Genomic DNA, 144,179 nt, shown 5'->3' with positions numbered 1-144,179 from the left:
GTTTCCGGAAGGTCGATAACTGAGAGAATGATTTGTCACACAGCTCGCATGTGAATGGTTTTTCCCCCGTGTGAACGCGTTGGTGGTTACGGAGGGTTGATGACTGCGAAAATGATTTGTCACACACCTCACATGCGAATGGTTTCTCCCCTGTGTGAACACGTCGGTGTCTGTGGAGGTTCGAGAACTGCGAGAATGATTTGTCACACATTTTGCATGTGAAGGGTTTATCCCCTGCATGAAGACGTTTGTGTTTACGGAGGCTTGTCGACAGTGAGAATGATTTGTCACACACCTCGCAAGTGAAGGGTCTCTCCCTTGTGTGAATATGCTGGTGTTTACGGAGGGTTGATGACTCCGAGAATGATTTGTCACACATTTTGCAACTGAAGGGTTTCTCTCCTGTGTGAAGATTTTTGTGTTCAATGAGGCTTGATGACCGTGTGAATGATTTGGCACACACCTCACACGTGAAGGGTTTCTCTCCTGTGTGAACACGTTGGTGTTGAAGGAGGGTTGATGATTGTGAGAAAGACTTGTCACAAACATCACACCTGAATGGTTTCTCCCCCGTGTGAATCATCTGGTGCCTCAGGAGCCTCGTAGAATTCACAAAGCTTTTATCACAAGCATTGCATCTGAATTGTTTCCCTTCCATGTGGCTGCCCTTGTAGTAAAGTTGTTGGAACAAATGCACCTTTGAAGGTCTTATGAACCTGTGGAGTCTCCGACACACACCTCACACTTGAACAGCCTCTCATGTAGGTATGCTTCAGTGGTTCATGAGGTTTGATGAATGATTGAGGCTCTCACCTCACTTGGAGCCCACTCACAATTCTTCGCAGCCTCACCGTGACCGATTGTGATAGCTGAAAGGTTGGTTCTGACGGAAGGTTCCACACAACTGATCAGTTTCAAGAGTTCTAATGATATATCAAAGCTCCTCTGATCTGACCGATTTCCAGATGATGGTTTAACTGCCCGACCTTCTCTGTGTTAAGCAAAGCTATGAAGGGACTGGATGCCTTCTCAGAGTTGTGCAGTTGTTCCTTGGTTGATGGTCAGGATTTATCTGCAATATCTATCCTCTCTGTGTAGTGTGGTGCAATCCTTCTGAAAAAGAGGAAACAAAAACATAATTTCTTCTAAGTTCCTCTTCTCCTTTGCTGAAGGGGCTGTCTCCTCAGTTAGAGACTTTTCCACAGTGGCTGTGTGGGAGATCAGATATACGTCCTTTCTTTTTCCTCACTTGACTGTCGCACCCCCTCTTTTTTCAGCAGGAGCACTGGATAGTGACCAGGAGCAAACAGCATGGCTACTTTCTTTCCTCTGCCCAGAACCCATCTACAGGGCACTGAGGGCAATGGAAAAGGCAGTTGGGCAGAGTGTAAAACAGGCCATCAATTCACTATGAAACCAAACCCATTGTGTTGGCAAAGACCAGTTTTACCTTCCGAGTATTTGTTTGATATACAAACACTCAGCAGAAATATTATTTCAATGGAAATTTTGCAATTTCTACCCTTGATTCCCCACATTATTTGAAGAAAAAAACTGAGCAGGAAATACTGGAAGCTAAAGAAAACATTGCTTCAGTGTAGCTGATTGAAGGGTTCGGGTTTATCCTGGGAAATTAGATACACTGCACTCACTCAGACTGCACATCCCAAATTCAGCTCTTAGACACAGCACTGGGCAAAACTATCAAATCCAAGCCCAGGCTTTTCAGAAAGGCCGAGGCCTTCAGGTAAAATCTTCAACGAAAACATTAATAGGCATTTCGGTAAATGTGTCTCTGCCCCTCCCAGATAATGACACCTCACCTTCTCATATTCAGTAATGACCCATCAACAAAACTCAGCCTGTAAATCAGAAGGGAAATGCTCCCAATAAACACTCAATATCCAACACACAGCTCAGCACAAAGCACCGAGTAAACAGGTCTCTGAGCTGGAGCTTCTCACACAGCATAAGGGGCATTTCCACACCTGGTTGCCCACAGGATAGTCAGACTGCCTGAACATTAGTGTGGATATTGGGCAATGTAATTCTTCTAAATTCTGCTCCTTCACTCACCATCTCCTGACTTGGTTTGGAGTCCCTACAGGAAGTGAAGCAGCTGTGGTAGAGGAAGAGGAGAGAATGGGCAGAGTGGGTGGGCTCTCTGATTGACGTCTCTCACAGACAATCCAAATATTTCTGCAGGAACAGGAGTTTCCTGAAATTTGGGAAACTGACCGGGGAAACGGAGGCGACTTTGAGCAGCAGCTCAGGTGGGGATTTAAACTTGTCCTTGTCCCATCTGAATAAAACCTCACTTATTGCAGCTGCTGTCTCAGTTCCCCCGGTAAAAGTTTGACAGAGATTTCCAGTGTGGGAACAGCATTCTTCATCCTCGGAGGCTTTCAAACTGACAACATCAGTGTGGGATGTGTAGCCTCGGATGTGTTTGACAGCAGATCAGGAGTGGAAACCCACAGCGTCCAAGGCAGCGATGACGTGTAGTGGTGGGATCAGCACATGGACAGGAAAGAGAGGTCCAGAGAGGGGAGATTGACCCAATGTTCGGGAATTGTCTCTATTCGTAGGAGAGTGACTTGGTGACTCAGGGAGTGTCCTGGGCTTCATTATGTGAATAGATGTCCAAGGGTTTGATATCTTGCAGCCCTTGCCTTGTTCAGGAATCGCCTGCTGTGAGGTTCAGCTTCCCTCAGCTCCAATTTCTGAACTCCGTCAGCCCTTCAGGTTAATTTCTGGGATGTCCTCTCTCCCGGGATATCCCAGTTCAGGCGCCTGTCTCAGGATGTCTCGGTTCATTCACATCACATGGGATGTCCCAGTCCATTCAACTTTCCTGGGCTGTTTAGCACAGGGCTAAATCGCTGGCTTTGAAACCAGACCAAGGCAGGCCAGCAGCATGGTTCTATTCCTGTAACAGCCTCCCCGAACAGGTGCCGGAATGTGGCGACTAGGGACTTTTCACAGTAACTTCATTTGAAGCCTACTTGTGACAATAAGCGATTTTCATTTTCATTTCATGTCCTGTTTCAGGCACCTCCCCCTGGATGTCCTGATCCATTCTTTATGTCCCGGTTCAGTGGCCTCTCCTGGCATGTCCCGGTTCAGGGACCTCCCCAGCATGTCCCGGGACAAGCCATAATCAAAAATCAAAAAGGGCGACAGTACAAGGTACAGTGACTGAGGGGAGCTTAGTGAATAGGACCAAGAATACTAAAAGGAATAAAACAGGAAGTGAAAACATTAATGGTAAGTGAAGCGGCAGGTTGTTACATGAAGATATGGGTTCAACGACAAGGAAAATTAGGAGAAAGGTTAAGAGGAAATATAACTTAGGAGAGGTTACTGATCGAGGTGTTAAGATTCAAAACAGAGGTAAAAAAGCCAACATAAGTGTACTTTACCTGAATGCTCGTAGTATTCGGAATAAGGTAAATGAGTTGATGGCGCAAATCATCGTGAATGACTATGATTTAGTGGCCATTACTGAAACATGGTTAAAGGATGGTCATGACTGGGAGTTAAATATCCAAGGGTATCAAACTATTCGGAAGGACATAGTGGATGGTAAGGGAGGCGGTGTAGCTCTGTTATTTAAGGATGACATCCGGGCACAAAAGTCCACAAAAATCCAGGAAAAAGGTCCGAAAGTCCTTTTCAGGCGGGAGCTATCGAATGTGCGACTTACTCCTCCATGGCCACCACCGGAAGTCCCACATATGTCTTCTTAACTACCTAATCAACTTGGCCTGCCACATTCAGGGATCAGTGAATATGCACTCCAAGGTCCCTCTGATCTTCAGTACTTTCCATGGTCCTATCATCCCTCGTGTAATTCTTTGCCTTGTTAGCCCTCCCCAAGTGCATTAGCTGACACTTTTCCAGGTTAAATTCCATTTGCCACTGCATTGCCCACCTGACCAGTCCATCGATATCCTTATGCAGTCTATGGCTATCCTCCTCACTATTTACCAGTGTTAAAACCCCCTTTGTGGGCCAAACACTGTGCTCCATTTGGTTAGCCCCTTTCACAGCTGAGTATGAATTCCCTCGATAATTGAGGGCAGTTTTTCCCCTTAACAAGGGAAAATCTGCGCAGCATAAAAACCCTGACTTGGGTGCAGGTCAGGGAGGGTGGCCCTTCGCAGAGAGGAGTTATGGTTTGTCATAGTTTTGTGTACCCTGTAATAAACCTGTCATTAATTCCTACCCCACTGTACCAGCTCTCCTAATTCCTGTATCAGCCTCCCCGAACAGGTGCCGGAATGTGGCGACTAGGGGCTTTTCACAGTAACTTCATTTGAAGCCTACTTGTGACAATAAGCGATTTTCATTTCATTTCACTGTTCCTATCATCTCTGCCATTCGGTTTCTACATTGGCGACGAGGACAAAGTACCGCTGACGTACTTCATTCAGATCCAGGGAGGCATCCACTCCGGCTGGGGAGATGCCGCACATCAGGAAACTCGACCTGTTCGCGCAGGTACCACTGACTGTACCCAATACACAGTCGTACGATCTTTCGGTCGAGTCGAATGGGATCAGTGGGGATGAAAGGCAAACATTAACCTGCTGGCGGAAGTCGGGAGACCCACCTACATGCTCAATCAAGATCCTCGTTCATCCGGACAGACCAGACTCCCAAGTCTTTTGCCACGTTGGTGACCCTGGTCGAGGTGCACCTTAACCCATAAATCCCAATAATGGTCTGCCAATTCCGGTTCCACACCGCCATGCAGGCTAAAGGAGAATCAAATGGTGAGTTTTGGCGCACTTGAGGATGCTCGCCGCTGCATATGACTTGAAGGCTGCACAGTCCGAATGCTTGCTGGCCCGGTTCACTGTGGGCTCAGAGCCGGTGATACCCAAATATGACTCCTTACGGAGATTGATTTAACCCTCCAGAGGACAGTGGACATCGCCATGGAGCGAGGGATTCAAGAGTTACAGGACCTGGTGGCCCTGAACCTCTGCCCCCGAATGACCGCCGATCAACTGCTCCTGGACCTGGACGACACGAGATGTCGTGAAGTGAGAACCGCAGGACCGAAGGCAATCGCTAAGGCAACCGGGAGGATTCTCCCGAGACTGAATGCCACAATGGCACCATGAACAAGGCCGGGATGCCAGAGAAGCCCGGAGGGCCCCATTCACCGCTGGAATCCCAGGCGTTACTGCTCCCCTAGTGGCCGAGCGTTCAATGTGGAGGACCAGGAATACGAGTACCAGCAATTATGCTGCATTGCTATCCCCAGGTTTATGCCTGTCCGAATTGCGTTAAAAGTCACCGGACACCCATTGACATGGAGCTCGATACTGGGGCAACCGTCTCAGTGATCAGCCGCCGGACGTTCAACGTTATCAAGTCCTGTCTCCAGACCGTGGAACTTCAATACATGGATGCCAGATTGACAAAATCCACTGGAGAGCCGTTGGCCATTGAGGGAACCACCTATGTGTCCATGGCGTATGGGGACAAGCCAGCATGTGTGCTCATGGTGGTAGTTCATGGAAGAGGACCCAGTTTACTGGGCCGCGATTGGCAACGCCACCTGAAATTGGATTGGAAGCTCGTCTGTTGAATGTACCCCCATGGCCCGGAAGAAGTGTTGGCAAAATTTCCAGACATTTTCGCAGAAGGCTTCGGTGTGGATGAGGACGCGCAGCCCCATTATTTCCAAACTCGCCCGGTGCCATATGCACTGCAACCAAAGGTAAATGCCAAGCTGGATCGGCTGGATCCCCAAATGTAAGCCTACTTGTGACACTAATAAAGATTATTTTTATATTTTTTTAAATGGTAAAATAATTTGAGATTTTTCTGCTCCTTTGCCTTCGTAGAGTGATGTGTCAGCTTGAGAGGTGATGGAGCAGCGACATCAGATGGACATTATTTGTATTGCAGGCAGCATTCAGCAGGGTGGTTCATTTCTTTTTATGATGTGGAAATGCTGGCATTGGACTGGGGTGGGTACAGTAAGAGGTCTTACAACAACAGGTTTGTTTCAAATCACTAGTTTTCGGAGCACAGATCCTTCCTCAAGTGAGTCTTCTTTTTAAGTACGGTAGTCCCTGTATCGATGCAGCCTTTCCTCGAGAGGAATAGTCCAACATATCACTGCAATTGTTGGGAAGAATTGATTTGTCCCAGTGGCAACAAATCTGAACAGAGGGATATTGTGACTAAACATTGTGTAAGTGTGAGAGGAGGTCTTGATGTATGGTGACAATGTGTGAGAATTATTGAACGGACCTACCTGGCAGGAGAGAGTCGATGATCAGGCAGGTTGATCTCCCAGGGTGAGACTATCCCATTGCACTCTGCAATGACACCCGCCATGTCCCCAAATGCGGATAATTTGTTGCAGAATTTGTGGCAGTGGGGAGGGTGTTCACAATTTCCCCTGATTTACAAATCAAACGTAGGAGCTCATAATTTTAAGTATTGAGTGGGTAAAAAGATTTTTTGGTAGTTTTGTTCCAGAGACTTGCAGCCATTATGTTATGCAAGAAATTAATTTCTCACCCACCTGTTTACTCAATCTACACGCCTGGTCCACTGCCACTACAGGATTTTCAAAGCTGCTTCCCAAAACACAATTCAGTCACACAGGTGGAAGGAAAAGGAACTGCCCCAAATTCTCTGAAAGTGACATTGAAACAAAAAGTGTTGCAAGTACTCAGCAGGTCTAGCAATATCTGTGTGGAGAGACAAACAGAGCAAATAAGCGTGGGAGGCTCTGTGTCACTGCAACATGTTCTGTCGAGAAACATCCAAGCGTGGAATGACGGAGGTTGAGGGGCGACCTGATAGATGTCTACAAAATTATGAGGGGCATAGACCGAATGGATAGTCAGAGGCTTTTTCCCAGGGTAGAGGTGTCAATTACGACGGGGAATAGGTTTAAGGTGTGAGGGGCAAGGTTTAGAGGAGATGTACAAGGCAAGTTTTTTACACCGACGGTAGTGGGTGCCTGGAACTCGCTGTCGGAGGAGGTGGTGGAAGCAGGGATGATAGTTACCTTTAAGGGGCATCTTGACAAATACATGAATAGAATGGGAATAGAGGGATACGGACCCAGGAAGTGCAGAAGATTTTAGTTTAGACGGGCACCATGGTCGGCACAGGCTTGGAGGGCCGAAGGGCCTGTTCCTGTGCTGTACTTTTCTTTGTTCTTCGTTCTTTATTTTGATAACTGGGAAATAATTGACCTGTTGGAGTAGCAGCAGATTCTGAACGGACGAAGCTATGACTTTTAAAAAGGACGGAGTGTTTTTCCTTTGTTATTTGTCATTGACAACTATTTTAAGTTCAACCAATTAAACTAAAACAAACAAACTGAGGGACAAATGAAAAGGGGCTGCTCCTTAAAAGGATACTGCCCGAAACAAAAGCAAAGAGCAAATTTGACCCTCTTACAGGCTGACCAAATTAATACTACACCCCTGTATGCTTCACCCGATGACGGTGTTTATGTAGTTAGAATAGAATAGAATTTACAGTGCAGAAGGAGGCCATTTGGCCCATCGAGTCTGCACCGGCTCTTGGAAAGAGCACCCTACCCAAGGTCAACACCTCCACCCTATCCCCTTAACCCAGTAGCCCCACCCAACACTAAGGGCAATTTTGGACACAAAGGGCAATTTATCATGGCCAATCCACCTAACCTGCACATCTTTGGACTGTGGGAGGAAACCGGAGCACCCGGAGGAAACCCACGCACACACGGGGAGGATGTGCAGACTCCACACAGGCAGTGACCCAAGACGGAATCGAACCTGGGACCCTGGAGCTGTGAAGCAATTGTGCTATCCACTATGCTACCGTGCTGCCCTAGTTACATTGTGTACCTTGTGTTGCCCTATTATGTATTTTCTTTTCTTTTCTTTTCATGTACTTCATGATCTGTTGAGCTGCTCGCAGAAAAGTACTTTCACTGTACCTCGTACATGTGACAATAAACCAATCCAAATGAAACTTAAATAATCAGATCAAAAGGTGGTTAAAAGAGTCAATAAAGCAGCCCAAACCCTCTGGGACCCACAGGGCATTGAAGGCCTCGATGCTGCCCGTGGACACCGCATGCTCCCGCGAATGAAGCTGCGGAAAAGGAGCAGACAGTCAGGCTGGACAACCCTTCAGTGGCCTGCTGCCCCAACATGTTTTGGCAGGCCCAGGAGCAGGTTGACGATCGGGTCCTCCTCCCTACCCGCCCCTCCCCGCACCAGGTGTGTGTAGACCAGGAGTGTGGGGCTGAAATGAAAACAAAACTGCAATAAAAGATTTACCAAAAAACTGAAAAGGGGGTGCAGTCTAAAACAATTTAAGTACACATGACCCACAGACTCTGCGAGGCTGCGAAAAAGACAGGAGTCCGTGAACCAGTGCAGTTGACGATGGTATGGGACTGCTGCGTGCAACACCCTCTACACCAGGTCCCCAAGAGTAAAGGGAGGAATCCGCTGTAGAGGTACGTCCAGTGGGGACCACCGGATGGCAACAAGGCACGCCCAGGTGTGTCCGGATGAAGGGCATGCAACAGCAGCTCATACAGGAAACCCATCCCGTGCAGTGCTTAAGGGCATGGAGGAAACTCCTGCAAGGTGGCTAGGGATGTGGGGCTCTGGCTCACAGGGTTGGTGGGGGCGGGGTGACCAACGTGAAATTCCTTTCGAGCAGGGGTCCGCTCAGACACGGGTGTCGTCGGGTCCGAGCACAACCGTTTTGAAATCATGGATAGCATTAGCTGTGAGCTGGACATCCACTGCCATGTGACATGCCAATTCATGGAATGTCATCTAGCCCTCTGCCCCCAGTATGCCCCCGATCGTGGTCACCCCAGCAGCCACAGCCCGCCTCTCTGCTAGCCACTTGAGGGCGATCTCTGGGTCGCTGTCAATCACTTGATTAGGGCTCTATCCCCCCTGATCGGTTAAGACCAATCCGGGGTCACCACATCGATTTTGGGGTGGGCACTCAGTGGCCAATCCTGGGCGTGTTCAGAGCAGGGCTTGGTGCCGCTGTGTCTGGTAGACGATATGATGGATAGGATAGTTCTATGGTTCCTGAAGAGGCATTCAATTGCCTTTTTCCTGTGTTCGTTTCTGCATAATCTGAGCTACTGTTTGTATATTTGCAGGCTGCAGCCTTTCTGGTTCCCGCTTTGCCAAATTCCCATCACTCTTTGCGGGTGGCCATTTTAGATGGCCAAAGGGCCTTCCCAACTGCATCACTCCCACGCCATCCATCACCTCCCGCAGCCCAATTAGGGCGTCCAGCCACTGGAACCACCTCTCCTCCACCTTGCGAACTCCGACCCATCCAGGAACTGCGCCATCCTGTCCTTCCCCATCGGGGGCTTTGACTCACAGAGCCTCCTATAAAAGGCCTCAAATGACCCATTCACCACCTCCAAGTCCATCACCACCCTGTCCCCCTTGTCCCTCTCTCTACCAGTGTCCCCTGCAGCTGCCTATTTTCTCAACTGATGGGCCAGCATCCTACTCGCCTTCTCCCCATACTCAATCTGCACCCTGGTGCTCCGCAACTGGCCCACTGCCTTGCCTATAGATACTAACCCAAACTACATCTGGAGCTACTGTCTCTCCTTCAGCAACCCCAGCTCCGGCACCGCCGGGTACCTCCTATCCACCCTCAAGATCCCTCAAGGTCCACCCTCAAGTTCTCATTGAACAGCCTTGCCCTCGCCTCCCACCCCACCCGAATCGAAATAAACTCCCATCTAACAACAGCCTTGAGTGCCTCCCACAACATGGTTGCTGTGACCTCTCCCAGTCACCTCCAAGTAGCCCCCTATGGCAGCTCTCAGATCCACCCACAGCCCCAGTCTAATCACCACTGTGGATGTTGGGCCTCACCCGAACCACCTGCAAATCCACCCACGTCAGAGTCCACAATCACCGAATTCCCGGAGTCTGCCACTCCTACCAACAGCGCTTTGTCCATTACAAAAAAGATGATCCAGGAATACATCCGGCGCACATGGGAGAAGTATGAAAACTCCTTCCCTCTCAGCCTCCCAAACCTCCACAGGTCCGCGCCCCCCATGCATTCCATTAACCCCTCAGCTCCCTCGCCACCGCCGATAACTTTGGGCTCGGAATGACCAGGCTCAGGTCCAGGACCATGTTAAAATCCTCCCCCAAAATCAACCGGTGCATATCTAAATCTGGAACCCTCCCCAACACCCGCGTCATAAAATCCACATCTTCCCAATTTGGGGCATAAACGTTTATCAGGACCACCGACCTCCCCTCCACCTTCCCGCTGACCACCACATATTTACCCCCCGGATCGGCCACAATGCCCCTTCCCACCTCAAATGCCACCATCTTATTGATCAACACCGCCACTCCCCTCATCTTCATATCCAGCCCCAGTGGAACACCTGCCCCACCCATCCACTCATCAGCGTCATCTGATCCCCCAAATTCAGGTGTATCTCCTGAAAAACACCACGTCTGCTTTCCACCTCCTCAGGTGCGTGAAACCACACAACAGTTTAACTGGCCCATTTGGCTCTCACACATTCCACGTGACCAGTCCTAACAGAGGAGCACCACACCACCCTTCCCTGCCGATCAGCCATAACCCTTCTTGGACCAGCCCGCGTCATGCGCCCTTCCAGGCCCACCCCCGGATGTCCACCGCCAGCTCTCCCTTCCTAACTGCACCACACCAACTACACCTTTTCAGCAACCCTCCAGCCCCAAAGAAAGAACCAACCCCATCCTCGCCCTCTATGCCTTCCTCCTGACAACCCCTACTTCACTTCCGTTAACTAACCTGCCCAGCTAGCATGGTGGCCTCCACCCAAGGACTCAGAGAACATGGTTGTGGGTTGAAGTCCACCTTCAGATGGATTATTCCATCAATATGGTTTAAAATTGTTGTGAGGGCAATACGAATAATTCCTCAGACACTGGGCTCCCTGTACAAATCCCATCCACCATTTATTGAAACAGAAAAATGGAAAATGAGTGCTAAAAGTATTCTGCAGCTATTTACACACTGCACTGATCTGGAAGCCAATCATATCACAATCCTGGTGCCACCTGAAAAAGAAATTGGTCACAGACAAGTTTTTAAAAGTTTGCTTCAGTGAAACCCCTTGACAAATATGCAACAACCACAAATGCACAGAGTTTTTCCTTTTTTGATAAATTTAGATTCCCCAATTATTTTTTTCCATTTATGGGGCAATTTAGTGTGGCCAATCCACCTAGCTGCACATCTTTTTGTGTTGTGGGGGTGAGACCCACCCAGACACCGAGAGAATGTGCAAACTCCACACGGACAGGGACCCCAGGGGCTGGTATCGAACCCAGGTCCTCGGCACCGTAAGGCAGCAGTGCCAACCACTGAGCCATTGTGTTGCCCCACAAATACACAGTTTGTGATCGAGAGTTTTGTAGCCATCTGTCATGGCCACTTCCAACTAAGCACAGAGCAACTCGCAAAGACCGATGGGTAAAATGGACAAGCCAAGAGTCAGGCAGGTTCTGAGCCTGAAATGCATATCCGTCAGCAAAGTCCAGACGGTATCGAAACCCCGTCCCATTAGCATGTTAATCAGGCCGATTAGCAGGTGATGGCCCATCTCCCCCAACACAAAGGACTGGTACTCCAGCAACCGGGACAGTCCCAGACATTTCGGCACCACTCCATGCCCAAGGGAAACGCAAACAACAGGGTCAATGACAGCTTGAGACACGCCCTGTCATCCAGATCCCCACCCACTTATTGGCGAAGGAATCGAACGGAGTGATCAGGGATCACCCAATTAGTAAGGCCCAAATTGAAGGTCCGCCCAAAAGAGCGCAAAAGCCCCCAAGTATAAAGGAAGAGTTCGCCATATGCTGGCTCCCTTTTGGCCTTGGTACCCCGGTCACGGTCATTGCCAATCGCAGCAACACCAGAAGCAAGTTCGAGCAAGCCCAGTAACAGAAGGATGAGCCCAGTCGAGCAGCAGTTACCCCTTCGAACCCAAGAGATCCAGGATTGAACAGCGGCCACTGTTTCCTGATCTAAACCGGGTGTCCGAAGTTAAGTACAGGTTGTCTTAGTAATAGGTGCAGTTAACTAGTAGTGTTTATGTTGCATGACTGGTTGTATGTCAATAAAGTACCCTTGACCTTGAACTAACTAACTGGTGTTTGGCACTTTGATCGATAGCCGGTTGAAACTTGTGGTGGTATCATTCGATACCTGGCGACTTTAAGCATTCGGACATTGACAATATAGAAAGAGGGCAAACTCACTGATTGCCCTAATTGGAACAGAGCCAGAGTAAAGAGCATAGTAAAGAGAGATCGGCAACTGTTATTGGCAACATCTGACGGGACTCGACCCAGAAGTGACTGTGTCACTCCGAGAGAACCCACAAAAGCATTTGAATTAGAATCAAAATTGTTAAAGTAAAAGAAACCACAAGCGAAACCAGTATCGATCAAACCTCCAAAATTCGGAAGTGTGTAATTTGCATGCGTACTAACAAAGGGATATAAGGTAAACTCGATAGATTTTGTTGCGTGAAATTTTCGGGAGTTGCGTAAACCGGAAAATAGCGAAAGCCATACCCGTGTTTGCACCACCGCTTTATTCCCCCTTGTTCCAAATTTCCGGTAAGAGACAGAAGAGTATTTGTAGGGATGGCCATGAAGGCAATGGAACGCCTCATGCATCTACAAGAGCCCGAGGTCGCAGCGACCAATAGATAAGAACAGTGTCCCATTTGGGAGGAAGAGATTAGGAAATACCTAAAGGGGAAAGGATGGCCCCTATGGTCGGAATTTTGCTCCAATAAAGAGACAGGTCCTGGCAGCATAGGACAGACTTGGTGGGACAGCCTGACCAAGATCCACAAAAAGAGTTTAGCTAAGGTTCGTAAGCCGATGGCAATCGTGTCCTGTTTGGCACAATTGCGAGGCACAGAGGAGGTCGTGAAGCCGCTCCGCAAGCAGCTAGAGGAGAAGGAGAAAAGTAGAGAGGGAGATTTAAGTGAATGCGAGAAATTAAATGTACAGCTCCGGGAGCAGTTAGCAGCGATGGAAAAGGAAATGGATGATGTCAAGAGGGCACATCAATCTTGTCTCGCCCACCTTAGCAGCTTCCAAATCCAATATGATCACGCCTACCAGGACACACAACGTGCTGTACTGGTAAGAGAAGAGACCGAGAATCAGGTACAGATCCTAAAGAAACAATGCGATGATTTAAAAGCAGCCCTCCGAGCACTCCACAGTTCCACCACGGAACAGAGGCAGAGTTCGGTGGACCATGCCAAATGCAGGCAATAAATTGCAAGGTTGCAATCCCCGCTATCAGTTCAAAATGGGTTTAGAGACACCTTTGGCCCACAGCTAGACCAGGAAGACGGCCCCGATTGGCAGGAACTCAGTGAAACAGCCCAACGGTACGTGAGTGAGACCAAGAATTGAAATAGAACCCCCCAGGCCCCGAAAAGAAAAGCACCCGCACCACCGACTGCACAGGCAGCACCCAACCCAATGAACCCCATCACCACGCAGCGCAAGGTTACTACGGAAGGCCAACCCGATTTTACACCACCCCATTATCGATCACCCAGTTAAGAGACGCACGCGAGAAGATAGATACGTACCACCGCACAACGGATCCACATCACTTTTTCGAGTTAGTAAAACAACAAGCCCTGATGTATGATTTAGATGAGCCGGAGAAGGTTCAGCTCATGGTTATGTGCTTAGACCCGTCCTTTAGTTCAGCCCTTCCCGACCCACAAAATGTAGGAGGAGGTAGCCTCCAAGAAATGAAAACGGCCATTTTAGACGCCATAGGATATAACAGAGGAGATCCGGTCGACGGACTCAACCGGTGCAGGCAGAAAAAGGAGAGCACCCAACAGCGTTTGCTGGACGCCTTTGGATCCATTTCACTGCTGTATTCAGTGAGTTAGCCCGCACCCATTTATCAGCAGACAATACAGCCAAATGGACCCGTACGTTAATGTCCCACACCACAGAGACAGGACAGAAGGCTTGCGCCAATTATGACCCCTGAGACCCAGCACACAATGAAGTGTGGGTTCTGAAACGATTGTCCAAAGCCTGGGAACAGTCGGTACAGAAAAAGATAGAACATGAGAGAGTAGACGCCACCATGAACCCAGTAAAGGCACACCAAGACCCCGCATGGGTAAATGAAGGCAGAGGTACAGCGCCACACCCCAAGGCCAGGAATGCGATAATTGTGGACAGAAAGGACATTACACCCGAGAATGTCAAACCCCCCCGAAGCAGCAAAGGAGTCAGCACCCAAACGCCCCCCCCCAGAAACAGTACCCGAACCATTCACAGCGTTAGCGCCCAACCAGATAATTTGGCCATGAATGGCATTGATTGATGGTGTTCGGGCTCCCCAACGTGCTCTGCGATACCCTTTGGGATAAGTCCGGAAGACTGGTCGTTGCAGGCACAGTCCGGGGCCACCCCGTAGAGTTCCTTTGGGACACAGGAGGGACCCGAACTACGTTAAACTCCTCCATCATGTTCCAGAATTGATATGGCCCACTACGGATACCATTACTCTTAGTGGTTTTGCAGGTCACCTCCAGCAGGGACACATCACAGCCCCTGTGGACGTACAGCTCGGTAATATCAAGACAAAACACTCGGTTGTTTTAGTAGACTTGCCCCAGGCAGCAAAACACATTCTAGGTCTAGATTTCATGATTACACACAACCTCTCATTTGACCCAGTCAACCGATGCATCTGGAAAATGGCTAGAGTAGCACGAGCCCCTACCACGCTCACAGTAGGAATCATAGAATCAGCTCAGTAGGGGATTACTGGTTTGATCCACAAACCATTACCACAGACAAAACAGTTAGAGAAGTCTTGAGAAGACATAAGACAGCATTTGCCCATCACAAGCACAACTGCGGTAAAATCCCAGGTGTTGTAAATATTACAGGTCCCGATCCCAAGCCCCAGAAACAGTACGGCTTCCCCCAGCAAGCCGAGGGAGAGATAGCCAAGGTAATTCAAAGCTTATTGACACAAGGCGTGATTCAACCCATTGTATCGACAAATAATGTCCCGATTTGGCCCGTATGAAAACCCGAAGGATCATGACAACTGACCATCGACTACCGGGAATTGAACAAAGTAACCCCCTTAGCAGCCCCCACCATTGCCACGAGTCCCGAGACCATGTTGAGCCAGGTACTCCAGTCAACATTTTTTTCCGTTTTAGACATCAGTAATGGCTTTTGGTCCATACCACTGGACAAAGCATGCCAGTATAAATTTGTGTTCACCTTCCAGGGACAGCAGTACACGTGGACGTACCTTCCACAAGGCTTCCACAACTCCCCCTCCATTTTTCACAGACAATTGGCAAACGGATTATCTAAATTTTCCCGCCCTAAATGCCTTGTTCAGTATGTGGAAGACTTGCTCCAACAGACTGACACCAAAGAAAAGCACATCTCTCTTCTTTCTGAATTATTAGAACTCTTTACCACGATTGGATGCAAAATTAACCCCGAGAATGCTCAAATTCTTCAGGAGAAGGTCACTTATTTAGGTACAGTCATCACGCATGGGAAGCGTGAAATAGAACTCAAACGGATTGATTCCATCGTAAATTTGCCGTTGGCCCAGAACGTTACAGCCCTCCTGTCATTTTTAGGACTAGTTGGCTCCTGTCGGAACCATATCGCCGGATTCGCCATAAAGGCAGCCCCACTCTCTGATTTACTAAAGAAACAGGCACCATGGAAATGGCTTCCACAGCGCACGGATGCCGTGGATGCATTGAAACGCGCCCTGAGCACAGCCCCGGTTTGCAAGCCCCAAATCCACACTCCCCATATGCGATAGAGGTAGCGACCACAGATCGCACCCTTTTGGCCGTACTCCTGCAGGAAAGGCACGATCGTCTGGGACCTGTGACCTGTGCCTCACGAACATAGAACATAGAGCATTACAGCGCAGTACAGGCCCTTCGGCCCTCGATGTTGTGCCGACCTGTGAAACCACTCTAAAGCCCATCTACACTATTCCCTCATCATCCATATGTTTATCCAATGACCATTTAAATGCCCTTAATGTTGGCGAGTCCATTACTGTTGCAGGCAGGGCATTCCACGCCCTTACTACTCTCTGAGTAAAGAACCTACCTCTGACATCTGTCCTATATCTATCTCCCTCAATTTAAAGCTATATCCCCCTCGTGCTAGACATCACCATCCGAGAAAAAAGGCTCTCACTGTCCACCCTATCTAATCCTCTGATCATCTTGTATGTCTCAATTAAGTCACCTCTTAACCTTCTTCTCTCTAACGAAAACAGTCTCAAGTCCCTCAGCCTTCCATCATAAGATCTTCCCTCCATACCAGGCAACATTCTCGTAAATATCCTCTGCACCCTTTGCAATGCATCCACATCCTTCCTATAATGCTGCGACCAGAATTGCACGCAATACTCCAAATGCGGCCGCACCAGAGTTTTGTACAGCTGCAACATGACCTCATGGCTCCGAAACTCAATCCCTCTACCAATAAAAGCTAACACACCGTACGGCTTCTTAACAACCCTCTCAACCTGGGTGGCAACTTTCAGGGATCTGTGTCCATGGACACCGAGCTCTCTCTGCTCATCCACACTACCAAGAATCTTACCATTAGCCCAGTACTCTGTCTTCCTGTTATTCCTTCCAAAATGAATCACCTCACACTTTTCTGCATTAAACTCCATTTGTGATATGGTACGAATTAAGTAATGGCATGATGGGAGAACTGGTCAAAAGGAAGACTGGTCAAAAGGTTTGATACAATATAAGAAAGGCTGAAACTACTCATTCCAGCTCACCAGGCCCATGTAAAGAATGCTGCCCTAACCATTTCAGACTGAAAGACTGATAAGGCCAACTCTGCATAACTTGAAGTCTGAAAAGATCAGCGAAGGTCGAGCCATTCCAAAACACCGGACCTCGGCAACTCCTGATAAAACTAACTCGCCATAACCCAGGGCCGTAGGAATTAAAACAACATAAGTTCAGGAAGAAACAAGTCTATTCCGACCTTTCAATGTTCCCTCCAAGGACTAAATAATGGTAGGAGTGATATGACCAAACATGGTCTGTTCTATGCTTCCGTTTGTATTTCCGATCAAACTCCTGACTATACTGTTGTCACACAATCTTGATAATGATAATGTGTAAATATTGAGCTAATTCTCCGCGAAAGCACGGAACTTGTGAAAGACTCAGCAGTTTTGTTGACTGCTCTCTGACTTCATGTTTCAGCCATTACTGCATGCAGTTGTTTTCGAAAATATAGCTTTGTATTCTGTCTTAACGAGTGTGTTGAATCTTTCTACTACTGAAGCGGGAAAATATTGACTTTGACATTTTGGCGCAAGCGAGCAGTTACCAATATCCTGAGTGAATTCTGTGGGGGACGTGTTATCCTGCAGGATGTCTCGAAACCTGACCGTGACGAATGGAGCAATGGTCTCGAAGCCATGAAGTGTGCTCTTCACTTGGAAAGAACCGTGAATCAGTCTCTCTTGGACCTCCACAAACTGGCTTCTGACAAGATCGATGCACAAATGTGTGATTTTCTGGACACTCACTACTTGGATGAGCAGGTCCAGACTATTAAGAAGCTTGGCGATTTCATCACCAACCTGGTCCATCTGGGGGCTCCCCAGAATGGCATGGGCGAGTATCTGTTTGACAAGCACAGTCTGGAAGACAGCAGTTAATGTCCACTGCCTGGAGATCAACAGTGTGCCTACATTTCCACCATTTCTCTCTACTATTGATGCTTTTTCACTTATTGGGTGACGATGTTTGTCTACCAGTATCTTGAATGGGGTATTAACTTGGTTGTGAATTAAGCTTGTAAAGGTTAAAATTGTGTCTATAACGTTTCTATCAAACCTTTTGACCAGTCTTCCCATTGACCAGTTTTCCCATCATGCCATTACTTAATTTGTACGATATCACACATTTGCCACCTCTCAGCCCAGCTCTGCAGCTTATCTATGTCCCTCTGTAACTTGTAACATCCTTCCGCACTGTTCACAACTCCACTGACTAGTGTCATCTGCAAACTTACTCACCCATCCTCCTACGCCCTCCTCCAGGACATTTATAAAAATGACAAACAGCACTGGCCCCAAAACAGATCCTTGTGGTACATCATTAGTAACTTGACTCCAGGCTGAACATTTCCCATCAACCACCACCCTCTGTCTTCTTCCAGCTAGCCAATTTCTGATCCAAACTGCTAAATTATCCTGAATCCCATGCCTCCGTATTTTCTGCAATAGCCTATCGTGGGGAACCTTATCAAACGCTTTACTGAAATCCACATACACCACATCAACTGCTTTACCCTCATCCACCTGCTTGGTCACTTTCTCAAAGAACTCAATAAGGTTTGTGAGGCACGACCTACCCTTCACAAAACCGTGTTGACTATCTCTAATCAAATTATTCCTTTCCAGGTGATTAGACATCCTATCTCTGATAAACCTTTCCAAGAGTTTGCCCACAACAGAAGTAAGGCTCACTGGTCTATAGTTACTGGGGTTGGCTCTACTCCCCTTCTTGAACAAGGGGACAACATTTGCTATCCTCCAGTCTTCTGGCACTATTCCCATAGACAAAGATGACTAAAGATCAAAGCCAAAGGCTCAGCAATCTCCTCCCTTGCTTCCCAGAGAATCCGAGGATAAATCCCATCGGGCCCAGGGGACATCTATTTTCACACTTTCCAGAATTGCTAACAGCTCCTCCTGATGAACCTCAAGCCCTTCCAGTCTAGTAACCTGTATCTCAGTATTCTCCTCGAGTCTTAGATCCGGTCGAACAAGGATTTTCAGCCTGCAAGAGGCACCTGTCAGCAGTTTTCTGGGCGGAACAGTACTTCTCGTACATAAGCGGACTCAACCCAGGAACCATTTTGACCGAGCGCACCCCGACACAGCTTTTATTGGATGGTAGACTAAAAGACGGCACTTTAAGCCAAATTAGAGCAGCGCGATGGACCCTACTCCTACAGGGACGCGACATCACGGTAAAACGGACCAAAACACACACGTTTCTGGCCGATAATTTGCACTATGCAGGAACCCCATATGAGTGCGAGATCATAGCCCCCAAGCACAGCACAGACCCCTTTGTTCCAAAGTTGGTACCAAGAAAGACCGGTATCGGACCCCAGCCCACAGACAAAGCCCTGAGAATTTATGTAGACGGATCGTCCACAATCCTTGAGGGAACAAAGATAAGAGGCTGTGGTATTTATGTAGAGGACGCGCAAGGACGTGCTTTAGGAGAGATAGCTTTAAAGTTCCTCGGACACTTAGGTTCACAGGCAGCCGGGTTAGCAGCCATTGCTTACATTGTCCAGCACCCCGATTCATTCCCGACCCCTGCAGACAGATATTTGGACAGTTTATACATCTGCAACAGCCTTACAGAATTCCTACCCCTGTGGGAATTGAGAGGATTTATTTCCACGGACGGAAAACCTCTACCCTCAGCCCCACTACTCAAACATATCCTTCAGACAGCTAAAGGCAGAGAATACGGCATCATCAAAGTGAGAATTCACCATCGTTCCTCCCCACCCGGTAACGTGAAAGCTGACGCCCTGGCAAAGGCAGGCTCACGACATGGCCACTTTTGGCAATCCCCCGAGAGCGCCCCAGTACACGCAATTCAGGTCTCACAGATCAACATCCAAGACTTAGCCCAGGCACAAAAGGAAGACGAGACATTAAGGGAAATTTTGAAAGGAAACTTCCCAGCTCCCTATGAAAGAACAACAAAGAACAAAGAAATGTACAGCACAGGAACAGGCCCTTCGGCCCTCCAAGCCCGTGCCGACCATGCTGCCCGACTAAACTACAATCTTCCACACTTCCTGGGTCCGTATCCCTCTATTCCCATCCTATTCATGTGTTTGTCAAGATGCCCCTTGAATGTCACTATCGTCCCTGCTTCCACAACCTCCTCCGGTAGCGAGTTCCAGGCGCCCACTATCCTCTGTGTAAAAAACTTGCCTCGTACATCTACTCTAAACCTTGCCCCTCTCACCTTAAACCTATGCCCCCTAGTAATTGACCCCTCTAACCTGGGGAAAAGCCTCTGACTATCCACTCTGTCTATGCCCCTCATAATTTTGTAGACCTCTATCAGGTCGCCCCTCAACCTCCGTGATTCCAGTGAGAACAAACCGAGTTTATTCAACCGCTCCTCATAGCTAATGCCCTCCATACCAGGCAACATTCTGGTAAATCTCTTCTGCACCCTCTCTAAAGCCTCCACATCCTTCTGGTAGTGTGGCGATCAGAATTGAACACTAAATTCTAAGTGTGGCCTAACTAAGGTTCTATACAGCTGCAACATGACTTGCCAATTCTTATAATCAATGCCCTGGCCAATGATGGCAAGCATGCCGTATGCCTTCTTGACTACCTTCTCCACCTGTGTTGCCCCTTTCAGTGACCTGTGGACCTGTACACCTAGAACTCTCTGACTTTCAATACTCTTGAGGGTTCTACCATTCACCGTATATTCCCTACCTGCATTAGACCTTCCAAAATGCATTACCTCACATTTGTCCGGATTAAACTCCATCTGCCATCTCTCCGCCCAAGTCTCCAAACAATCTAAATCCTGCTGTATCCTCTGACAGTCCTCATCGCTATCTGCAATTCCACTAACTTTTGTATCGTCTGCAAACTTACTTATCAGACCAGTTACATTTTCCTCCAAATCATTTATATATACTACAAAGAGCAAAGGTCCCAGCACTGATCCCTGCAGAACACCACTGGTCTCAGCCCTCCAATTAGAAAAGCATCCTTCCATTGCTACTCTCTGCCTTCTATGACCTAGCCAGTTCTGTATCCACCTTGCCAGCTCACCCCTGATCCCGTGTGACTTCACCTTTTGTACTAGTCTACCATGAGGGACCTTGTCAAAGGCCTTACTGAAGTCCATATAGACAACATCCACTGCCCTACCTGCATCAATCATCTTTGTGACCTCCTCGAAAGTTAGTGAGACACGACGTCCCCTTCACAAAACCATGCTGCCTCTCACTAATACGTCCATTTGCTTCCAAATGGGAGCACATCCTGTCTCGAAGAATTCTCTCCAGTAATTTCCCTACCACTGAAGTAAGGCTCACCGGCCTATAGTTCCCTGGATTATCCTTGCTACCCTTCTTAAACAGAGGAACAACATTGGCTATTCTCCAGTCCTCCGGGACATCACCTGAAGACAGTGAGGAGCCAAAGATTTCTGTCAAGGCCTCAGCAACCTCCTCTCCAGCCTCCTTCAGTATTCTGGGGTAGATCCAATCAGGCCCTGGGGACTTATCTACCTTAATATTTTTTAAGCCGCCCAACACCTCACCTTTTTGGATCTCAATGTGACCCAGGCGAGATACACACCCTTCTCCAGACTAACATCCACCAACTCCTTCTCTTTGGTGAATACTGATGCAAAGTATTCATTTAGTACCTCGCCCATTTCCTCTGGCTCCACACATAGATTCCCTTGCCTATCCTTCATTGGGCCAACCCTTTCCCTGGCTACCCTCTTGCTTTTTATGTACGTGTAAAAAGCCTTGGGATTTTCCTGAACCCTATTTGCCAATGTCTTTTCGTGACCCCTTCTCGCTCTCCTGACTCCTTGCTTAAGTTCCTTCCTACTTTCCTTATATTCCACACAGGCTTCGTCTGTTCCCAGCCTTTTAGCCGTGACAAATGCCTCCGTTTTCTTTCTGACGAGACCTACAATATCTCTCGTTATCCAAGGTTCCCGAAAATTGCCGTATTTGTCCTTCTTCCTCACAGGAACATGCCGGTCCTGAATTCCTTTCAACTGACACTTGAAAGCCTCCCACATGTCAGATGTTGATTTGCCCTCAAACATCCGCCCCCAATCTAGGTTCTTCAGTTCCCGCCTAAAATTGTTATAATTAGCCTTCCCCCAATTTAGCACATTCACCCTAGGACCACTCTTATCCTTGTCCACCAGCACTTTAAAACTTACTGAATTGTGGTCACTGTTCCCGAAATGCTTCCCTACTGAAACTTCTACCACCTGGCCGGGCTCATTCCCCAATACCAGGTCCAGTACCGCCCCTTCCCTAGTTGGACTGTCTACATATTGTTTTAAGAAGCCTTCATGGATGCTCCTTACAAACTCTGCCCCGTCTAAGCCCCTGGCACTAAGTGAGTCCCAGTCAATATTGGGGAAGTTGAAGTCTCCAATCACCACAACCCTGTTTTTACTCTTTTCCAAAGTCTGTCTATCTATCTGCTCCTCTATCTCCCGCTGGCTATTGGGAGGCCTGTAGTAAACCCCCAACATTGTGACTGCACCCTTCTTATTCCTGATCTCTACCCACATAGCCTCACTGCCCTCTGAGGTGTCTTCCCGTAGTACAGCTGTGATCTTCTCCCTAACCAGTAGCGCAACTCCGCCACCCCTTTTACATCCCTCTATCCCGCCTGAAACATCTAAATCCTGGAACGTTTAGCTGCCAATCCTGCCCTTCCCTCAACCAGGTCTCTGTAATGGCAACAACATCATAGTTCCAAGTACTAATCCAAGCTCTAAGTTCATCTGCCTTACCCGTAATACTTCTTGCATTAAAACATATGCACTTCAGGCCACCAGACCCGCAGTGTTCAGCAACTTCTCCCTGTCTGCTCTGCCTCAGAGCCACACTGTCCCTATTCCCTAGTTCTCCCTCAATGGTCTCACCTTCTGACCTATTGCTCCCGTGCCCACCCCCCTGCCATACTAGTTTAAACCCTCCCGTGTGACACTAGCAAACCTCGCGGCCAGGATATTTATGCCTCTCCAGTTTAGATGCAACCCGTCCTTATATAGGTCACACTTGCCCCGGAAGAGCTCCCAGTGGTCTAGATAACGGAAACCCTCCCTCCTACACCAGCTGTTTAGCCACGTGTTTAGCTACTCTATCTTCCTTTTTCTAGCCTCACTGGCACGTGGCACAGGGAGTAATCCCGAGATTACAACCCTAGAGGTCCTGTCTTTTAACTTTCTGCCTAGCTCCCTGAACTCCTGCTGCAGGACCTCATGCCCCTTCCTGCCTATGTCGTTAGTCCCAATATGTACAACGACCTCTGCCTGTTTGCCCTCCCCCTTCAGGATGCCCTCTACCCGTTCGGAGACATCCTGGACCCTGGCACCAGGGAGGCAACATACCATCCTGGAGTCTCTTTCACGTCCACTGAAGCGCCTATCTGTGCCCCTGACTATTGAGTCCCCTATTACTATTGCTCTTCTGCGCTTTTACCCTCCCTTCTGAACATCAGAGCCAGCCGTGGTGCCACTGCTCTGACTGCTGCTGTTTTCCCCTGATAGGCTATTCCCCCCCGACAGTCTCCAAAGGTTTAGAAATTCTTTGACGGTCCATGAGGGAACCATTTTAAAAAATGGAGTTCATGTAGTGCCCACCCAGGACAGGAACGAAATAATTTGCAAGTTCCATGACGGACATGGAAATCATGGGATTGAATCCACCCTTGCCCACCTCAGACCCCTCTGCTGGTGGCCCGAGTTGAAAACCGACATGTCCCACTACGTCGAGAGTTGTTTAATTTGCACCCAAAACAACCCCGATAGGTATGCGAAAAAAGCCGAGCTCCTATACACCCGTCCTGTAAATGGCCCGTGGACAAACCTCCAATTGGATTATATTGGTCCCCTCCCCCCACCCCTGCAGAAATGGTTACAAGTATGTCTTAGTAGTGATAGACACATTCATGAAATGGGTCGAAGCGTTCCCAGTGAGAACAAACACAGTCAAGGCCACCGCAAAGGCCTCAACAGAACAGATTTTTACAAGATGGGGACATCCCCGTTCTATTGAGTCGGACCAAGGTTCCCACTTTACGGGAAGAGTCATGAAAAATATTACGACAATATTTGGAGTTAAACAAAAGTTCCACATTGCCTATCACTCGCAGTCCATCGGCATAGCGGAGCGCATGAATCGTACGCTAAGAGCCACCCTTAGGAAAATGGTGCAGCAGCACAATACAACATGGGACACAGTGCTCCCATTCGCACAGATGTTTATCAGGAACACAGTGTCGAGCTCCACAGGATTTACCCCCCATACCCTCATGACCGGGCGATCCATGAAGGGTACCGAATACTTATTCGGACTTGATTTGGCCAGCCCCGCAGTCACCTCCCTGACCCATGAGAAAGCAGTCCAGCACATGGTAGACAATATTAAAGCCGCACAGCTCGCTGCAGCTGTTCGACTAGGTGCTAAACGAAAGTAGAGTAAGGCCTGCTTTGACAAAACAGTACACCCGACAGAGTATACAGTCGGATAGCAGGTAATGATCACCTTGTACAACCCTAGTTCGTTCCTCTCCCCGAGATTTGCAGGACCCTATTCAATTTCAGGTAAGGCAAGCCCCTCGGTTTACAAAATCACGTTTCCCAACGGAAAATCAGGATGGTTCCATGTAAATCAGCTTAAGGTTTCTGCCGATGGCAGACAATGAGGACCCGCCCATGACAAATGTTGAATTCTTTACTCGTCAGTCTGGCCTCAATAAAACTCGAGATGGATTTGTAGGCACAGGATTATTTATTTTTAACCAACTTGCAAGTCTGACTCGCTTCTCAGGGACACAGAACACAGAACCAGTCTCCTGGACCCCTTGGAAACGAATGAGGAAGGAGATAAAAGGATCTCTGCAAATACATTCAAATGGCATCAAGTTTCACATACACGATTCACATAGATCATCCTATACCCCACCTGACCTGACCATACATCCTAATTGGCTCACTTCTCATTCCTTAACCCTGGCCTCTTGTTACCCAGCATCCTTTTCTCCTCCTCTACCAGACACCCCTCCCCCTTCCTTGCCATGCTTTCTGAAATCCTTTGTCTGTGAACTCACTAGAATTAGACCGGCCTATATCTACAATACTGTAACTAATATATTTAAACTAACTATTTTATATCACATTCGTCATTCCCTCCTTTTATCATTTCATGGTAAACTATCTATCCAATCCGTAGCTACGGCCCCTCATCTAAAAAGATTCGTCGCTGCATTTCCAATTCCTGTTGTAGCCCCTCTTCATCCACTGCACCCTTGTGGATCCTAACAGCCAAGATTCTAGGAGCGTCTATCTGTTCCAGTGCACCCTGCATTCTACCCATCACGCATTTAAGGATGGCCAAGCCCACAAAGATGCAGCCGAGTGCCACTGCTAAATACATGGCCATATTTATCAACCAGTCCTTCCAACCTCCAAATCCCCAGTTACCCCAAGAGCCAGGGTCCTGCATTCCGTCCAGGTGATCCCGTATGCAATCCATAAATTTTGTGATGTTAATGGTTAGGTCTTGAACTCCCATGATACACTTGCCCTGCACTATGGCGCATACCCCACCCTCACGGGCCAGAAGATAGTCAAGAGCATACCGGTTCTACATTGCAAACAACCACGTGAGACAATTCCTTGGTTATTGCCCCGAGGGCTCCCAAGGTTTCGTTTCCCAGGATGGTAAGGCCACAAATAAAAGAATTCCTATCGCTAACCGCCAAGCAACCCCCACACCTCCCAGTGTCAAGACGCTCAGAATTCCCCACCCGGCTGAGTTGGGTGCGAGAACCTGAGGTTTTTTCCAGTTCTTGCAGAATACAGCTGAGACTGCCCGGCGTGCTAACTGATTATGCAGCATCCACGCTGAGGGGCAGGGGACTGTGGTAGGGACTAGAGTCCCGATAGCAATTTGGCGGGGAAATGGGGGTGACAAAGCATTGGTCGCTGTGCGATTAAAAGTTATATTCGTTTCCACCTCGACCAGCAAACAGCCGTACCCGTCACTGCCGAAACAATTCTCGTCCGACTGGGAGTCCCTATTGGGAGTGAAGTGGCTAGGTATGTACGCTCTCCACCGTTGCAGCCTATCATACTGTGAGTGGGAATTATCCCGAGGAAGGGGAAGACAAATAGCCGGTGGTGCTGAACCCGGATCGTAAGGAGGAGTGACTTGCTTGGACGGTGGCTCGGACTGCTGACAATGAACCACCGTTTGGGGAGTGCCCCAAAGCGGTGAAACAGAAAATAACCTAGACACCGCTGCGGGGTTCGGGTAGCAGACAACCCGTCCGTGGCCATACAATTGGTGGTAAATCTGGTAGAAGAGATTCATACTACCCGGGTTTTCCTCAGTCTGGGCCCTAAATGAATTAAGTGTATCTCCTGATAACCTACGTTCTAGTTGTACTCCCCTCCTTACATGCCCCGTCGTCTCTCTAGACCCCCTCTCTCTCTCACAACCTCTTCCTACCCTCTCCTGACTGTCTGATTTCACCTTTATGGCACCAACCTTAACACATCCGAAATCAAATTTACAAGACATACATGTCTGATGTGCTGGCATGGTCCATAAAGAGGAAACAGAATCATATGCACAACCTAACCGTTTCCACATTTGTTTATCACTCTCAGGAGCGTCCTCCTATAACCTTATGACGTCTTGGATGGTTGGCATTGGCTTGTCAGAAGCAGACCTATTTATAGCAGATCATTTAGTCTGACTTAACATTTTAGGCACCATCACTTGCTGAATTTGCACGGCTGCACAATCTGCTTGTTGATTACCAACGTCAACTGGGGTCTTACCGTTTGTATGGGCAGCGCATTTAATGACGGAAATCTGCGCGGGCATAAGGAGGGCCTGCAGTAGGTCATTAACTAAACCGCTGTGGGATATTTCCGTGCCGGCCTAGGTAAGGAATCCCCTATTCTTCCAGAGCTGTTCGAAGTCATGAACTACCCCAAAGGCGTATCGGGAGTCAGTGTAAATATTTACCCAATGATCTACCCTAAGTATACATGCACGGGTAAGGGCAAAAAGTTTGTCTTGTTGGGCTGAATAAGGGGTCTGAAAAGCGGCCGCTTCTCGGATCAGACCATCCTGTTCTACGATTGCGTAACCGGACAGTCTCCGGCCAGTGGGGCTTATTAATGCACTGCCATCAACATACATAATCATGTCAGGTTGTTCTAACGGAATATCACTCAGATCGTCCTTATTGTGGTAGTTTCCTGAATCAAGGCTAAACAGACGTGGCCAGGTGCGTCTTCATGGACAGGGGGACCGCTAAGAAAACAGGCTGGATTGATAGTGGTACAGTATTTAAATGTCAGACGTGGATTGTTCAAAAGGTATACTTCATACCTTTTCTGACGAGCTGCGGTAAGATGCTGAGTCTGCAGTTGCCCCAGTAGTGCGACGACCGAGTGGGAGCTGTACACCGTAATATCCTGTTGGAGAGTTATATTGGCAGCAGCCTGCAAACTATTGTATATCGCTGCCAAGGTCTGGGTGCAAACAGGGTGGCCCAACGCCACTGGATCAAGTTTGGAAGAGTAATATGCTATGGGCCGGTGCTTGTCCCCACGTTGTTGGGTGAGTACTGCTGTTGAACATCCTTCCAGAACAGTACAGTATATCTGGAACGGTCGGTCGTACAAGGGCCTACCGAGGGCTGGTGCTTGTAACAAGGCCTGCTTCAGGCAACAGAAGGCTTCGAGTGCCTTGGTGGTGAGAGTAAAATTCCCCCCTTCACTAGTGTAAGGCATCAGCAGCTTTGTATAGTCAGCAATGTTTGGTATCCACTGCCTACCCTTCCCATAGGCCCCAGATCCTTGGCATGGTACTGGTCGTGGACCTGACATGTAATATGAGGGCCTACAGAAGCTGACTGTGGCCATAAATGTGGTGGTATTGTAACAAAATCGGCTGTACCTTCTTTTCCCGTGACTGTGGCTGCAACCTTGACCGGTATTTGTCCTCCAACTCCCTGTTTTGACCGGTTCTGTCATAGGCCAGGGTAACGTGATGCGGTGAATGTTCAATGTCTAATGTCCACCACTGGGGAGTGATAGAAATATAGCACTGTTGTCTCATCCTCCATGATTGAATCGTTACCCCTTCGTCTCCGCACTCTAGCTGTAGCTGGAAGATACACAGTAAATCTCGGGCCAACAAGTTACAGTCCAATCCAGTAGTCACCACAAACTGATGTTACAGCATCAGGGTTTGGTATTTTCCTAATCGGCAATTGTCTCAGAGTCTCACTAGGGGGTGCTCTAGCGGATTCCTCTGGCTCTTCAAAGACTTTGACGTCCTTCCCTTCCACGAGGGGGAGGTCCAGCTCCTCATTCCCATCCTCTTTCTTTGTTCTCATACTCTTTTGTCCTACCATATCGGTCTGAAGGGATCTAGGTGTTATGCGTGATTGTTTCTGGATAGGATCAGGCCCCTCTCTCATTGTGCGAGATCGGGTCCTAGAGCTAACTCGGCTTGTTGAACAGAGCTCCCCTTCTCTAACAGACAGTGAGGATGCTGAAATAGGACCCAAGCTATCAACCGAAGAAGCTGGAGAGGCTGGCATGATTTGAATCTAAATTATGATACCCTGGTGGTTCCGGTATTAGTGCAGACAATGCTACTGGTGCAGTCGGGACTCTAGCCGACATGGTCCAATTTTCTAGGTCCTCATCTGCTTCTGTCAATGCAAGGCCAGCCATTGAACTACGTAGCCCATTTTTTTTACTCGAGTCCACCCTCTCTTTACTTGCGCGTTTTTTTGAATGCATGCTCCTTTTTCAAGATCTGCAGAGTTTTCTGGTTCCCCCTTTCACTCATTGGAATCCCCATTTTAAGGGCATTTTCTTGCCAACTTAATAACATGATCTTATCCCTATCATGTTGACAATATTGTCTCCATAATCTAATTAACTCTTTAGCTTTCGTATGTTGGCTGTCTTTTTTAAAACATTTTTTTATTTGCCTATTTATAACCAATGGCAATTTTTGCTACTTGGCAAAATTATTCAAAAGGTTTTAACAGTATTCTTTTAAAACTTAAAATGTTTGAAAATTCAAATTGAATTACTGCAACCTGCAAGCTTAGCTCTGATCTCAACTCAGAACTGAATTTACGATTTGCTTAACGCAAACTTGTATAACTTTTACAACTTAATTAATTCTTTATCTTAACAATTTTTCTTTTAACAAGTTTTTCTAACATTCACAAAAATGTTGGCTGCTATCAATGAGGGAGCAGTTAGCTGCGGTGATTTATACCAGAGCAAAGTCAACTGTCATCTCCAGATGTACACTTTAAAAATTGTGTCAGTGAGTTTCTTTCAGTTTCTATTAATTCACAAATAAAATGAGATAAACATTATTTCAAGTAATTAAAACTTAAGATTCTGGCAATTTCAATCAATTGCTTGCTAAAATAATTAACTTTTATCAAAGAGGTGAAGAAATCCACTGGTTTACTTTAATTAATTCAAAACCTAACTTTGCTGGAGTTTCACTGACTCGAAAGAAAGGTATCCAATTACACCACAAGCTGAAACTTTGCTGGAGTTTCACTGACTCAAAAGAAAGGTATCCAATTACACCACAAGCTGCCTGTTATCTCAAGGCCCGTGTGAGAAGCACTGTTTGTAGTCGTTAACTTTGGCTGCTGCTGTTAACCCTTTGAGAGACTAACATGCAGCATCCAGTTCTATGGATGTTCTTTTGTTTTGAAATTTATCCAAACATTTCCCCATAATCTCTAACTAGTCCTCAAGACTGCGTTTCTTGCCATTCCAGTCCAAGGATACAATTTTAGCTTCATCAACTATAGATTTAAAAACTCTCTTGGAACTGAACCCTCCGCTCTGAGGTCCCATCAGTTCATCAAAACACCCACACACTCTTGGAACTGAACCCTCCTCCGTGAGGTCCCATCAGTTCATCAAAACACTCACACATGGAATTAAACCATCAATTTTGATGTTCCATCAATTCCAAAAGTAACCCAAACCCGAACTATCAATTATGATATCCTATCAGCTAAATTTTCTAATCCCCAGACTGACCTTTGATTTTGGATCTTTCTGTACCAACCGCGAGTGACCAGACCAATCGGACCACAAGAAGAGGGGAAAACCAATGTGTGTCATTTTCCAGTGACACACATTGTGGGCCCGTTTCCACTTTCCTTGTCCAAAATCTGTCTAATTCTGATTTCGCAGTTGGTTGATAACCGTCTGGAGAAATCCCGGGTTTCCGGCACCAAATGACAAATGTTGAATTCTTTACCCGTCAGTCTGGCCTCAATAAAACTCGAGATGGATTTGTAGGCATAGTATTATTTATTTTTAACCAACTTGCAAGTCTGACTCGCTTCTTAGGGACACAGAACACAGAACCAATCTCCTGGACCCCTTGGAAACGAATGAGGAAGGAGACAAAGGGATCTCTGCAAATACATTCAAATGGGATTAAGTTTCACATACACGATTCCCATAGGTCATCCTATACCCCTCCTGGCCTGGCCATACATCCTAATTGGCTCGCTTCTCATTCCTTAACGCTGGCCTCTTGTTACCCAGCATCCTTTTCTCCTCCTCTACCAGACACCCCTCCCCCTTCCTTGCCATGCTTTCTGAAATCCTTTGTCTGTGAACTCACTAGAATTAGACCAGCCTACATCTACATTACTGTGACTAATATATTTAAACTAACTATTTTATATCACATTCGTCACCCACTGATAACCTGAGATCCCCACCTCCAGCAGCAGCAGCAAGTCCACAGACATGACCTTGACCACGCCCCCAGAATCAAATTTCCCCCTGAAGTTTGATTAGGTTGCTAGCAACAGCGACAGCACTACCGAAGCCCTTGAGAGACCCGAACAAAGATCCCTCGAACCAGGCCCCAGTCACTACAGGCCCAGGCACACCGACGATGATACACTCAGCCCCTTTGGAACAATTTATTTGTCCAATCCGGAACTTGACCCGCCACCCGACGATAGCGATAGCCCCCTTGCAACCTCCCTATGGACCATGAAGCACTGGCACCGTGAACGTTCCTTTCGCTTGACGAGAAATGATGAAATGGACCCCACTTCGGCACACGCCGCGTTAGCACGCAAACTCCATGAAAGAATTTGGCACCCGGGAGATGGAAACAGCTACGAGTCTGACTTCCACCACTGTAATCCCTTTGCAAATCTTTTTCAAATGGAATCTTGAGGTCTCCAGATGATGAGAGTCAGGGACCGATGGAGATTTACGGTGTCCAGTACTCTGAAGGAGCTTGCACGTTTTTTTCTCTCTTTAATTTGCTATTTTTAAATGTTGAATGTTTGTTATTTGTGCGACTACTCGTGTCGATCTCATTTAAATTCTTGATACAGTTTCTTCTTTCGTCTCACACCACTGTTCTTGATACAGTCATAACTACTCTTCTGACGCCACCTGGTAGTTAGCAAAACAGGTATGTTGGCAACCCATATAGTTACACATTCGTTCCACTCTTGGAAGGTCACTCAGGCAGTGGAGTAACGGCACTGATCCGCGCCCTGCCTGGGGACCCCCTATACATTTGGTCAGCCAACCTCGGGTAGTAGAGCAACGGCACTGATCACCGCCCTACCCGGGTATCCCACCCATTCTTGCCCTGCTGCGGACCATACGCACCACCTCATTCGACTACTTGGTTTTGAAACTCTTTTTCTGTTCTTTTCTAGTCCTGTGGTTTAAAAAATGCACTTTGCCACAACTTTTGCCTTTTCCGGCAACCCTTCGGTTGCTATTCCCCCACATACTATTTAAATGTAAGAAACACTTGGTTAGAGAAAAACAAGTTTGCAGAGGACAGAAAAATTGTCCGCCCACTCAGCTCATCGACCACAAGCTGCGAGATTGCTCGTGCTGTGACACAGAACTTTTGGGATGTCTTGTCTCGCAAATGGTTGTTTTAAAAAAAAATGAGGGAGTCACATATGGTGACGTTTATAATGGGAGAATTGACGTTAAGGAGACACATTATATACGAGATATTAAAAAACACGATTATAACAGACACGATGCTTGTTCCCTTAGAGAGATACGAAGACACTTGACGGTGAAGGAAAACCACAACAAGATGAAGACGACCCTGATGATCGGCATCATGATCATCGCTGGAACAGTCCAGTTGCGCACGTTACCCACTTCCACCCACCTCACCACACAGGCCCAGATCACGACCACCCAACACAGCGCCCCCAGCCCGGACACGACACCGCATACACACCCAGCCACCGATACCCCCACATGGTGAGAACCTCATCAACTGGTATTCACTGTCCTACACAGTGGAGGCCTTACTCGTAATAACCATATTGTACAGCGTCATTCAGACAATTAGATTGCGGAAATGGAGACAGAGAGCCTCCCGCCCCCCAGTATATACATTCAGTGCCCCTTTCCTCAGACTCCAACAGACTCCACACTCTTTCTGAACCTTTTCTTTAATAAATTCCGCGTTTGTTGTTTTGTGAATAAAGTTTATTTTTCTGTGTATGGAAGTCTCAGTGATAGGAAGAAATGCGATGCTGTTATTGAATATTTTTTGTATTGTAACATAAGTTTTTGGATTGTAAATAGCAGCATGAGTGTAGTCCAGTTAGAGGCAGCTGAGGTTCCACTTTTACGGAATGTTAAATGGCCCCCGAGAGATTCTTTGGTGGTGTTTAGGGAAATTAAGTAAGTGTTTTTGGACCCATAGAACAGAGTAGAGTAGAACCTGTCCTTGGTTAAGGGTACCCGGCATCCCTAGAGAACAAAGAAGACCCAGTATTGTGATCCTTCACGCTTTGCGTTGTGGATCAAGAGGACGGAGTGTAGCCACCTGACATGGCCACTTCCAACTAAGCACAGAGCAACTCACAAAGACTGATGGGTAAAATGGACAAGCCAAGAGTCAGGCATGTTCTGAGCCTGAAATGCATATCCGTCAGCAAAGTCCAGACGGTATCGAAACCCCGTCCTATTAGCATGTTAATCAGGCCAATTCGCAGGTGATGGCCCATCTCCCCCAACACAAAGGACTGGTACTCCAGCAACCGGGACAGTCCCAGACATTTTGGCGCCACTCCATGTCCAAGGGAAACGCAAACAACAGGGCCAATGACCGCTTGAGACATGCCCAGTTATCCAGATCCCCGCCCACTTATTGGCGAAGGAATCGAACGGAGTGATCAGGGATCACCTAATTAGTAAGGCCCAAATTGAAGGACTGCCCAAAAGAGCGCGAAAGCCCCTAAGTATAAAGGAAGAGTTCGCCATATGCTGGCTCCCTTTTGGCCTTGGTCACGGTCATCGCCAATATCAGCAACACCAGAAGCAAGTTCGAGCAAGCCCAGTAACAGAAGGATGAGCCCAGTCGAGTAGCAGTTACCCCTTCAAACCCAAGAGATCCAGGGTTGAACAGCGGCCACTGTTTCCTGATCTAAACCGGGTGCCTGAAGTTAAGTACAGGTTGTCTTAGTAATAGGTGCAGTTAACTAGTAGTGTTTATGTTGCATGACTGGTTGTATGTAAATAAAGTACCCTTGACCTTGAACTTACTAACTGGTGTTTGGATCTTTGATCGTTAGCCGGTTGAAACTTGTGGTGGTATCATTCGCTACCAGGCGACTCTAAGCATTCGGATATAGACAAGATAGAAAGAAGGCAAATTCACTGATTGCCCTAATTGGAACAGAGCCAGAGTAAAGAGCATAGTAAAGAGAGATCGGCAACAGTTTACAACAATTTAGTGTTTATGTTGTCAGCGGATTCTGACTGAAATTTGCCGTATCAGGAATTTTAAATGTAAGTTAGATATAAAAAGTAAACAGAATTTTTGCAATCTTTAATACGGGTTTATTAAACAGCACCCAGGATGCTGATACCAATCACAGAATTGTCCACGGCCCCAGATGGGAATAATGAAAGTAACAAATTGCGCCTGTTTGAGGCGGCTCTTCAAATTGCACTCGGGCACCAACTGCCGATGCTTCAGACATCCCGAGACAGGAGAATACACTGGGACATCCAGGGACATGTACCTGAATCGCGACATCCCAGAGAGGTGCCTGAACCAGGACAACTCAACAGAAGTGCCGAACATGGACATCACAGGAGAGGTATCTGAATCGCAACATTCCAGGAGAGGTCCCGAACCTGGACATCCCAGGAGAGGTGCCTGAACTGAGACAACCAGGAGAGGTGCTTGAATTGTGACGTTCCAGGAGAGGTGCCTGAACCGGGACAACCAGGAGAAGTGCCTAAACCGGAACAACCCAGGAGATGTGAATGGACCGGTACATCTCAGGAGAGGTGAATGGATCAGAACACCCCAGGACAATAACCAGAAGGGCTAAATGAGTCTCAGAAATTGGTACTGAGGGAGGCTGAGCCTCCACAGCAGGTAACCCCCTAAACTGGGTAGCGCTCTAAAATATCTAACCTTGCGGCATCTACTCACACAATGAGTCACTGCTCAATCCCTGAATCACTCTCCGGAGAAAAATGACAATTCCTGAACATTTGGGTCCATCTCCGCTGTCTGTCTTGGATGCTGAGAATCTCCCTCTTCTGATCTGCTGGAAACACATCCGAGGCCACACACCCCACATTGATGTTGTAGGTTTGAAAGCCTCCGAGGATGAAGAATGACACACTAGAAATCTCTGTCAAACATTTACCTGGGGGAACTGTCACAGCAGCTTCAAGAAGTAAGGTTTTTTTCAGATGAGTCAATAATAACTATAATTCCCACCTGGTCTGCTGATCAAAGTACCGCTCAGTTTCCCAAGCTTCAGTGAGTCCCTCTTCTCTCTCGTTTGCCCCCTCTCTCATGTGCCCCCTCTCGTGCCGGCTCTCTTGTGTACCCCACTGTTGTGTGCCCCTCCCTACTGATTCCACTGCTGCACGTCATCACTGCCTTGGATGCTGTGGGTCTTACTCTTCTGATCTACTGTCAAACACATCCGAGGTCACACAGCCGTGATATCATTGAATGGCGGAGCAGGCTCGAGGGGCCAGTTATGTTCTTATCCCACACTGATGTTGTCAGTTTGGAAGCCTCGAGGATGAAGAATGCTATTCCCACACTAGAAATCTCTGTCAAACCAAGGGAACTGAGACAGCAGCTGCAATAAGTGAGGTTTTTTTCAGATGGGACAAGGACAAGTTTAAATCCCCACCTGAGCTGCTGCTCAAAGTCTCCTCTGTTTCCCCGTCAGTTCCCCAAACTTCAGGAAACTCCTGTTCCTGCAGAAATATTTGGATTGTCTGTGAGAGACGTCAATCAGAGAGCCCACCCACTCTGCCCATTCTCTCCTCTTCCTCTACCACAGCTGCTTCACTTCCTGTAGGGACTCCAAACCAAGTCAGGAGATGGTGAGTGAAGGAGCAGAATTTAGAAGAATTACATTGCACAATATCCACACTAATGTTCAGGCAGTCTGACTATCCTGTGGGCAGTCAGGTGTGGAAATGCCCCTTATGCTGTGTGAGAAGCTCCAGCTCAGAGACCTGTTTACTCGGTGCTTTGTGCTGAGCTGTTTGATTGGCTATTGAGGGTGTTTATAGGAATTTCCCTTCTGGATTACAGGCTGAGTTTTGTTGATGGGTAATTGCTGAATATGAGAAGGTGAGGTGTAATTACCTGGGAGGGGTAGACACACACTTATTCAAATGTCTTTTGATGTCTTCTTGAAAGATTTTACCTGAAGGCCTCTGCCTTTCCCAGGAGCCTGGGCTTGGATTTGATAGTTTTGCCCAGTGCTGTGTGTGAGAGCTGAATTTGGGATGTGCAGTCTGAGTGAGTGCAGTGTATCTAATTTCCCAGGATAAACCCGAACCCTTCAATCAGCTACACTGAAACAATATTTCCCCTAGCTGCCAGCACTTCCCACCCAGTGTGTTTTCTTCAAATAATTTGGGAAAACAAGTGGAGAAATTTTAAAATTTCCATTTAATTAACATTTCTGAGTTTTTAAATTAGACACATACTCGAAGGTTAAAACTGGCCTTTGCCACGAGTTCATGGTGAATTGAAAGCCTGTTTTACACTTCCCACCCCTTGACTATTTTTTCCATTGCCCTCACGATCTAGGATAGAACAGTACAGCACAGAACAGGCCCTTCGGCCCTCAATGTTGTGCCGAGCATTGTCCAAAACCAAGATCAAGCTATCCCACTCCCTGTCATTCTGGTGTGCTCCATGTGCCTATCCAACCGCTTGAAAGTTCCTAAAGTGTCCGATTCCACCATCACAGCAGGCAGTCCATTCCACACCCTAACCACTCTCTGAGTAAAGAACCTACCTCGGACATCCCTCCTATATCTCCCGCCCTGAACCTTATAGTTATGCCCCCTTGTAACAGCTACATCCGCCTGAGGAAATAGTCTCTGAACGTCCACTCTATCTATCCCTCATTATCATATAAACCTCTATTAAGTCGCCTCTCATCCTCCTCCGCTCCAAAGAGAAAAGCCCTAGCTCCCTCAACCTTTCCTCATAAGACCTATCCTGCAAACCAGGCAGCATTCTGGTAAATCTCCTTTGCACCCTTTCCAATGCTTCCACATCCTTCCAATAATGAAGTGACCAGAACTGCACACAATACTCCAAATGTGGTCTCACCAGGGTCTTGTATAGTTGCAGCATAACCCCGTGGCTCTTAAACTCAAGCCCCCTGTTCATAAACGCTAACACAATATAAGCCTTCTTCACAGCTCTATCCACTTGAGTGGCAAACTTCAGAGATCTGTGGACATGAACCCCAACATCTCTCTGTTCCTCCACATTCCTCAGAACCCTGCCGTTGACCCTGTAATCCGCATTCAAATTTTTTCTGCCAAAATGAATCACCTCGCACTTATCAGGGTTAAACTCCATCTGCCATTTTTCGGCCCAGCTCTGCATCCTATCAATGTGTCTTTGCAGCCTACAACAGCCATCCACCTCATCCACTACTCCACTAATCTTGATGGCATCAGCAAATTTACTGACCCACCCTTCAGCCCCCTCCTCCAAGTCATTGATAAAAACCACAAATAGCAGAGGACCCAGCACTGATCCCTGTGGTACACCACTGGTAACTGGTCTCCAGTCTGAAAATTTTCCATCCACCACCACCCTCTATCTTCTCTGTGATCTTCTATGTGATAGCCAGTTACTTATCCAATTGGCCAAATGTCCCTCTATCCCACACCTCCTTACTTTCTTCATGAGCCGCCCATGGGGAACCTTATCAAACGCCTTACTAAAATCCATGTATACAACATCAACTGCTCTACCTTCATCTACACACTTAGTTACCTCCTCAAAGAATTCAATCAAATTTGTGAGGCAAGACCTACCCTTCACGAATCCGTGTTGACTATCCCGGATTAAGCTGCATCTTTCCAAATGGTCATGAATCCTATCCTTCAGGACCTTTTCCATTATCTTACCGACCACTGAAGTAAGGCTAACTGGCCTATAATTACCAGAGTCATTCCTAGTCCCTTTCTTGAACAGAGGAACAACATTTGCCATTCTCCAGTCCTCTGGTACTATCCCCGTGGACAGCGAAGACCCAAATATCAAAGCCAAAGGCTCTGCAATCTCATCCCTTGCCTCCCAAAGAATCCTTGGATATATCCCATCTGGCCCAGGGGACTTGTCGACCCTCAGGTTTTTCAAAATTGCTAACACATCCTTCCTCAGAACATTTACCTCCTCCAGCCTACCCGCCGGTTTACACTCGCATCCTCAAAAACATGGCCCCTCTCCTTTGTGAACACTGAAGGAAAGTATTCATTCAATGCCTCTTCTACTTCTTCTGACTCCATGCACAAGTTCCCACTACTGTCCTTGAACGGATCTGGGTGGAGGAAAGCAAGTACCCACATTGTGTGCTCTTGGTCACAATGCAGTTTTCTTGCTGGAAACAGAAGGTGTGTGACAGTCAAGTGAGAAAAATGAAAGGATTTGTATCCGATCCTCACACGGGAATAACAGACTGACACTCATTGTGGAACACTCTCTAACAGGAATCTGTCCCTTCAGCAAAGGAGGAGAGGGAGTTGGAGGAAATCATGTTTCCTTTTACTGTTTTACAGATGGTTTGCACTGCATTGTCCGGAGAATACAGAGAGGATAGACACCGCAGATAGATCCAGACCATCACCCAAGGAACAACTGCACATCCAGTCATTTCAGGGCATTGCTCAGCACAGAAGGTTGGAGAGTAAAACCATCATCTGGGAATCGTTCAGGTCAGGGGAGCTTTGATATATCATCAGATCTGAAACTGGTCAGTGGTGTGGAACCTGTTGCTGATCAGTCAGGGTGAGGCTGTGAAAAAGCATGAGTGGGCCCCAAGTGTGGCGAGAGGTTGAATCATTCTTGAGCCTCATGAACCATTGACTCATGCCTGCAGGTGAGACGCTGTTCAATTGTGAGGTGTGTCGATGACAGGATCATAAGTGGCGTGTGGCAAATCATTCTCTGAGTCATCGACCCTCCATCAACACCAGTGCCTTCACACAGGAGAAACCCTTCACGTGCAAAATGTGTGACAAATCATTCTTGTTATCGACCATCCATAAACACCAACGCCTTCACACAGGGGAGAAACCCTTCTTATGCAAAGTCTGTGACAAGTCATTCTTGCTGTCATCGAACCTCCGTAAACACCAACGCCTTCACACAGGTGAGAAACCCTTCACGTGTGAAGTGTGTGACAAATCATTCACCTGGTCATCAAACCTCAGTCAACACAAACGCCTTCACACAGGGGAGAAACCCTTTAGCTGTGATGTTTGTGGGATGACATTCAGCCGAAATGACATCCTTCGATCACATCAGAGGATTCACACAGGAGAAAAACCCTTCCCGTGCAAAATGTGTAACAAATCATTCACGTGGTCATCGAACCTCCGTGAACACCAACGCCTTCACACAGGGGAGAAACCATACACATGTGAAGTGTGTGACAAATCATTTGCACAGTCATCGTCCCTCGGTAAACACCAACGTCTTCACACAGGGAAGAAACCCTTCCGATGCAAGGTAGGTGACAAAATTATTCGTGGACTCATTGGCTCCTTGCGTACCATCATATTCACATGGATGGCATGTGACAAATCATTCACTGACTCACTTTCCCTCTGCGCACAGTGTCATGTGAGAGTACCTTTCAGAAATGGGTGTTTATAAATGGGTGTGTATATAAATATCTGTAGTGAGAGTACCTTCAAGAAATGGGTGTATTACTGCAGTGATGTCAGAGTGTGGGTGGAGCTGGGCTGTCAGCTTTTTACTTTTGTTTTAGGCTGTTTGCTACAGGGTGTGTTTTAGTTTCGTTTTCAGAGCTGAATAGCTGCAGTCAAAGACAGAAGGTGTATAGAGTCTCTCTCGGTAATCTAAAGACTGTAAATGGACCGTTTGGTGATTTAAAATTAATAACTGCTCTCAATAGTGACTTTAACCTGATGTGCTTCTGTCAAAGGTTTTTTAAAAGTCTTGTGGATGTTAAAAGGACAGCTTAAGCATTACTTATTCTTTGGGGGTTGTATTTGAATTGATGGATGCGAAGATGTTCACTATGTTTTAAAAAGGTTAACTTGAGTTCATAGAATAAATATTGTTTTGCGTTAAAAAATTATTTCCCATTTCTGCTGTACCACACCTGTAGAATGGGCCATGTGCTCCCCATACCACAATCTATTCAGAGTTATGGTCAGGTGAACTCCATGATACACTTTGGGGTTCTCTAAACCCTGGCCCATAACAACAGCAACACATTCACAAAGAAGGGAAACCATTCTCATGTATGGTATGCAACAAATCATTCTCAGTTCCATCAGCCTTCTGCACACTCTGGTGACAAATCATACATATGTGAGGTATGCAACAAATCATTCTCACGGTCATCAGACCGCCACAGACCCCAGCACATTCACACTGCAGCTCACCTGCTTCCCTTACACTGAGAGTTATCTGTGTTGTTTACCCTCCAGTGCTCACACAGGGGAGCCACCGTTCCAAAGCACTGACTGTCTCAGCAGTGTCTGTCTCCAACCTACCCCACCAGCAGTCCAATCATTTCAAGAAGGTCAATTTAACCGTTGACCATGTTGTGGAAAAACAAATGATTAGGATTTATTAACAACAATCTATTCGGGCAATTAGCAAGTATTCTCAGGGATTTTGAATATATATGGTGTAGTACAGTATACTAAATCAATTTTCATGAAGATGTGGGCATCTTATGTGGGCAGTCAGTGCAAGATTATGGGCAGCACGGTAGCATTGTGGATAGCACAAATGCTTCACAGCTCCAGGGTCCCAGGTTCGATTCCGGCTTGGGTCACTGTCTGTGTGGAGTCTGCACATCCTCCCCGTGTGTGCGTGGGTTTCCTCCGGGTGCTCCGGTTTCCTCCCACAGTACAAAGATGTGCGGGTTAGGTGGATTGGCCATGCTAAATTGCCCATAGTGTCCAAAATTGCCCTGAGTGTAGGGTGGGGTTACTGGGTTATGGGGATAGGGTGGAGGTGTGGACCTTGGGTAGGGTGCTCTTTCCAAGAGCCGGTGCAGACTCGATGGGCCGAATGGCCTCCTTCTGCACTGTAAATTCTATGATAAAAAAAAAATGTCAGTCAAAAACCCAAGTGGCACCATCTACAGTCAGCACAAAGATTAACAAACACAGTTTTCTAACTCAACCTAAGGACCAGACACATCTATCGGATCTGGCATCAATTAGGGAGGCTAGGGAAGGATCCATAGAAAAATTAAGGGTAGATGAGGGTCGCGCTATGTGACAAATTATTCTCGTGATCATCGACCCTCCAGCACTAATTTGTTCTCACGGGAGAAACCCTTACCATACAAGGTATGTGACCAGTTATTTTCAGACTCATTAGCTTCCATATACACCGATATATTCATAGGAACATTGGAACAGGGGTAGACCATTCAACCCCTTGAGCATGTCCCGCCATTCAATGAGATCATGGCTGATCTGTGACCCTTTTTTAAATTCATTTACGGGATCTGACTGTCGCTGGTAAGGCCCATCCCTAGTTGACCTTCAAGGTGGTGGTGAGTTGCCTTCTTGAACTGCTGCAGTCCTTGAGGTGTAGGAACAGCCACTATGCTGTTAGGGAGGGAGTTCCTAGATGTTACCCCAGCGATAGTGAAGGAACAGTGAGATATTTCCAAGTCAGGATGATGATTGACTTGGGGGGAATCCTCCAGGTGGTGGGTTTACCAGGTATCTGCTGCTCTTGGCCTTCTAGATGGTAATGGTCATGTGTTTGGGAAGTGCTATTTAAGGAACCTTGGTGAGTTACTGCAGTGCATCTTGTAGATGGTACACACGGCTGCCACCATTCGGTGGTGGTGGAGGATTTGAATGTTTGTGGAAGGGGTAGCAATCAAACGGGCTACTTTGTCCTGGAGGATGTCAAGTTTCTTGAGTGTTGTTGGGGCTGCACTCATCCAGGCAAGTGGAGAATATTCCTTTACTCTCCTGACTTGTGCTTTGTAGATGGTGGACAGGCTTTTTTTTGAGGGGGGCGCTCAGGAGGTGAGTTACTCACCATAAGATTCCTCGCCTTTGACCTACCCTGGTAGCCACAGTCTTAATATGGCTTGTCCAGTTTAGTTTCTGATCAATGGTAATCCTCAGGATGTTGATTATGGTGGATTCAGCAATGGCAATGCCATTCAATGTCAAGGGGCGGTGCTTAGATCCTCTCTTGTCGGAGATGGTTATTGCCTGGAACTTTTGTAGTGCGAATGTAACTTACCACTTGTCAGCCCAAGCCTGGATATTGCCCAGGTCTTGCTGCATTTGGACATGGACTGATTCATTGTCTGATTAGTCACGAATGATGCTGAACATTGTGCAGTCATCTTCTGACCTTATGATGCAAGGGCGGTCATTGTCAAAGCAGCTGAAGTGTACCTCAGGGTAACCTAGAACACTATCCTGAGGAACTCATGCAGTGATATCCTGGAGCTGAGATGATTGACCTCCAACCATCACAGCTATCTTCCTTTGTGTCAGGTATGACTCCAACCAGCGGAGAGTTTCCCCCCAATTCCCATTGACCCCAGTTTAGCTAGGGCTCCTTGATACCATACTGGGTCAAATGTTGCCTTGATGTCAAGGGCAGTCACTCTCACCTCACCTTTGGCATTCAGCTCTTTATTCATGTTTGAACCTGTAATGAGGTCAGGAGCTGAGTGACCTTGGTGGAACCCAAACTGAGCGTCTGTGAGCAGGTTAATGCTCAGTAAGTGCCACTTGATAGTACTGTTGATGACTCCTTCCACCACTTTGCTGTTGATGGAGAGTAGAATGATAGGGCAGTATTTGGCGGGGTTGGATTTGTCCTGTTTCTTGTGTACAGGACACCCTTGGGCAATTTTCCACTGGGTAGATGCCAGTGTTGTAGCTGTACAGGATCAGCTACTAGCTACTATCAGCAGTATCTAGCGCCTTCAGCCGTTTCCTAATATCACGTGGAATGTATCATATTGGCTGAAGACTGACATTTGTGATGCTGGGGATCTCGGGAGACCGAGATGGATCATCAGCTCGGCCCTTTATTGTTTTCTAAAATATTTTATTAAGGCAATTATAACTTTAACATTCTAAACAACAGAGCGGTCCATCCAAAAACCCCATAATAACATACCCAATGTTCCCCCGCGCCCTAACTCCTAGCTACCCATATATTAGATTCCCTGCCTTTATTCTTCACTTCCATGCCTCCCGCCGCCTCGCCCCCCCCCCCCCCCCCCCCCCCCCACCTCCTGCTGACGGTCAGTTTTCCTTAAAGAAGTCGATGAACGGCTGCCACCTCCGAGCGAACCCCTGGAATGAACCCCTTAAGACAAACTTAATCTTCTCTAGCCTAGGAAACCTTTCCATGTCACTGAGCTACACCCTGACCTTGGAGGCTCCGAGTCCCCCCCATCCCAGGAAAATCCATCTCCAGGCCACCAGGGAGGTAACGGCCAAAACGTCGGCCTCTCTTCCCCCCGCCGGGCTCCCGGATCTTCCAACACTAAATATTGCCACCTCTGGACTCGGAGTCACCCTCCTTCGGACACGCCCAAAACATATGTACATGCCGGACTTCCCCCGCAGCGTCCACATCTATCCTCCACCTCCTCAAAAAATCCTACTCATCCGTGCCACATATAAGCCCTGTGGACCACCGTGAATGGATCAGGCTGATGCACTGACTCTCCTCAGGGCCTTCTCCCATAGCCCGACTTCCAACTCTTCCTCCCACTTCCTCTTCACCTCCCCGATTGGGACCCCTTCCCACTCCATCAGTTCCTTATATATTTATATTTCCGAGACCCTCCTCTCCCAAACCCCTGTTTTAGACACAACCTTATCCTGTAGTCCCCTTAGACGGAGGCAAGGGAAGCTTGGAACTTGCCTCCGGACAAAATCCCGTACCTGCAGGAACCGAAATCCGTTCCCACCTCGTAAGTCAAACTCCTCCTCTAGCTCCTCCAGGCTCGGGAAACACTGCTCAATGAAGAGATCCCCAAATCTCTCAATCCCTGCCCGCTGCAACCCCCTAAAACCTCCGTCCAGCCCCCCCCCCTCTCCCGGAGAAAAGCTGTGATTATCACAGATCGCTGACCATAACGACGCCCCCTCTAGTCCCATGTGCTGCCTCCATTGTCCCCACACTCTCAGGGCTGCCACTACCACTGGTCTTGTGGAGTAACGAGCTGGCGAGAACGGCAGATGTGCAGTTAACAGAGCCTTCAGACTCATGCCCTTGCAAGATGCCGCCTTCACTCGCTCCCACACCAACCCCCCCCCCCACTATCCACTTCCTAATCATCTCAATATTAGCTGCCAAGTAATAGTTAATAAAGTTTGGAAGGGCCAAGCCCTCCTCGCTGCACCCCCGCTCAAGAAGGACCTTCTTCACCCTCGGGGCTTTCTCGGCCCATAAAAAACCCAAGATCGCCGCGTTCATCTTCCTAAAAAATGCCTTGGGGCTGAAGATTAGAAGACACTGAAACACAAACAGCAATCTCGGGAGGACTGTCATCTTCACAGTCTGTACTCTCCCTACCAATGACAGTGGGAGTACGTCCCATCTACGGAAGTCCCCTTCCATTTGCTCAATCCCCCTTCCTAGATTTAGTTTATGCAGCTGACTCCAGTCCCTTGCCACCTGAATCGCCAGGTACCTAAAACTCCCACTACTTTGAACGGCATCTCCCCAGTGTCCTCTCCTGCCCCCTTTCCTGGATCGCAAAAACCTCACTCTTGCCCGTATTCAGTTAGTATCCTGAGAACCGGCCAAATTCCTCCAGTATTCCCATAATTCCTGCGATTCCCCCCAACGGGTCTGTTATATAAAGGAGTAAATCATCCGCGTAGAGTGAGACTCTGTATGTTCCACCCCCCTCTCACTATCCCCTGCCAAATGTTTGATGCCCTCAGCGCCATGGCCAAAGGCTCTATGGCCAGGGCAAACAGTAGTGGGGAGAGTGGGCACCCCTGCCTTGTCCCCCTGCACAGACTAAAATACTCTGATTGAACCCGGTTGGTCCTTACATTCGCCACCAGTGCCTGATATAGCAACCGGACCTTCCCAAGACATCCCACAGGTACTTCCACTCCACATGATCAAAGGCCTTTTCTGCGTTCATGGCCACCGCCACCTCGATCTCGCGCACCTCCACAGGCATCATTATTACATTTAGAAGACGCCTTCTATGGATGTTGGACGTCAGGTGGCATCCCTTCACAAATCCCATCTGGTCCTCCCCTATTACCCCCAGAACACAATCCTCTCTGCGCATGGCCAAGGTCTTTGCCAGCAATTTTGCATCCACATTCAACAGGGAGATTGGCCTATTCGACCCACAACTCTCCGGATCCTTATCCCACTTCAAAATAAGGGAAATCAATGCCTGCGATAACATTGGAGGGGGAGCACTCCCAGCTCCTTGGACTCATTCAAAGTCAGGAGTGGCCCCAACAGCCCGGAAAACATTTTTAGTTTTTAGAAACTTTTTATAAAACTTAACCGTGTATTCGTCAGGTCCCGATGCCTTACCCGATTGCATCATCCCCAGTCCTCTTTAACCTCCCCCAACCCAACTAGGGCTCCCAAACCCTCCACCAACTCCTTGGAAACTCCAGCCCCCCCAGAAATCGCTTCATACCCTCTTCCCCGGCTGGAGGTTCCGATTTATACAGTCCACAATAGAATTCCCGAAACACATCATTCACCCCTGCCAGATCCAAAACCACCTTCCCCCCTGTATCTCTTACTTTCCCAATCTCTCTCGCCGCCTCCTGTTTCCTCAGTTGATGCACCAGCGTCCTGCTGGCTTTTTCCCCATATTCATTGCCCCTTTACCCTCCTAAGTTGTCCCTCCGCCTTACCTGTGGTCAGGAGCCCAAATTCCAGCTGCAGTCTCTGACGCTCCTTCAGAAGCCTGTCATCCGGAGACTCCGCATACCCTCTGTCCACCTGTAATGTTTCACCGACCAGCCTGTCTAACTCTACCCGCTCAGCCTTCTCCTTCTGGGCCCGAATTGAGAAGAGTTCCCCCCTAATAACCTCCCACATCACCCCAGCCGAAACCTCACCTGTGTTATTGATCTTTATATATCCCCGAATGGCCTCCCTCACCCGCTTGCACACCTCCTCCCCCGCTAACAGCCCCACATCTGACCTCCACTGCAGGTGCTGGGCCTTTCCTTTGTTAACTTGCTGGTCTACCCAGTGTGGGGCGTGGTCTGATACCACAATTGCTGAATATTCAGCATCTACCACCTCAGCCAGCTGTGTTTGGTCCAACACAAAGAAGTCTATCTGGGAATACACCTTGTGCACATGGGAGTAGAATGAAAACTCCCAAATCTCTACGGATCAACCCCCCCCCATGCGTTCCATAAACCCCCGCAGCACCTTTGCCATAGCTGATACCTTCCCAGACGTGGCACGACGGATCCAGCCTTGCATCCAGGTAGTTGAAATCTCCCCCCACAATCAATCAATGTGAGTCCAGGTCCAGGATCTTCCCCAGCACCCGTCTAACAAAGTCAATGTCATCCCAGTTTGGGGCATATATATTTACCAATACCACGGCTATTCCCTCCAATTTCCCACGAACCATAATATATCTTCCCCCCGGGTCCACCTCCATGTTCCCCACCTCGAATGCCACCCGCTTATTGACCAGGATTGCCACCCCCCTTGTTTTAAAGTCTAATCCTGAATGGAACACCTGCGCAACCCATCCCTTCCTTAACCGAACCTGGTCCCCCACCTTCAAATGTGTCTCCTGTAACATAGCCATGTCTGCCTTCAGTTGCCTCAAGAGCATGAACACACGGGCCCTTTAACTGGCCCATTCAGTCCCCAAACATACCATGTGACCAGCCTGGTCGGGGGGGCACCCCACCCCCCCTCTCCCCTGCTGATCAACCATAACCTCTCCTCGGCCAGTCTTTGGCCCATGTCCCGCACCTCCCCTGGCCCACCCTCGGGCAACTACTGTCATCAACCCTCCTCTTCCCTGTCAGTAGTCTTCTCCCCCTCCCCCCACCTCCCATCCCTCCCTCCCCCCACATCGGTCTTCAGCTCACGCCCACTTTGCTTCCGTGAACGAGCCCGCCCAGCTAGCCTGGCAGCTTCCGCCCATGGCGTTTAGCATCTTACCCCCCACTGGTTCCCCTCCGCCCCGCTCTTAGTGCAAACATTCAAAACAAAGGCAAGAAGTAAAAACAAACAAACAATCCCTCCCAAGGTCCGAACCCAAATACTCACCCCTCCTCCCTTAACAAAGAACTATATATCAGCCTAACCCCAAACAGGACCCCAAAAATATAAAAGAAAACAAGCAAAACCCCCGAAATAAATCCGAGCAATGCAAACCCAAAGTATTTACAGAACACAGTTCAGATCTCCTCAGTCAAAGTTCAAGGTCCTCCTTCTCCTGCCAGTCTATTCTCCTTCATAAAGTCCGCTGCCTCGTCCGCCAAGCCAAAGTACAACTCCCGGCCCCCATAGGCCAACCATAGGCGAGTAGACCAAACTTTATGCCCTTCTTGTATAGGGCCGTCTTGACCTTATTAAAGCTCCACTCCTCTTCACAAGCTCTGCTCCCAGGTCCTGGTACACCAGGATCTCAACATCTTCCCTGGTGCATCGGCCCTTCTGCCTGGCCCACCTGTAACCGATGTAATCGTACCGCCATCGCCCTCGGCGGCTCACCCCACTGGGGTTTGCTCATCAGTGCCCTGTGGGCCTAGTCCACCTCCAAAGGTCGATCAAACGCACCTCTCCAAGCAGCTTCTCCAACATCTTTCCCACATACGCATGTCCTTTAGAACCCGGCCAGCTCAGTCTGTGGTGGTACTACCGAGACATTGCAGTCCTCCTTCCAGAGCAAATTCTGTGCCCTTGCCACACTCCATGCTTCCTCCAAGTGGTGTTCAACATGGAGGAGTACTGATTCATCAGCTGATGGTGGCTGGTATGTGATAATCAGTAGGAGGGTTCCTTGCCCATGTTTAACCTGAAGCCATGAGACTTCATGGGGTCCAGAGTCTAACGCCTTCGGCCCATATCTGTTAATATGCTTGCTCACCAATAGTCTATCGCAATCCTGACCTGCTCTCTACTGGGAAAGCAGTGCACCAGCTCTCCCAGTCACGGGGAGCCTTTTACGAACATGGAGACAAAGCCAACCTGCTGCTGGCTCACCAGCTGAGAAAGCAGTCAACCACAAGGGAAATAGCCCAGCTTAGGGTCGGTAGTGGTAGGCTAGTTGCCACACCAGTAAAGTTCAACAAAGCCTTCACAACCTTCTACGGGAGACTGTCCACCTCCAAGTCCCGTGAGGGGGACTCGGGGATGAAGCAGTTCCCCGACAGATTGGACATGCCAATTGTGGGGAAAGAAAAGAGACGGGGTCTGGAAACACCATGAGAACTGGGAGAAGTCATGGAGCGAATCAACTCCATGCAGGCGGAGAAGGCTAGGGCCAGATGGATTCCCGGCAGACCTCTACAAAACATTTGTGCCAGCATTGACCCCGCACCTGGGGGAGATGTTTGCAGACTCGCTCGTAAGGGGACACCCTTGCACCAGCATTGGCACAAGCCCCAATATCACTGATACCCAAAAAGGACAAAGACCCAACTGAGTGCAGGTCCTACAGGCCCATCTCGCTCCTGAATGTAGATACTGTAGCCATCTGGGATGGCGACTTCCAGAATACAAAATGGACGCACGCAAAGAATGTAGGGAACTGTGGACAATGCTAGAAAACAAGCAGGCACAGAAGCCTGAATGCATATTGGGGAAACAGCTCCCAGACGGAATTGAAACTATAGGTCAATTAACATATTGGTGGCCCATCTCCGGGAACAAAGGAAAGACACTCAAGTAACCAATACTATTTCAAATATCCCGTCGCCAGTTCCCCAACCGAAAGCACAAACAAAGCCAGGCCAACGGCCACCTAAGACATGCCCAGCTGTCAGGACACCCGCCCATTTATTGGTCAAGATCGATAACAGTGATCGAGAAGTGGCCCAATTAATTGGGGCCAAGTTCAAGGCCCGCGAAAAAGCACACGAAGCCCCTTCAGGTATAAGAAGGAAACCCCACGAGAGAATCGCTCTCTTGGATTTGGCTCTCACAGCGGAGAGACCCTTCCACCAGCTGCACCAGAAGCAAGTAAGTTCAAGGTCAACGCTCACTACCAGACGGACGACCCTAGCTGTTCACCTGTACCTCTTCGAACCCAACAAACCTCAAATCCGAACAACGGCCATTGTCCCTCTGACTGAGTGGGCACCCGAAGCTAAGTATCGGTGTTAGAGATAGTTTAGTTTGTAGTACTTTGTGCATGTGTAGATCTTCCTGTGAGTGTAAATAAATAGTATTGACTTTGAACTGGTGTATTGGCTCTTTGATCAGTATTCGGTTTGAACCTGATGGCGGTATCGAGAGATAGCTGGCGACTCTAAAGTAAACATAATTAGGATTAAGGAAGGCGACCATATTGACCGCCATATTTGGAAACAAAGCAATAGTACTGGCGACATCTGACGGGACTCGACCTAGAAGTGGCTTTGCCACTCCGAGAGAACCCAAATTTGAAATAGAATCCAATTGGAAAAGAGAAAAACCACAAGCGTAAGACCAATACTGATCAAACCACCAAGATTCGGAAGTGTGTTACTTGCGTGCGTACTATCAGGGATATAAGGTAAACCTGAGACATTTTGTTGCGTAAAACTGTCGGTAGTTTTGTAGAACGGATATATCGAGTAAGCCGTGTTCACATCACCACTTTATCACCCCCTGTTCCAAATTCAGTAGAGACCCCAGAGATAGCGATCGAAATGTCAATGAAGGCAATGGAACGCCTTATGAACCCCCAGGAATTCGAGGTCGCAGTGACCAGTAGAGTAGGACAGTGTCCTGTATGGGAAGAGGAGATTAGAAAGTACCTCAAAGGGAAAGGATGGCCTCTATGGAGTGAATTTTGTGCGAATGATGAAACAGGTCCTGGAAGTCTGGGGAATACTTGGTGGGAGAACCTGACAGACATCCATAGGAAGAGCTTAGGGAAATTCGCAAGCAGTTGGCAATCGTGTCCTGCTTGGCACAATTGCGAGGCACAGAGGAGGTGGTTAGGACGCTCCGCAGAGAGATTGAAGAGAGAGATAAGAATAGTGAAGGAGACGTGAGTGAGTGTGAGAAGGGTAACCAGAAACTGAGAGAGCAGTTAGCGGCGAAGGACAAGGAGATGGCGGATGTCAAACGGGCACACCAATCTTGTCTCGCCCATTTAAGTAGCTTTCAGTCGCAATATGATAAAGCCTACCAAGACACGCAACGGGCGGTGTTGGTAAGAGAGGAAACAGAACACCAAGTTGAGCAGTTACAGAAACAATGTAACGATTTAAAAGCAGCCCTACGAGCAGTCTACAGTTCCACGACGGAACAAAGGCAGAGCTGGGTAGATCACGCAAAATGCCGGAAGCAAATTGCAGACCTGCAATCTCTGCTTTCTGTCCAAAATGGATTCCAGAACACGTTTGGATCCCAATTAGACCAAGAAAATGGTCCCGATTGGCAGGAGTTAAATGAGACTGCTCATAGATATGTACATGGCACATGTACACAGGAGAAACCACAAAAAAGAAAAGTGCCCCCACCCCCGACTGCACAGGCAGAACACAATCCTATGAACCCTGTCACCATACAGCACAGGGCCACAGCGGAAGGAAACCCAGATTTTCTATACACCACCCCATTAACCATCACTCAATTAAGGGACGCGTGCGATAAGATTACACCGTTCCTACCCACATCGGACCCACACCATTATTTCGCAAGAGTAAAACAACAGGCGACCATGTACGGCCTGGATGAAAAAGAGCAAGTGAAGCTCACTGTTTTAAGCCTCAACCCCTCAGTCGTGGCAGCCCTTCCCAACCCACAAAATGTAGGAGGAGGCACCTTCCAAGAAATGCATACAGTGATCCTAGATGCGATCGGCTACAACAAACGAGACCCCGTAGAAGGCCTAAACAAATGTAGGCAGAAAAATACAGAGCACCCCACAGCGTTTGCTGGACGCTTGTGGATTCATTTCACAGCGGTATTCGGAGAGTTAGCCCGCGCCCATTTGACCCCAGACAATATGGCCAAATGGACTTGAATCCTAGTCTCTCATGCGACAGAAGCAGGACAGAGAGCTTGCGCAAATTACGACCCCTCAGACGAGGCCCACAATGAGAAATGGGTGCTAAAATGATTATCCCGCGCTTGGGAACAATCCATCTAGGGAAAATCAGCTGATGGTAGAGCAGAGGAAGAGCAGGCAAATACGCAACATGCATCCAGTTAGGGCATGCCAGAACCCAGTACTGGTAAAGAGGGAAGAAACAGCCCACAGCAGACTAAATCCCAGGAGTGTTATAATTGCGGACAATTAAGACACTACGCACGAGAGTGCAATGTGCCCCAGAAACAGCAGCGACACCAGCAGACAGGCACCCTGAATAAGAATAGGGCCAAGCCAATCCATAGTATTAGCGCCCGTTCTGAGACTGCAGACATGAACTGCAGCGACTGACGGTGTTCGGACTCCCAAACTTGTGTCTGCGACACCCTTTGAGACAAATCCGGTAGACCGGTAGTGGCAGGCACAGTCCGGGGACACCCCGTAAAATTTCTTTGGGACACAGGAGGGTCCCGCACCATGCTCAATTCCTCCACAATGTTTCAGCGAGACACATAGCCCACCACCGACACCATTACTCTCAGCGGTTCTACAGGGCACTTACAGCAGGGATACATCACAGCCCCTATAGCGATTCAGATAGGGAAAATTAAAACTAAACACCCCGTAGTTTTGGTCGACCTACCCCAGACAGCCGAACATATTTTAGGTATTGATTTTATGAGCTCCCACAATCTATCATTCGACCCAGTAAACAAATGTGTGTGGAGAAATGCGAAGGCAGCATGAGCCCCCACCACGCTCACAGTAGGAGTCTACGAAAACAGAATCAGCGCAGTAGGAGACTTCTGGTTCGACCCTCGAGCCATTAGTCAGAATAAAGAAGTTAGGGAGGTCCTGCAGCGACACAAAGTTGCTTTTGCCCAGCACAAGCACGACTGTGGCAAGATCGCTGGCTTGGTGAACATTACAGGTCCCAACCCCAAACTGCAAAAGCAGTACGGTTTTCCCCAAGAAGCAGAGGGAGAAATCTCAAAGGTGATACAGTCTGCTTGACCAAGGCATACTCCGTCCTGTAGCCTCGACAAATAATGCACCAATTTGGCCCGTCAGGAAACCCGATGGATCATGGCAACTGACCATCGATTACCGGGAACTAAACAAAGTAACCCCAGTAGCAGCCCCCACCGTAGCCACGAGTCCCGAGACAATGCTAAAACAGGGACTCCAGCCAAAAGAAATTTCGGTTTTGGACATTAGCAACGGCTTTTGGTCCATTCCATTGGATAAAGTGTGCCAATAAACATTGCTTTCACCTTCCAGGGACAGCAATGTACCTGGACGTGACTTCCACAAGGCTTCCACAACTCCCCCTCCATTTTCCACCGACAGCTGGCGAATGGATTAGCCGAATTTTCCCGACCCGATTGTCTGGTCCAATATGTAGATGATCTGCTTCTACAGACGGACACTAAGGGAGAGCACATATCGCTTCTCGCCGAACTATTAGGACTCCTTCAACAAATTGGCTGTAAAGTGAACCCCAAAAAGGCCCAGATTCTGCAGGAAAAAGTGATTTACTTAGGAACAGTGTTCACACATGGCAAACACGAGATCGAGCAGAAACGAATCGACTCGATCATCAAATTACCGCTGCCCCATAATGTCACAGTCTTCCGGTTATTTCTAGGACTGGTTGGCTACTGTAGGAATCACATTGACGGTTTTGCCACAAAGACAGCGCCCCTCTCCGAACTTCTCAAAAAGCAAGCACCATGAGAATGGCTTCCAAAGCACACGGATGCCATGGATGCATTAAAACGATCCCTCAGTACAGCCCCCCACATTACAGGTCCCAGATCCACTCTTGCCGTACGCTAATGAAGTTGCAACCACCGACCGAACCCTTTCGGCCGTGCTCCTCCAAGAAAGACATGATCATTTAGGCCCTGTTGCATACTCCTCACGAGTACTTGATCCAGTCGAGCAAGGATTTTCTGCCTGCAAACGGCACCTGCTCGCAGTTTTTTGGGCAGTTCAATACTTCGCCTACATTACAGGACTCAACCCCATCACCATTTTAACTGAGCACACCCCAATACAACTTCTACTTGATGGTAGACTTAAGGATGGCACAGTCAGCCAAATTTGCGCAGCCCGATGGACCCTTCTCTTACAGGGACAGGACATTACAGTCAAGAGGACAAAAACCCACACTTTCCTCGCAGACAATTTACACTATGCCGCCACCCCACATGAGTGTGAAATAGTAACCACTAGACACAACACAGGACCCTTTGTACCAAAGTCAGCTCCCCCTAAACCAGGTACTACACCCCAGAGACCCCAGTCCACAGACATTAGGCGCACCCCTTAGAATTTATGTGGCTGGCTCCTCCACAGTTTTGAACGGAAAAAGGATTACCAGTTGCAGTATATATGTAGAGGCCGCGCGTTAGAAGAAATATCGTTGAAATTGCCCGGCATTTAGGCTCACAGGCAGCAGAACTACCAGCCGTGGCGTATATTGTGGAGCACCCCGACTCGTTCCTGACCCCAGCCGACATATATTCCGACAGTTTATATGTCTGTAATAGTTTGACAGAATTCGTACCCCTGTGGGAATCTAGAGGATTTGTTTCCGCAGACAGAAAACCCCAACCCTCAGCCCCATTACTCCAGCATATCTTAAAGATAGCCAAAGATCGGAAATGTGGCATTATTAAAGTTCGTAGCCACCATCGTTCTTCCCCCCCCCCGGTAACGTTAAGGCAGACGCCCTAGCAAAGGCAGGTTCCAGACACGGTCACTTTTAGAATCCTCCCGAGAGCGCCCCAGTACACGTGGTTCAGGTCTCACAGACCAACATTCAGGATTTAGCAAAGGTCCAAAAAGAAGACGCACAGCTCAGGAAAGTTTTAAAAGGCAACTTCCCAGCCCTCTGAGATAAATACAAAAACGCGATGACAACACATGACGGTGTGATTTTAAAAGACGGAATTTATGTGGTCCCCAGTCATGACAGAAATCAGATTATTTGTCAATTCCATGACAACCATGGACATCAAGGCATAGAAGCTACCCTCGCCCGCCTCAGACTTCTATGCTGGTGGCCTGATTTAAAAGCTAATGTAACACACTACATTGAGAACTGTTTAATCTGTGCCCAGAACAATCCGGACAGATATGCGAAGAAAGATCAGCTTAGTCACACCTGCCCCGTAAATGGCCCCTGGACGAACTTGCAAATCGATTATATAGGACCCCTACCGCCCTGCAGGAATGGTTTCAAGTATGTGTTGGTGGTCATCGACACGTTCACAAAATGGGTGGAAGCCTTTCCATCCAGAACGAACACGGCTAAAGCGACAGCCAAAATCCGCACTGAGCACATCTTCACAAGATGTGGACTTCAACGCAGCATAGAGTCCGACCAAGGCTCCCATTTTACAGGACTAATGATGAAAAACACCCTTACAATTTTCGGGATCAAACAAAAATTCCACATTGCATACCACCCCCAGTCAAGCGGCATTGTTGAGAGAATGGACAGAACTCTCAAAGCTACCCTAAGGAAAATGGTGCAACAACACAATAGCACCTTGGATACAGTTCTCCCCTTTGCACTAATGTTTTTAAGAAACACGGTATCCACGTCAACAGGATACACCCCCCCACACCCTCATGACCGGATGCCCCATGCAAGGGACTGAATATTTGTTAGGACTGGATTTGGCCAGCCCCACAGTCATGAGAAAGCAGTTCAGCAGATTATAGAGAATGTAAAAGCAGCCCAGCTGGCTGCAGCTGTTAGGCTTGGGACACGCAAGAAGCAAAGCAAGGTTTGCTTCGACAAGACAGTACATGCCACAGAATTTGTAGTAGGGCAGCAGGTCATGCTATCCATATACAACCCCAGTTCATTCCTTTCCCCCAAATTTGCAGGACCGTACTCCATCTCTGATGAAGTCAGCCTCTCTGTATAAAAAAATTACCTATCCCAATGGCAAGTCTGCTTGGTTCCACATAAACCTTATGGCTCGTAGAACAACCATTCACACCACATCGTGCTTGCAGCAGCAGATGAACATGCCCCGCCCACGAATGACCTATTCCTACCCTCCCCCACCCAGTCCAGCCCATCCTCAGACACTACTTCGACTCCACCCCCAGAGTCATGACTCGCCTCTCCCTTCCTCCAACCAGCAGTGACAGCGACAGCCCCAGCACACCACGCCACAATTACACCCTGCACCACGCCCCACTCCCAGCGACTCCGAACAAGATTCCAGCGACCCCTTTGAGACCACGTACATTAAAGCCCCTGATCCGGACCCACCGCCCAACGATTATGGATTGCCCCCTAGCACCTCCACGAAACACTGGCACCGAGATAATTCGTTCAGACTCATCCGGAATGATGATATGGACCCCAATTCGCCCCAAGCAGCTTTGGCACAACTACTCCAGTCACGAGTATGGCAACTGGGAGAAGATGATGACTTAGAGTCTGACTCCCACCAAACAAGCCCCTTTGCGACTCTGTTCGCTATAGAGCAATGAGGTTTCCAGATGATGGTAAAAAGGAACCGATGGAGATTTACGTTGTCCTTTCTGATGGAACCTGCACGATTTCTGTTGTTTGTGTGTTATGTTAAATGTTTGTTATTGTGAATGTTAAATGTTGTTTGTGCACTTGAAGTTTATTCATGGCCCCACGCCACATCTTGATGCAGTCACAACTACCCTTTTGATGCCAAATGGCAGTTAGAGGAACTAGTTTGTCCACAGACAACCGATCATAGCTACTCTCCTGTTTTGAAGGTAGCCACAAAAGGCAACTCCCACGACAATCATGAATTCTTACCGTTCTTGTCCGGTCACACATGCAGTGGAGTAACGGCACTGGTCCCCGCCCTGCCTGAGGACCCCCATCTGGTCAGCAACGCTCAGGTAGAGCACATACGGCATTGGTCACCATCCTACCCGGGGATTCCACCCATTCTTACCCGCCACGGCCCACACGCACCCCATTTGGAACTTTTGGTTCAAAACTCTTGTTTATTTTACGGCGACCCTTAGGTTGCTTTCCATATGCTATTTACATCCTCAAACACTGGGATGGTACATTCACCGCTTCGCCCACACAGGCTGCGAGACTGCTCGCGCTGTGTCAGTATTTCCTTCTCGGATGTCTTGTTCCAAATATTTGGTTTAAAAAAAAAATGAGGGAGTCACATATGGTGACCAATTATAATGGTTAATTGGCAATAAAAGGACAGACAGACATACAAGATCTTAAACAAGATAATAACAGGTATTATGCTTGTGTCCACAGAAATCCAGAACCACAGAAGTCTCAGGAAGACTACGGAAGAAAGAAAATAACCTGAAAACGCACATCATGGTCTACATTTGGATCTTTGCGGGATCCCTCCAGTTGCGCGTGGACGCGACTCCCCTAACCCATACCCCACAGGCGTGAATGTTTCCCATCCCTGCCATACATTACGCCCAAAGATAGCAACTGATACGCCAACCTGGTGTGACAAGTTCATTACCTGGTATTCCCTGTCCTACGTTGTAGAAGCACTATTAATAATTACAATACTCTGCAGTGTCGTTCAGACACCGAGACTTAGGAAATGGCGGAGGAAAGCCTCCCGCACTCCGGTATACACATTCAGAACCCCTATTTTCAGACTTCAACAAACCCCCCACTCTTTAAGTGAATTAAAGTGCATAGACCGTTTTTTTTGTTTGTTGCTTGTTCCAATAAAAATGTAAAACTCTGTGCTTGACTGCCAAGCCACAGAAACATGTGTTGCTGCTACTGTATAGTTTAAAATGTTGTACATGCTTTTCATTGATTAAGGATAGCTTAGATAAGGATAGTTAGAGGTTCCCGTGTTTTTATTTTGTAATGCATGACTGAATGTCATAGCGCCCCGTAGAATTTTATAATAATGTGTGTATATAAAGCAATTTTGGTAAAAGTTCCAATTCATAGGACAGAGTAGTGTAGAGCCTGTCCTTGCTTACTGGTGCTCGACTTAGGAGGAGAACAAAGAAAATGCAGTAATATGATCCTTCACGCTTCGCGTTGAGGATCACAAGGAGGGCGTGTAGCCATCTGGGATGGCCACTTCCAGAATACAAAATGGACGCACGCAAAGAATGTAGGGAACTGTGGACAATGCTAGAAAACAAGCAGGCACAGAAGCCTGAATGCATATTGGGGAAACAGCTCCCAGACAGAATTGAAACTATAGGTCAATTAGCATATTGATGGCCCATCTCCGGGAACAAAGGAAAGACACTCAAGTAACCGATACTATTTCAGACATCCCGGCGCCAGTTCCCCAACCGAAAGCACAAACAAAGCCAGGCCAACGGCCACCTAAGACACGCCCAGCCATCAGGGCTCCCACCCCTTTATTGGTCAAGATTGATAACAGTGATCGAGAAGCGGCCCAATTAATTGGGGCCAAGTTTAAGGCCCGCCCAAAAGCACGCGAAGCCCCTCCAGGTATAAGAAGGAACCCCCACAAGAGAATCGCTCTCTTGGAATTGGCTCTCAAAGCTGCACCAGAAGCAAGTAAGTTCAAGGTCAATGCTCGCTACCAGACGGACGACCTTAGCTGTTCTCCTGTACCTCTTCAAACCCAACAACCTCAGATCTGAACAATGGCCATTGTTCCTCTGACTGAGTGGGCACCCGAAGCTAAGTATAGGCGTTGGGAGTTAGAGATAGTTTAGTTTGTCGTACTTGAATGCCACCTTCAAAAAGTGGAGACAGCAGAAGGGGGCACTGACAGTTAGGGACATGTACAAGGACAATTGAGTAGCGACCGTGTGGGGAACTCAAGGAGAGGTTCCAGTTACCAAGAGGAAATGACCTGAGATACATGCATGTCAAAAACTTCCTCCATAAGGAAACAACGACGTACTCCCAGGACACTCATTCGAGGAGAAACTGCTGAATGCGGGCAACTTAGGGAAGGAAAAATATGCAGACCTATATCAGACACTGTTGGAGGAGGTAGGCTCCCCACCTGGACAAGGCAGGGAAAGAATAGGAGGAGGAACAAGGCATAGAAATGGGGGAGGACTCTGGATAGAAATAGTACACAGGGCGAATTTCAGCTCCACATGCACAGGCTGAGCCTAACACAGCTAAAGGTGGTGCACAGAGCGCACCTAACCAGAACCCGAATGAGTAGGTTATTTCTGTTGGTGGAGGACAAATGTGATCGGTGCTAGGGAGGCATGGCCAACCACACCCACATGTTCTGAGCTCACCCCAGACCTGGCGGCTACTGGATTATCTTTGAGGCCATGTCCAGGATGTGGGAGTGAAGGGTGGAGGCATTCCCAAAAGTGGCGGTCTTCAGGGTTTCAGATCAGCCAAAACTCTTTATGGGGAAGGGGGGACTGTCACCTGAACGTTTGCCTCCCTGATTGCCCGCTGGAGAATCCTGCTCGGTTGGCAATTCGCAGCACCACCCAAAGCTGCAGATTGGCTGTCCGACCTGGCGGAATTTCTCAGGCTGGAGAAAATTTAATTTGCCATCCAAGGGTCGGAAGAAGGTTTCCACAGAACGTGGAATCCTTTCAACAACTTGCTCCAAGAACTGTTCGTAGGTAGAAACCAGTAGAGGTTCCAGTTACCAAGAGGAAAAGAGGAAACAACCTGAGATATGTGCAGGTCAAACATCTCCTCCATAAGGAAACAACAACGGGGGTGGGGGCTCGCGCTGAAAACAAGGGACAAAGCTGCAATAGTCTGGTCCGAGGGCAAGCTGAAGTCGAAACTAACCTGTAAATAGACACCTGTAAATATTTGCTCTGGCCATAATGGGGAGTGTAACAGATGTATGACGACTAATGGGGGGACACGGACATGGCCACAATGGGAGGGCTGATAATTGCCTGTAATATATGTGCAGACTTCTGTTTATCTCTTTTAGTTTCCTTTTTTGGCGTGGTTTTGTAATATGTAATTTATGAATTGTGAAATATACAATGTGAAACCCCAATAAAAACACTTCAGAAAATATCTGCATCAGATTTGAAATTACCAGCGGATCTAGCTTCAACTGCTGTTCATGGAAGTAAGTTCGAAGTGCCTTCCAACATCTCCTGAAAGGTCTAGCCCTAATTTTTAGACCCAGGGTCCCCTTGTTTTAGAATCTCCAAATTCACGTGTAAGGTATTTGATAGATCTTTCCCTCCGTCACCTTCCGTCTGTGCAAAGCAACACATTCACACAGAAGACAAACTATTCACATGCCACAGGTGTGACAAATCATTCTCACGGGCATCAGACCTTCACAGCACATTCGCACTGCGTTTCACCTGCTTTCCTTACACTGAGAGTTGTCTGTTGACCTTCCAGTGCTCACACAGGGAGCTGTCCTACGAAAGGAGTCTGTCTCGGCAGTATCTGTCCAACCTCTTCCACCATCAATCCAATCGTTTCAAGAAGGTCAATTTAACCTTTGATCAGATCGCCAAACATGACCAAAAGAAGACATTAGTTTGTATAGAAGCTGCTGCTCATGCACAAGTTTCTCTGTGATGGACAAGAGCGCAATATCTGAATATTAAGTGTATATGTTAATTTTTGAAACTTTAAATCGTAGATTTTGAGTTGAAAGTACTGAAACATCACGTTATGTTTCTTCACTAATTTTGTGAGGTTTTGTAAAATGTAGTTCATTTGGAGATGTCTCTGACTTTGTCATAAGATTGATCCCTAATCAGAAGTCCCCCTGGGTACAGGCTGAAAGCTGTCTCCAGCACTCGGAAAATGTGTCACAAGACAGCACAGCAAAGTCTGGACCATGATTTCTTTTTCATTTCTTCCTTTAGGTAAAGCTGACCCATAACGCCCAGGAGCACTCGTTGACTGGAGGGCGGATTCAGTACATCAAGGAGCTGACGGGACAGGAGGGGTTCACAAGGAAACTGTTTGGTCTCTCCAACTCCACGATAACCAATGGCGGATCAGATATGGGGATGAGTGAAGGTGATGTCAGCAGCTGAGTGTTTCAACCATGAGGAGGATAGTTAATTTATGTGACAAAAGATAATAATTGTGATTTTCCTCCTCTGACAGATACACAGGTGTCTGTGAACGCATCAGATGGTGATGGAGGCGAGTTGACAGCAGCGTCCGAGATTCCTGAAAGGGCTGATGAGGAAAGGACTGTGGTGAATACCTCACAGCAATGTGGCATGGCAGCTGAAGTGGAGGAGGGAGAGGACTGTCAGGAGGATAAGATGTCTGATTTGGAGGGTAATGTTGGTGAGTTAAAGTTAAATATTGTGGCTTGTGTGAAGGAAGAAGCCTGTGATGCTCTGGCTGCTGTGCTGGAGGGAGGGCACTTGGAACCTTCCGGAGGTGAGGAACTTGCGGCTTTGGGAGTAGAAGCTTCGCTGTCTCCACGAGCAGACAGACAGCATCAGGCCCATGGTGCTGGTGAAGAAAATGAAGATGATCTGAAACCTCTTGAGTGCTTACATCTGGAACAGGTTCAAAGTACAGAGAGTTATCAGGCCACTTGCAACTTGCTTCAGCAAACTTTGACTGAATTTAAGACAGATGTTAGCCAGAATCTGCAAAGAGACAATGAGATTCTTCAATATCATTTACAAAGAGACAATGAGATTCTTCAACATCATCTACAAAGAGACAATGAGATTCTTCAATATCATTTACAAAGAGACAATGAGATTCTTCAACATCATCTACAAAGAAACAATGAGATTCTTCAGCAGCAAAATGAGATTCATTGTCAGCTTCTGCAATGAAACTTTGAACAAAATGCCATTCTGTCTCAGATTGTAGCGCCTACACCTTCTGGCCAGCAGCAGCCTAGTGCAGAGACATCTGCTGCTGGACATGCCTCTTGTACAGGAGATCACGTCACAGGGACAGGGGTGACAAAACAGGCATTAGAAGTCCATTCCTCCGACTGCCTCCTAGACCTCGCTATCTCCCCCTTCTGATGGATATTTTTCTGTCTGGATTTTGCCATTACAGAGACCCTCTCCATCATGAGGACAATGGCAGTAGAAACCTGAATCCGTGAGTTCTGTCCCCCTGATTTCAGCAGCTCCCATTCTTGTGGGAGCAGGAATGTACTGGGTTGGGATTTGTATATTCCAGAGGCAACCATCCGCAGAAATCAGCAGCCGCCTCCACTCATGTATGCAGATTTGACCCTAGGAGCAGGTCTGAACTCCGTGGATTTGTTTGGATAAATAGGGTATGTTTTTATAGAGGATTTGGTCCCCAGACATCTTTATGGCAGGTAAGCGGCCATTTGAGATCCCTGAAAGTAGAAATGAATGCGTATGAAAAGTGCATAAACTCATTGGAACGGAGAACTGAAAGCACTGTCAAAAATAATTGTCAGGAGTGTCAAGGTGAACTGTCAACCGGAGCTGTCAAGCTATCCAGGCATTTAAACCGCCTGCCTTTTACTCCGAAGAATTTGGAGTGTTAAAAGTTATTGCCTTTCACGCTGTCTGTTGATATAAGCCTCAGTAATTGATTGGATTAATGTTTCATGACACATTTAACAACCATCCTTTGTCACAGTAGGATGCCTGAACTATGAATTTCAATGCTTTTTTTGAGACAGGATGATGCAATTGAATGAAATGTTTGTAATAAGGAATGTAAATATACTAATTTGTTTTTTCCTTCAAATAAATTAATGGTTGTTGTAACCTGCCTGCTTACCACTGTCTGGGAACTAATGGCAATCCGACAATCTTTAGGGAGTATGAGCTTCCCCAATGAGGGAGGAGGAGAAATTATTAGCAGATTCCCTGCATAAACAGAGCTGGCTAGTTTGGAACCAGTAGAGAGGAGTGAGCAGCAAGGGAGTTGCTGCTGTTGTGTATATATATATATATTAGAGAGGAGTGAGCAGCAAGGGAGTTGCTGCTGCTGTATATGTTATTGTAAATAAATGTTATTTCTTTCTATCCTTCAACTCGTGCTGGATTCTTCGTGGCCCTAACAAAAATGGCTTAAAAGAAAGTCTGCAGCAGACACTTGAAACTTCATTTTATCTAACCTCAGCATAGGTCCTGAGGCCTGCCTATTGTGGACAATCAGCGAGCTTGTATGGGTGATGTGAGGGTTTTTAAAACTTAGTTACAGTGTTGTTTCTCCGAGACAGGCCTGCCACTTAGCCTGCCTTCTCACCAGCATGCTCCTACATCATTCCAGGATCACCCAGCCGAACTCCCTGGGTACTCCACCACTCTGGAACTAATATCCCAACTTCCAGACCCTTTATCCCAGGTTGGGTTTGCTCCAGTCAAACAGCTTAGTACAAAGCACCGAGTGAACAGATCTCTCAGCTGGATCTTCTCACAGCATGAGTGGCATTTCCACACCTGATTCCCCACAGCAGGTCAGGCTGCCTGAAGATTAGTGTGAATATTATGGGATGAAATTAATAGAATTTTTGATCGATCACTCACTTAATATCCATGCCTGCCCAAGTGTGGATTGTACAGGATGTCATCTCTAAAACCTGCTCCTTGGCTGACAAATGACAACATCAGCTCGGGATGTGTATCCTCAGATGTGTTTGACAATAGATCAGGAGAGGAAGACCCACAGCATCCAAGGCAGCGGTGATGATGTGCGGTGTGAGATCAAAACATGCACAGGAGAGAGGGGAAACACAGGAGCGAGGGTGATGGGAGGGAGGAGCAAAGAGATTGGAAAGAATGAACCAGTGCTTGGGAAGCGACTGTCACTCAGGTTGTGACTCTGGAACATGTGGAATTATACTGTATACTGTGACTTGGAAAGTGACTATTACTCAGGAAATGACTCTGGGAATTGTGTTGTAACAGTGAGTTGTCACTGACGCTGTGTCCTGGGGAGTGACGCTGTGTCTCGGGAGTGATGCTGTGACATGAGGAGTGATGCTATGATTCGTGGCGTGGTGCCGTGACTCGGGGAGTAACTGTTACGCAGGAAGTGGCTCAGGGAACTGGGGAGTAACGCTGTAACGAGAGTGATTCTGTGCCCAGGGCATAAATTGTGCTTGGGGAGTTCCTCTTACTTGAGAGGTAACAATGACTCAGAGATTGGGTTAAAAGCAACCAATTCTGAGGAAATAAAATAAGGGCTATTTGATCGTGGGATTTCAGCAGCGGTGGTGTGTGGGGAGGGGGCAACGGATGACTGGGGGGGATAGTGGTAGGGGGCCGTCAATTGATGAGGGAGGAAGCGAGTTATTACCTAACCTGCTGAATTTTTCCGGTACCCTCTGCACGTGTGTCAATTGCATCACCGAACACAATGACAACACCATCTTCCTGATTCTGTGTTGTAAATACTCTGGAATGTTCATTTAGTTCCATTTATTTCTGGCAGTGTTTTTTTATGCTTCTGTTATCACAACACCCTGGGCTAGTGCGCAGTCAATTCCAGCCTCATTTGATTCAGAGTTGCAACACAGATAAAAATAGATTTTATTTATAATACCCAAGCTCTTTGGCTGAGCCCTAATAATCTGCAATCACCAAATTTGTAACTTTGACATAAGTGACCTTTCACGATGTACAGTATTATAATTAAACAGACAGAAAATATAACTACCTAATACCCCTTTCCGAAACCTGACTACCCCCAATCTTGATACACACACATAGACAAACAACACAGAAGAGAAAGGGGCAGTGCAAACGTAAAGAAAATATTGACAAATTAAAGATATTTGATGCACTGAGTTGATTTCCAGTCAATGTCTTTCTGAAGTCCAGATTACATTTGGTGCTTCCTTCTGGGCATCAGATGGTTTTCTCTGGCAAAGTTGTTCACCTTCTCTGCAGACTCTGCACCATTTCAAGTTCACAGTAAAGATGTACCAGGCACTCACTGGTTTTAGAACAGTAGAGCAGTTCTTTCATTTCAGCAGCAAGAGAGAGACAGCGTTCCTTTCACTTCGAAGGTCTAAATACTTCTCACCAGTTCTCTCAGAAAGCATCACATGGGAACAAATCACTGATCGTTGTCAGGCAGAACAGTATCACTGGCCAACCCACCAGTTGCCAGTTAACCAATCAAACCGACTTCGTCCAAAACCTGTTCCTAACCTTCACCCAGTGCCGAGGAGTCTTGCCTCTGCTCTCCAAAAACAAAACCTGGGAAAACAGGTTGTTTCAACTGAGTCTTCTCTTAAAGGCACATCCCAATTATGGGTCCACAGGCCAAAATTAATAAAAAGAAATGGGAACACAGGGAATGAACAGTAAGGACGCTTACACTGTCTTTAATATTATGTGTTAATATATTCATTTTAGTTTGTCATTATCATAGAATCCCTTCAGTGCAGAAGGAGCTCATTCGGCCCATCGAGTCTGCACTGGCCCTTGGAAAGAGCACCCTACTTAAGCCCATGCCTCCACTCTATCCCTGTAACCCTACCTAACCTTTTGGACATCATGGGGCAATTTAGCATGGCCAACCTTCACATCTTTGGACTGTGGGAGGAAACTGAAGCACTCGGAGGAAACCCATGCAGATACGGGGAGAAAGTGCGACAGGAAAGTGAGAGGTAACTCACGTACGTGGTCTCTGGGGCAATGTAAAGTCATTAATGACAGGTCTATCCTCCGAGGTACTGATTGAGGAGGTCTTGTGCTGCAGTGGGTAGTGTCCCTACCTCTGAGACAGAAGCTCTGGGTTTAAGTCCCACAGCAGGACTCGTTGACCAAGGAAGGTGCATTCATAACTCGGCCAAACACGTTGAGTATGAACCTGGAAAATCCTTCTAACATACCAATGGCTGGTGGTAAGAGTGGGAGAGACTCCTGGTCAGACAGGCTTAGTGTGGAATGGTGCCCCTCAAGCTGTATGCCTCTGGTGAGAGGGCAGTGACCTATTCCAGGAAAAAACTTCCTTTGGGAACCGATGAAGTGCCTTCGGCACCACTCAGTGCGGGAAGAGCAACAACTAAACGCCTATAGAGGTAGAAAGTTCTATCTACAGGAGCATCCTCTGCTTCTAGAAACTGTCCTTTTGCTGCTCGCAGTCAAAACAAAATATCAAAAAAGAAAGACTGAATTACAGCATCTGGGGTTGATTTGATTGGAAACAATCTGAAGGAAGAAGTGAACATTTGACAGGCATGAATACTATCTGAGTAATAGATGCTGGAACTACTGGAGGTAGACAAGCTGAGTGAAATGAGAGCTGCTGTACAACACATCAGACTGAAAGAAGCAGCAATGAAAGGTCAATACGTGAATAATTCTGCCATAATTCTTGTCACCAGCTGGGGCTGGTTTAGCACAGGGCTAAATCGCTGGCTTTGAAAGCAGACCAAGGCAGGCCAGCAGCACCGTTCAATTCCCGTACCAGCCTCCCCGATCAGGCGCCGGAATGTGGCGACTAGGGGCTTTTCACAGTAACTTCATTTGAAGCTTACTTGTGACAATAAGCGATTTTCATTTCATTTCATTCACATTGAAGTTGTAGCCAGGGCACAGTTAGAAACTTGGCGGAACATGAATCATTCTCAATCTCTTATGCTGAACAATCTCTCTCTCACATCCACAAAGTCCCATCTCTGATAAACAAATACCTGACTCCCTCTCGGACCAAATTCGCAGCTCGAGACCAGAGTCTGACTGGCTTCGATCTGGAAATCTGGCTCCCTCTCCATCAGTGACAGGCGATCTGGCCAATCTGCTTCAATTCCGGACCAATGTGAGGTAATGCATTTTGGAAGGTCTAATGCAGGTAGGGAATATACAGTGAATGGTAGAACCCTCAACAGTATTGAAAGTCAGAGAGATCTAGGTGTACAGGTCCACAGGTCACTGAAAGGGGCAACACAGGTGGAGAAGGTAGTCAAGAAGGCATACGGCATGCTTGCCTTCATTGGCCGGGGTATTGAGTATAAGAATTGGCAAGTCATGTTGCAGCTGTATAGAACCTTAGTTAGGCCACACTTAAGAGTTTAGTGTTCAATTCTGGTCGCCACACTACCAGAAGGTAGTGGCTTTAGAGAGGGTGCAGAAGAGATTTACCAGGATGTTGCCTGGTATGCAGGGCATTAGCTATGAGGAGCGGTTGAATAAACTCGGTTTGTTCTCGCTGGAACGACGGAGGTTGAGGGGCGACCTGATAGAGGTCTACAAAATTATGAGGGGCATAGACAGAGTGGATAGTCAGAGGGTAGAGGGGTCAATTACTAGGGGGCACAGGTTTAAGCTGTGAGGGGCAAGGTTTAGAGTAGATGTACGAGGCAAGTTTGTTTACACAGAGCGTAGTGGGTCCCTGGAACTCGCTGCCGGAGGAGGTGGTGGAAGCAGGGACGATAGTGACATTTAAGGGGCATCTTGACAAATACATGAATAGGATGGGAATAGAGGGATACGGTCCCAGGAAGTGTAGAAGATTGTAGTTTAGTCGGGCAGCATGGTTGGCACGGGCTTGGAGGGCCGAAGGGCCTGTTCCTGTGCTGTACTTTTCTTTGTTCTTTGTAATTCGGAACTAAAACACAGCTCTGATTATTTGAGCAGTGCCATCTTTGTATTGGCTGCTACCTCGTCCACAAAGGTAAGATAAAAATCACCGTAGTCCCAGATGACCATAGGCTGCTTTCTCCTTTGATGGGAAGAGCTGACTGCTTGTGATTTAACCTGAGGATCATCGCATGTCAGTCGAGTAGCAAATTTGAGAAGGTGGGGCTTTCATGAATAAACTCAGCCAGTATGGGAAATGACTCTGCATCACGAACCAGCTGTCCAGCATACTGAACTAATCCGACTCCCATTTCTAACTTACAAGGTAAACACTAAGACTGTTGGCAAAAAATGCCATCAGTACAGAGACAGATCATTCAGCCCATTTACTGTCTCCAGGTGCTTATGCTCTACATGATCTTTCTCTCCACCCATTTTATGCAGCAGGGGGCATGGGAACCTGGATTGTAGTTTTAGGGTAAGGGAGAATGAGAGTATAGAGGTCAGGAGCACAGACTTGACTTCGCAGGAGGGGGCCAGTGTTCAGGTAGGTGGTTTGAAGTGTGTCTACTTCAATGCCAGGAGTATACGAAATAAGGTAGGGGAATTGGCAGCATGGGTTGGTACCTGGGACTTCGATGTTGTGGCCATTTCGGAGACATGGATAGAGCAGGGACAGGAATGGATGTTGCAGGTTCCGGGGTTTAGGTGTTTTAGTAAGCTCAGAGAAGGAGGCAAAAGAGGGGGAGGTGTGGCGCTGCTAGTCAAGAGCAGTATTACGGTGGCGGAGAGGATGCTAGATGGGGACTCTTCTTCTGAGGTAGTATGAGCTGAGGTTAGAAACAGGAAAGGAGAGGTCACCCTGTTGGGAGTTTTCTATAGGCCTCCAAATAGTTCTAGGGATGTAGAGGAAAGGATGGCGAAGATGATTCTGGATAAGAGCGAAAGTAACAGGGTAGTTATTATGGGAGACTTTAACTTTCCAAATATTGACTGGAAAAGATATAGTTTGAGTACATTAGATGGGTTGTTTTTTGTACAATGTGTGCAGGAGGGTTTCCTGACACAATATGTTAACAGGCCAACAAGAGGCGAGGCTACATTGGATTTGGTTTTGGGTAATGAACCAGGCCAGGTGTTAGATTTGGAGGTAGGTGAGCACTTTGGGGACAGTGACCACAATTCGGTGACGTTTACGTTAATGATGGAAAGGGATAAGTATACCCCGCAGGGCAAGAGTTATAGCTGCGGGAAGCGCAATTATGATGCCATTAGACATGACTTGGGGGGGGGGGTGTAGGTTGGAGAGGTAGGCTGCAAGTGTTGGGCACACTGGATATGTGGAGCTTGTTCAAGGAACAGCTACTGTGTGTTCTTGATAAGTACGTACCAGTCAGGCAGGGAGGAAGGCGTCGAGCGAGGGAACCGTGGTTTACCAAAGAAGTGGAATCCCTTGTTAAGAGGAAGAAGGAGGCCTATGTGAAGATGAGGTGTGAAGTTTCAGTTGGGGCGCTTGATAGTTACAAGGTAGCGAGGAAGGATCTAAAGAGAGAGCTAAGACGAGCAAGGAGGGGACATGAGAAGTATTTGGCAGGTAGGATCAAGGAAAACCCAAAAGCTTTCTATAGGTATGTCAGGAATAAAAGAATGACTAGGGTAAGAGTCGGGCTAGTCAAGGACAGGGATGGGAAGTTGTGTGTGGAGTCTGAAGAGATAGGCGAGATACTAAATGAATATTTTTTGTCAGTATTCTCTCAGGAAAAAGAGAATGTTGTGGAGGAGAATGCTGAGACCCAGGCTATTAGAATAGATGGCATTGAGGTACGTAGGGAAGAGGTGTTGGCAATTCTGGACAGGCTGAAAATAGATAAGTCCCCGGGGCCTGATGGGATTTATCCTAGGATTCTCTGGGAAGCCAGGGAAGAGATTGCTGAGCCTTTGGCTTTGATTTTTATGTCATCATTGGCTACAGGAATAGTGCCAGAGGACTGGAGGATAGCAAATGTGGTTCCTTTGTTCAAGAAGGGGAGTAGAGACAACCCCGGCAACTATAGACCGGTGAGCCTCACGTCTGTTGTGGGTAAAGTCTTGGAGGGGATTATAAGAGACAAGATTTATAATCATCTAGATAGGAATAATATGATTAGGGATAGTCAGCATGGCTTTGTGAAGGGTAGGTCATGCCTCACAAACCTTATTGAGTTCTTTGAGAAGGTGACTGAACAGGTAGACGAGGGTAGAGCAGTTGATATGGTGTATATGGATTTCAGTAAAGCGTTTGATAAGGTTCCCCACGGTAGGCTATTGCAGAAAATATGGAGGCTGGGGATTGAGGGTGATTTAGAGATGTGGATCAGAAATTGACTAGCCGAAAGAAGACAGAGGGTGGTGGTTGATGGGAAATGTTCAGAATGGAGTTCAGTTACAAGTGGCGTACCACAAGGATCTGTTCTGGGGCCGTTGCTGTTTGTCATTTTTATAAATGACCTAGAGGAGGGCGCAGAAGCGTGGGTGAATAAATTTGCAGACGACACTAAAGTCGGTGGTGTTGTCGACAGTGCGGAAGGATGTTGCAAGTTACAGAGGGACATAGATAAGCTGCAGAGCTGGGCTGAGAGGTGGCAAATGGAGTTTAATGTAGAGAAGTGTGAGGTGATTCACTTTGGAAGGAATAACAGGGATGCGGAATATTTGGCTAATGGTAAAATTCTTGGAAGTGTGGCTGAGCAGAGGGATCTGGTGTCCATGTACATAGATCCCTGAAAGTTGCCACCCAGGTTGATAGGGTTGTGAAGAAGGCCTATGGAATGTTGGCCTTTATTGGTAGAGGGATTGAGTTCCGGAGTCATGAGGTCATGTTGCAGCTATACAAAACTCTGGTACGGCCGCATTTGGAGTATTGCGTACAGTTCTGGTCACCTCATTATAGGAAGGACGTGGAAGCTTTGGAACGGGTGCAGAGGAGATTTACCAGGATGTTGCCTGGTATGGAGGGAAAATCTTATGAGGAAAGGCTGATGGACTTGAGGTTGTTTTCGTTAGAGAGAAGAAGGTTAAGAGGAGACTTAATAGAGGCATACAAAATGATCAGGGGGTTAGATAGGGTGGACAGTGAGAGCCTTCTCCCGCGGATGGAAATGGTTAGCACGAGGGGACGTAGCCTTAAACTGAGGGGTAATAGATATAGGACAGAGGTCAGAGGTAGGTTCTTTACGCAAAGAGTGGTGAGGCCGTGGAATGCCCTACCTGCAACAGTAGTGAACTCGCCAACATTGAGGGCATTTAAAAGTTTATTGGATAAACATATGGATGATAATGGCATAGTGTAGGTTAGATGGCTTTTGTTTTTTGACTTCCCATGTCGGTGCAACATCGTGGGCCGAAGGGCCTGTACTGCGCTGTATCGTTCTATGTTCTATCTCACTCTATCAACAGATCCTTCACTTCTTTTCTTGGTCATCTACTTACCTGTTTCCGATCAAATACATAAAAAGCTATTTGCCTCAACCATTCCCTGTGGGAGCAAGCTCTACATTCTGATAATTCTCTTGGGGAAGAATTTCTCTGGAATTCATTGGATTTCTGATCGACCATCTTATATTTATGGACTCGAGTTTTGGACTCCTCTACATAAGTGAGAACATGGGCGAGATTTACCAACAACACCTCTGGTGTTTTTTGGTGGGGGAGGCCACCTGCCAGCGGGATGACAGCACCCTCACCGCCGGGAAACCCGTGTACCAGCGTGGGACTGGAATTTCTCGCCGGCGTGAACAGCCAGTAAATCACACCCATCGTCTCTCCATTTACTCCCGGATTCTTAATTTTATAATTTTAAAGATTTCTATCATTTCCCTCTCAGCCTTCTCTTTTCTGGGGAAAATCAGTCTTTCCTGATTGTTCCAATCTCCCAACATTATCCTTACCAATTGTTTTGCACCTTGTCCAGTTTCTTCGTGTCCTTTTTCATATATGTTGATGTCAAATATGTTGATCTGAACTGTGCACAGCTCTCCAAGTGTGGTATAAACAGGGTTCCAGACAATTTCAACATTCTCTGCTTTTCAATTCTATTCCTCAAAGAAATGGACTTATGTTATTTTTTGATTTTATTCATAAACTGTCCATATTGTTACTTTTAATGATTGATGAATCTGTAGTTCTGCCCTTGCACAACTTGTAAATATGGCCTTTGGTCCTCCCTAACCTCTCCAATTGAAATAATTTGTCCACATGGAGTCATGAAGCCAAATAGTTGTTATCTTCAAATCTGCAACAAATCAGCCCATAGTCACCACTTCCCGAAAGAGCACAGAGCCAGCTCTTCAGACCCAATGGAACAAAATACTGTGAATGCTGGAAATGTGATAGAGATTCAGAAATTGCTGGAAATGCTCAGGTCAGGAAAGATCTGTGGAGAGAGAAGCAACCTCTCTGCAGCCTTTGAAATGCCCGACCACACTAAGCTCCTCCTGCAACTCTTCTATGTTGTCCAATCAGTGGGGCTGCTATGACTTGTTGCGCTTTTTCATCTTCAGTTGTATTCAGAGAATTTGCTGCAATGGTGAACCTTCCCACCGCCATTGCTCTGGTTCTTACCAAGGGTCAGTCTCTGCTTTTCAATTCGATTAGGCCGCCCGGGCTCGCGCTTCCTCACATTCCAACTGGGCGCCAACCGTCGCAGCGCATGGGAAAACTACAACTCCCATCAGGCACCGCAGGCTCCCCCACCCCCATTTCCACACTGCCGTCCTTCACTTCGTAGGGCCCTGGGCTAAATGCAGCATGGATAACGTAGTTTGGACCAGGTGAGCCTCTGCGAATTGCGAAATCCAGTGACTAGAAATGGCAATATGTCAATATTTCTGTCATTTGATTGGCGACTGGAGCCGTCAGTGAGACAGCCGAGCTGTTTAATGGACTGTTGGATATTGAATGTGTTTATTGGAAACATTTCCCTTCTGATTTACAGGCTGAGTTTTGTTGATGGGTGATTACTGAATATGAAGATGAGGTGTAATTATCTGGGAGGAGCAGGAACACATTTATTGAAATGTATTTTAACTCTTTAAAGGTTTTACCTGAACCTTCCTTAGAAGCGTGAGCTTGGATTTGTCAGTTTTGCTCAGTGCTGTGTCTGAGAGCTGAATTTGGGGTGTGCAGTCTGAGTGAGAGCAATGTAATAATTTCCCAGGATAAACCAGAACCCTTCAATCAACTACACTGAAACAATATTTTCCTTAGCTTCCAGCCCAGTGTGTTTTCTTCAGATAATTCTGCAAAACAAGGGAAGAAATTTCAAAATCACCATTCAATTAACGCTTCTCCTGAGTGTTTTTTATATTAAACATATACTCTGAAGGGTCTGAACCAGCTAGTCTCAAACTCATAGCAAATTGAGAGCCCATTTAACACTTCACCTGACTGTCTTTGCCATTGCCCTTATGGTGCCTGAGAAGTTGGGGTCTGGGCAGAGGAAAGAACCTAGCCGTAGCTGCATGTGGTCACTATTCAGTGTCCCTGCTGAAAACTGTAACAATCAAGTGAGAAAAAAGAAAGGATTTGTATCTGATCTTTCACATGGGAAGAGCAGATGGGCAGCACGGTAGCAGAATGGTTAGCACTGCGGCTTCACAGCGCCAGAGTCCCAGGTTCGATTCCCGGCTGGGTCACTTTCTGTGCGGAGTCTGCACTTTCACCGCATGTCTGTGTGGGTTTCCTCCGGGTGCTCTGGTTTCCTCCCACTAATTTGGAAATTCTTAATTCTCCCTCCGTGTACCCGAACAGGCGCCAGAATGTGGCGACTAGGGCCTTTTCCCAGTAACTTCATTGCAACATAAGCCTACTTATGACAATAAAGATTAATATATAATATAATAATATGGAATAGTCTCTTACTGAGAAGGCAGTTGCACAGTGATATTTCTACTGGTCAAATATTCTGGAGACCCAGAGTAATGCTCTGGGGACTTGGGTTGGAATCTCACCATGGCAGATGTTGACATTGGTGTTCAATAAAATTGTGGAATCTAATGATGCATGAAAACCATTGTTGATAAGAATGGCACGCTGGTGCAGTGGTTAGCACTGCTGCTTCACGCCACCGAGGACCCAGGTTTGATCCCCGCCCCGGGTTACTGTCCGTGTGGAATTTGCACATTCTCCCCGTGTCTGCATGAGTCTCACCCCATCCCAGTAACCCCACTCAATCCTTTTGAACACGAAGGGCAATTTAGCATGCCGAATCCACCTAACCTGCTCATCTTTGGACTGTGGGAGGAAACCGGAGCATCCAGAGGAAACCCATGCAGGCATGGGGAGAATAAGCAGACTTCGTACAGACAGTGACCCAAGCCGGGAATCGAACCTGGGACTGTCGAGCTGTGAAGCAACAGTACTAACCTCTGTGCTACTGTGCTGCCCATTGTCGGTCATCGTAGAAAACATCTAGTTCTCTAATGTACGTTAAGGAAGGAAATTTGCCATCCCTACCTGGTCTGGCCAACATGTGATTCTGGACCAACAGTGATGTGATTAACTCTTAACTGCCCTCACAAGAACAATTAGGGATGGGCAATAAGTGTTCCAGCCATCGATGCCGTACATCCTGTGATGAATAAAAAAAACAGAGGAGTCAGCCCCTTCAGCAAAGGTTGAGAAGAAGTTGGAAGAAATCATGTTTTCTGTTTTACAGAAGGATTGCACTATACTACACCATAGAATACAGATAGACACCACAGATAAATCACCCAAGGAACAACTGCACAACTGTGGAAAGACATCCAGTACCTTCAAAACATTGCTCATCACTGAGAAGGTTTGGCAATGAAGCCATTTTCTGGAAATCAGCTGGGACAGGGGAAATTTGATATAGCACCAGATCTGAAACTGATCAGTGATTTGGAACCTTCCATCAGCACCAACCTTTCCAAAGGTTTGGCTCTGGGTGATTGGTCAGGGTGAGGCTGGGTTCCACGTGTGGTGGGAGCTTCAATTATTCATCAAGCCACATGAACCACTGACTTCTTCCTACAGGTGAGAGGCTGTTGTGGGTTGTGGGTGGAGGATCTGCACAACCTCTCCCGGTCTCTGATTTGACGTCTCACTGTGAACAGAAGGACAGGCACATGGCAGTGAAACTATTCAACTGTGAGGTGTGTGACAAATCATTCTCACACTTATCTTATTTGCGCCTCCATGAACCCAGTCATATAGGTGAGAAACCATTTATTTTGATAGGTGCAGGAAATCATTTGGCTCATACCAACCCACGTACAGGAGAGAAACCATTCACATGTGAGGCATGTCAGAAATCATTCTCACAGTTATCAATCCTTCATGCATACCAATTACTTCACACAGGGGGGAATCTGTATACCTGTGAGGTATAGGCCTTCACACTATCATCAACATTCTTGGTCCATCAGACAATTCAGACAGGAAGAAGCTCTTCGAATGTGAGGTTTGTGAGAAAGGTTTCATGACTTCTATGAGGCTCCTGACAGACCAGAGGATTCATGCTGGGGAGAAACCCTTAAAGTGTGAGTTTTGTGAGATGTCTTTTATCCAAACTTCTGATCGCCTGACTCACCAGAGGATTCACACAGGGGAGAAGCTCTTCAAATGTGAATTATTTGACCGATCCTTCACACTCATTAACGCTGGTACAACACCAATATATTCACACTGGGAAAAAACTATTCAAGTGCAATGTGTGTGAGAAATTATTCTCATGGTCGTCTTACTTTCACATTGTGGTATTAGAACATAGAACGATACAGCGCAGTACAGGCCCTTCGGCCCACGATGTTGCACCGAAACAAAAGCCATCTAACCTACACTATGCCATTATCACACATATGCTTATAAATATAAACTTTTAAATGCCCTCAATGTTGGCGAGTTCACTATTGTTGCAGGTAGGGCATTCCACGACCTCACCACTCTTTGCGTAAAGAACCTACCTCTGACCTCTGTCCTATATCTATTACCCCTCAGTTTAAAGCTATGTCCCCTCGTGCCAGCCATTTCCATCCACGGGAGAAGGCTCTCACTGTCCACCCTATCTAACCCCCTGATCATTTTGTATGCCTCTATTAAGTCTCCTCTTAACCTTCTTCTCTCCAACGAAAACAACCTCAAGTCCATCAGCCTTTCCTCAGAAGATTTTCCCTCCATACCAGGCAACATCCTGGTAAATGTCCTCTGCACCCGCTCCAAAGCCTCCAGGTTCTTCCTATAATGAGGTGACCAGAACTGGACGCAATACTCCAAATGCGGCCGTACCAGAGTTTTGTACAGCTGCAACATGACCTCCTGACTCCAGAACTCAAACCCTCTACCAATAAAGGCCAACACTCCATAGACCTTCTTCACAACCCTATCAACCTGGGTGGCAACTTTCAGGAATCTATGTACATGGACACCTAGATCCCTCTGCTCATCCACACTTCCAAGAACTTTACCATTAGCCAAATATTCTGCATTCCTGTTATTCCTTCCAAAGTGAATCACCTCACACTTCTCTACATTAAACTCCATTTGCCACCTCTCAGCCCAACTCTGCAGTTTATCTATGTCCCTCTGTAACCTGCTACATCCTTCCTCACTGTCGACAACACCACCGACCTTAGTGTCGTCTGCAAATTTACTCACCCACCCTTCTGCGCCTTCCTCTAGGTCATTGATAAAAATGACAAACAGCAACGGCCCCAGAACAGATCCTTGTGGTATGCCACTTGTAACTGAACTCCATTCTGAACATTTCCCATCAACCACTACCCTCTGTCTTCTTTCAGCTAGCCAATTTCTGATCCACATCTCTAAATCACCCTCAATCCCCAGCCTCCGTATTTTCTGCAATAGCCTACCGTGGGGAACCTTATCAAACGCTTTACTGAAATCCATATACACCACATCAACTGCTCTACCCTCGTCTACCTGTTCAGTCACCTTCTCAAAGAACTCGATAAGGTTTGTGAGGCATGACCTACCCTTTACAAAGCCATGCTGACTATCCCTGATCATATTATTCCTATCTAGATGATTATAAATCTTGTCTCTTATAATCCCCTCCAAGACTTTACGCACTACAGACGTGAGGCTCACCGGTCTATAGTTGCCGGGGTTGTCTCTGCTCCCCTTTTTAAGACCATAAGACCATAAGACATAGGAGTGGAAGTAAGGCCATTCGGCCCATCGAGTCCACTCCGCCATTCAATCATGGCTGATTTCAACTCCATTTACCCGCTCTCTCTCCATCGCCCTTAATTCCTCAAGAAATCAAGAATTTATCAACTTCTGTCTTAAAGACACTCAACGTCCCGGCCTCCACTGCCCTCTGTGGCAATGAATTCCACAGACCCACCGCTCTCTGGCTGAAGAAATTTCTCCTCATCTCTGTTCTAAAGTGACTCCCTTTTATTCTAAGGCTGTGCCCCCGGGTCCTGGTCTCCCCTGCTAATGGAAACAACTTCCCTACATCCACTCTATCTAAGCCATTCATTATCTTGTAAGTTTCTATTAGATCTCCCCTCAACCTCCTAAACTCCAATGAATATAATCCCAGGATCCTCAGACGTTCATCGTATGTTAGGCCTACCATTCCTGGGATCATCCGTGTGAATCTCCGCTGGACCCGCTCCAGTGCCAGTATGTCCTTCCTGAGATGTGGGGCCCAAAATTGCTCACAGTATTCTAAATGGGGCCTAACTAATGCTTTATAAAGCTTCAGAAGTACATCCCTGCTTTTATATTCCAAGCCTCTTGAGATGAATGACAACATTGCATTTGCTTTCTTAATTACGGACTCAACCTGCAGGTTTACCTTTAGAGAATCCTGGACTAGGACTCCCAAGTCCCTTTGCACTTCAGCATTATGAATTTTGTCACCGTTTAGAAAATAGTCCATGCCTCTATTCTTTTTTCCAAAGTGCAAGACCTCGCACTTGCCCACGTTGAATTTCATCAGCCATTTCTTGGACCACTCTCCTAAACTGTCTAAATCTTTCTGCAGCCTCCCCACCTCCTCCATACTACCTGCCCCTCCACCTATCTTTGTATCATCGGCAAACTTAGCCAGAATGGCCCCAGTCCCGTCATCTAGATCGTTAATATATAAAGAGAACAGCTGTGGCCCCAACACTGAACCCTGCGGGACACCACTCGTCACCGGTTGCCATTCCGAAAAAGAACCTTTTATCCCAACTCTCTGCCTTCTGCCTGACAGCCAATCATCAATCCATGTTAGTACCTTGCCTCGAATACCATGGGCCCTTATTTTACTCAGCAGTCTCCCGTGAGGCACCTTATCAAAGGCCTTTTGGAAGTCAAGATAGATAACATCCATTGGCTCTGCTTGGTCTAACCTATTTGTTATCTCTTCAAAGAACTCTAACAGGTTTGTCAGGCACGACCTCCCCTTACTAAATCCATGCTGACTTGTCCTAATCTGACCCTGCACTTCCAAGAATTTAGAAATCTCATCCATAACAATGGATTCTAGAATCTTGCCAACAACCGAGGTTAGGCTAATTGGCCTATACTTTTCCATCTTTTTCCTTGTTCCCTTCTTGAACAGTTACAACAGCGATTTTCCAATCCTCTGGGACTTTCCCGGACTCCAGTGACTTTTGAAAGATCATAACTAACGCCTCCACTATTTCTTCAGCTATCTCCTTTAGAACTCTAGGATGTAGTCCATCTGGGCCCGGAGATTTATCAATTTTTAGACCTCTTAGTTTCTCTAGCATTTTCTCCTTTGTGATGGCTACCATATTCAACTCTGCCCCCTGACTCTCCGGAATTGGTGGGATATTACTCATGTCTTCCACTGTGAAGACTGACGCAAAGTACTTATTTAGTTCCTCAGCTATTTCCTTGTCTCCCATCACAAAATTACCAGCGTCATTTTGGAGCGGCCCAATGTCAACTTTTGCCTCCCGTTTGTTTTTAATGTATTTAAAGAAACTTTTACTATCATTCCTAATGTTACTAGCTAGCCTACCTTCATATTTGATCCTCTCTTTCCTTATTTCCCTCTTTGTTATCCTCTGTTTGTTTTTGTAGCCTTCCCAATCTTCTGACTTCCCACTACTCTTTGCCACATTATAGGCTTTCTCTTTTGCTTTGATGCATTCCCTAACTTCCTTTGTCAGCCATGGCTGCCTAATCCACCCTCTGATAACCTTTCTTTTCTTTGGGATGAACCTCTGCACTGTGTCCTCAATTACTCCCAGAAACTCCTGCCATTGCTGTTCTACTGTCTTTCCCACTAGGCTCTGCTCCCAGTCGATTTTCGTCAGTTCCTCCCTCATGCCCCTGTAGTTATCTTTATTTAACTGTAACACCTTTACATCTGATTCTACCTTCTTTCTTTCAAATTGGAGATTAAATTCTACCATATTATGATCACTGCCTCCTAAGTGCTCCCTTACTTGAAGATCTTTAATCAAGTCTGGCTCATGACATAACACTAAGTCCAGAATGGCCTGTTCCCTCGTGGGCTCCATCACAAGCTGTTCCAAAAAGCCCTCCTGTAAACATTCAATGAATTCCCTTTCCTTTGGTCCACTGGCAGCATTATTTACCCAGTCCACCTGCATATTGAAGTCCCCCATGATCACTGTGACCTTGCCTTTCTGACATGCACTTTCTATTTCGTAGTGCATTTTGTGCCCCCGGTCCTGACCACTGTTAGAAGGCCTGTACATAACTCCCATTATGGTTTTTTTGCCTTTGTGGTTCCTCAACTCTACCCACACAGACTCCACATCATCTGACCCTATGTCATTTAGTGCTATTGATTTAATTTCATTCCTAATTAACAAGGCAACCCCGCCCCCTCTGCCCACCTCCCTGTCTTTTCGATAGGTTGTGAATCCCTGGATGTTTAAATGCCAGTCCTGAACCCCCTGCAACCATGTCTCTGTGATGCCTACCACATCATACCTGCCAGTCACAATCTGGGCCACAAGCTCGTCTACCTTGTTCCGTACACTGCGCGCATTGAAATATAGCACCTTTAATTCTCTATTGACCGTCCCTTTTTGTTTTCTTAGTGTGGTGGACCTTGGTTTACTGAGCCTTTCCATACACTGTGTCATATTTTGTGGGATGGGGACTATCGTAACCTCTCCTGAGTTTTGTCTTTTCGTGCTTTTTTGTATTCCTAAGCAGCTACGCTTCCCACTGATTACTTCACCTCTTGGTTCCCTGACTTTCCCTTCCCCCCCCAATCTTTAGTTTAAAGTCCTATTGACCACCCTATTTATTCTTTTCGCCACAACACTGGTCCCAGCTCGGTTCAGGTGGAGACCATCCCAACGGTATAGGTCCCCCCTGTCCCAAAACTGATGCCAGTGTCCCATGAAAAGGAACCCCTCTTTCCCACACCACTCTTTCAGCCACGTGTTAACTTCCCTTATTCTTGCTCCCCTATGCCAATTTGCACGTGGCTCGGGCAGTAATCCGGAGATTATGACCCTTGAGGACCTGTTTTTTAATTTGAATCCTAGCTCTTTATAATCTCTAAACAGGTCCTCTTTCCTAGACTTGCCTATGTTGTTGGTACCGACATGGACCACAACAACTGGATCCTCCCCCTCCCTCTCCAGTATCCTTTCAAGCCGGTCAGAGATGTCCCGCACCCTAGCACCGGGCAGGCAACATACCATGCGGGACTCTTTATCCTGCTCACAAAGGATACTATCTATCCCCCTGATAATAGAATCCCCTACAACTACAACTTGCCTATTTACTCCCTCCCCTTGAATGGCCTGCTGAACCATGGTGCCTTGGTCAGCTGACTCATCCTTCCTGCAGCCCTGTTCGCCATCCACACAGGGAGCAAGTGCCTCATACCTGCTGGACAGAGTCAAGGGCTAAGGCTCCTGAGTTCCTGACTGCTGGTTCCCTTTACCTGCCTGACTTGCAGTCACACCCTGCTGTCCCTGGCCACTGGCAGGATTTAAACTACTTACTCTGACAGGTGTGACTGCCTCCTGAAACACAGTGTCCAGGTAAGTCTCCCCCTCCCGGATGTGCCTCAGTGTTTGAAGCTCAGACTCCAGCTCATCAACTCTGAGCCGGAGCTCTTCGAGCAGCCAACAAATGGACCACATTTGCTATCCTCCAGTCCTCTGGCACTATTCCTGTAGCCAATGATGAACATAAAAATCAAAGCCAAAGGTCCAGCAATCTCTTCCCTGGCCTCCCAGAGAATCCTAGGATAAATCCCATCAGGCCCCGGGGACTTATCTATTTTCAGCCTGTCCAGAATTGCCAACACCTCTTCCCTACGTACCTCAATGCCATCTATTCTAATAGCCTGGGTCTCAGCATTCTCCTCCACAACATTATCTTTTTCCTGAGTGAATACTGACGAAAAATATTCATTTAGTATCTCGCCTATCTCTTCAGACTCCACACACAACTTCCCATCCCTGTCCTTGACTGGTCCTACTCTTACCCTAGTCATTCGCTTATTCCTGACATACCTATAGAAAGCTTTTGGGTTTTCCTTGATCCTACCTGCCAAATACTTCTCATGTCCCCTCCTTGCTCGTCTTAGCTCTCTCTTTAGATCCTTCCTCGCTACCTTGTAACTATCCATCGCCCCAACTGAAACTTCACACCTCATCTCCACTTCTTTGGTAAACCACGGTTCCCTCGCTCTAAGCCTTCCTCCCTGCCTGACCGGTACGTACTTATCAAGAACACGCAGTAGCTGATCCTTGAACAAGCTCCACTTATCCAGTGTGCCCAACACTTGCAGTCTACTTCTCCAACCTATCCCCCCCAAGTCACGTCTAATGGCATCATAATTGCCCTTCCCCCAGCTATAACTCTTGCCCTGCGGTGTATACTTATCCCTTTCCATCACTAGCGTAAACGTCACCGAATTGTGGTCACTGTCCCCAAAGTGCTCTCCTACCTCCAAATCCAACACCTGGCCAGGTTCATTACCCAAAACCAAATCCAACGTGGCCTCGCCTCTTGTTGGCCTGTCAACATATTGTGTCAGGAAACCCTCCTGCACACACTGTACAAAAAACGACCCATCTAATGTACTCGAACTATATCTTTTCCAGTCAATATTTGGAAAGTTAAAGTCTCCCATAATAACTACCCTGTTACTTTCGCTCTTATCCAGGATCATCCTTGCCATCTTTTCCTCTACATCCCTAGAACTATTTGGAGGCCTATAGAAAACTCCCAACAGGGTGACCTCTCCTTTCCTGTTTCTAACCTCAGCCCACACTACCTCGGAAGATGAGTCCCCATCTAGCATCCTCTCCGCCACCGTAATACTGCTCTTGACTAGTAGCGCCACACCTCCGCCTCTTTTGCCTCCTTCTCTGAGCTTACTAAAACACCTAAACCCCGGAACCTGAAACATCCATTCCTGTCCCTGCTCTATCCATGTCTCCGAAATGGCCACAACATCGAAGTCCCAGGTACCAACCCATGCCGCCAGTTCCCCTACCTTATTTCGTATACTCCTGGCATTGAAGTAGACACCCCTCCTGCAACGTCAAATCTGTGCTCCTGACCTCTATACTCTCATTCTCCCGTACCCTAAAACTACAATCCAGGTTCCCATGCCCCTGCTGCATTAGTTTAAACCCCCCCAGAGATCACTAACAAATCTCCCCCCAGGATATTTGTGCCCCTCAGGTTCAGATGTAGACCATCCTGTCTGTAGAGGTCCCACCTTCCCCAGAAAGAGCCCCAGTTATCCAGAAATCTGAATCCTCCCGCCTGCACCATCCCTGTAGCCACGTGTTTAATTGCTCTCTCTCCCTATTCCTCATCTCATTATCACGTGGCACGGGCAACAACCCAGAGATAACAACTCTGTTTGTTCTAGTTCTGAGCTTCCATCCTAGCTCCCTGAAAGCCTGCCTGACATCCTTGTCCCCTTCCTACCTATGTCGTTAGTGCCAATGTGGACCACGACTTGGGGCTGCTCCCCCTCCCCCTTAGGGACCCGGAAAACACGATCCGAGACATCACGGGCAGCATGGTAGCACAGTGGTTAGCACAATTGCTTCACAGCTCCAGGGTCCCAGGTTCGATTCCCGGCTTGGGTCACTGTCTGTGCGGAGTCTGCACATCCTCCCCATGTGTGCGTGGGTTTCCTCCGGGTGCTCCGGTTTCCTCCCACAGTTCAAAGATGTGCAGGTTAGGTGGATTGGCCATGATAAATTGCCCTTTGTGTCCAAAATTGCCCTTAGTGTTGGGTGGGGTTACTGGGTTATGGGGATAGGGTGGAGGTGTTGACCTTGGGTAGGGTGCTCTTTCCAAGAGCCGGTGCAGTCTCAATGGGCCGAATGGCCTCCTTCTGCACTGTAAATTCTATGATTCTATGATTCTATGATCACGTACCCTTGCACCAGGGAGGCAACATACCAAACGTGAGTCTCTCACGCTCCCACAAAATCTCCTATCTGTGCCCCTGACTATCGAGTCCCCAATTACTAATGCTCTGCTCCTCTCCCCCCTTCCCTTCTGAGCAACAGGGACAGACTCCGTGCCAGAAGCCCGTACCCCATGGCTTACCCCTGGTAAGTCGTCCCCCCCCCCCCACAAGTATCCAAAGCGGTATACTTGTTTCTCAGGGGAACGACTGCAGGGGATCCCTGCACTGACTGCTTCTTCCCAGTCCCTCTTACAGTTACCCATCTATCTCCAATCTTTGGTGTAACTAATTCCCTGAAGCTGCTATCTATGACCCCCTCTGCCTCCCGAATGATCCAAAGTTCTTCCAACTCCAGCTCCAGTTCCCTAACTCGGTCTTGGAGGAGGTAAAATCAGCAGGGACACTAACGGCATCCCTCACCTCAAACATCCTGCTGGAGGAACATTGCACTCCCTTCCTGCCATCCCTCTAACTTTCAACCAAGATTTGGCTAACAACTAAATGTTTTTTAAAAAATAATAATAATCATACAATATGGTACTTACCTCACACCAATGGGTTTTATTATTAGGTTAGAGGAGGTGGGCGGGTGGGAGACACTACACGTGTAGTGTCTCGGGTTTCCTCTCCACCAGAATTTATTGGTGAGGGACTTCCCAGAAGTCCGCGGGTCGAACTTCCTGTTCCCGCCCAGCAGCAGCCCCCGCACTCCGCTCCCGCTGAAATTCCAAGAGATGCTCCTGTAAGGTAAGTTACTTTAAACTTCAATACTCACCCAGCAGCAGCCTCCGCACTCCGCTCCCGCTGAAACTCCCTGTATTATCGGGCATTGCAGTACCCGAGAGGCTGTAGACCATTGGGTAAACCTAGGAGTTTACCATTAGCCGTTTGGTATGTAGCTCCGCCCTGACAGGCAGAGTATAAGAACCGGTGCCATCCCAGCAGCCCTCATTCTGTACCGAAGCTGCTGGGGAACAGATCTAGTCTATTAAAGCCTTCAGTTATGTTACAACCTCGTCTTTGAGTTTAATTGATCGTGCATCAATTTAATAGACTACTCTTAAGCTGAAAGAATGGATCTCCGAATCAAGCCGGAGTGTCTCCAACTCAGCTCCCACGCGGAGAACTCAGCGGCGATATTTAAGCACTGGCTGGCGTGTTTTAAAGGCTACCTCGAGTCGGCCGGAGGCACACCCTCAGGAGAACAGGAACTGCATCTCCTGCACTCGAGAGTAAGCCCTGGAATCTTCACCCTCATCGAGGAGGCGGAGGACTATGATGCTGCAATCGAACTGTTAAAGGGACATTATATACGCCCTGTAAACCAGGTCTACGCACGTCACCTGCTTGCAACTAGACGGCAAAGCCCCGGGGAATCGCTGGAGGACTTCTACTGTGCGCTACTGGTGCTGGACATAAACTGTGGCTGCCCGCAAGTTTCGGGCAGCGAGCACACGGAACTTCTAATCCGGGATGCCTTCGTAGCAGGTATGAGCTCCTCAGAGAACCGCCAAAGACTCTTAGAAAAGAACACCCTGGGACTGAGAGAGGCACGGGCCCTGGCAGGGTCCATGGATGTTGCCTCCAGAAATGCGCAGTCCTATGCGCCCGACCGCACGGCGGCCCCCTGGGCTGCGTGGCATCCCGCAGCGGCAGCCCCACTGACCTTCCCCGTGTCCCTGCAGGCCTGCGATGTAAGACGGCACGCTAACTCCGTTGGGCCCCGCTGTTTCTTCTGCGGGCAGGCGAAGCATCCCCGCACGCGCTGCCCGGCCCACACATCCACCTGCAAAGGGTGCGGCAAGAAGGGCCATTTTGTGGGGGTCTGCCAAGCACGAGCTGTGGCCGCGGTCTCCAGCAACTCCGGACTGCCACGGCAATCTTCCCCTCGGGCCCCAGGCGGCCAGCACTTACCGCCACCCCCCCTATCCTAGGGCCACGTCTGACCCAAGAGCGCGGCCATCTTGCCCCTCGGACACCACACTGGACGGATGGGTGCCGCCATTTTGTCCATCCCCGCCGCCATTTTGTCCATCCCCGACCATCATGTGCGATCCATGTGAGGCGCCATCTTGGATGGGGCCCCAGGCCCCCAGCACGGCCGACTACACGCTGCCCGATCACAACCTGCAACTGCTCCACCTGGCCTCGGTGACGCTGGACCAATATCGATCTCGGACCCTCGCGACTGCAACGACGACGGTGTTCATCAACGGCCACGAGACGTTTTGCCTGATCGACTCTGGAAGCACGGAGAGCTTTATACACCCCGACACGGTAAGGCGCTGTTCACTTGTTACCCACCCTGTAAACCAAAGAATCTCCCTGGCCTCCGGGTCACACTCAGTGGAGAGAAAGGGGTTCTGCCTAGCAGACCTCAGTGTCCAAGGCAGGAAATTCAACAATTTCCGCCTTTATGTCCTGCCGCACCTCTGCGCGGCTACACTTCTGGGGTTGGACTTCCAATGTAACTTGCAAAGCCTGACCGTCAAATTCGGTGGCCCTATACCCCCCTTACTGTCTGCGGCCTCGCGACCCTTAAGGTCGACCCGCCTTCCCTGTTTGCGAACCTCACCCCGGATTGCAAACCCGTCGCCACCAGGAGCAGACGGTACAGTGCCCAGGATCGGACCTTCATCAGGTCAGAGGTCCAAAGGCTACTGAGGGAAGGGGTCATTGAAGCTAGCAACAGTCCCTGGAGAGCTCAAGTAGTGGTGGTGAAGACCGCGGAGAAACATAGGATGGTCATTGACTACAGTCAGACCATCAACGGGTTTACGCAGCTGGATGCGTACCCTCTCCCCCGCATATCCGACCTAATGAACAGAATCGCGCAATACAAGATCTTCTCCATGGTGGATCTCAAGTCCGCTTACCATCAGCTACCCCTCCGCACTAGTGACCGCAAGTACACTGCCTTCGAAGCAGATGGGCGGCTCTACCAATTTTTAAGGGTTCCCTTTGGTGTCACTAATGGGGTCTCAGTCTTCCAACGTGAGATGGACCAAATGGTTGACCGATACGGCTTACGCGCAACGTTCCCGTATCTTGATAACGTCACCACCGGCGGCCATGGCCAGCAGGACCACGACACCAACCTCCGAAATTTCTCCAGACCGTGAAAATCCTTAACTTAACGTATAATAAGGATAAATGCGTATTTAGCACCGACCGCCTAGCCATTCTCGGCTACGGAGTGCGAAATGGAGTTATAGGCCCCGACCCTGAACGCATGCGCCCCCTGATGGAGTTCCCCCTCTCTCACTGCCCCAAGACCCTGAAGCGCTGCCTCGGGTTTTTCAGTTATTACGCACAGTGGGTCCCCAACTACGCAGACAAAGCCCGACCCCTAATCCAGTCCACAACCTTCCCCCTGTCGACGGAGGCCCGCCAGGCCTTCTGCCGCATCAAAGCAGACATTGCAAAGGCCACGATGCGCGCCATCAACGAGTCCCTCCCCTTCCAGGTCGAGAGCGATGCGTCCGACGTAGCTCTGGCCGCCACCCTCAACCAAGCAGGCAGACCCATGGCGTTCTTCTCCCGTACCCTCCATGCTTCAGAAATTCACCATTCCTCGGTCGAAAAAGAGGCGCAAGCCATAGTAGAAGCTGTGCGACATTGGCGGCATTACCTGGCCGGCAGGAGATTCACTCTCCTCACTGACCAACGGTCGGTGGCGTTCATGTCTGATAATGCACAGCGGGGCAAGATAAAGAACGACAAGATCTTACGGTGGAGGTAGAACTCTCCACCTACAACTCCGAGATCTTGTACCGTCCTGGGAAGCTAAACGAGCCTTCCGATGCCCTGTCCCACGGCACGTGTGCCACCGCACAAGTGGACCGCCTCCGAGCCCTCCACGAGGACCTCTGCCACCCGGGGGTCACTCGTTTTTTTCCACTTCATTAAGACCCGCAACCTGACCTACCCCATCGAGGAGGTCAGGACAGTCACCAGGGACTGCCAAATCTGCGCGGAGTGCAAACCGCACTTCTACCGGCCAGAGAGGGCGCACCTGATAAAGGCTTCCCGTCCCTTTGAACGCCTCAGCATGGACTTCAAGGGGAGCTCCACCGACCGCAACACGTATTTCCTGAACGTGATTGACGAGTGCTCCCGGCTCCCATTCGCTATCCCCTGCCCCGACATGACCGCAACCACCGTCATCAAGGCTCTCCAGGGTATCTTTACACTGTTCGGGTTCCCCGCGTACATACACAGTGATAGGGGGTCCTCCTTTATGAGCGACGAACTGCGTCAATTCATGCTAAGCAAGGGCATCGCCTCAAGCAGGACGACCAGTTACAACCCCCGGGGAAACGGGCAGGTAGAGAGGGAGAACGGAACGGTCTGGAAGACCGTTCTACTAGCCCTACAGTCCAGGACTCTCCCTGTCTCCCGCTGGCAGGAAGTCCTCCCAGAGGCCCTCCACGCCATCCGGTTGCTGCTCTGTACAACTACCAATCAGACACCTCATGAACGTCTCCTTGTCTTCCCCAGGAAGTTCTCCTCCGGGACCTCGCTCCCAACCTGGCTAGCGACACCCGGAGCCATCCTGCTTCGGAAGGATGTGCGGGCGCACAAGTCGGACCCGTTGGTCGAGAGGGTCCGCCTGCTGCACGCTAACCCCCAGTACGCCTATGTGGCGTTCCCGGACGGCCGGCAAGATACAGTCTCCCTCTGGGACCTGGCGCCCGCCGGAACCCCACACGCACCCGAACCATTACCCCCACCCCCTCCCCCCCGCACAGCACCTCACTGGAGGGTCGGTCCTCCCGCCGCTCCTACCTAGGCCATCCCACCCACCGATGCCCCCTATAGGCGCCCCCCTCTAGTGTCAACCGTTTGCCCCACCAGCGCCGTCTAGGGGTGGCGAAGCTGCCATCGAGGACGAAGCCACACTCCCGGAGTCGCAGATGCCCGGACCCCCACCAGAATCACCACCGAGGCTCAGACGATCCAGGAGGACGACCAGGCCACCCGGCCGACTGATTGCTTCACTGTAACTGTAAATGAACACTGACTGTATATATCTTCCACGCTTGTAAATATTCTTGACAACCCTGTAAGGAGGTATCACGGTACCTCCATATCTGATCATAACATGTTAAATGCAATTGTAACTACTGGCCACCACCCCTGCCGGACTCTTTTTTAACAGGGGGTGGATGTGGTATTGTCAGGTATTGCAGTACCCGAGAGGCTGTAGACCATTGGGTAAACCTAGGAGTTTACCATTGGCTGTTTGGTATGTAGCTCCGCCCTGACGGGCGGGGTATAAGAACCGGTGCCGTCCCAGCAGCCCTCATTCTGTACCGAAGCTGCTGGGGAACAGATCTAGTCTATTAAAGCCTTCAGTTATGTTACAACCTCATCTTTGAGTTTAATTGATCGTGCATCACACATACACCAATGTGTTCACACTGGGGAGAAAACATTCACTTGGCGAATTGTGCCACAAATCATTTTTGCAGTCATCACCCCTCCATGAACATCAACAACTTCACACGGGGAGAAATCTTTCACGTGTGAGGTGTGTAAAAAGGACTTTGCAGAATTATCAGATTTGTTAAATCACCGGCACATTCACAGAGTGGAGCAGCCATTCAAATGTGAGGTGTGTGACTGACACATCACAGAGTGAATAACACTCATGAAACACTGCACATCCAAACTGAGGAAAAGATGTTTAAGTGTGAGCTGTGTCAAAGTCTTCACAAGGTCCATGACCTTCCTGATGCACCAGACAATTCATACAGGGGAGAAAGCATTTAATTGTGGGGTGTGTGAATGAGCCCTCGTACTGTCAGTGACATTTATGCACAACTGACTCATTCACACTGGGGAGAAGCAGTTTGAGTGAGGTTTGTAATAAGGACTTTGCACAATCACCAGGTGTTGTACATCAGTGGCACATTCACACTGGTGAAAAACTTCATGTGTGGGGTACATGACAAAGCCTTCACAAACGTATCAAAGGTGCTGGTCCATCAGATGGGAGGAATGTTTGAGATTCATGGTAAAGTTCTCCTGAAGTCTTTAAACCTCCTGGAACACCACCTGATCCACATTGGTGACAAACCATTATGGGATGTAGTGTGGATGAGACTTTCTTACAGACAGTGTATCTCCTGGTCCATCAATACTCACTCACAGGGGAGAAACCCTTTTGGTGTGAGTTCTGTAATAAAGTCTTCTCACAGTTGTCGGTCCCCTTGGAACATCAGTTAACCCACACCAGAGACAATCCCTTCCAGTGTGACTTGTGCTGGGATTATTTCACCTACTCCTCTCACCAAACACCAACATTTCCACACAGACTTGGAGCCGGCTCACCTGCTTCCCTTACACTGAGAGTTGTCTATGTTGTTTACCCTCTAGTGCTAATACAGGGGAGCTGGCCTTCCAAAGCACTGTTGGCTCAGCAGTTTCTGTCCCCAACCTCTCCGACCGTCAGTCCAGTCGTTTCAAGGTCAATTTAACCTTTGATCAGGTCATCAAAAGAAGGTATCAATATGTTTAGAAACTTCTGCTCCTGCTCAGATGTCAATGTGCATCTGGGAAGATCTCAATCACAGGAAGTAGATGATTCAGGAGAATAATGGCATAGTGTAGGTTAGAGGGCTTTTGTTTTTTGACTTCCCATGTCGGTGCAACATCGTGGGCCGAAGGGCCTGTACTGCGCTGTATCGTTCTATGTTCTAATGTGTGTCAGGATTTCCCCTGCTCTGGACAAGGGGAAAATACCTCAATAGTTTCCACAGAATTATTTATCTCCCTCATTGAAGATAGTTACAATTATCGCATTCCTTAAGTCGGAGGGAGTTATTTTTCCCTCCCAAATCCGTAGGATAAGTTAATTCAGACTTGACGTGAGCAGAAGTTCACCAGCTTTGAAGCCTTGAATACCATCGGGGCCAAAGGCTTTACTGTTTTCCATCTGTTTGATTGTTTGTTGCAGCTCTCCCAATGATGGTGATTCTACCACAAGCATAGGTGGGGGGGCTAGACTGGAGGGTATCAGCTGTCACTGTGGACTCGTGGTAGAGGAGTTGTTCAAAATGTTCTTTCCAGCATTAACAGATGGCAATCTCATTGTTAAGAAGAGAAACACCATTCTGTGAACAAAGGGGATTTTGTCCATTTGACCTCAGTCCAGGTGATTTCAAACAAGATTCACGTCATGGTGATCAGAACATTGTTGCATCCCTCTGGATTTTTCTTCCCACCACATGTCCTTTATCTTCCAGATTTAGTTTTGAGAGTCAGTCTTGAGCTGTTGAAATTCTGCCTCCTTAAGTTGTGACCTTGAGTTGTTCAGCCAGGCAATGAAGGCTGATCGTTTTTGAAACTATTTTCACTGTTGCTCCTGGTTCTGTGACACACTGAAATAAACTATAATCTGTGAGCCTTTAGTTTGCTGAAAAAATTGCTGGCCAGAGCCTGTAAACTGAAGTCATGAATGTGACTGACTGTGGGTGCCTGAACACCCAAAAACCCTGAGTGTAATTTGAGAAGCCACCTCAAACAGGCGCAATCGGCAGAAATTCACCACTCTCCTTATTCTCATCTGTGGTTGGTGCCAGCTTCCTGGGTGATGTTTAATAAACCAGTGTTAAAGGTCAGGAGTGGTCAATTTATGTTTCCCATAAATTACATTTTAAATTCCTCAATTTCAGCCAAATTGGCTGATAAAAACCAACACAAACTAGTGTAAGTAAACTCTCGACCACAACCTGTGCACTCGAGGTTGTTGCATATTTGTTGAGAAGTTGCATTAAAGCTAACTTTAAAAAAAAAACTGTGTATGACCAATTGAAGCAGTTTTATTCAAGGATGGTACATTGTGATCTGATTGGCTTCATGATCAATGCAGTGTGTAAACATCTACAGGATAATGTCTTTACCCATTTGACAACATGGATGGAATTTTTCCAAAATTGCAGATTGCTGGATCAGGCAAAAATACCTGTTTGAAACTCACTGGTTCACATATGCCTTTTACTGCCTGATTTAACAGTAGTCTGTGCAATTTCATATTGCTGCCAAGGATCAGCCAGCTGGAGGGGCGGGGCCTAAACACATTGGCAAAGCCGAGATTCTGAGATTGGGCCGCCATTTTTAAAAGGCCCTCTTCCCCCACCGAAGAGATCCGGACCCCATGGTAGACATGAAAAACACACCACCAACCTCCCCCACCATGCAAAGTTCGGGGTGACCCGAGCACCCACCCCCACTGGAATCCGGGCACTGCTCCACCCTCATTAGCACCGGCCACCCCGTCTGGCACTGGCACCACCCCACCCCAATGCATGCACAATCCCCCCACCCCTCCAACAACCATAGCTCCCCCTCCTCCCCCATATATAAATGGCACCATTCCAATGAGGTCCCCAGAGTGCCTGCCTCTGGCAGTGTCAACTTGGCACTGCCAATCTTTCTGGGCGTGAACCTGATCTCGTCACCAGTGAGGGGTGGGGAAGACCTCAAACCGAGATCTCGCTGGCGCAAGTCCTATTATGGCCTCTTGCGAATTTAGCACCCATGACATGATCAGTGTCCACAGTGAATGTGCCCATTAAATCCCACTGCATGTTTGTGTTTCAATTAATGGTGGGTGGAAGTTGCACAGTGAGCCCAGAGTCTTAAGAATTATTTGTGTGGCTCTGACAACAACTTTAATCCATGTTCATGGAATAATCCATCTGGATTGGCTTGAACTCAAAACTTTGCTGTCTGAGTCAGAGGGTTCTTGGTTCAAGTCCCACATCAGGACATGAGCACAAAACTCCTGATTGACACTCCAGTGCACTGTTAGAACTGTGCCTGCTGGGCAGCACGGTGGCATAATGAGTAGCACTGCTGCCTCACGGCGCTGAGGTCCCAGGTTCGACCCCGGCTCTGGGTCACTGTGGAGTTTGCACATTCTCCCCGTGTTTGCATGGGTTTCGCCCCCACAACCCAAAGATGTGCAGGGTAGCTGGATTGACCACGTTAAATTGCCCATTAATTGGAAAAAATTAATTGGATAATCTAAATTTTTTAAAAAAGAACTGTGCCTGAACAATAGAACTTTGATGACTGAATGATAGCAGAATGGTTAATCAGCAACATTAGATCGAGTGGATGTGGAGAGGATGTTTCCACAAGTAGGAAAAACTAGAACCCGAGGGCACAGCCTCAGACTGAAGCAACGATCATTTAAAACTGAGATGAGGAGGAATTTCTTCAGCCAGAGGGTGGTGAATCTGTGGAACACTTTGCCACAGAAGGCTGTGGTGGCCAAACCACTGAGTGTCTTTAAGACAGAAATAGATAGGTTCGTGATGAATAGGGGATCAGGGGTTATGGGGAGAAGGCAGGCAAATGGGAATGAGAAACAGATCAGCTATGATTGAATGGTGAAGCACACTCGATGGGCCGAATGGCCTAATTCTGCTCCTATATGAAAAATGAAATGAAATGAAAATCGCTTATTGTCACAAGTAGGCTTCAATGAAGTTACTGTGAAAAGCCCCTAGTCGCCACATTCCAGCGCCTGTTCGAGGAGGCTGTCACGTTGCTTCAGTCTGAGGCTGTGCCGTCGGGTTCTAGTTTTTCCTACTTGTGGAAACATCCTCTCCACATTCACTCGATCTAGTATTGCTGATTAACCATTCTGCTATCATTCAGTAATGAAAGTTCTATTGTTCAGGCACAGTTCTTTTTTTTAAAATTTAGATTATCCAATTAATTTTTTCCAATTAATGGGCAATTTAGCATGGTCAATCCACCTACCCTGCACATCTTTGGGTTGTGGGGGCGAAACCCATGCAAACACGGGGAGAATGTGCAAACTCCCCATGGACAGTGACCCAGAGCCGGGGTCGAACCTGGGACCTCAGCGCCGTGAGGCAGCAGTGCTACTCATTGTGCCACCGTGCTGCCCAGCAGGCACAGTTCTAACAGTCTGTCATGAATAAAACTCGAGGGATAACCCATTCCTCCAAGGAAAGCTCAGTGTTACTTTTAGTGAGGTTTTCATGCTTGTTTTCAATTCCCTCCATGGCCTCCCATGTCCCTACCTCTGTAATCTCTTCCACCCCTCAATACTGCACTGGAGTATCAATCAGGAATTTTGTGCTCATGTCCTGATGTGGGACTTGAACCAAGAACACTCTGACTCAGAGAGCAACGTTTTGAGTTCAAGCCAATCCAGATGGATTATATCTTATAGTCTTATAGTACTGATTAAAGACAATCTCTTAAGAAGTCCTTTCCTGCTGACACCAGGGACTTTACCGCCTTTCACAGCTTCAGGAACCCAGACACAAAGACAACACTGACACCTGCAGCTCCAACTAGTTACTAATTTAAATCAAATCAGGCTGCTAGTTTTCAGGGGGAAAAGCATTCTGTGCATAGCCTTGGGCCTTGACCTCTCAGAAACCTAATCTAATACAACCAAGAATATTGGGAATAATTTAATGGGCACGTTGTGCTTAAGCGAGAGGCCAAAAATGCGAACTACATCGGGCGCCAATCGGTTTGTGATCTAACCGGCAAAATCAGGAACTCGCCATAGTTTGGCGAGAAAGCAATAATCACCACTTAAGGCCAATCACCATAGAAATAATGGGGGGAGGGGGTTTGATGGCTGGGGGGTGATCCCCATGGCCTGGTGCGGCGGGGGAGGCGGGGTATGGGGGAGGGGGGATATGGGTGTCTCATCATCCATGGGTCAGCCATGCCATTCCTGGATTGTGTGTTCCTGCTCCGAGGGCAACCCCAGCCCCAGACCACCCATAACTCCCATTGACCATGGAGGCCTCTAGCCGCGAAGCTGAATACTATTGCTAATTGGGAATTGGCAGTGGTAGTTAAGTGAGCACTTCACACCTCCCAAGTGGATCCCTGTGGGTAGCCATGCCATGTAGCATGTGGGAATTATTGCCTAGCATCCCAATCAGACCGTGATGTTTGGATACTGCGAGAGGCAACACCACGGAGCAGCCAACATCTGAACACCCAGCAGCTGGGGCCCTTCACTAGGGACATATCGCCAACCAGAGGGTGGATGTGTGCACGGGGATGCGTGTTCAGCGCTTGGTCCAGGTAAAGTTACGTGCGGGTGCCTGGGGTAAAAGGTATAGGGTCTGGTGAACAGGGGCCGTCGCTGCAGCAGTTGATGCATGGGCAAGGTGGGTTGGATGGCAGGGTAGTGGAGGGAACAATGGGGAATGGAGGGTCCTGCGGAAGAAGACACCGCTGGTTGCTCCAGGACCTCCGTCCGGGGAGCTGCGACAAGGGATTGGTGGTCGACCCGCATTGCGGAAGAAAGTGCCAGAGGCATCATATTTCTCGAGTGCAACATTTTTTACTGCTATACATATGTGTCCCTAACTGCCCCAAAACCCTGATGATGCGTCCCCATCCAATCCTCCCAACCCCTTCCCATCAGTACCCATATTGAGCTGCAGTTCGCCTGGGGATGGAGGGGCAGCTGGGTCGAGCACAGTGTCAATCCCCTCGGCGATGCTCCTCAGTGACTGGGACAGCTCCGTAGGGTCTCGGCAATGTGCACCTGAGACTGGGACACAACCCCCAGTGACCAGGACATGCTCTGAAGTGCCTTGGCAATGCCGACCTAAGACTGGGACATGCTCCTCAGCGCCACATCAAGGTCCACCTGGGTCATGTCCCTCAGAGACTGGGCCCTGCTATCGAGGTGCTCATCAATTAGTGTAACTGACTGAGCCATGGACACCTTCACTCATGTTGCTGATATCGTGCACCAGGCTCTCCACTGCAGTCGCCACCCTAGCAGTGTTGGCTTCAGTGCCATGAATTGCCAGAGCCATCTTCTGCACCTGTGGCCTCTGGGACGTCTCCATTTGACTATCGACCTGCAGGAGGGTTGCTCTGAATATCACGGCTGCACTCTAGTGTCTGCATCAACGGTAAACCTGGTCCAGAGGGTCAGCATTTGACTAGGACCTGTCATCCAGCAGACCTCTGATTGCTGTCTTGCCTGGGCATTCCTGCCACCACCTGATGAGCATCAGCAACTGTGTGGTGCTCCCCAGAATATGCCCCAGAAGCCTGTCCACTACTGTTACCTACCGAGGTGTGTGTCTCTGAGCTGGTGGAGGATGGTGATGACAGCTGTGCCATGAATATGATTGTCTTCTCAGAGCTCCCCTCCAACCTTTTCTCGTGGGCAGTGGGGAGGGGACTCCAGATGGGCTGGCATTGTTGGCTGAGGATTCTGCGGGAGATTGGACATGTGGCCAGTGGGAGGGATGTGTCAGTCTGTATGGCATTAACAACTCATGTGTGATAGGTCATCTGGGTGGGGGCCGGTGTAACCTCACCTCTGCACCGTGTACCAACCTCAATGTCAGTGACAGATCTGTCCTCGGGCCACCCCTGCGACCTCCAGGGGTGAGGTGAGCTAAGGGGTGAGGACTCTGATATCCAGCACCCTGCCGTCTGTCTGGGCCCTCTCACATATGTTGTGGGATAACCTCTCCTGCAGGGACATAGAGGGGGCAGAGAGCTGTACACGTCATTCATCGCATAGATCGGGGGCGGGGGTTTGGTGGGGGGCGGGGGGGGGGGGGAATGGGACGTTTGACGGAGTAGGGAGTATGGGGGGTGGGTAGTATGGGGAGCATGGAGTGGAAATGGGGAGTATGGCAGCAGGGGCGTTGGTGGCATTGCTGGATATGGGTTGGCCGGGGGCAGTGTCAAGCGCATGCTCGTGGAGAAAGGTGGGGTCAGTCAGGGGCTAGTGCCAACCCACATGTGTGGCCTGGTGGAGGTCGTTGACCTTCTTATAGCACTGGGAGCCAGTCCTTCTGGTGACACTCCCCCAATTGACGGCCGCTGCCATTTACTCCCAGGAGGCACTGGCTACCCTGTTGCTGATCCTCTGAGACCCTCGGGAGAACAGGGCGTTTCATCTGACCACTACCGTGTCCAACTGTCGGGGCAGGTTTGCATCCCCAAATCATATGACTGGTGTCCTTGGTGGCATGCCTGGTGGGGTTGGCTGTGCAGGAGTGGTTTAAGTGATGTCACGATAGTGACATTTAAGGGGCATCTTGACAAATAAATGAATATGATGGGAATAGAGGGATACGGACCCAAGAAGTGTGGAAGATTGTAGTTTAGTCGGGCAGCATGGTCGGCACGGGCGTGGAGGGCCGAAGGGCCTGTTCCTGTGCTGTACTTTTCTTTGTTCTTTGTTTTTGTTCTCCCTTCTTAGCAGGGGGCTTGCGAGCGCAGTCCCGGCGAATCAATCAGCAGGACAGTCATTTGCGGCTTGAAGCTCGTTTTATAGTGGTGATGGCCATGCCAGGCCGAGTGTCGGGAAGCTTGCAGCAGTTCCCGCTCGCTACCACATAGAAACCTTTCCATTAAATTGTGCCTATTATTTGTTATTGTCAGCTGTGGCTTAGTTAGCACTCTCGTCTTTGAGTCAGAATGTTGTGGGTTCAAGTCTCATTCCAGAGTCTTGACCTCTGAGGCTGATATTCCCGTGCAGCACTGAGAGAGTGCTGTACTGTCAGAGGGACCATCTTTCTGCTTTCTCACGTGATTGTAAAAGATCCCATGACACGACATTGTATAAGAAGCAGGGGAGTTATTGCTGATGTTCTGGTTAATATGTCTCTTACAATCAATATAATAAAAACAGGATCTGGTCATTATCATCTTGGGGCTTGTGGGACCTTGCTGTGCTCAAATGGATTCTCACATTCTGATATTACTACAGTGTCTGCACTTCAAAATGCATGTCAATATTTTTGGATGCCCTCTTTGAAAGTTGATATAAAAATGCAAGTCTTTCTTATGGAAATATTTCCTGTGAACTTGAAATTAGTCAAATGAAAAGCCATTATACAGTGACATTGACACAGAACACTTACTGTAGGCTTGAGTGTTTCAGTGAATAGAAATACTCGACTGACGAATCAGGTAGTTTTGGTTAAGTTTAAAAATATGAATTTAGTGTGCATTCGAAATCTATACAGAAGAATGATAAAACTACAAAAAAAAACCACAATATTCAGCTTTCACCAAACAATGAATGAACCAGAATAGCAAAACATTTTCAAAATGTCTCAAGATCTTTCCCAGAACATGAAATGAATCTTGGAAGGTGAACAAATTTCACCGTTATTACATAGAGGTATGATGGGCTGAGGGAACTCAGGTCTGTAGGGACTCAACCCCATTCACTCACCACATTCAGGATAGCAGTCCTCCCAGACAGTAGAGTACAAACATTACCCATGATATTAGTCAAACACCGTCACCTGAAGAGGATCTGTCTATAATTCACATGACCAACTAAAGCTGGGTCTGATTCTAGCTCTGAGAGCAGGCTCACTTTACTGACACACACTCACATCAAGGGAAAATCGCACAGAATACTTAGTGCGGAGGGGGGTCAAAGGATATGGGGGGAAAGTGGGATTAGGCTATTAAGTTGGATTATCAGCCATGATCATAATGAATGGGGAGCAGGCTCAAAGGGCCGAATGGCCTCCTCCTATTTTTATGTTTCTCGACCTACCTGCAGCCTTCAACACGCAGGACACACTATCCTCCTTCACTCTGTCCTCCATCATCCAGCTGTGTTGTATTTCCATTTTTATCTATCGAATCTTAGCCAGAAAACCATCATCAGTAGCACTCCTTTTACTCATGGAATGTTAGTCTTTGGAGGTCCCTAAAGATCTATCCTTGCCCCCTTCTATTTCTCTTATATAAGCTAACTTTCATCAATATCATACTAAAACATATTAGGTTGCACATGTCTGTCACAATACTCAACTCTATCTCACCACCACCTCTATGGGACTCCGTCAACGTCTTTCATTGTCACACTACAAACCTGACATCCAATATTAGATGAGTAAATATTTCTTCCAACTAAGTACAGGAAAGACTGAGGTCCTTGTATTTGGCCCTGACAACAAACTTCATTCCATGAGTTTCCATCCCTGGCAAATGTCTTCGGCTGAGTAAGACCGTTTGCAACCATAATGCGGTGTTTGGGCCACATAAACACACAATCACTAACTCAGCCTTCTTCTACCTGGGTAACTACTCAACTTTGACTCTGCCTCACCGTATCTATTTTGAAACCCTCATCCATGTCTTTGTTACTGATATTGCTTTGGAATGGTCAAGTCTCCGAGTCAGCTTCCCATCCTCCACCTTTCATACATGTCCTCATTTCAAATTCTGCTGCATGTATCTTAACTCCCTCCAAAGTTCATTTACCCATCACCCCTCTGCTTACTTACCTTTCTAGCACCTGGCCTAACAACTCGCCCCTCCCCTACCTCTGACATCTCCTCCAACTCTATGTACCTTTGAGATCTCTGCTCTCTTCCTATTCTGGCCACAATTCACAATTTTATCCACAATTTCACCTTTGAAGCTGTGCTTTAAGTTCGCTTGGTCCTAAACTCGAGGTTTTCGTCCTGAACCTCTCCATTTTGCTACCCCTTTTTAATGCCATGAGATGTTTATGGTCACTGTCTGTGCGGAGTCTGCACATCCTCCCCGTGTGTGCGTGGGTTTGCTCCGGGTGCTCCGGTTTCCTCCCACAGTCCAAAGATGTGCAGGTTAGGTGGATTGGCCATGCTAAATTGCGCTTAGTGTCCAAAATTGCCCTTAGTGTTGGGTGAAGGTGTTGACCTTGGGTAGGGTGCTCTTTCCAAGAGCCAGTGGAGACTCGGTGGGCCGAATGGCCTCCTTCTGCACTGTAAATTCTATGATAATCTATGATTTTAACTCCTAGATCCACATAATCCTAGAGTTGAGGGGGTTGGATTACGAGGAGAGTTTGAGTACACTGGGACTGTACGCGTTGGAATTTAGAAGGATGCGGGGCGATCTTATAGAAACATATAAAATTATGAAGGGAATAGATAGGATAGATGTGGGGAGGTTGTTTCCACTGGTGGGTGAAAGCAGAACTAGGGGGCATAGCCTCAAAATAAGAGTAAATCAATTTAGGACTGAGCTTCGGAGGAAGTTGTTCACCCAAAGGGTTGTGAATCTATGGAATTCCCTGCCCAGTGAAGCAGTTGAAGCTTCTTCATTAAATGTTTTCAAGATAAAGATAGATAGCTTTTGAAGAATAAAGGAATAAAGGGTTATTGTGTTCGGGTGGAAAAGTGGAGCTGAGTCCACAAAAGATCAGCCATGATCTCATTGAATGGCGGAGCAGGCTCGAGGGGCCAGATGGCCTACTCCTGCTCCTAGTTCTTATGAATGAATATTTGCTGTGGCCACCTATGATTGCACACTTTAATTAACTTCATCCTCATGTGCAGCAAATATAAAAGATTTGTCATCTCCTGAAGCGGAAAGGCATGCAGTTGATACATCCAGAAGAAACTGAATCCTATTCTTAACATGATGCCTGATGGCATTGCAACTGTGTGAGGCAGATTTGATGGGGCACCTAGTCTTTCCCTGTCCAAATATATTTTTACATTCATATGATGGGAGAGAAATATTAACTACAGTGGAAGAAGAATAAATCCATCCTGCTGCTAGCTATTACTGTAATCCTGACCTCTGCATAGTAATAAGTTGAAATATATTATATAATTACTCTTTGACTCCTTAACGTCTTTTACTTTAATGCATTCTGTTAACTTTGTTGAAGGTACTGCTTCCATTGTGTTAGTTTCTTGCATTATGCCACAGTACTGGATTATTCTAATCATATCAGTGGTTGTATTAGGTTTGCTTTATTATGCCTGGATATATAGACTATTATTATCGTGGAATTACCATATCATACACCAGAATTCGATATTTTCAACACAGACTCATGTTTCTGCCCAAATATCTAGCGAAAACAATTTGGATGCCCTCTTTTTGACAGGTTCTCAACTTTTCTCTTTCTGACTTCGCCCCAAATAGTGTTGTTTTTATCCCCCATTCTTTTCTCTAATCTTCCCTCAACTTAGCTGCAGAGGGTTATCTCATTGTTTATGGGCATACGTCTAAAACTTAGTGGACTGCACTGTTCTCCTGTCTACTCTTTTGATAAAGATAGCAAACAGTGGAAAATATCTGTAGAAATTCCTATTCACGTACAGATTTTACAATGTAAGACCTCCCATCAACATTTTTTGAGTGGGAAATTAAAACCTGCAGCAGCCAATTTAAGGTCGAAATTTTTGGTTGCAAGCCAAGGGTTTTTTCCTTCAAAATGGTTTATTTTCATTCATGCCCATTCAGGTTTGCTTACTGAATGAAGATAGATTACTAAAAAAGGCACTAGCCCTGGAAAGACTGGAGATAGCAGGCTGAATGACGTTAGCAACGCTGGATGAGGAGAAAGATTATGGACTAGATTATGGATAAAGGCGATTACAATGGGATGAGAGAAGAACTAGCTAAGGTAGACTGGGAGCAAAGACTTCATGGTGAAGCAGTTGAGGAACAGTGGAGAACCTTCCAAGTGATCTTTCACAGTGTTCAGAAAAGGTTCATACCGACAAAAAAGAAAGACGGTAGAAAGGGGAAAAATCGACCGTGGATATCTAAGGAGGTGAGGGAGAGTATCAAATTGAAGGAAAAAACATACAAAGTGGCAAAAATTAGTGGGAGACTAGAGGACTGGGAAGTCTTTAGGGGACAACAGAAAGCTACTAAAAAAGCTATAAAGAAGAGTAAGGTAGATTATGAAAGTAAACTGGCTCAGAACATAAAAGCAGATAGTAAAAGCTTCTACAAATATATAAGACAAAAAAGAGTGGCTAAGGTAAATATTGGTCCTTTGGAAGATGAGAAGGGAGATTTAATAATAGGAGACGGGGAAATGGCTGAGGAGCTGAACAGGTTTTTTGGGTCAGTCTTCACAGTGGAGGACACAAATAACATGCCAGTGACTGATGGAAATAAAGATATGATAGGTGAGGACCTTGAGATGATTGTAATCACTAAGGAGGCAGTATTGGGCAAGCTAATGGGGCTAAAGGTAGACAAGTCTCCTGGCCCTGATGGGATGCATCCCAGAGTGTTAAAAGAGATGGCTAGGGAAATTGTAAACACACTAGTGATAATTTATCAAAATTCACTAGGCTCTGGGGTGGTCCCAGAGGATTGGAAAGTAGCAAACGTGACACCACTGTTTAAAAAAGGAGGTCGGCAGAAAGCGGGTAATTATAGGCCGGTAAGCTTAACTTCGGTAGTAGGGAAAATGCTGGAATCTATCATTAAGGAGGAAATAGCGGGGCACCTGGAGGGAAATTGTCCCATTGGGCAGACGCACCATGGGTTCACAAAGGGTAGGTCGTGTCTGACTAATTTGGTAGAATTTTTTGAGGACGTTACCAGTGCAGTAGATAACGGGGAGCCAATAGATGTGGTATATCTGGATTTCCAGAAAGCTTTTGACAAGGTGCCACACAAAAGGTTGCTGCATAAACTAAAGATGCATGGCATTGAGGGTAAAGTGGTAGCATGGGTAGAGGATTGGTTAACTAACAGAAAGCAGAGAGTGGGGATAAATGGGTGTTTCTCTGGTTGGCAACCTGTAACTAGTGGGGTCCCTCAAGGATCAGTGTTGGGCCCGCAGTTGTTCACAATTTACATAGACGATTTGGAGTTGGGGACCAAGTGCAATGTGTCAAAGTTTGCAGACGACACTAAGATGAGTGGTAAAGCAAAAAGGGCAGAGGATACCGGAAGTCTGCAGAAGGATTTGGATAGGTTAGGTGAATGGGTTAGGGTCTGGCAGATGGAATTCAATGTTGCCAAGTGTGAGGCTATCCATTTTGGGAGGAATAACAGCAGAATGGATTATTATTTAAACGGTAAGATGTTAAAACATGCTGCTGTGCAGAGGGACCTGGGTGTGCTGGTGCATGAGTCGCAAAAAGTTGGTGTGCAGGTGCAACAGGTGATTAAGAAGGCTAATCGAGTTTTGTCTTTCATTGCTAGAGGGATGGAGTTCAAGACTAGGGAGGTTATGCTGCAATTGTATAGGGTGTTGGTGAGGCCGCATCTGGAGTATTGTATTCAGTTTTGGTCTCCTTACCTGAGAAAGGACATATTGGCACTGGAGGGAGTGCAGAGGAGATTCACTAGGTTGATCCCAGAGTTGAGGGGATTAGATTATGACGAGAGGTTGAGTAGACTGGGACTGTACTCATTGGAGTTTAGAAGGATGTGGGGGGATCTTATTGAAACATATAAAATTATGAAGGGAATAGATAGGATAGATGCAGGCAGGTTGTTTCCACTGGTCGGGGAAAGCAGAACTAGGGGGCATAGCCTCAAAATAAGGGGAAGTAGATTTAGGACGGAGTGTAGGAGGAACTTCTTCACCCAAAGGGATGTGAATCTCTGGAATTCCTTGCCCAGTGAAGCAGTTGAGGCTCCTTCTTTAAACGTTTTTAAGAAAAAGATAGATACCTTTCTAAAGAATAAAGGGATTCGGGGATATGGTGTACGGGCCGGAGAGTGGAGCTGAGTCCACAAAGATCAGCCATGATCTCATTAAATGGCGGAGCAGGCTCGAGGGGCCAGGTGGCCTACTCCTGTTCCTCCTTCTTATGACTAGATTAAAGCTCTGCAGATAAGGTTATGCAATGTTTCTTATACCAAGTAGTTGCCACAAAGTGCTCCACAATCACTGTTACTCTGTTACTGCTGCTGCATTCATGCAGCCTTCCTGCCCTTTGCTAGTCTTACATGATCATTCTCTGTTTTTGTACAAATACAAGCTGCAGCATACAACTTAAATGTTTTCACATGAAAGTCTTAGGGCCTTCATCTGGCCAAATGTTCCTAATACAACCTAACTGCATGATGCTGATTCATTTTTTGACATACAGGATTGGTGCTTTTATCACTGTGAGGTAATTTTCTGGTGTGGAGCCGTGCTACTGGTGAACATCGTGACGGAGAGAGAGCGCTGCAGCCTTGTGACTTCAGTTTACTGCCATGAGCCTCTTGCTCCTGAAACACTGAGCCATGAGCAAAACTTCATAAAATTGTTGTCTTCCAACCAGAACATCACCAGACTATCACACGGGTATGGAGAGCAAGCAGTAAAGTGGGATTAAGTTGGTGGCCCATGGGGAAAAACATTGTCATGGATTTGAAGGGTCATTAACCTGTTTCTGTACCTCAACACTTTACATGATCACTGCAGATGTTGGAAATATTTTAATAGAAAATATATAAAACGTTTCTTGAACTGGAAGTTTGTATTTTAAAAAGTTCAAATAGAATATATTTATCATTGTGTTCCTTTTAAATTTTTGTATTTTTACTATGTGCAGATTACACTATCTTGTAACATATCCATTTGATAATGAGAGTAGACTAAAATTTCACTCTGGAGGACTGCTTAGGATCTTAATTCTCAATATGGATAGACAGTATTTAATTCATATTCTGTAGTGTAAAAGTTGTAGAACATGTTATGTATAGAAAATGTAAAATCCACATTAGTTATGGAGTGCCGGCTGGACGACACGGTGGTTAGGATTGCTGCCTCACAGCTCCAGGGTCCCAGGCTTAATTCCGGCCTCGGGTGACTTCCTTCGAGTGCTCCGGTTTCCTCCCACTGTTCAAAGATGTGCAGGTTAGGTGGATTGGCCACGCTAAGTTGCCCCTTAGTTAGGTCGGGTTACTGGGGTTACAGGGATAGGGTGGAAGCCTGGGCTTAAGTGGGGTGCTCTTTCCAAGGGCTGGTGCAGACCCGATGGGCCAAATGGCCTCCTTCTGCACTGTAAATTCAATAATTCTATACTACAAACAGTTTATATCAAAGTTGCTTTAGTTTGGCTGCCAATTCCAATGGTCAGAGATTACTCCAAACTTCAGTGACAAAGGATGGAACCTGTAATCATAGAATCCCTGAGTGCAGAAGGAGCCCATTTGGCCTATCAAGTCTGAACTGACCCTCCAATAGAGCACTCCACCTAAGTCCATTCCCTCGCCCAACCCACCCTACCTTTGTCATCCAGACTTGAAATTTTAGCTCTATTCTATTTCCACAGATGCTGTCAGACCTGTTGAGATTGTCCAGCATTTTCTGTTTTTGTTTAAGATTTCAGCATCTGCAGTAATTTTCTTTTATCACATCTGAAAGGTTTCTCCCCTGTGTGAATCCCCTACGGAGCAGGAGATTCGATGACTGGGAGAAAGATTTGTCACATTCCTCACCTCTGCAGGGTTTCTCCCCTGTGTGAACCCTCTGCTGTTGTAGAAGACACCATGACTGCAAGAATGCTTTGTTACAGACCTCATATTTGAATGGCCTCTCTCCCGTGTGACTGTATTGATGAGCACCCAATGTTGGTGATTGTGGAATGTTTAATTCCTTGTATTAGTGGTGGGACAGTGTGTTAGGTCAGGAGATCTTATGAGCCTGTGGAGCCTTCCTCACACACCTCAGACTTGAACAACCTCTCACCTGACGGCATCATAGAATTTACAGTGCAGAAGGAGGCCATTTGGCCCATCGCGTCTGCACCAGCCCTTGGAAAGAGCACCCCACTTAAGCCCAGGCTTCCACCCTATCCCTGTAATCCCAGTAAACCGTCCTAACTAAGGGGAAACTTAGCGTGGCCAATCTACCTAACCTGCACAGGAGGCAGGGGTTCCGTCACTACACCAGTATTTATTTGCAATAACTATATACAAGAGCAGCTCCAAGCAGTGCTGCTAGCATTCCAGTCAACTTAAGACTGCCTCACAAAGCCTACACAGGTACTTATATGGGCCCCCTCAATGAGCTATCATTGACGGAGCTCATACTCCAATTGGCCAACCAATAATGCCAATTGGAGGTCATTACACTGCACATCTTTGAACAGTGGGAGGAAACCGGAGCACCCGGAGGAAACCCACGCAGACACGGGGAGAATGTGCAAACTCCACACAGTCACCCGAGGCCGGAATTAAGCCTGGGACCCTGGAGCTGTGAGGCAGCAATCCTAACCACCGTGCCGCCCAGCCGGCTCTCCATAACTAATGTGGATTTTGCATTTTCTATATATAACATGTTCTACAACTTTTACACCACATAATATGAATTAAATACTGTCTGTCCATATTGAGAATTAAGATCCTGAACAGTCCTCCAGAGTGAAGTATTAGTCTACTCTCATTATCAAATGGATATGTTACAAGATAGTGTAATCTGCAGATAGTAAAAATACAAAAATTTAAAAGGCACACAATGATAAATATATTCTATTTGAACTTTTTTTGAATACAAACTTCCAGTTCAAGAAACGTTTTATATATTCTCTATTAAAATATTTCCAACATCTGCAGTGATCATGTAAAGTGTTGAGGTACAGAAACAGATTAATGACCCTTCAAATCCATGACAATGTTTTTCCCCATGGGCCACCTAGCTTAATCCCACTTTACTGCTTGCTCTCCATTACTGTGTGATAGTCTGGTGATGTTCTGGTTGGAAGACAACAATTTTATAAAGTTTTGCTCGCATCAGTATTTCATGAGGCTCAATGAATGACTGAAGCTCTCACCACACTTGGGGCCCACTCGTACTTCTTCCCAGTTTCACTCTGATCTATCACCCACAGCCTTCTGATAGGTTGTGTTTGATGAACGGTTCCACACTACTGACCAGTTTCAGATCTAATGATATGTCAAAGCTCCCCTAACCCGACTGATTTCCAGATGATGGTTTAACTGCCCAACCATCTCTCTGTTGAGCAATGCTGCGAAGAGACTGGATATCTTCCCTCAGTTGTGTAGCTGTTCCCTGGGTGATGATCAGGATCCATCTGTGGTGTCTTTCCTCTCTGTATTCTCTGCTGTAGTACGATGCAATCCTTAGGTAAAACAGAAAAAGGAAACTCCTTTGCTGATGGGACTGACTCCTCAGTTAGAGACTGTTCCACAGTGAGTGTCAATCTGTTATTCTCCTGTGTGGGGATCAGATACAAGTCCTTTCTTTTTCCTCACTTGACTGTCACAAACCCTCTGTTTCCAGCAGGGACACTGGATAGTGACCAAGAGTGGCTACTTTCTTTCCTCCACTAAGGCCCCCCATCTTCCGAGGCACTTTGAGGGCAATGGAAAAGAGTCAGGTGGAGTGTAAAATGGGCTATCGATTCAAGATGAGCTTGTGTTGCACTGGCAAAGATCCGTTAACCCTTTGAGTATGTATTTAATGTCAAAAATACTCAGGAATAATAGTAATTCAGTGGATTCATTTAATATAATACAACAGGTGACCCCTGGACAGGGCCTGTAAGATATCAAATCCTGTGGCATCTGCTCACACAGTGAGCCCCACCACACTCCCTGAGTCACCAAGTCACTCTTCCAGGAATAAAGATACTCTATGATCACTGGGTCAGTCTCCCCGCTTCAGATCTCTCTCTCGCTCTCCTGTGTCCCTCTCCCCCGTCTCTCTCTTTCTTTATCTCCTAGGTATGTCTCTCTCTCCTGTGTCCCTTTCTCCTGTCCATGTGTTGATCCCACTACTGCACGTCATCACTGCCTTGGATGCTGTGGGTCTATCTTTTCTGATCTGCTGTCAAACACATCCGAGCCTACATATCCCACACTGATGTCAGTTTGAAAGCCTCCGAGGATGAAGAATGGTATTCCTCCACTAGAAATCTGTCAAACATTTACCAGGGGAACTGAGACAGCAACTGCAATAAGTGAGGTTTTATTCAGATGGGACAATGACAAGTTTAAATCCCCACCTGAGCTGCTGTCAAAGTCGCCTCCGTTTCCCCGGTCAGTTTCCCAAACTTCAGGAAGCTCCTGTTCCTGCAGAAATATTTGGATTGTCTGTGAGAGACGTCAATCAGAGAGCCCACCCACTCTGCCCATTCTCTCCTCTTCCTCTACCACAGCTGCTTCACTTCCTGTAGGGACTCCAAACCAAGTCAGGAGATGGTGAGTGAAGGAGCAGAATTTAGAAGAATTACATTGCACAATATCCACACTAATGTTCAGGCAGTCTGACTATCCTGTGGGCAATCAGGTGTGCAAATGACCCTTATGCTGTGTGAGAAGATCCAGCTCAGAGACCTGTTTACTCGGTGCTTTGTGCTGAGCTGTTTGATTGGCTGTGTGTTGGATATTGAGTGTTTATTGGAAGCATTTCCCTTCTGATTTACAGACTGTGTTTTGTTGATGGGTCATTCCTGAATATAAGAAGGTGAGGTGTAATTATCTGCGAGGGGCAGAGACAGATTTATTGAAATGTCAATTAATGTCCTTAAAGATTTTACCTGAAAGCCTCGGCCTTCCCAGAAGCCTGGGCTTGGATTTGATAGTTTTGCCCAATGCTCTGTTTGAGAGCTGAATTTGGGATGTGCAGTCTGAGTGAGTGCAGTGTATCTAATTTCCCAGGATAAACCAGAACCCTTCAATCAGCTACACTGAAGCAATATTTTCCTTAGCTTACAGCACTTCCAGCTCAGTGTGTTTCTTCAAATAATTTGGGAAAACAAGGAGGGACATTTCAAAATATCCATCAAATTAAATATTTCCTGATTATTTTTTATATTAAACACAAACTCTGAGGGTAAAACTGATTTTTGCCAGCGCAACTGGAGCTCATTGTGAATTGAGTGCTCGTTTTACACTTCACGTGACTGTCTTTTCCATTATTTGCACTGTGCCTGTTAAGATTGTGTCTGAGCGGTGTAAACAAAGTAACCGCGTTGTCAGCTCTTGGTCACTATCCTCTGTTCCAGCTGGAAACAGAGTGTATTTGACAATCATGTGTATTGCGTTATTTATCTGTTGTAGCAATATTTTGAGAAATCCTGGTTTAACATATAGGCAGGTGGTGTGTTTGCAAAAGGTGCAATTAAGATGTTGTAAATGTGGGATAATCATTGATTATATCCATTTAATTGTTTATCTATATAGAGTGAATAAACTTTTGTTTATATGAAGAAGGTTCCCTGGGGTTTCATTCATTGAGGGGTTCTATTTAGCCCTTGTAAGACTGTAACAAAGTGGGATAGAATTGATCTAACTAATGGGAGGAGCCAGGTGTGTAGCATGCATTTTAGCTTTTTTGCCAAAGACGGAAGGAATTGCAGCTTGTGTCTGAAAGGGTCGCTCTGCTGCTGAAAGCAAATCTCTACACAGAGGACAGCAAGTATCTCATTGACAAGTGACTTTTGACCAAAGCCAAGTGGCTTTGCTTCATTGGAGATAGAGAAGTTATAAGTTAAAGCGTTTCCCTTTATCTTAAGAATTGTTTAACTGTTAATTGTTAGCTATTTTCTGTTGTGTTAATGTAGTTGGTCCTGTTGTAAGTATAAAGTTTATCTTATTAGAAAAGTTCCCTATTTGTCAGTGGAATTATCCCTGGGGTGAAGAATTCTCTCCTCAAAGTTTACAAATTGCAAAATTGTTGGTGTTTCTAGTCCAGTTTCCTAATATACATTTGGATCTGAAAACATCGAGGACAAAGAAAGAACTTATATCTGATCCCTACACAGGGGAATAGTAGACAGACGCTCACTGTGGAACAGTCTCTAACTGAGGATTCAGCCCCTTCAGTAAAGCAGGAGAGTGAGTTGGTAGAAATAATGCTTCTGTTTCCTGTTTTACAGAAGGATAGCATTGTACTACAGCAGAGAATATAGAGAAGATAGACACCGCCGGTGGATCCTGACCATCACCGAGGAACAACTGCACAACTGTGGGAAGACATCCAGTTATTTCACAACATTGCTCAACACCGAGAAGGTTGGGCAGTGAAACCATCATCTGGAAATCGGTCGGATCTGGGGAGCTTTGACATATCATCAGATCTGAAACTGGTCAGTGGTGTGGAACCTTCCATCAGAACCAACTTTTCCGAAGGTTCGGCTGTGAGTGATCAGCCAGGGTGAGGTTGGGAAGAAGTGTGAGTGGATTCAAGTGTGGTGAGATCTTCAATCATTCATCGAGCCTCATGAACCACTGACTCATTCCTACAGGAGGGAGGCTTTTCAAGTTTGAGGTGTGTCGGGGACTCCACAAGTTCATGAGATCTTCTAAGGTGCATTTGTTCCTTGTACTATTAGTACAAGGGCATCCTCATGGAAGAGAAACGATTCAAGTGTCACATTTGTGATAAAGGTTTTGTGAATTCTACAAAGCTTCTGAGGCACCGTATGATTCACACAGGGGAGAAACCATTCAGGTGTGATGTTTGTGAGAAGTCCTTCTCACAATTTTCGACCCTCCGTCAACACCAGCAGGTTCACACAGGGGAAAAACCCTTCACGTGTGAGGTGTGTAACAAATCATTCTCAGTGTCATCGACCCTCCGTCAACACAAACACACTCACACAGGGGAAAAGCCCTTCATGTGCAAAATATGCAATAAATCGTTTTCGTGGTCATCACACCTCCGTCGGCACCAACGCATTCACACAGGTGAGAAAGCCTTCACGTGTGAGGTATGTGACAAATCATTCACACGGTCATCAAGCCTCAGTGGACACAAACGTCTTCACACTGGGGAGAAACCCTTCACATGCGAGGTCTGTGACAAATCATTCTCGCAGTTATCAAGCCTCCAGAGACACCGACATACTCATACAGTGGAGAAACCTTTCCCGTGCAAGGTACGTGACAAATTATTCTCGGACTCATTAGCTTCTTGTGTAAAGCGGCATATTCACATGCACAGTATGTGACAAATCATTCCCTGAGTCACCTTGCCTCTGCGTAGAGCAACGCATTCACACAGGAGACAAACCATTCTCGGACTCATCAGCTTCTTGTGTACACCAACAGATTCACATGTGCTGTATGTATGTAACAAATCATTCTCTGGCTAATCAGCCCTCTGCACACACTGGTGAGGAACCATTCATATTGAGGTGTGCGGCAAAGCATTCGCAGTTAGCAGACCTCCACAGACATCAGCACGTTCACACTGCAGCTCACCTGCTCCCCTTACACTGAGGATTGTCTGTGTTGTTTACACTCCAGTGCTCACAGAGGAGAACTGTCTGTCTCAGCAGTGTCTATCCAACTTCCCACAGTTCAATTATTTCAGGAAGGTTAATTTAACCTTTGAACAAATCGCCAAACTTCACCAAAAGAAGGCATCAATATGTATTGAAGCACCTGCTAATGCAGAGGTTTCCATGTGACAGACAAGTAGACAAGAGGGCAATATCAGAATATCAAATATATATATGTTAATTTTTGAAACTTTCAATCCTTTTTGGGTTGAAAATACAAAAAGATCATTATGTTGTATTTCCTAATTTCATGAGATTTTGTAAAATGAGGTTTGCTTGGAGATGGCTCTGACTTTGTCATGAGATTGATCTCTAATTGGAAGTCCCTCTGGGTGCAGGCTGAAAACTGTCTCCGGCACTCAGATAATGTGTCATTTTCATTTCTTTAGGTAAATCTGGCCTGTAACACCCAGGAGCACTCGTTGACTGAAGGGCGGATTCAGTACATCAAGGAGCTGACGGAACAGGAGGAGTTCACAAGGAAGCTGTTATGCCTTTCCCACCCCAGGATAACCAGTGGTGGCTCAGATATGGGGATGAGGGAAGGTGATGTCAGCAGCTGAGTGTTTAAGCCATCAGGAAGAGAGTTAATTATGTGACAAACGATAATAATTGTGATTTTCCTCCTCTGACAGATACACAGGTGTCTGTGAGCGCATCGGATGGTGATGGAGGAAAGTTGACAGCAGTGTCCGAAATTCCTCAAAGTGCTGATGAAGGGACGGAGGTGAATACCTCACAGCAATGTGGCATGGCAGCTGAAGTGGAGGAGGGAGAGGAGTGTCAGGAGGGTAAGATGTCTAATTTGGAGGGTAATGTTGGTGAGTTCAAGTTAAATATTGTGGCTTGTGTGAAGAAGGAAGCCTGTGATGCTCTGGCTGCTGTGCTGGAGAGGGGACGCTTGGAACCTTCCAGAGGTGAGGAACTTGCGGCATTGGAAGCAAAAGCTCCGCTGTCTCCACGAGTGCACGGACAGCATCAGGCCTTTACTGCTGATGAAGAAAATAGAGATGATCTAAAACCACTTGAGTGCTTACATCAGGAACAGGCTCAAAGTACAGTGAGTTATCGGGCCATTTCTAACTTGCCTCAGCAAACTTTGACTGGATTTAAGACGGATGTTAGCCAGAATCTGCAAAGAAACAATGATGTTCTTCAGCATCATCTACAAAGAAACAATGAGATTCTTCAGCTGCATCTACAAAGAAATAATGAGATTCTTCAGCAGCATTTACAAAGAAACAATGAGATTGTTCAGCAACTTCTACAAAGAAACAATGAGATTTTTCAGCAGCGGAATGTGATTCATTGTCGACTTCTGCAAAGACGCAATGAAACTTTGAATGAAATGAGGCAGATTCTGTCTCAGATTGTAGTGTTGTCCTTCAGAATCAATGAGAAAGGGGGATGAATCTCAAGATAGTTCAGAGAATTATTTGAGTACTGGTGAAGAAAGTCAGGCTATTGGAGGTTCTGGATGTTTTGAATTCATTTCATTTTTTCATTTTGTTTAATGGGAGAAGTTTTCCCTGACTCTTCTAACGGCAAAAGTAAAGAAAATAAAATTTGAGATGGGGATTGGCTGCTCTTTCCTGAGCTCTGGCACTACTCCTCCTTTCTTTTGTCCTTATGCGCAACCTGTAATTATTTGATCCGATGTGTATAATCTGTGCCATGTTTTGGAAGATCCTGGTTAATATTTTAACAGCAGGGCGCTGAATTAAGTCAAAGTCTGTATGAGACGATCAGAGATGGCTGAGGTGGGGCTTAGTTCACAGTGGTCATGATGAGCTTTGACGGTGCCAAGGTGATGCTCTCCTTTGTGAGCAGGATTACGGACGATGATCCAGCTCCCAGTCACAGATTATTGGTTGATGAATTGTGAGATATGCTATAGAAAATGGATGAAGCGGAGAAGAGAACCTGCCATTCGAGATGGTGGTTTACTCTTTAACCTCGCAGCATGATCTCCAAGGATCGAAGGTATGCCGAACATCCTGCTTGAGTTGGGGAAGCAGGGTCAGACGAGGAGTGTTCCGATTCAGTCATCCGAGAAGAGCTGTGGTGAGATTCCCAGCTAATTTTGTGAACTAGCCTCCATGCTTTCAGAGTCTTGAGTTTGGTGATGCACATTTCATCCAGTCTTCGAGGCCTGGAGTCAGATGGAGATTCTGACCACTGGTCTTCTGTTATCTTGCATTTGGTGTCTGTCAAGAAGAGTTGGAGGTGGCTGGAAGCAACGGGTTTTTACCACCTGCCAGGCCCAGGTTCCTGCTCATCTCAGCTCCGGGACAACATGGTAGAGGTGCAGAGACTTTGGTGAAACTCTGGATGAATCTTGAACGTTCCTCAATGAACCGGTCGTGGCATCGGCCTTGTCTTACTCCAGAGATGGCGGATTATCCTGAAGTTCATCATTAATCCTGAACTTTTTGTTCCGTTGTGATTTTACTCTTGATTATTTTTTAATCATAGAATTTACAGTGCAGAAGGAGGCCATTCGGCCCATCGAGTCTGCACCGGCTCTTGGAAAGAGCACCCTATCCAAGGTCAACACCTCCACCCTATCCCCATAACCCAGTAACCCCACCCAACACTAAGGGCAATTTTGGCCACTAAGGGCAATTTATCGTGGCCAATCCACCTAACCTATTATGTGATGTTGCCTTTCATGCTGATAAGGGAATATGATGAGCCAGAAGCCTTTTTTGTCTGTTATCCTGCAAATTCAGGTCATTATCTTTTTATCTTGTTTCCTTACTTATATTATTCCACCAGTGTGATCCAGCGGTGGCTGGGGGTGGGCCTTGGTTAATGGCCAGGGGTCTCCTTTCGGGGAGTGTGCCGAGTGAGTTCTATGTCTTGAGTGTTGTGTGCTATTTACTTGTTTTTTTTCTTATGTGCTAGAATCCTTGCATTTACACAGGGGTATGTTTTTGTGGTACAATTTGCTTTATTTACGGAGTAGCGCCACAGCAGGTGTTGGATGCATAATTAGAAGTAGAGGTAGCTGGTATCATAGAATTTACAGCGCAGAAGGAGGCCATTCGGCCCATCGAGTCTGCACCGGCTCTTGGAGAGAGCACCCTTCCCAAGGTCAACACCTCCACCCCATCCCCATAACCCAGTAACCCCACCCAACACTAAGGGCAATTTTGGACACTAAGGGCAATTTATCATGGCCAATCCACCTAACCTGCACATCTTTGGACTGTGGGAGGAAACCGGAGCACCCGGAGGAAACCCACGCACACACAGGGAGGATGTGTAGACTCCGCACAGACAGTGAACCAAGCCGGAATCGAACCTGGGACCCTGGAGCTGTGAAGCAGTTGTGCTATCCACAATGCTACCGTGCTGCCCCAAAGGTATGGCCTTATGTCATCATTTTGTGTGAGGAAATTCCTCCATTTGAACTAGTGGTGTCGCAACTTTTGTTCTGTATTTTTCTCTTGTTAGTCTGGGGTTAAGGAATCTGCGCTTATCCTATGATGGTACATACAGACTAGGTATCCTGGAGTGGACTGGATTTATTTTCCTTGTTGTTGGTGCCTCTGGCATTGTGGGAGTATGTTGGTGCCTTCGGCATTGTGGGAGTGTCAGGATGTATGTTTTGATGCACGCCCGGGCACGGTTGTATAATCCTTGAGTTTCGAGTATCCCTGGACTGGTTTTCTAGCGTTACTTGACTGTGTTGGGCATGTCAGGAATTGCGTTTCTATTTGTTCTCAAAGTGTATTTTCTTGCTGTTGCTCCCTTGGTGTCAAGGGGTAAACTGCATTATAAGAGTGAGGTTAGTGTCCTTGAGCTTTTACGTCTGTTCCAGGGTCTTGTGGGGCCTAGTCTGATTAAACTGAATGGGTTAGTTCAGCAGCATAGGTGGTTATCCAGGTTGGATGGGGAGCACACTAGGCGGAGGAGTTGATCGCCTACCCCGTCATGCCTCTGCCCCCCCCCCCCCCTTCTTTTTTGGGGGGCTTCAGGTCTGCTCTCCTGAGAACTGGTCCAAAGAACAAAGAATAGTACAGCACAGGAACAGGCCCTTAGGCCCTCCAAGGCTGCGCCGACCATGCAGCCCGTCTAACTTGAAACCTTCTACACTTTCGGGGCCGTATCCCCCTGTTCCTATTCTATTTATATATTTGTCAAGATGCCCCTTATCGCACCTGCTTCCACCATCTTCTCTGGATGCGAGTTCCAGGCATCCACCACCCTCTATGTAAAAAAGACTTCCCCCACACATTTCCTCTAAACTTTGCCCCTCACACCTTAAACCTATGTCCCCATGTAATTGACTCTCCCACCCTGAGAAAAAGCGTCTGATTATCCATGCCCCTCATAATCTTTTAGACTTCCATCAGGTCGCCCCTCAACCTCCGTCGTTCCAGTGAGAACAAACCAAATTTCTCCAACCTCTCCTCATAGCAAATGCCCTCCATACCATGCAACATCCTGGTAAACCTCTTCTGCCCCCTCTCCAAAGCCCCACAACCTTCTGGTAGTGTGGCAACCAGAATTGAACACTATACTCCCAAGTGTGGCCTGACTAAGGTTCTATACAGCTGCAGCATGATTTACCAATTTTTATACTCAATGCCTGAGCCGAAGAAGGCTTCTTTACTATCTTCTCCACCTGTGTTGCCACTTTGTGACCTGTGGCCCTGTACACCCAGATCCCTCTACCTATCAGTACTCTTAAATGTTCTGCCATTTACTGTAAATTTGCCACCCGTATTCGTTCTTCTAAAATACATTATCCCATGTTTGTCCGGATTAAACTCTCATCTGACATCTCTCCGCCCAAGTCCCCAACCGATCTGTGTCTTCTGACAGTTCTCATCACTATCTGCAATTCCACCAACTTTTGTGTAGTCAGCAAACTTACGAATCAGACCAGTTACATTTTCCTCCAAATGATTTATATATACTTCAAACAGCAAAGTTCCCAGCACTGATCCCTACGAAACACCACTATTCACAGCCCTCCAATTAGAAAAGCATCCTTCTGCTGCTGCCCTCTGTCTTTACGACCGAGCCAGTTCGATATCCATCTTGCCCGCTCACCTCTGATCCTGTGAGACTTCCTGGGTTGTGATATCCTGTTGTCTGCAGTTCCTGATTGCAAGTTTCTAGGCTTAAGTTCTAGTATTGGTTGGGTCCTTCTTCAATTGGATGTCAGGCTGGGCTCATTCCTCCCTCCATATGGTTTTGTCTGGAGCCTCTAGGGCTGATTTTCCTCTGGGCTCCCCATGAGGGTGGGATCTGTGATGATATGTTGTTTCAGCTATTCCTGAGGCTCCTTTCTTTTTGAATTCTTCTCTTTGTATCTGGGCAAATTAGCTGTTTGACTTAGAACATAGAAAAATACAGCAGAGAACAGGCCCTTCGGCCCACGATGTTGTGCTGAATCTTTGTCCTAGATTAATCATAGATTATCATTGAATTTACAGTGCAGAAGGAGGCCATTCGGCCCATTGAGTCTGCACCGGCTCTTGGAAAGAGCACCCTACCCAAAGTCAACACCTCCACCCAACACTAAGGGCAATTTTGGACACTAAGGGCAATTTATCATGGCCAATCCACCTAACCTGCACATCTTTGGACTGTGGGAGGAAACCGGAGCACCCGGAGGAAACCCACGCAGACACGGGGAGGATGTGCAGACTCCGCACAGACATTGACCCAAGCCGGAATCGAACCTGGGACCCTGGAGCTGTGAAGCAATTGTGCTATCCACAATGCTACCGTGCTGCCCTTAAGAACAAATTAATCGACACTATATAATTTTACCGTAATCCATGTACCTATCCAATAGCTGCTTGAAGGTCCCTAATGTTTCCGACTCAACTACTTCCACAGGCAGTGCATTCCATGCCCCCACTACTCTCTGGGTAAAGAACCTACCTCTGACATCCCCCCTATATCTTCCACCATTCACCTTAAATTTATCTCCCCTTGTAATGGTTTGTTCCACCCGGGGAAAAAGTCTCTGACTGTCTACTCTAACTATTCCCCTGATCATCTTATAAACCTCGATCAAGTCGCCCCTCATCCTTCTCCGTTCAAATGGAAAAGGCCTAGCACCCTCAACCTTTCCTCGTAAGACCTACTCTCTATTCCAGGCAACATCCTGGTAAATCTCCTTTGCACCTTTTCCAAAGCTTCTAATCCTTCCTAAAATGAGGCGACCAGAACTGTACACAGTACTCCAAATGTGGCCTTACCAAAGTTTTGTACAGCTGCATCATCACCTCACGGCTCTTAAATTCAATCCCTCTGTTAATGAACGCTAGCACACCATAGGCCTTCTTCATAGCTCTATCCACTTGAGTGGCAACTTTCAAAGATGTATGAACATAGACCCCAAGATCTCTTTGCTCCTCCACATTGCCAAGAACTCTACCATTAACCCTGTATTCCGCATTCATATTTGTCCTTCCAAAATGGACAACCTCACACTTTCAGGATTAAACTCCACCTGCCACTTCTGAGCCAAGCTCTGCATCCTATCTATGTCTCTTTGCAGCCGACAACAGCCCTCCTCACTATTCACAACTCCACCAATCTTCGTATAGTCTGCAGCTTTACTGACCCACCCTTCAACTCCCTCATCCAAGTCATTAATGAAAATCACAAACAGCAGAGGACCCAGAACTGATCCCTGCGGTACGCCACTGGTAACTGGGATCCAGGCTGAATATTTGCCATCCACCACCACTCTCTGACGTCTATTGGTTAGCCAGTTCGTTATCCAACTGGCCAAATTTCCCACTATTCCATGCCTCCTTACTTTCTGCAGAAGCCGACCATGGGGAACCTTGTCAAATGCCTTACTAAAATCCATGTACACTACATCCACTGCTTTACCTTCATCCACATGCTTGGTCACCTCCTCAAAGAATTCAATAAGACTTGTTAGGCAAGACCTACCCCTCACAAATCCGTGCTGACTATCCCTAATCAAGCAGTGTCTTTCCAGATGCTCAGAAATCCTATCCTTCAGTACCCTTTCCATGACTTTGCCTACCGCCGAAGTAAGACTAACTGGCCTGTAATTCCCAGGGTTATCCCTAGTCCCTTTTTTGAACAGGGGCACAACATTCGCCACTCTCCAATCCCCTGGTACCACCCCTGTTGACAGTGAGGACGAAAAGATCATTGCCAACAGCTCTGCAATGTTATCTCTTGCTTCCCATAGAATCCTTGGATATATCCCGTCAGGCCCGGGGGACTTGTCTATCCTCAAGTTTTTCAAAATGCCCAACACATCTTCCGTCGTAACAAGTATTTCCTCGAGCTTACCAGTCTGTTTCACACTGTCCTCTCCAACAATATAGCCCCTCTCAGTTGTAAATACAGAACAAAAGTACTCGTTCAAGACCTCTTCTATCTCTTCAGACTCAATACAAAATCTCCTGCTACTGTCCTTGATCGGACCTACCCTCGCTCTAGTCATTCTCATATTTCTCACATGTGTGTAAAAGGCTTTGGGGTTTTCCTTGATCCTACCTGCCAAAGATTGTTCATGCCCTCTCTTAGCTCTCCTAATCCCTTTCTTCAGTTCCCTCCTGGCTATCTTGTATCCCTCCAACGCCCTGTCTGAACCTTGTTTCCTCAGCCTTACATAAGTCTCCTTTTTCCTCTTAACAAGACATTCAACCTCTCTTGTCAACCATGGTTCCCTCACTCGACCATCTCTTCCCTGCCTGACAGGGACATACATATCAAGGACACGTATACCTGTTCCTTGAACAAGTTCCACATTTCACTTGTGTCCTTCCCTGACAGCCTATGTTCCCAACTTATGCACTTCAATTCTTGTCTGACAACATCGTATTTACCCTTCCCCCAATTGTAAACATTGCCCTCTTGCACGCACCTATCCCTCTCCATTACTAAAGTGAAAGTCACAGAATTGGTGTAGTTCATCGGGTCCACTTTTCTTCAGGAGTGGAGGTGGGAGGGGGGGGGGGGGGGGGTGGGGGGGAGTCGGTGGAGATCGTATCTCTCTCCAAGATATTCCGTTGGTGGGGGGCTTGAAAACTTTTTAACTTATTGATAGGGACTAGCAGTGATAAATTATTCATATTTTCCAGTGGGCATTATGGTCTGCTTGCTGCTTTTGAAAGGTTTGGAAAGGTGCAGAGTCTGTTACGTCATGAGGCTCAGTCTGTGTTTAACTCCTTGGATCATTGGCTTTCTACTTTCTCTGTGTCCATGTCATTGGCTCTTTTTTGTGTAAAGGTGGTCAGGGCAGTGGCTGTTCTGTGCTTCTGAGGAGAGTGCGGATTCATTTTTTTTTGGTGTTGAGAGAGGAAAATCTGTCCCCCGTTATTCCCCCCCCCTGTTTTTGTGGGGGGCGTTTGGTCAGCTCCTCTCCTCATGGTCAAGGCATTTTCAGGGATTATAGTGAACTTGGTTCTATGAGCTCTGTTTTCTCTGCACTCTTCTGGCGGAACTGCATTACTGTGCTCCTGTTATCCTACTGTGTTGTTATTTGGTCATTCCTTATGTGTATATGAGGGTGTACTTCATAACAATGTATCTTATTTTGATGGCTGCATCCTGGGGTGTTACCCTGGGGTGTTCCTGGGGTGTCTTCTGGTGTTTTATGCCCTGAATGAATATTTTTTACCCACGAGGGATCCGTTTTATGGCGTGACTCTGACTTTGTTTCCCATGAAAGGAAGTACACCAAGGTGCCGTGAGTTTGTGGTCTTATTATCCTGAACACTCCCCCGCGCTCTTGTTATCCTTTCAATATCCGTACGAAAGGAGGTGCTGACGACAAGGACAAGGATTCCGATATCTGACCCAATCATAGAACTGAGAAGGAATCGGTTGGTGAGAATACTAGAGGAAAGTTTCAAAAATAATCCTAAAGTTTGGTATGTCTTTCTACTATCTGGGAAAACCCATTTTAAAGTAAGTTGGTAAGAATGTTTTGGCTGGATATCAGAATTTGTTCAACAGTGGAAGACGGTCAAGGCAAAGAAATCCTACAAGGTGTTGGTACAAATCCCTGGACTGGATTCACTGTTAAAGGTGGAGCGGATGCATAGAAAAAGTGTCATTTATATAATCTGGACTGGATTCCAGAATGCAAACCACTAAGTAAAAGTATTTTTTATAATCTTTATTGTCACAAGTAGTACATTAACACTGCAATAAAGTTACTATGAAAAGCCCCAAGTTGCCATATTCCTGTGCCTGTTCGGGTACACTAAGGGAGAATTCAGAATGTCCAATCCACCTAAGTCTTGGACTTGTGGGAGGAAACTGGAGCACACGGAGGAAACCCACGCAGACACAGTGAGAACGTGCAGACTCCGCACAGACAGTGACCCAAGCGGGAATCGAATCTGCGACCCTGGCGCTGTGAAGCAACAATGCTAACCACTGTGAGAGAAGATTTTAAAAGCATATTTCAGAAGTTGAGTTTGGAAACTCTCATAGCAATCTGTGGGAGATTCTAAGGAAAAATCCACAGACAGTAGCTCCATGTGTTAACGAGACCATCGTCGCTTCAAACTTACTTTGAAGGAGTATTGTAATTATATTCATTTTTCATGTTTATTTTTTTTTCTTGTTAAAACTAATTATCGGTCCTGTGTCTCTGTTCCTCCACGTTTGATTTTTAACAAGTATCATCGATGGTCTTTTGTGCCAGGGCTCATTCTGGGACCTTCCGATCCAGTTATAACTTTAATTGGGATTGTAACATGTTGTTTAAGGGTGAGAGGTCTTGAAAACCAACATGTGGGTAGATAATGTTTCCTTGTGGAGAGGAAAGGTACCCTTATGTTTGTTGTCCCTAGACATCTTTGTGGCAACTAAACTGCCCATTGGGAAAAGTAAGATGTCCTTTGAGATTACGAAAGGTAGGCAATGAATGTGTGGGGAAAGTGCCATTGGAACAGAGAGCTCACTGAAACTCAAACAGTTGCCTGAACTGCCCAAGGAATCTGTAAAAATCCTGCCTTTAATTCTTGGAATAAACTATTTGGAATGTTAAAATTATTGCCATTCCCTATGTTTGTTCACATAAACCTCAGGAACTGTCTGATTTCACAACTGTTCATTATCACAGTCGGGTTCCTGCAATTTCAGTTTGATTCACAGCTCCAAGTGGCTCTGGACACTTTGAACAGGGACTATGAATTTCTTTGTTTTTCTAGGAGCTGAATGAAAACATTGCTGCTCCATAGGATAATGGAATTGAAGGAATGTAAATGTAATTTTTTTAAAATAAAAATGTTGCTCAAAAGATAAAGTCTGCAATTAATATTGGAAACTGCCTTTTATTAAACCTCGTAAGAAGTCTTACAACACCAAGTTAAAAGGCCAACAGGTTTGTTTCGAATCACTAGCTTTCAGAGCACAGCTCCTTCCTCGGGTGAATCACCTGAGGAAGGAGCTGTGAAAAGCTAGTGATTCGAAACAAACCTGTTTGACTTTTAACCTGCTGTAAAATTTATTACTGTGCTCACCCCAGTACAAGGCTGGCATCTCCACATCATTATTAAACCCCAGTATGGGTCCCAAGGTCTGCCCATTGTAGATAATGGGAGGGTTGGCATTGATGTAAGGGCAATGGTTGGTGGGTGGGATGAATGAGTTAGTTTGAGTTGCCACTAATCAGCATAGGGACGTGGACTGTCTAAGGGGAGCAGAGATTGGCTTTGAGGGGGTCATGGATGAAAGGAGTCATGTGGAGATGGCTGGGGTATCGTTTGGCCTGGATGGGATGTGGAGAGTATATGAGGGACGTCACGGCGGCATAGTAGTTAGCACTGCTGCCTTACAGCTCCAGGGACCCAGGTTCAATTCCAGCCTCAGGTGACTGTGTGGAGTTTGTGCGTTCTCCCCTGTCTTCATGGGTTCCCTCCGGGTTGTCCGGTTTCCTCCCACAGTCCAAAGATGTGCAGTTTAGGTGGATTAGCCATGCTAAATTGCCCCTTAGCGTCCAAAAGGTTAGGTGGGGTTACTAGGTTACGGGGATATGGTGGAGGCATGAGCATAAGTAGGGTGCTCTTTTCCAAGGTACGGTGCTGACTCGATGGGCCGAATGGCCTACTTCTGCACTGTAAATTCCATGATTCTATGAGCTGTTTTATGTTTCTCTGTTTTTTAAACTTCGATACAGTGCCGATTCCCTGAGATTGGCCTTCCACCCAGCCCATCTCCTCACCCAGCATCCTCCTCACTCGTTACAGGGCCTAATTCCCAGGATACTCTGTCACCCTGGATCGAATATCCCAATTTCCCGGTCTTATCTCTTGGGTTGGGTTTGCTCCAGTCAAATAGTTCAGCACAAAGCACTGTGTGAACAGGTCTCGCAGGTGGATCTTCCTGCTCAGCATAAGGGGCATTTCCACACCTGATTTCCCACAGGATAGTCAGACTTCCTGAACATTATGGTGGATATTATGGAAAGTAAACTATAGAAATTTTGATCAATCACTCACTGGATATTACAGGATGTTGTCTACAAGATACACTGCAGTAACTCACCAACGTTCCTCACGCAGCACCTTACAAACCCAAGGCTATTAACTTCTAGAAGGACGAGAGCAGCAGATACCTGAGAACCTCACTACCTGGAGGTTCACCACCCTGACTTGGAAATGTATCTCTGCCCCTTCACTGTCACTGAAGCAATATCCCTAACAGCGCACTGGGTGTACCTGCCCCTCAAGGACTGCAGTGGTTTATGAAGGCAACTCACCACCACGTTCTGAAGGGCAGCTAAGGATGGGCAATAAATGCTGGCATAACCACCAAAGCCCATATCCTGTGAATGAATTTTTTAAAAATCTCTGGAAAAAAACTGCTCCTTTTCTGGTAAACGGTTCGCAGAGATTTCTAGTGTGGAAATAGTATGTGTTATCTACGGAGACTTTCACACTGACAACATCAGTGTGGGATATGTAGCTTTGGATGTGTTTGGCAGCAGATCAGAAGAGGAAGACTTGTTGATCCCCAAATTTCTTTCTCTGTCAGTCTGGCCTCAATAAAAGTTGAGATGGATTCGCACGTAAAAAGAAGTTATTTATTTAGCTTGCAAGCTTGAATCATCTTACAGAAACGTAAGAGACATCCAGCCTCTTACACCCCAGAAAACGACTGAACTAAAAGACAAAGGGATCTCTGCAAAATCAATTCAAATGATATCAAGTTTCACATACTCGACGGACATAGGTCAGCCTATGTCCCTCCTGACCTGTTCGATCTATTCTGATTGGCTCACTTCCAATCCCTTTCTCTGGCCCCTATCAATGCAGCATCACTCTCATAGACACACCTCTTCCTGCTTTTTCCATGCGGTCTCAAACCCCTTTGTCCCTAACTGCCAGAATCAAAGTGGCTTATTTCTACATTACATTAACTAGTAACTCTAAAGTAACTATTTTATATTACATTCGTCATTCCCTCCTTTTATCATTCCATGATAACCGAACTATCCAATCCATAGCTACGGTTCCTCATCTAAAAAGATCCGTCGCTGCATTTCCAATTCCTGTCTTAGCCCCCTTCATCTGCCTCACCCTCATGGATTTTAACAGTTAAATTTTTTTTCCGGTGATTGGGGCGGTGATCTGATCTAGTGCACCCCGCATTCTACCCATCACACATTTAAGGATGGCCAGGCCCACAAAGATGCAGCCGATAGCTACCACTAGATACATGGCCATATTTATCAACCAGTCCTTCCATCCTCCAAATCCCCAGTTACCCCAAGAGTCAGGATCCTGCATCCCGTCCAAGTGATCCCGTATGCGATCCATAAATTTAGTAATGTTAGCGGTCAAGTCCTGAACACCCATGATACACTTGCCCTGTACTATGGCGCATACCCCACCCTCACGGGCCAGAAGATAGTCAAGAGCATGCCGGTTCTGCATTGCAAACAACCGTAGCTGAGACAACTCCTTGGTTATTGCCCCGAGGGCTCCCAAGGTTTACTACCCGGGTTTTCCTCAGTTTGGCCTTTAACTAACTTAAGTGTATCTCCCGGTAACCTACGTTCTAGCTGTACTTCCCTTCTCACACGCCCCGTCCTCTCTCTAGTCCCTTTCTCTTTCTCATGGTCTCTTCCTACACTCTTCTGACAGCCTGATTTTACCTTTATTGTACCACTTTTAACACATCCAAAATCAAATTTACATGTATTCCAAAAACAAGGCAATGTCCATATAATGTTCCCTTCCCATCGCCGGGACCGGTGCAGCTGCTTCATGACTCCTGCATTCTCCTTAACTTTGATGACCTTCCATGAGTCGATACCATGTCCTCGTATATGGGGGCAGCGAAGAACATCACCTTTGCATAGGTGATGTATCCTTGTAGATTGGTTGGGGCTACACAGATACATAATATTCCCCTTTTCCATGTCCATCGCCAATAACACGCCAAGCGAAGTGAGGCCAAATATCAGACAGACGATGCGTAGCCACTCCATCATGCTCCACACCTGTAAAATAGCACTGGAGAAGGGAGGCAGGTTAGTATCCGACCTTTTACAGTAGTGGAGGTGGACTCAATTTACAGTGATGTAGGTGGAACCAAGCACTTCGCCCCTCCACTTTAACTGCTGTGGGGGTGGTAAGGAGAACTTGGAAGGGCCCGTCCCATCGCGGCTCCGACCCCTTCCTAGTCCAATTTTTGACCATGACATAACTACCGGGCTGGACTGAAAGTGAGCTAGGTACTGGGGCAATGGCTGGTGAGCCGCGCGGACTTGGCCATGGAGTTCCTTGAGCACTTGCGTAAGGGCTAGAACATAGGTGGTCATTTCTTCAGTCATCTGATGAAACTGAACCCGTCTGGGAACCTGCAGGCTCCAAGGAGTTCTAAGAGGCCTGCCATAAAGAATCTCGGCGGGAGAGAGCCGGGCTGGTCCCGCAGGTGTAACCCGCAGCTGGAAGAGGGCAACGGGGAGCAACTTAAGCTATGTCAGTCCCGTGTCTGCTCTTAATTTTGCCAATTTAGTTTTGAGGGTCTGATTGTGTCTCTCAACCAACCCGGCCGCCTGCGGTCTGTAAGGACAGTGTAACTGCTGGCGTATGCCCAACTGGGAGCAAAACTCCTTGTTAATTTGTCCAATAAAATGAGGCCCATTATCAGAACTTAACTGAGCTGGTATACCGTACCGGGGAATGATTTCCCTCATCAAGACTTTAACCACAGGAGCAGCTTTACTATAGATAGTCGGATACGCCTCGACCCATCTGCTGAACACATCCACAATGACCAAAACATATTTGTAACATTGACACCTTTCCAACTCAATATAATCCATTTGGAGCGTCTCAAAGGGACCACTGGGCAACGGGGTTTGCCCCTTCCCACAAGGGATACCTTTTCCGGTGTTATATTGCTGACAAATCAAACACCGATTACTGATACTTTGGGCCAGTCCCTGCATTTTAGGGTGCCACCAAGTGTCCAGCAACAAATCACTAGGCCCTCGAGCCCCACAATGAGTTGCAAAGTGTACACATTCAATGACCCATAAAGCCAGCGCATCAGACATACAAGTCTGATGTGCAGGCGTGGTCCATAAAGAGGAAACAGAATCATATGTACAACCTAACCGTTTCCACATTTGTTTATCACTCTCAGGAGCGTCCTCCTGTAACCTTATGACGTCTTGGATGGTTGGCATTGGCTTGTCAGAAGCAGACATATTCATAGTAGATCGTTTAGTCTGACTTAACATTTTAGGCACCATCACTTGCTGAATTTGTGCGGCTGTGCGCGCTGCACGATCTGCTCGTTCATTACCAACGTCAACTGGGGTTGTACCATTCGTGTGGGCAGCGCATTTAATAACGGAAATCTGCGCGGGCATAAGGAGGGCCTGCAGTAGGTCATTAACTAAACCCCGGTGGGATATTTGACTACACATAATCATGTCAGGTTGTTCTGACGAAATGTCACTCAAATCGCCCCTTATTGTGGTAGTTTCCTGAATCAAGGCTAAACAGTCGTGGCCAGGTGCGTCTTCATGGACAGGGGGACCACTAAGAAAACAGGCTGGATTGATAGTGGTACAGTATTTAAATGTCAGACGTGGATTGTTCAAAAGGTATATCTCATACCTATTCTGACGAGCTGCGGTAAGATGCTGACCATTCGCCCCATATCCCTGGCATGGTACTGGTCATGGACCTGACGTGTAATATGAGGGCTTACCGAAGCTGACTGTGGCCATAAATGTGGTGATATTGTAACAAAATCGGCTGTACCTTCTTTTCCCGTGACTGTGGCTGTAACCTTGACTGGCCATTCGGTCTCAAGTAATGGCCGGTATTTGTCCTCCAACTCCCTGTTTCGTCCAGTTCTGTCATAGGCCAGGGTAACGTGATGCAGTGACTGTTCAACGTCTAACGTCCACCACTGGGGGGGTGATAGAAATATAGCACTGTTGTCTCATCCTCCTCTTCGCTGATCCACCCACCCAAAGTCACTATATTGGAGCTCCTGCTGGTAAACTACCATTTCTGCCGCTTGTTGGGGTCGCAGATCATCCTTTTTCATTACATACTCAGTCTTAACCTTTGTAACTGAGCCTCCTTCTTGGCCTACACCCTCCTTCCAGTAAAATCTGACTGCCCTTGCCATCTGGGAAGGGTCGTTCTCTGTCCAATTCATGTTATTACATTTCACAGCAGTAACCACAGAAGGTGGTAGGCAATGCATTAACATAGCACAGTATTGAGGGGAATTCTGACCATTTTGATACAGCAAATCGCCTGACTGCCCCCGGTAGATTTCATTAAAACGCTCCAGAAATTCCTCTGGCTCGTCAATCTTCCTAGGTTTTAGGTCTAAGATAACAGAAAGATTTATGGGCCTTTGAAATGTGCTATTCAACGCATTCAAGATCTGTGTCCTTCTTTTCTCTATTTGCTCTCTTTTTTTTTAAACTTAAAAATGTTTGAAAATTCAAATTGAATTACTGCAACTTGCAAGCTTAGCTCTGATCTCAACTCAGAACTAAATTTACAATTTGCTGAACACAAACTTGTATAACATTTACAACTTAATTATTTCTTTATCTTAACAATTTTTCTTTTAACAAGTTTTTTTTTCTTTTACATACACATAAGTATTAGCAAAATCAACTATCATCTCCAGATTGACACTTTTTAAAATGGTGTCCATGATCTTCTTTAAGTTTCTATTAATCTCCAGATAAAATGAGATAAACCTTATTTCAAGTAAGTAAAACTTAAGATTCTGGCAATTTCAATCAATTGCTTTCGAAAATAATAACTTTTATCAAAGAGGTGGAGAAACCCACTGGTTTCCTTTAATTAATTCAAAACGTAACTTTGCTGGTGTTCACTGACTCAAAGGAAAGGTATCCGATTACACTACGGCTGCTGCTGTTATCTCAAAGCCTGAGTGAGAAGCACTGTCTGTTTTCAACTCCGCCTGCTGCTGTTAACCCTTTGAGAGACTTCTGTTTCAACCAATATGCAGCATTCCTCACAATCTCAACCAGACCTCGGAACTTTACAGTCCAAGGAGACAATTTTAGCTTAATCAACTATATATTTAAAACACTCACACATAGAGTTGAACCATCTTCAGATTTAAAAACAGTTATACTGGACTGAACCTCCATCTATTGAAGTCCCATCAGCCCCTGAACCCATATAATAGACTGAACCTTCATTAATGAAGTCACATCAGCCTCTGAACCCTTATAATAGACTGAACCTTCATTAATGAAGTCACATCAGCCTCTGAACCCATATAATAGACTGAACCTTCATTAATGAAGTCACATCAGCCTCTGAACCCATATAATAGACTAAACCTTCATTAATGAAGTCACATCAGCCTCTGAACCCATATAATAGACTGAACCTTCATTATTAAAGTCCCATCAGCCCAAAACCCTAACCCAAGCCGAAACAACAATATGAAATCCCATCAATTAAAGTGCTAATCCCCAGACTGACCTGTGATTTCGTCGAGGTGGTCTTTCTGTGCCAACCGCGAGTGACCAGACTAATCAGACGATAAGAAGAGGGGAACAATCAATGCGCGGTCGTTTTCCAGTTCTACATTGAGGGCCCTTTGTTCCCCATCCTCCTGTTCATAATCAGTCTAATTCTGATTTCGCAGTTGGATGAGGATCGCCCAGAGAAATCCCGGTTTTCGGCACCAAATGTTGATCCCCAAATTTCTTTCTCTGTCAGTCTGGCCTCAATAAAAGTTGAGATGGATTCGCACGTAAAAAGAAGTTATTTATTTAGCTTGCAAGCTTGAATCATCTTACAGAAACGTAAGAGACATCCAGCCTCTTACACCCCAGAAAACGACTGAACTAAAAGACAAAGGGATCTCTGCAAAATCAATTCAAATGGCATCAAGTTTCACATACTCGACGGACATAGGTCAGCCTATGTCCCTCCTGACCTGTTCGATCTATTCTGATTGGCTCACTTCCAATCCCTTTCTCTGGCCCCTATCAATGCAGCATCACTCTCATAGACACACCTCTTCCTGCTTTTTCCATGCGGTCTCAAACCCCTTTGTCCCTAACTGCCAGAATCAAAGTGGCTTATTTCTACATTACATTAACTAGTAACTCTAAAGTAACTATTTTATATCACATTCGTCAGACTCAGCATCCGAGGCAGTGATGATGTGCGGTTGTGGGATCAGCTTGTGAACCGAATGGAGTGGCACAGGTGAGAGGAAGACAGGACAACAGAGAACAAGATGGAGAGAGACAGGGAAAGGGGCACAGCAGAGTGGTAAAGAGGAAAGGACCCAGAGTTTGGGCATTTTCGCGGGGTGTGAGGTGGAGGTCATAAGACCATAAGACATAGGAGCAGAATTAAGCCACTTGGCCCATCGGGTCTGCTCCACCGTTCAATCATGGCTGATATTTTCTCATCCCCATTCTCCTGCCTTCTCCCCATAACCCCTGATCCCCTTATTAATCAAGAACCTATCTATCTCTGTCTTAAAGACACTCGGTGAATTGGCCTCCACAGCCTTCTGCGACAAAGAGTTCCACAGATTCACCACCCTCTGGCTGAAAAAATGTCTCCTCATCTCTGTTTTAAAGGATCGTCCTTTTAAACTGAGATGGTGTCCTCTGGTTCTAGTTTTTCCTACAAGTGGAAACATCCTCTCCACGTCCACTCTATCCAGGCCTCACAGTATCTTGTACGTTTCAATAAGATCCCTCTCATCCTTTTAAACTCCAAGTATAGACCCAGAGTCCTCAAACGTTCCTCATTCGACAAGTTCTTCATTCCAGGGATAATTGTTGTGAACCTCCTCTGGACCCTTTCCAAGGCCAGCACATCCTTCCTTAGGTATGGGGCCCAAAACTGCTCACAATATTCCAAATGGGGTCTGACCAGAGCCTTATATAGCCTCAGAAGTACATCCCTGGTCTTGTATTCTAGCCCTCTTGACATGAAGGCTCACATTGCATTTGCCGTCTTAACTGCCGACTGAACCTGCAAAATAATCTTACGAGAATCGTGAACAAGGACTCCCAAGTCCCTTTGTGCTTCTGCTTTCCGAAGCATTTCCCCATTTAGAAAATAGTCTATGCCTAGATTCCTCCTTCCAAAATGCATAACCTCACACTTTTCCACACTGTATTTCATTTGCCACTTCATTGCCCACTCTCCTAGCTTGTCCAAGTCCTTCTGCAGCCCCTTTGCTTCCTCAATACTTCCTGTCCCTCTACAGATCTTTGTATCATCTTCAAACTTAGCAACAGTGCCTTCAGCACCTTTTTCCAGATCATTAATGTATATTGTGAAAAGTTGTGGTCCCAGCACAGACTCCTGAGGCACACCACGAGTCACCGGCTGCCATCTTGAAAAAGACACCTTTATCCCCACTCTTTGCCTTCTGCCAGTCAGCCAATCCTCTATCCATGCCAGGATCTTACTCTTAACACCAAGGGCTTTTAACTTATTTAACAGTCTCCTATGCCGCACCTTGTTAAAGTCCTTCTGGAAATCTAAATAAATCACATCCACTGATTCTCCTTTATCAAACTTGCTTGTTACCTCCTCAAAGAACTCTTAACAGATTTGTCAGACAAAGACAAACTAAATCAGTCCTATTTTACCATGCACTTCCAAGTGCTTCGCGATCTCATCTTTAATAACAGACTTTGAAATCTTACCAAAGACCGAAGTCAGGCTAGCCGGCCTATAATTTCCCGTCTTCTGCCTCCCTCCTTTCTTAAACATTAGCCACCTTCCAGTCCTCTGGGAACCTTCCTGCCTCCAGTGATTCCTGAAAGATCTTCACTAATGCTTCCACAATTTCCTCAGCTATCTCTTTTAGGACCCTGGGATGTAGTCCATCTGGTCCAGGTGACTTATCCACCTTCAGACTTTTCAGTTTCCCCAGAACCTTCTCCTCCGTAATGGTCAGTTCACTCACCTCTGTCCCCTGGTTCTCCTGGAGCTCTGGCATCCCACTGGTGTCTTCCACCGTGAAGACTGGTGCAATGTAACTATTCGGTTTGTCTGCCATTTCTTTGTTTCCTTTATTCTCCAGCCACATTTTCTAGTGGTCCAATGTCTATTTTAGCCTCTCTTACCTTTTATATATTGAAAAAATCTCTTCCTATCTTCCTTTATATTACTAGCTAGATTTCACTCGTACTTCATCTTCTCCCCCTTATTGCTTTTTTAGTCGTCCTCTGCTCGCTTTTAAAGACTTCCCAATCCTCTGGTTTCCCAGTAATCATCGCCATTTTGTATGCTTTTTCCTTAGCCTTTATGCTGTGCTTGACATCCCTCGTCAGCCGTGGATGCCTTGTCCTCCCCTTAGCATGTTTCCTCCTCCTTGGGATGACTCCCCCCCGCCCCCCCAATCTGCTTTTAGATCAAAGCAGCTGAAGGTGACTGACATTTAACTGCCAACCAGATATGTGCGTGGGTGGGGCAGCCCCTTGTTAACCTTCATTGCACAATTCTAGATTGATTTAAATTCCTGAAATTTAAAAAGGAACAGTCTTACCGATTCAATTCCCACCTAGCTTCAAATTCCAAAACTCACTCTTCGCTGTGTCTCAGTCTGGCGGTGTCTTTTCTGGCTCAGTGGGATAACTCACTGGGAGTGAGTTAAAGTTGATGTGTTGAACATTGTGTTGATGTGCCCCATATGTTCATGTCTGACTGCCCTGCCCTGCCTAAGGGTCAACTCCTGGGAAGGTTCAGCTTCCCTTGGCTCCAGTTTCAGAGGCTCAACATTCACCTCATCCATTTAACTCTCCTGGGACTTCATGGTCCATTAGGCTCTCCTGCAACATCCTGCTGCATTCAGCTGTCCTGGGACCTCTCGGTCCATCCATCTATCTCCGCCCCTCTCCACAGCTGTTCCAGTCTCGACATTGTTTCAAAGCGATATTGTTCAGTGTGCAGAACGTTAGGATGATAGTGACCATTCTCACTCTCTGGGGAATACTGTGATGCACCCCTAACTGTGGCCAGTACCGGAAATAGTTCTTCAACATCCCACTAGCTTCTCTATGTGAGCTGGTTCAGCGAGACACCGGCATCAATAAACACCTCCTCAGCAACTCAGACACAAAGACAACACTGACACCTGCAGCTCGAACTAGTTACCACTTTAAATCAAACCGAACTTTCAGGTTGCCACTTTACAGGGGGAAAGGCTTTTAGTACACAATCGTGGGACGTATCCCGTTGGAAACTGAACAAATACAATAGAATTGTTATAAGTTATTGTCAGCCATGATTTTGTGAGCACTTTCATCAGAGGTCAGAGTCAAAGTTTGTGGGTTCAAGTCACACATTAAATGCTGTTACGCTTCAAAAATCTTGTAATTTGCCACAAGGTACTCTCAGATGTCTTATATTTATGAAAATTGAGTTGGAATGCAATTCCTTCTTAGGGGTACGATATGCTTCCTGTGATCTTGAAATTAAACATCCATTGATGGAGAAAGTATACCAGCCCACAGTGGCATTGTCCAATAGGCACACATCACGCTGGCAAATCAGTGGTTTTGGGTTAAGGTTAGAAGAATTTATTGTGGGTTATAAATATATACAGAAGATTGATAAAACAGCAGATAAACAACTATTCAGCTCTCACCAAACATTAAATCAACCAAAATATTAAAGCATTTGAAAATGACTCAAGATCTTTCCCAGAATGTGAAATGAATCTTGGAAGAGTGTAAAGTGAATATATCACACTGTTATTACATCGAGGTATGATAGGCTGAGGGAACTTTGGTCTGTGGAGACTCAGCCCTATGATAGATTCATTGAACAATATAATAATCTTTATTAACATGGAACGTACAGTACATAAGGAGACCATTTGGCCAATCAAGTCTGCACCAAACCACTTTAAGCCCAAACTTTAATCCTACTCCCATAACCCATCTAACTTTTTTTGGGACAGTAAGGCAATTTAGCATATCCAATCCACCTAACCTGAAAGTTTTTGGACTGTGGGAGGAATCCGGAGCACCCGGAGGAAACCCATGCAGACACGTGGACAACATGCAGACTCCACACAGACAGTGACCCAGCGGGGAATCTAACCTGGGACCCTGCCTCGAGTACCTGAAGAGGTACACAAGTAGGCTTACATGAACACTGCAATGAAGTTACTGTGAAAAGCCCCTGGTCCCCACATTCTGGCCCCTGTTTGGGTACACAGAGGGAGAATTCAGAATGTTCAATTCACAAAATAGCACATCTTTTGGGACTTGTGGGAGGAAACCGGAGCACCCGGAGGAAACCCACGCAGATACGGGGAGAACATGCAGACTCCGCACAGACAGTGACCCAAGCCGGGAATAGAACCTGGGACCCTGGCGCTGTGAAGCCATAGTGCATTATGCTACCATGTCGCACGTGTAGAATCCCAACAATGCAGAAGGAGGACATACGGTCCATCGAGACTACACAGAGGGACCTACCTCGGCCCACTCTCCCGACCTATCCCCATAGCCCCACCTAACCTTTGAACAGTAGGAGACAATTTTAGCACTGCCAATCCACCTAACCTGCATATCTTTGTACTGTTGGAGGAAGATCGAGAAACAGGTTTGATGAAGAGGCACCTTGACCCTTTTTTATCTTCCATTGCAGCAGACAGCTGTTTCTGAAATGACATTAGCCGCTGAACTCCGAATGGCTACTTTCTAAATTATCTCAGCGGGGGAATAATGGCGACAAATCCGACCCAGATTACATGGCGCTTGTGAATACGAGTTCGCTGCATTTGAAGGGCCGGAGTGCGCATGCGAGGGTAGGTTACGCCCCATTGGGGGGGCCTCCGCTTGTCACCACCGAGCATGCGTAATGGGTGCGACTCCAGGAAGCTGGGCGGGGCCGAGCGCAGGCACGGCAACGAGTGCGGCTCTCGGAGGCTGAATCAGAACCGATTGGAGACCATGCGCACTCTCAGCGCCTGGGGCCAATGATAGAGCCATTTCCGGTAGCCGGGGGATTTTGGGACCTGCGGCTGCTATTATTCAATAAATGTTTTCATGCAGGCTGAAGGAAGGTCTGACATCTTTAATGTGAACTTTGTTTCTCTCCACATATGTTATTTGATCTGCTGAGTATTCCAGTATTTCCTCTTTTTATTTCAGATTCCCCAAATCCAATGTTTTGGTATGTTATTTAGCAGATATTGCTCACAGAACTTAGTCGAGAAACACAGACACATTAACTGCTGGATTACACTGGAGTGGCTGTTGGGTGTGGAAGTTGATCCTCGCCCTCCTGTGTAAGTTTGTATCAGTCTCAGGTGGAGTGGTGATGGAGGTGGAGCTGCTGGGTTTATCCCTGGGCGCTTTTGAGTATAATAGATCCCACGAACATCTGATGTATGATGATGAAGGGAGGTAGAATCTCGTGGATATTAGATTGTGAAACAAACAAGATTCCGAAAATGTAAACTAGTTTGTTTTAGGAGCAGGCATTTTTGAAATACCTTACCTACTCTGAAAACACCTGAACAGACAAAATCGGAACAGAAGTAGGCTATTCACCCCCTTGAACCTGCCCGCCATTCAATAAGATCATGACTGATATGTGTCTGTTGAATGCCACATTTCCATCTATGACCACTATCCTTTGATTCCCTTGCCCAACCAAAATCTATCTACGTCTGCCTTAAAAGTATTTGGTAACCTGCTTCCACCACTTTCTGAGGCAGAGAGTTACACTGTCGCAAAATACTCTTGAGCGAAATAAAATTCACCTAATCTCTTTCCTCTTAGCACGGCCCCTAATTTTAAAACAGTTTTAAATTATAAACTGTGTTTTGATCTGTAAATCAGAGGAAAGCACGAACACAGTTTTTCCAGTCAACTATCCTGCATTTGGGAGACATCACAGGTGTCAACGCTCTCGAAGTGCAATAAGACAGCATTATTCTAGATCAACCTGTAAGATCATTGACTTTCCTCTGCCAGGTTATATGCTCAACAATTCTCACACGCTGCTAGTCTACAGCAAACTCTATCTCTCGTACATGAACTCAGTTTTTTCTTTTTTTTCTTTTTATAAATAAATTTAGATTCCCAAATTATCATCATTTTTTTCCAATTAAGGGGGAATTTAGCTCAGCCAATCCACCTAACCGACACATCTTTGGGTTGTGGGGATGAAACCCATGCAGACACGGGGAGAATGTGCAAACTCCATACAGACAGTGACCCAGAGTCAGGATTCGTACCCGGGTCCTCAGAGAAACTCCGTTTTCTGTCAGAATTTTGCTCTGTTCAGATTTTTTACCACTGGGACAGCTAAATTCTTCCCAACAATTGCAGTGACATGTTTGACTATTCCTCTGTAGAAAAGGCTGCATTGATATAGCGACTACCATCCTTAATTGCATATAGACCAAGTAAAATGGGATTTAAATAAATAGGTGCTGTTGGCCGAGCGTAGACACGATGGGCTGAATTACTTTTTCTCTGCTGTAAAGCTCTATGACCTTTGCTACCTTGAATAGGAAATGAACCACTGTCCTGGAATGCTGCCTGTAATACATTTGGTGTCGCTGCTCCCTGTGGATGCAGGTATGATTTGAATTTGAATTCTCATTGTGTTAATTTGAGATTTTAGCAATGCGCCAAAGAAAATCGAGAGTTGTGGTTGGAAGGCAGCAGAATTCGACTATACCAAGATGTTGTGCAGAGTTGATGAAGAGGCCGCTTCTCTTCCTCTTCAACAGGGCGAAGGTGGTGCTGTATAAGAGTGGTGTGCATTTTGGAAGGTGCATCGGTGGTGCTGGTAAATGTGTATGCTCCAAACTGGGAAGACGTATCTTTTATGAAGAGGATGTTGACAGCATACCAGACTTGGACACGCACCAGTTGATCATTGGGGTAGAGGGGGGCAGTGAACTGTTTTCTGAATCCAAAGTAAGATCAGTCTAAGCCATAGACATAGGCCCCTTCCGGGGTAGCAAAGGTATTGACAGCGTTTATGAACAAGATGACAGGAGTGGATCCATGCCCGTTTCTGCACTTGGGGGAAGGGTGTGGAGGAAATTTTTCTTTCCTCCAGTTCATGAGGTATATTCGTGGATTGATTTCTTCATGATAGGGAGGTCTTTGCTGCTAGGGGTAAGGAAAGTGGAATATTCCATGATAGTTATTTTGGATCAAGCTCCAAATCCGGTAGATGTGGGATTGGAGATGGGGCTGGCTAGGCGACCGATATTTTGGGGGTTTGCATAAGGATATCAAGGGCGATCAATTAGTATGTGGGTTTTAATAAGAATGGGGAAGGTTTCACCCTCTGTTCTGTAGGAAACCCTGAAGGTGTAAGGCGCCAATAGATAGGGAGGCAAGGGAGGAATGCCAAAGGTTGGTAGATGAGATCTTGGAGGTAGAGGTGATCCCACATCAGAGCTTCTGGCAAGTAGAAACTGCAGACACAGCTTGATTTAGTGTCCACAGATAAGACAGTGCACCAGTTATGGTGCTTGAAGGGAATAAAGTACGAGTATGGGGAAAAGGACAGTCATCTCTTGGCTTGCCAGTTGAGTCAGCAGACAGCCTTCTGACAGATTATTCAGTTTCGAAATTCGGGTGTGCGGGCTGGTGTCCACGCCAGAGAAAGTCAATGGGTTGTTTGAGGTGTTCTATAAGAATCTTTACAGATCGGAGCCACCTGGGGAGGGGATGGGAGATGATGGAGGTTTTGGAAGGCTTGCAGTGTGCTAAAGTGGAGGATAAGAACCTGGTGGAGTGTGGAGAGTGTGTGTCGTTTCACCCCTTTCCCTATTAAATGTGAATTCTAAGGTGGTCATGGTATCAGTACTAAGGCTGGAGCAGCATCTTCCTCAAGTTATTGGAGAGGATCAGTGGGGTTTTGTTCAGGGTCATTGATTGTTGCTTAATGTGTGGCAGTTGTTAAATGTGGCGTAGTCCCTGGCAGCGGGGATGAAGCAGGAGGACATTGTTGCATGAGATGCTGTGATGGCTTTTGATAGGGTAGAATGGAGGTATTTGTTTCTGGTACTGGAAATGTTTGGGATAGGATCTAAATTTGTGTTGTGGGTACAATTGCTGTAAAAAGCAGCAAAGTCTGCACAAACAATGTAAGCTCAGGTATTTTCAGAGGAGCGAGACAGTGGTTCCCTATGTCCCCGCACCTGAGAGATGAGGAGGTGTTGGGACCCATGCCAGTGACTCCCTCAGGGGACGTGCTAGAATACTGCAGCACCTCAGACATCCCCCTCCTGTCCCTGTTGCAACTGGTGGGCAGCGGGCAGAACAGGGAGGCACCACACCACCTGGGATTCCCGGGCAGCAGCCAGGCCCATCCAGGCCCCATCATCACAGAAGACGACCACCATTGGGGACCCAGGTCTCAGGGCGGGAATCACAGCAGGCCACCTCCACTCCTGCTGTACCATTTGGGGGTCCATCAAGATGGAACGTAGGGTCCGTAAAGCCCATAAGACCAGAACGTTAGACGCTAGGTACGTTGGCATGGGTGCAGGGCACAGTTTAGTTATAGTGGCGAGGGCACAAATCTTTATCACATTAACCAGCTGTAAACACTGTTACAACCTGCCTCAGTGCTCTGTCAGATGGGAGTGATGGATTGGCTTGTCTGGGCTGGCCAACCCCCCCATCCCACTTCCCCACCCCTCTCCCCGCGATCATCCCCACTAACATCACCCCAGAGACTCGATGGAACAGTGTGATGGACTGGCCATCTCGCAGGGATCACCCAGATGGACAGTGAAAAGTGCGACCGTGGGCAGGAGTCAGACATAGTCATATGATTTGGAGTACCAGAGCATATCGCAGAGTGGGTTGTCATCATCCTCCAGCCCAAGGACCAGACCTGGAGTTACTGCCAACCCAGGGCCTGCATCTGTAGTGTGGAAGGTATGTATCACGGTGGACGTTTCAGGCAGGGACGGGGGGGGGGTGGAGGGTGGCTGGTGGGAGGGTTGCAATATTGTGGGATGCAGCGTCCATGCCCCTGACCTGTCGCCCCCTAGTCAGCGAACCTGGCAGCAATCAGAGCGTCAGGTGCAATTTGGCCCTGGCGCACACATTGTACGGCCTCCCATGGCTGCCTGGGCACGATGTCCTACCCATCCTCCCCCTCCCCCACATCTCATCAAAGGAGGACTTGTGCTCATCCTCCTCCTCCAGCACGTCGCCCCTCTGCTGCATGATGTTGTGCAGGACACTGCAGGTGGAAACAATGTGGGCAACCCTCTCAACACCATACTGGAGGGCACCTCCAGAGCACCGCAGGCATATGAACCACCTCTTCAGGATGCCAAAGTACCATTTGATCATGTCTCTGGTCACTGCATGGGTGTTATTGTAGCAGGTCTTCACGTCGGTCTGTGGCATCTGGATAGGTGTCATCAGCCACGAGTGCAGTGGCTAATAATAATAATCTTTACTAGTGTCACAATTATCACTGCAATGAAGTTACTGTGAAAATCTCCTAGTCACCACAGTATGGCGTCTGTTCGGATACACGGAGGGAGAATTCAGAATGTCCAATTCACCGAACAGGCATGTCTTTTAGGATTTGTGGCCAGAAACCAGAGAAGCTGGGGGAAACCCACCCAGACACTGGAGAATGTACAGACTCTGCACAGTCTGTGACCCAAGCCGAGAATCAAACCGGGGTCCCTGGCGCTGTGAAGCAACAGTGATAACCCCTGTCACCCAGGAGCCAATCAACAAAGAACAAAGAACAAAGAAATGTACAGCACAGGAACAGGCCCTTCGGCCCTCCAAGCCCGTGCCGACCATGCTGCCCGACTAAACTACAATCTTCTACACTTCCTGGGTCCGTATCCCTCTATTCCCATCCTATTCATGTATTTGTCAAGATGCCCCTTAAATGTCACTATCGTCCCTGCTTCCACCACCTCCTCCGGTAGCGAGTTCCAGGCACCCACTACCCTCTGCGTAAAAAAATTGCCTCGTACATCTACTCTAAACCTTGCCCCTCTCACCTTAAACCTATGCCCCCTAGTAATTGACCCCTCTGCCCTGGGGAAAAGTCTCTGACTATCCACTCTGTCTATGCGCCTCATAATTTTGTAGACCTCTATCAGGTCTCCCCTCAACCTCCTTCGTTCCAGTGAGAACAAACCGAGTTTATTCAACCGCTCCTCATAGCTAATGCCCTCCATACCAGGCAACATTCTGGTAAATCTCTTCTGCACCCTCTCAAAAGCCTCCACATCCTTCTGGTAGTGTGGCGACCAGAATTGAACACTATACTCCAAGTGTGGCCTAACTAAGGTTCTATACAGCTGCAACATGACTTGCCAATTCTTATACTCAATGCCCCAGCCAATGAAGGCAAGCATGCCGTATGCCTTCTTGACTACCTTCTCCACCTGTGTTGCCCCTTTCAATGACCTGTGGACCTGGACTCCTAGATCTCTTTGACTTTCAATACTCTTGAGGGTTCTACCATTCTCTGTATATTCCCTACCTGCATTAGACCTTCCAAAATGCATTACCTCACATTTGTCCGGATTAAACTCCATCCGCCATCTCTCCGCCTAAGTCTCCAAACAATCTAGATACTGCTGTATCCTCTGACAGTCCTCATCGCTATCCGCAATTCCACCAACCTTTGTGTCGTCTGCAAACTTACTAATCGGACCAGTTACATTTTCCTCCAAATCATTTATATATACTACAAAGAGCAAAGGTCCCAGCACTGATCCCTGTGGAACACCACTGGTCACAGCCCTCCAATTAGAAAAGCATCCTTCCATTGCTACTCTCTGCCTTCTATGACCTAGCCAGTTCTGTATCCACCTTGCCAGCTCACCCCTGATCCCTTGTGACTTCACCTTTTGTACTAGTCTACTATGAGGGACCTTGTCAAAGGCCTTACTGAAGTCCATATAGACAACATCCACTGCCCTACCTGCGTCAATCATCTTAGTGACCTCCTCGAAAAACTCTAGCAAGTTAGTGAGACACGACCTCCCCTTAACAAAACCATGCTGCCTCTCACTAATACGTCCATTTGCTTCCAAATGGGAGTAGATCCTGTCTCGAAGAATTCTCTCCAGTAATTTCCCTACCACTGAAGTAAGGCTCACCGGCCTGTAGTTCCCTGGATTATCCTAGCTACCCTTCTTAAACAGAGGAACAACATTGGCTATTCTCCAGTCCTCCGGGACATCCCCTGAAGACAGTGAGGATCCAAAGATTTCTGTTAAGGCCTCAGCAATTTCCTCTCCAGCCTCCTTCAGTATACCGGGATAGATCCCATCAGGCCCTGGGGACTTATCTACCTGAATATTTTTTAAGACACCCAACACCTCGTCTTTTTGGATCTCAATGTTACCCAGGCTATCTACACACCCTTCTCCAGACTCAACATCTACCAATTCCTTCTCTTTGGTGAATACTGATGCAAAGTATTCATTTAGTACCTCGCCCATTTCCTCTGGCTCCACGCATAGATTCCCTTGCCTATCCTTCAGTGGGCCAACCCTTTCCCTGTCTACCCTCTTGCTTTTTATGTACGTGTAAAAAGCCTTGGGATTTTCCTTAACCCCATTTGCCAATGACTTTTCGAGACCCCTTCTAGCCCTCCTGACTCCTTGCTTAAGTTCCTTCCTACTTTCCTTATATTCCACGCAGGCTTCGTCTGTTCCCAGCCTTTTAGCCCTGACAAATGCCTCCTTTTTCTTTTTGACGAGGCCTACAATATCTCTCGTTATCCAAGGTTCCCGAAAATTGCCGTATTTATCCTTCTTCCTCACAGGAACATGCCGGTCCTGAATTCCTTTCAACTGACACTTGAAAGCCTCCCACATGTCAGATGTTGATTTGCCCTCAAACATCCGCCCCCAATCTATGTTCTTCAGTTCCCGCCTAATATTGTTATAATTAGCCTTCCCCCAATTTAGCACATTCATCCTAGGACCACTCTTATCCTTGTCCACCAGTACTTTAAAACTTACTGAATTGTGGTCACTGTTACCGAAATGCTCCCCTACTGAAACATCTACCACCTGGCCGGGCTCATTCCCCAATACCAGGTCCAGTACCGCCCTAGTTGGACTTCTACATGTTGTTTTAAGAAGCCCTCCTGGATGCTCCTTACAAACTCCGCCCCGTCTAAGCCCCTGGCACTAAGTGAGTCCCATTCAATATTGGGGAAGTTGAAGTCTCCCATCACAACAACCCTGTTGTTTTTACTCTTTTCCAAAATCTGTCTACCTATCTGCTCCTCTATCTCCCGCTGGCTGTTGGGAGGCCTGTAGTATACCCCCAACATTGTGACTGCACCCTTCTTATTCCTGATCTCTACCCATATAGCCTCACTGCCCTCTGAGGTGTCCTCCCGCAGTACAGCTGTGATATTCTCCCGAACCAGTAGCGCAACTCCGCCTCCCCTTTTACATCCCCCTCTATCCTGCCTGAAACATCTAAATCCTGGAACGTTTAGCTGCCAATCCTGCCCTTCCCTCAACCAGGTCTCTGTAATGGCAACAACATCATAGTTCCAAGTACTAATCCAAGCTCTAAGTTCATCTGCCTTACCCGTAATACTTCTGGCATTAAAACATACGCACTTCAGGCCACCAGACCCGCTGTGTTCAGCAGCTTCTCCCTGTCTGCACTGCCTCAGAGCCCCACTGTCCCTATTCCCTAGTTCTCCCTCAATGCTCTCATCTTCTGACCTATTGCTCCCGTGCCCACCCCCCTGCCATACTAGTTTAAACCCTCCCGTGTGACACTAGCAAACCTCGCGGCCAGGATATTTATGCCTCTCCGGTTTCGATGCAACCCGTCCTTCTGATATAGGTCACACCTGCCCCGGAAGAGCTCCCAGTGGTCCAGATTACGGAAACCCTCCATCCTACACCAGCTGTTTAGCCACGTGTTTAGCTGCTCTATCTCCCTATTTCTAGCACGTGGCATAGGGAGTAATCCCGAGATTACAACCCTAGAGGTACTGTCTTTTAACTTTCTGCCTAGCTCCCTGAACTCCTGCTGCAGGACCTCATGCCCCTTCCTGCCTATGTCGTTAGTACCAATATGTACAACGACCTCCGCCTGTTTGCCCTTCCCCTTCAGGATGCCCTCTACCCGTTCGGAGACATCCTGGACCCTGGCACCAGGGAGGCAACACACCATCCTGGAGTCTCTTTCACGTCCACAGAAGCGCCTATCTGTGCCCCTGACTATAGAGTCCCCTATTACTATTGCTCTTCTGCGCTTTGACCCTCCCTTCTGAACATCAGAGCCAGCCGTGGTGCCACTGCTCTGGCTGCTGCTGTTTTCCCCTGATAGGCTATCCCCTCCGACAGTATCCAAAGGGGTATACCTGTTTGAGAGGGGGACAACCACAGGGGATTCCTGCACTGACTGCCTGCCCTTTCTGGTGGTCACCCATTTCTCTGCCTGCACCTTGAGTGTGACCACATTTACATAACTGCGATCTATGACGCTTTCCGCCACCTGCATGCTCCTAAGTGCATCCAATTGCCGCTCCAACCGAACCATGCGGTCTGTGAGGAGCTCCAGTTGGGTGCACTTTCTGCAGATGAAGCCATCCGAGACGCTGGAAGCCTCCCGGACCTGCCACATCTCACAGTCAGAGCACTGCACCCCTCTAACTGACATTGCGTCAATTAATTAAAATTAAAATAAAAAAAAAATAAAAAATTTTAAATATATATTTTTTTAAATTTCAAAGTTACTATCTGTTTCCTAGCACTAGATTTCTAATAGAAATGCGAAAGCTATATATAGTACTCTCCGATCTCTGGCTTAGATACCCCTCTAAATTATAATTAATTAATTATGTTTAATTAGTTACCAATGCTTAATTTTTTAAATTTAGTGTAGATTCCCAACCAGCCACTCAGGTCACAGGTTTTCTGTGATTTCACTTCAGTTTCCCCCGACACACACAATTTGAAAAAGGTATAAAAGTAAAAATGAGTAAAAATCACTTACTTACCTTCTTACCTTCTGAGTGTCTTAGATGTTCTCAGGTTCTCTCGCTGACAGAGACTGCTCCTCCACCTCCGAACCTTGACCTGCACAATGCTAATAATATAATAATAATATAATATGGCACTTACCTCACACCAATGGGTCTTATTATTAGGTTAGAGGAGGAGGGCGGGTGGGAGACACTACACGTGTAGTGTCTCGGGTTTCCTCTCCACCAGAATTTATTGGTTGGGGGGGGGGGGTCGTCCCAGAACTCCGCGGGTCGAAAAAAATAAAACAGAAAAGAAGTGTTTTTTTAAAAGGATACACTTACCTCCCTGAAATCACTTGCGCACCGCTCCCGCTGAAATCGACTGGCCTGCTCCTGTGAAGGTAAGAGTTTTTAAAGGATACACTTACCTCCCAGAAATCACTTGCGCACCGCTCCCGCTGAAATCGACTGGCCTGCTCCTGTGAAGGTAAGAGGCCCCCCCCCCCAGCTGCGGGTGTGGGGGGGTCTCGAACATGTCAGGAATCGTCGAGAGTGCCAGGATGAGGGTGTCCTGCACATTGCCTGGGTATCAGGTGCAGGCATGCAAGATGAGAAGCTCATGGTCACATATCAGCTGCTCGTTCATCGAGCGGAACCCCATCAGTTTGTGCAGAGCGGCCTGTCATCTGCAGGTGCTCATAGGGCAACATGCATCCTGTCGATCACCCCCTGAACCCGGCGCATCTGGGCAATGGCGGTGAACCCCGCTGTCCGGGCATCCTGCTGGGCTTGGTCCATGTTGAAGTGGATGTATAGTGCTGACCGTGACGGTACGGATGCACCTGTGCACCAAGATCTGTGAGATTCCAGACAGGTCCTCATTCAGTGCCTAGAAGGGTCCCATCGCGTAAATGTTCAGGTCGACCATCACCTTGACCTCCACCAGGAGCTGGTGTCCTCCCCATTCCCGTGCGGTGCCATGTGCGCCATTTCTGGGAGGTATATTGCATTATCCCCCTGCTCAGCCAGAATCGTCAATGGCATGCCCGGTCAGGCAGATCCTCAAATGACAGGCACTGCCACTATTTGTGAGGCCTCAATAGGGCCTTCTTTGCACCTCCTCTTCCTTAGCCTGTTGGGTGACCGGCTCTCCATCCTGGGTGCTGTCTCCTGTTCCTCTGTGTCAGGCTCCGCTGCTGTACGCTCCTCTGCTGCATGTTCCACTGCTGCACCTTCCTCCTCCTCGAGCAGCGCCAGCTCGGACAGCTGCGACTAGCAAGAAGACCACCTTTGCTCTTTGCATTCATTGTCTGCAGGGGTGAAAGCCCAACAGGTTAGCATGGTGCCTACCCCTGTACCCAACAAGTCAATGGGCTACACAGTGCTCCTGGTTGGCATTGGGGACTCTGCCCCTCATGTCCCCCCCCCCCCCCAATCCCCTCACCCCTAGCCCCATCGGTGCCCGGCACCATGGGGACTCTGGCTCTTGTACCTGTCTTTGCTGGCAAAGTACCATTGGCTGATGATGCCCTTACTAGCGGTACTGTCTGTGGCACCCATCAGCCTCCCCCGTGGGAGATGTAGGAGGTATTGCCCTGGGTGGGCCATCTGATGCACCACCAGCGGGTGGTGGCTAGTTGTATGGTGGGGGTTATGGCGGAGGGTGGCGTGCAGGGGTTGTTAGTTGAGGCACCCGTACGGCCGGTGTCACTCTGAAGAACCAAGGTCAAGGTGGGTGGTCATTGTGGTGCACAGCAAGATGGCTGTCTTGAAGGTCACGGTCATGCAATCCATGCTTGAACATCACTCCAGTCCCATGGGGGATCACCCCGGTCACATGGCCCATTCCGCCGTCACCGCCCCCCCCTCCCCCCAGGCCCTGGCAGTGCCTCCCCACACCCCAGCCAGCCCGGCCAGTGACAGGTCCGGCAGCCCGCAGTCGCGTCTTTCTGTGTCCTACATCCTCCCTCTCCATCATCAGTCATGACGCCAGTTTCATGATTTTTAAAAGGACAAGTGAACTGCGCCATTGGAAATTCGACTGATCGAAGATGGAGAATCGTGGAGAACCCAGAGAATACTGAGTCGTGCCAAAGAATGATATGCCAATGCTGTTTACTGTAAATGCATTCTGGAATGCATTGATACTGATGTTGCAGCGATGGAGAATTGCAATTAACATGAAATCGGTACTTGCTGCGATTTCAGATTGGGAGCCTATTCTCCGCCCAATCATCTCACCCGATTCCGGCGTTGATTGACGGAGAATCCCACCCAAGGTACTATTCCTCGAGTGTTTCTCATGGCAAACACAGCAACAGACTGAGGACAGAGAGGTTAGAGTGAGAGACAGGTCACCAGCCAATTCATGTCTCCATTTTTAAGCTGGTCAATCTTCCAGTTTTTTTAACAGGCATTTTGGGAATTAATTCTGCTCGAAGAAACTGTCCTCCAACACTAACTACCAAACAAGCAATGTCACTTTCCACTTGCTGCTCATTGGTTGATTCTAACCATTTTCAATTTTCCTCAATTTCATCTGAACTCAATTGCTGAATCTCTGCTTGTCGCAACTCCTAGAATACAAATACAATCTGGTCAGGTCCGAATGAAACTCTGCGGCTCCCAGCTGTCAAATTGCCTGTTCTTTCAGAGCTGAATACATTTCACAGCTCTGTAAAGACACAGACATGGGGGCTACCTGAAATGGTGAAATGGGAAAATTCAAAGACTGCTCACCTGGACTAATCCCTATTGAAAACGTGTCTTCATTTTTGCAACGTGTGTTGACAAACATCCTTTTCCCTGGTTCTCAAAACCACTCCCGATATAAGTCAACTCCACCTTCACAATAGTTTTAAGAATGAAACTGCTCATTGGACTACAGGTGACAACAAGTAAGGTCTCATCGGGGGTTTGAATTCTGGGCCTCTGACCATCACTCACGGAATGGCCCAAAGGGACAATCAGGCCCCTGGACCAATGTGTCACTGGCTAAACAGCTCTGCAGCCAATGTCGACTTTCATTGTCATCCAAAACTGACCAGCATCCTTTCTAACTGTGATAATTAAAGAAACACAATGCTGGAAATATTCAGCAGGTTCGGCCGTATCTGTGAAGAGAGAAACATTGTTCATGTTTGAATGATCTTTCCTCAGACCTGGGAAAATTAAGAAATGTGGTCCAGTACACCTCAACAGGCTTCACACCTCACACACTTATGACTGGCAGGTCCATGAAAGGAATTGAATATTTGTTAGGACTTGATTTGGCCAACCCTGCAGTAACCGCTCTCACCCATGAAAAAGCAGTGCAACAGGTCACAGAGAACATTATAGCAGCACAACTGGCTGCTGCTGTCCGACGAGGCGCGAGGAAAAGGCAGAGTAAAGTCTACTTTGGCAAAAAGGTCCACCTCTAGAATATACGGTTGGCCAGCAAGTTATGATCTCGTACATCCCCTAAATTCCTATCCCCTAAATTCACTGGCACCAATGTCATTTCAGACAAAGTAAGCCCCTCCTTTTACAGGATAGCGTATCCTAATAGTAAGACTGGTTGGTTCCACATCAATCAACTCAAAACGTACGGAGCCCAATGTAATCACGCCCACCACGTCACCTTGGCAATGGGAGAGGATGACGCCCCGCACACCGACCAACCACTCCCCTCTCATGACGACATTAGCCCCGCCCACATAGGCTGACTTCATATTTGAATTTGACTCAGACGATGACCTCCTTGATCTTGACAGTAACCATAGCGACTTGCTCGATCTCTCTGAGGATAGCGACCCTCCCAACATTCTCGACTCCCTACAGGACACTGATCCACCTGACCCACTTGAGACAAACGATAAGCTTGACCCTCCCCAGAGCGAAAACTTAGTTCACTTCGGCCCCATGACTGGCTGGCACCCACCACCGATGTAGCCGCACTCCCCTAGAAGTGACCCCAGACCATGACTACCCTCTGCTACGCCGAAACCCCACCCTCCACTATGGTGCTGTGACACTTCAGATTGGTAAGAACTGATGACTCAGACAATTCACAGGCCCATG

The 144,179-nt window shown here is 47.2% G+C and overlaps 2 protein-coding genes, 1 long non-coding RNA gene and 1 other non-coding gene across 6 annotated transcripts in view; 2 read left to right on the top strand and 2 right to left on the bottom strand.

Moving 5' to 3' along the window:
- The window catches only part of LOC140390103 (uncharacterized), a 5,543-nt gene extending 3,332 nt beyond the window's left edge, over positions 1-2,211 (bottom strand). Inside the window, exons 1-2 of one of the 2 annotated variants that reach the window (XM_072475016.1) lie at positions 2,077-2,211; positions 1-1,113 (exon numbers count right to left, since the gene is read on the bottom strand). The exon at positions 1-1,113 is cut by the window's left edge and continues 41 nt beyond it. In XM_072475016.1, coding sequence (XP_072331117.1) covers positions 1-658 — 658 coding nt within the window. In that variant the 5' untranslated portion in view covers positions 659-1,113; positions 2,077-2,211. The other variant, XM_072475017.1, reaches the window with a different exon arrangement.
- A 4,058-nt stretch (positions 2,212-6,269) lies between these two features.
- On the top strand, positions 6,270-6,426 carry LOC140390911 (U1 spliceosomal RNA). The gene has a single exon (XR_011934953.1). It is a non-coding gene; the product is annotated as a U1 spliceosomal RNA (small nuclear RNA).
- Positions 6,427-35,370: 28,944 nt separating this feature from the next.
- LOC140389061 (uncharacterized) lies at positions 35,371-116,607 on the top strand. The gene is made up of 8 exons (XM_072473223.1): positions 35,371-35,609; positions 38,069-39,020; positions 59,596-59,752; positions 59,843-60,530; positions 107,254-107,389; positions 107,710-108,255; positions 109,050-109,206; positions 109,296-116,607. The coding sequence occupies exons 2-8, from the start codon at positions 38,520-38,522 to the stop codon at positions 110,069-110,071; spliced, it is 2,961 nt and encodes a 986-aa protein (XP_072329324.1). The 5' UTR covers positions 35,371-35,609; positions 38,069-38,519; the 3' UTR covers positions 110,072-116,607.
- LOC140390108 (uncharacterized) lies at positions 70,050-105,516 on the bottom strand. Of its 2 annotated transcripts, none has more exons than XR_011934559.1 (3): positions 105,379-105,516; positions 72,724-72,838; positions 70,050-70,301 (listed from the first exon to the last, which is right to left on the bottom strand). It is a non-coding gene; the product is annotated as an uncharacterized lncRNA (long non-coding RNA). The 2 variants fall into 2 exon arrangements; XR_011934558.1 differs by lacking the exon at positions 70,050-70,301 and adding an exon at positions 70,966-71,507.
- Positions 116,608-144,179: the final 27,572 nt, after the last annotated feature.

Source organism: Scyliorhinus torazame, chromosome 14, assembly GCF_047496885.1.
Source record: "Scyliorhinus torazame isolate Kashiwa2021f chromosome 14, sScyTor2.1, whole genome shotgun sequence".
In the NCBI taxonomy this organism is placed as follows: Eukaryota; Metazoa; Chordata; class Chondrichthyes; order Carcharhiniformes; family Scyliorhinidae; genus Scyliorhinus; species Scyliorhinus torazame.
The sequence above is the reverse complement of the archived record's forward strand: the minus strand, read 5'-3'. Positions and strand labels throughout refer to the sequence as shown.

Coding starts and splice junctions, on each gene's coding strand:
- LOC140389061 (XM_072473223.1), top strand. CDS start 38,520: ATGTGTGACAAATCATTCTTGTTATCGACCATCCATAAACACCAACGC. Junction 59,753..59,842: donor AGATATGGGGATGAGTGAAG/GTGATGTCAGCA, acceptor CTCCTCTGACAG/ATACACAGGTGTCTGTGAAC. Junction 108,256..109,049: donor AGAAACCTTTCCCGTGCAAG/GTACGTGACAAA, acceptor TCATTTCTTTAG/GTAAATCTGGCCTGTAACAC.